We start from the raw sequence: 144,179 nt of genomic DNA, 5'->3' as shown, positions 1-144,179 counted from the left end.
TAAACTAGATAACACAGAAGAAAGACATGATATTTTGGTTATTTATAGCAGAGTATGGTATAATTTTAATGGTCCGGCCCACTTGACATCTCCCTAGGCCGTATGTGGCCCACGATGCGAAATGAGTTTGACACCCCTGATCTAGGACCTCAACTTGATAAAGTAAATGGTATATTTGATCAATATTCAGCAACCACATATGGCATACATACTGGCGTATGACTATTAGTTTCACTGTTACCTCTGTATAGCACAGTGGGACGACAGTGGGTGGTGGCAGCAACACCACTGCATTTCCTGTCACTGCAGAGAACAGTAATACATTTCACTCCTACAATATTCATAAATAATTGTTGAATGAACATGGTCACATAGATTACTTGAAACATACATATGCCTGTGCTTCCAACCTGCTGCCACCAGTTGCCTAATTTTTCTTCCTGTTGGCTGCAGGCAATTTCATTGTTCTATAGGTCTTTTGTAGCTATACAATATCCTACAAAAGGGACTAATTCAGGCAATTCAGCCTTGTACTTGTTGGCCTTAAAATATGTGCAAGTATTGCCTACTGCTACTTACCGTTTTGAATTATGGTTTTATATGTATTTTGCATTTGCTCCCATGATCGTTTGCCACTGCGGGGTTGCAACTAAAATAATACAGCAACAAAAGTTTAACGTTGTGGAATGCACCCGTGTAATTATGGTCACATCTTCAATAAGTCATGTAGCTTACGCATTTACAGCGTATGCTATTTTCGGCCAGCTTGGCAGCAGCGACTTTGTTGAATTTTGCCTGTATTATAAGTCTGTATTCCTGATATGCTTGTATTACAATATTTCACGCAGGAGGAGTAGACAAAGTTTGTAAGATTATTGTCTGCTCCTCCTGCGTGAAATATGCGCTCTTGTTTTGTCCATGTTTGTGATTGGACATACGATGCAAACACCGCCCCTTTATGTGAACGCGCACGTCTCAAGATTGGAAAGATCTGGGTTGAGTTAGAGAGATGATAACCGCCGTCGTGATACCACTTATCGTGATTGCGATTGTTAGGCTTCGCGTAGCCGGGTAACTGAAAGTAATCCAGAGTATGTTGAACTTGATTCGTAGTACAGGCCCCGGGATTCGACACGAGTACCCCATGTTTCCCTTTAAAGGTAGGCGTCTGCCCACCGTGTGAGAGCCTACTTTAACACTGCTTATCGCAAAGAATTCGTTGTTTTATATGTGAACTTAACCGTAGTCACGAATCTGTTTTATTACAAACATTGTGAATAATAGTATCAAAGCCCGGATAGCTCAGTCGGTAGAGCATCAGACTTTTAATCTGAGGGTCCAGGGTTCAAGTCCCTGTTCGGGCGTAATTTATTTTGATGTGAATCAAACTTCATGAACCCCACATTATAAAACAACAAGCAAAAGCTGTAGGTTGAGGTGATGAATGAACTATAAAACAACAAACAGCAAATGTTTACTCCTCGACAGGTCTGCAAACGCCTTTGTAAACCCAGATTTGTTAAAACGTTACAAACAAATCGTTTTAACAAATCGAGGCAACAAAGCGTTTGCTGACCTGTCAAAGAGTAAACATTTGGTTTCTTATATAGCCTACTACAACAATACGTGGAAAGATCCCAATCAAACACGTCAAATCTGGAGCAGACGCCATGTTGTCAGAGCAATCAGCTGCCCTTGCACTGGTGACGTCACTACATCTCCAAGGCAACATATCAACAACTGAACAGAACAACTCTCTGGTTGGTTAAAAACGTTTATTGACCTCTGCGAACATTCGGGAGGTCAGATTTATTGACTTTTGAGAACGTCTCTGGACCAATAGGAACAGCATATTAGTCCAATTATTACACTAGTATATAAGAAACACTAATATCTGTAAATGTGTTACCCTTTATGGGTCCATTTTTAAATGAAAATCACATTATAATTAACCCTAACCCAGTGGCGGCTGGTCAATAGAGGGCGTTAGGGCGCCGCCCTCCCTGGTAAAAAGTGTTTTAGATTTTTGTTTATTATCTAATATTTTTTATTTATTTATTAGAATATAGTTTACAAATATTCAGTTTTCACATTTTGCAAACATAAAAATGAAAACAAATAAAATAAAATATGTAACAGACTTGCAAACTTCCTTAAAGACATTGACAGCAAGAATTCTTAATTGAATAGTTTTGAGTAGATATCCATTATTATACTACCTTTCTTATTTGTTACCAATTTAAGATACTTTTTAAAGAGAATTTTCGATAGGTCTAAACAAAGCCTTGGGTGTTCTTCTCCGCCTTTGACAAAATGAAGGCTCAATAGGCTCTGTCAGAGAATGTCTAATAAAGATCCTTAAACAGGCTCTGGCTCTGTGCACAATCGTGCTGACGAACATCCGCTGTAGCCGCAATAGGGCAAATTGGCTTCCGGTTTACTTCCTGTCCTCATCCGCATTAGTGAACTAACAACAAGATGAGTGGTGCAGTTGTACGGAAAAAAGAAAGTAAAAATAAATATAATGTACGTGATACATTTAGGTTCCAAGGAACTGTGCATAGGTCTAAGGAGCACTGTTTTGCTCGGCTTCAAGTCGTTATAACAGCCTTTTGAGCTTCCACTGCAGGGCTGCCAACTTTTCCAAAAACCTTGGCGTGAGATTTGGTAGCCCCCCCCGGGCGAGCTTTTGCAAGCTTCACTCCCCCCAAAGGCGAGTTTACACGGCTGCATAGCCGCGGGAACAAATTTTATCAGGGGGGTGCTGGCAGGGCTTAATGTTGCGGGGCGGCAGGTAGGAACTGGGAGTAAAAATTGGCCCTGGACTTTGATCCAGACCGGCCCACCAGAACTGGCCCTATACGCCACCACAGCTGCCCTGCTAATGCAAGCATAGTCTGTGTTCAATGCATAGAGTTAATATAACTAGAGACAGCTACTTCTGTCTTCCAAGATGGCGTCCCCATTCATTTCTATGAAAAGTGAAAAGCCTATACCTTTGTTACTATTATAATGATAATGAGTGTTGTTTACTATTACTAGCTTATTGTTAATGCCATCGTTGTGGTGTTAACTGACTTAAAGTTCTAACAATATAACGACCATAACAATATATTGACGTTATCAGACATGATTTATTTGTCTTTGCCTCAGAATAACATGTCAACAATATATAATGACGCCGTAACATGCCATGATATAATAACTAATTATATTAGGCTATAATTACATTTGTCATGCCATGAGCATAATAGCGTTCGTTACAAAATGGTTAAATCTGCTTTAAAATAACTGAAATTAACTCTACAAACAACCGTCATGTATGTGCAACCATTTGTAAAACGTGCTACAATCAAGGCAGGTATAGCTGTAGATTATCAAATCCTTTCTCCTTGTTCTCATTTAGCTCAGGTAAATCAGCGATTTGCCGATGCTCCCTTTTGTACGGTAGCCCTGAAGTGCAAATGACACCCCCTGTATGAGCACATCCCCCAAATGAAAATACTCCCCCCCAATACGAGTCAACTCCCCCCAAATCGGATGACTTGTTCACCTCCCCCCAATACAAAAACGCGCTCCCCCCCCAATACGAGTCAACTCCCCCCAAATCGGATGACTTGTTCACCTTCCCCCAATACAAAAACGAGCTCCCCCAAATGGAAAACGCCATTAGATTAACTCAAAAACACATTACATTAACTCTGAACGGAAAGGGTAGGCACTACACTTTAGCGCTGATTGGATGCAGTAGGCTAACTGACAAGAAATAAGAAATTGATTGACAGAAGTACAAAATGCAATAGCCTGACAGAGTTACGTGCACCAGAACATTTATTTGGGTATCGAAGCATGTAGCATAGGCTATGTATGCAAAAGCATAAATTGCAGTGTTAAACGTAAACATCGATAGCCAAACAACTAGTCCAAGTAACTCTGTCATTATCATGAACTTAATCGTTTTGATTGGAAGGAAAGAGGAAACATTAATGTTTACAATTCAGAGTCATTACACTACTCTTTATTTTAATCAGGGTAATTCCTATGAAATAATCTTAGATCTGCTGTTAACGTTTCACAATATGTAGCCTATGCGCACGCTAAAAACGCAGTTCAAGGAAGCAGAACTTTTCAGAAGAAAAAACTAATAGTCCACTACAGAAAAATGAAGTGCCACAATGACAGAGTAACGTGGACCAGGATAGTTGTTTGGCTATCGATTTTTACATTTAACTCGAAATACTTTTGCCTAAGTAGCCTACTATTTGCTACATTCTTCTATAGCCAAACACATGTTCTGGTGCACGTAACTCTGCCAGGCTATTGCATTTTGTACTTCTGTCGAACAATTTCTTATTTCTTGTTAGTTAGCCTACTGCATCCAATCAGCGCTAAAGTGTAGTACCTACCCTTTCCGTTCAGAGTTAATGTAATGTGTTTTTGAGTTAATGTAATGTCGTTTTCCATTCGGGGGAGCGCGTTTTTGTATTGGGGGGAGGTGAACAAATCATCCGATTTGGGGGGAGTTGACTCATATTGGGGGGGAGCGCGTTTTTGTATTGGGGGGAGGTGAACAAGTCATCCGATTTGGGGGGAGTTGACTCTATTGGGGGGGAGCAGGTTTTTGTATTGGGGGGAGGTGAACAAGTCATCCGTTTTGGGGGGAGTTGACTCGTATTGGGGGGGAGTATTTTGATTTGGGGGATGTACTCATATTAGGGGGTGTGGTTTGCACTTCAGGGCCACCGTACTTTTGTGCTCGTTCATTGTTCGTATCCGCTATAGAATTAATATAACTAGAGTAAGCTACTTTTGTCTTCCAAGATGGCGTCCCCATTCATTTCTATGAAAAGGGCTCAGTGGCGCAGTGAGGCCAAGCCCCCACCCCTCGCCCCTCGGCTTGAAGCAACGGCCCCGGTGGATGTAGGTGGTATTGCATGTACGGTTAGGTTTCCGACTCTTCCGGTCGTTTTTATTCTATTAACTCCATTCAAAATTTACAAAACTATCTCCCCCAATAATTTTTGTTTGATTCTCGAACCTGGCTCAAACTATTAGCTTTTTCATAGAATAATTTTCCTGGACCCTCACATTTCTATGAAAAGCTAGGGAAAAAAAGAGCCACTGTTTAAAGCTAGACAGGAAGACACGGAAGTGGAAAGATGGCAGCGTCCAGTCTCGCGATCTCGCTTGCCTCACTGCGCCACTGAGCACTTTTCATAGAAATGAATGGGGACGCCATCTTGGAAGACAAAAGGAGCTTACTCTAGTTATATTCTAAGTGAGGCAAGCGAGAGCGCGAGACTGGACGCAGCCATCTTTCCTCATGTAAATCGGCTATCGGCCAATGTGAACTTTTGTGCTCGTGCCCTGTTAGTATCCGCCAGCACATTTGCAGGCAACTTTCATTGACTAAGCAAATACATGGGTTGCAGGTTTACCCATTTCGGATTGGTTTCAAACTTAGCAAAAATCGGGAAAAATTATTTTATGAAAAAGCTAGTAGTATGAGCCAGGTTCGAGAATCGAACAAAAATTATTGGGGGAGATAGTTTTAGATATGTTGACTGGAGTTAATAGAATAAAAACGACCGGACGAGTCGGGTAGAAAATCGGAAATGCAATACCACCTACATCCACGGGGGCTGTTGCCTCAAGCCGAGGGGTGGGGGCTTGGTTCAATGTGATGCGAGTTAGGGAGTTAAATCCTTAAAGCGAGCGCGCACAGCGCGTTAGCCGAAAATTATTTGGCCTTTATTTGAGCGCAAAATAGTTGAGCTTCATGTAAAATAAACCTTGTCTAGTAAAGGTGATTTCTTTGTCTCTTAATTTTTCAGCCCCACCCTACGTTTCTTACCCTGGTTTTCCAGTTATTCTTCTCCCGGTGCTCCCGATTGCCAGTCCGCTACTGCGGAGCTGTGCCACGGTGGTGGATTTTTAAGTCATATCATTTTAAATTCTCGTGATGTCAGGGGGGGCTGCAGCACCCTCAGCACCCCTAGTTCCCGCGGCCATGCACGGCTGTTTGCGCGTCAATGTTGCTTCACTCGGTTAACCTGCGCGTCGTCCGTTAATGTTTACAACGTTAGCTTGGCTACTTGTTTGGCGTTGCCTTTTCAGCGTGAGATACACAAGGTGTGGCGTGAGAGCGTGAGAAATGGTTGAAATGCGTGTGTCACACGGCGAAACCGTGAGAGTTGGCAGCTCTGCACTGCTTCCCGAAGGACACCTGCCTTCGTGCGCGGTGGCTGCACAAAGTAAGGAGGGTGGAATTTTTGGTAACCCAACACACCAAGGTTTGCAGTCGACATTTCGAAGACCATGAAATCGTCACTACTGCTAAGGGTAAACGGGTTTTGGCAGCAGGCTCTGTTCCTTCTTTATTTGAGTGGAACAAATATACCAGTAAGTCACGGGCTGGTGTTTGGGAGCGCCGATCTCGACCACCAAGTCCGGAACCTGACCCGGCAGAGCAAGAGGAGGACAGCGAGCAACCTGCCATGGTCCCGATGGTCGTGGACCACGACTATGGGGCCAGCAGTACCGTATGTGTGGACAGGGAGCAGTATGTGGATATGTTGAGGGAACTCGAGGCGCTGAGAGAGCAGGTCCAAACGTATCATCTTTCCAACTTTGGACTGAAACGGTTTGCTTCGTCTCCTGAAGACATCAGATTTTACACCAGGTAAGCTAATTATTAATCAACATCTTCTATTAACTGATTATTTCCTCTTTTTTTCTTAAAGGTCTCATGACAAAATGTTCACTTTAGCAGGTTATTTAATTCCAAGGCTGAATTTCGGGAAAGAGACTTCAGATATTAGGGGAACACAAAGGCCTATATAAAAGCATACAAAAACAGCATGTCATGGATTTTTTTATGTTATTCTTGAGTTTGTATGACAAGAAAACTGACTTCAATTGTAATACTGTATTTTAGATTCCCCTCATACGAGTATCTGATGGCGTTTTGGAACCTGATCGAGGCAGCAACAGCCAAAATAGTTAGGATCACCAGAGCAAAGAAAATCTACGCCACCAGCACAACAACTGAAAGCCCCTTAACCAGACCATTAAGCATTAAAAGGGTGGTTTTGAACTAACACTCATTAAACACCTTCCCCCAGAAACTGCTGCCAATAGATGAGCTCTTCCTGTTCCTGACATACCTCTCCACTGGCTGTACCCAGAGGGAGTTGGGTCATAGATTTAACATCCACCGAGCAACCGTCAGCCGAATCATCGTGACCTGGGCCAACTTCCTCTACAGCTTACTGGGCTCAGTCTGTATGTCTCCGGCAGCTGTGAAGGCCCATCTTCCACGCGACTTTCATGGCAGCTACAGTGACACAGGTAGTCCTCGACTGTACAGAGCTAGTGTCAAACACCGTCATCCATACTCCTTCAGAGCGAAGTTTTCTCCACCTACAAGTCCCACTGCACCTTTAAAGCCATGGTGGGCATGTCCCCTCACGGAGCCTTGAGTTTTGTTTCAGCACTCTTTGAGGGTTCCATGAGTGACAAGGAGGTGTTTCGTCAGTCAGGGATTGCACCACTCTTAACGCCTGACATGGCCATCATGGTTGACAAGGGATTCTTGGTGGATGACCTTGTACCTGGGACTGTTTATCGTCCTGCCTTCCTCTCAGAGGGCCCAAATGCCTGAGGTGGATGTTCTGAAAACGCAGTCCATCACCTGTTTGAGGGTGCATGTCGAGAGGATGATCAGAAGAGGTAAAGAAAATAAATTCTTTAATACCACCATCGCTCTCTCCATTGCAGGGAGCATAAACCAACTCTTCACTGTCGCTTGTCTCCTCTCAAATTACCAAAATGGACCTCTTGTCAAAAAATGGAGATATGAAGTTTGAGATTGTAGCTTAATCTAACAGAACATACTGTATAACATACAGAATTTATGAAATAAAATGATTTTGTTAATTGCCTTTAATATCATGTCTTGTGTTTTTCATGAGAACTTGCTGGTGCAACAATTAAAATCACAGGTATGTCATGTAATCAAGTTACAGCTCACCCCCCCCCCCCCCAAATTCATCTGCCATTGAAAGTTAAAGATGCACACATTTTAACATTAAATCATCTCAATCATAAAAACGTACCATTAAAAGTGAAAATGTAAGAACAGAGCATTGAATATTTTATCTTAATCCTGAAGCATTACACATTTCTGCAAGTAGACATAAAAATAAAACCTGTCTACTTTCTCTCTGATTACATCCAAAACATCTTTGTCTCTGTAAATTCTTTGGATGAGTTCATCTTCCTCAGCTGAGACTACAAAATCACACCAACTCATTCCCATTATTAGCAGCTGCCCCTGTACTTGCCATTTTTAGCTCCAATTCATTTTGAGATATGGGCAGTCCACTTAACATTCGGGGACTTCATCTCAATCAGCCCAAACTGACATGGCTCTGAAGGGTCAAAGATTAACCCGTCTGGAGACGCCCCCAGCCAAGGAGTGTCAAGGTGAATTACGAATCCACAGGGGTAGTGGTTGACCCTTTTCATTTGGCAATATTCCCAGATAGCATCTGCCTCTAATTCGAGCCCCCTCTTCATAGCTGCCGTCTGACCGGTCCCTTGCAGTATCCGGTTAGCCAGACCTTCTTCAGCGTTCTCTCTAACCTGGCAGATCTCCCTGAAACGTGAGGCCGTCAATCTATGCCTCCTTAGCTGATGCCATTCAGTACATGAACTTTGTGCTCTAGTAGCACATTCAAATGAGTGCACCATGTCCCAGGTGACCTCCAGACTCCTATGGTGTAGCTGTTGTGGTTCGGTACAGACAAACATGCAACTTGATGGCTGTAGGCGGTAATTCTGAAGAGGCATAGATGGACGTGGTGGGGCAGAATGGAAGGACAGGTCTCTCTTTGCTGTGGCTGGTTGTTGGTTGGACAATGGACTTCCGGCTTGAACCTTGCCAAGGGCAGAGTCAACAAGGGGAATTTTACAGCTGATGCACATGCTGCAGATTATCGGCGCCTCCGCTGTAGAAAAATCTTTATACGGCTCTGTCACCTAGGGATGTAATAATATACTTGTAGCGACCATCCAGTTCTGTGGCAGTACATTTAATCAAAAGGAGAGGAAAAAGAAAATCATGAAATACTATAATATTTGATATGAAATCCCTACTCACCCGAAGGACAGAAAGATCAGGCAAATCCCCACTGAGGCCTTTGTAGAGTGTGCTCCTGTGTGGAACATAAAACTTTCATGAGTGGAAAGTGGAATATCCACACAGGTATTTTAACTCAAACAGGCAACATATTGGAATACAATGACAATATTCCGGTTTTATCTTACACCATCTTTGGTTGCTCTACACTTTTGTTTAGTAGAAAGCACTGCCATTTTATCCACGGGTCCTGGCTTTACACCCTATCAAGTTATGCAGAATACAGTTACAAGATAAATATAGTTACAAAATATATCCAACAGCTCTATAATTACAGTGCAAACTTCCCAAAGTTCTGGGCTTGTGCCACTGCTGTTCTCCTTCAGTGCAGCTTAGCACAGGAGGGACCACTGGCACCTTAAGATGAGAGTAATGTGCTGACTGGAACAGCAAAGCAACACAGTGGTTGCATAATGCTGCTCCAGCAACACATGTGCAGCTGTGGTGAAGCAGCTCCACAGGACTGGAATCTTTCAGTACCACCTGCATCAGTAAAATTTCATAGTAAATACTTATTTATCTTAGATTGGTCACTGTTTAACCATTCTTTTAGGACACAATCTTGTTTTTACAATATTTTCTATATCTAATATTCTATAATCACAGATCAAATGTCATTATTTATATATGTTGTGTAATATGCCATTGACAACTGCATTAAATCAAGATCCATAATCGTTTTTCTTTGAAACATGATAGACTAATATCTTAAACACAAGATTGCACCTTAAATGAATGACTGAGTTGGGGAAAACTTGAATAAGAACGCATATAACCCGGAGGGGATCAGCTAGGTAAACTTACCTGCCTAATGGAGATCATTATATTTGAGAGTTATAATAAACGTAACTGACCTTATCTAAATCCCCAGGAACATTGGGAACGCCGGGTTATTAAAGTAACAAGCTTATAAGTGTTGGCTGAACATGAACCTGAACTTATCAATCCTAACTTCACCATACACTCAGACTGTGAGGTTTCTCAGCTTTCCTCATGGACCTGTAGCATAATGCCCTGACCACGACTTCCCCTGTGTCCTGATCTTTATTAGAAATTGAGAGGGGCAGTAATAAAAATGATAATAGCCTACATAAAAATGGACAGTTAGCGTTTAAAATAAAGACAAGCTTCTATACTATACTAAAAATGAACATCGAACTAGCTTAGGCGCTAGCCGACCGGGAACACCACATAAAACTACTTACCCTCATAGTTGTGCAGATAACTGGATATGTACCATTTGAATCCCTTGTACAATTTGCCTCTTTCGCCTGATTGTTGTTGATAAATCTCAGATTTGATTATAGTTTTTGCATGTTCAACATGGATTACAGGTCAAAAGTTGAATGAACGAGTACTTATGTCCTTTCGATTTCTTACAGGGTAAGTCGTTGTTGCCCATAACACGCTAGCATTCTGCTAACAAATGTTGATTGGTTAGTGAAGGACTGACTACGACCAGAGATCCCGCTTGATGGCATCCGAAGCAGAACCAGAATGTCAGAGCATTAGCAACATTAGCAACATTAGCAACAACATTAGCAAGCCAAAACTCTTTCTAGCATGTGTATTGACAGGGAGAGCCTAACCTGTCAGCTGTGTTGTCGATGCCTCAAGAGTAAAGTGGAAGTAACCAGAGCTTGTCGTCAAGCAGTAGCTCTGGTCGTACGATGTGTATGACGTCAATGCCATTTTCAAAGGCTTTTTAGAACCGAAAGGCGACTTAAAAAAAAATCTAACACCCAGTGGTGTGTATTTGTTTTGCCTCCCCTTTCGATTTCAGAATTCAAATTACTAGACAAAAAATTATATCCTGAGAAAAGTGGATTTTGAGGGGTATAGGTCCATAGACCTCCATTCATTCTGCACTTGACCGTTAGCGCCCTCATATGGAACTAGAGTGGAACTGCAACCGGTTCAGAACCCGGAAGTTTCCCGAGAGTGGGAGTTCTCTCTTTATTAGATATTCTCTGCCCCCACCCCTTGCCCCTCGGCTTGAAGCAACGGCCCCGGTGGATGTAGGTGGTATTGCATGTACGGTTAAGTTTCCGACTCTTCCGGTCGTTTTTATTCTATTAACTCCATTCAACATTTACAAAACTATCTCCCCCAATAATTTTTGTTTGATTCTCGAACCTGGCTCATACTGCTAGCTTTTTCATATGATGATTTTTCCCGATTTTGTTTGAAACCAATCCGAAATGGGTAAACCAGCAACCCATTTATTTGCTTAGTCAATGAAAGTTGCCTGCAAATGTGCTGGCGGATACTAACAGGGCACAAGCACAAAAGTTCACATTGGCCGATAGCCGATTCACATGAGCTCTCGGAGCTAGGGAAAAAAAGAGCCACTGTTTAAAGCTAGACAGGAAGACACGGAAGTGGAAAGATGGCTGCGTCCAGTCTCGCGCTCTCGCTTGCCTCACTGCGCCACTGAGCACTTTTCATAGAAATGAATGGGGACGCCATCTTGGAAGACAAAAGTAGCTTACTCTAGTTATATTAACTCTATGACAGAGCCGCTCTGTTTGAAAATCTCCTCCGAGTGACGTAGATACGAGGAAGGTTACCTCCCCTCTGTCTGCTTTGCCCGCCCAGATCATCTGGCCCGCCCATGAGAAACTGAGCTACCACCGTGCAAGGGCAAGTGCGATATCGGTTTTTCCTGAAGAGACATCATGGCGAGCAAACAAACGAAGCACAACAGTTGCTCAGTGCTTGGATGTACAAATGCAAGCAAAAATCCTTTTGTGGTTCCTTCATCCGAGACTCTGCACAACCAATATCTCAATTTTATTTTCGCTGGAAATACGGCGACACAAGTTTTGCATGTCTGCGCCAAACATTTCAGCACAACTGTTTCCACAACTTGGGACAATAAAAAGCTGGCCTTGCTGAAATTAAATTCTGGATCATTACTAAATCTCCTTGGTCAAGCTACAAACCTTGGACAAGTAAGTTAACTAATGCTATATCATTTTGTTGCTTTACTGTATATGGTTACCTAGCTTGCTACCCTTAGAATGTGGCTGTAACATTAGCTCTGCAGCTAACAGCTGAGTTACTGTTGCTAATGTAAAGATAAATGGCATCAAGTGTGTCTGTGAAAACAAACGCTGTAACGCCAGTGTTGTACACGTCATTGTTATTTGGATAACCGTTATGCTGTTGGTGTTATGGCGTGCGCGATATCCGCCTTTCCGTCCGTCTGTCCGTCATCTGCCGCTTGTCCGGGGATCGGGTCGCGGGGGCAGCGACCTAAGCAGGGAGGCCCAGACTTCCCTCCCCCCGGCCACTTCCACCAGCTCTTCCTGGGGGACCCCGAGGCGTTCCCAGGCCAGCCGAGAGACATAGTCCCTCCAGCGTGTCCTGGGTCTTCCCCGGGGCCTCTTCCCAGTGGGACGTGCCCGGAACACCTCACCAGGGAGGCGTCCAGGAGGTATCCTAATCAGATGCCCGAGCCACCTCAGCTGGCTCCTCTCAACGCGGAGGAGCAGCGGTTCTACTCTGAGCCCCTCCCGGATGACCGAGCTTCTCACCCTATCTCTAAGGGAGAGCCCGGACACCCTGCGGAGAAAGCTCATTTCGGCCTCTTGTATTCGCAATCTCGTTCTTTCGGTCATTACCCATAGTTCGTGACCATAGGTGAGGGTAGGAACGTAGATCGACTGGTAAATAGAGAGCTTCGCCTTTCAACTCAGCTCCTTCTTCACCACGACGGACCGATGCAGAGCCCGCATCACTGCGGACGCCGCACTGATCCGCCTGTCGACCTCGCGCTCCATTCTTCCCTCACTCGTGAACAAGACCCCGAGATACTTGAACTCCTCCGCTTGGTGCAGGATCTCTTCCCCGACCCGGAGATGGCACTCCACCCTTTTCCGGTCGATTACCAAGGCCTCAGATTTGGAGGTGCTGATTTGCATCCCAACCGCTTCACATTCGGTTGCGAACCGCTCCAGTGAGAGCTGAAGGTCACGGCCCGATGAAGCCAACAGGACCACATCATCCGCAAAAAGCAGCGACCCGATCCTGAGGTCACCAAACCGGACCCCCTCAACACCCTGGCTGCGCCTAGAAATTCTGTCCATATAGGTAATGAACAGAATCGGTGACATAGGGCAGCCCTGGCGGAGTCCAACCCTCACCGGAAACAAGTTCGACTTACTACCGGCAATGCGGACCACCGGTCGTACAGGGACCGGACAGCCCGATCAGGGAATCCGGTACCCCGTACTCTCGGAGCACCCCCCACATGAGCCCCCGAGGGACACGGTCGAACGCCTTTTCCAAATCCACAAAACATGTGTAGACTGGTTGGGCGAACTCCCATGTACCCTCCAGGACTCCGCGGAGGGTATAAAGCTGGTCCACTGTTCCACGGCCAGGACGAAAACCAAATTGCTCCTCCTGAATCCGAGGTTCGACAATCCGACGGACCCTCCTCTCCAGGACCCCTGAATAGACTTTCCCAGGGAGGCTGAGGAGTGTGATCCCCCTAAAGTTGGAGCACACCCTCCGGTCCCCCTTTTTAAAGAGGGGAACCACCACCCCGGTCTGCCACACGATGTTGCAGAGTCGTGTCAACCAAGACAGCCCTACAACATCCAGAGCCTTAAGGAACTCCGGGCGGACCTCATCCAACCCTGCCAGGGGCCCCTGCCACCGCGGAGCTTTTCAACCACCTCGGCGACCTCAGCCCCAGAGATAGAAGGGCCCCCCCCCGATGTCCCCAGACTCTGCCTCCACGTCGGAAAGCGTGTTGGTGGAATTAAGGAGGTCTTCGAAGTATTCCTTCCACCGATCCAGGACGTCCCCCGTCGAGGTCAGCAGCGCACCATCCCCACCGTATACAGTGTTGACAGAGCACTGCTTCCCCCTCCTGAGCCGCCGGATGGTGGTCCAGAACCTTTTTGAAACCGCTCGGAAGTCATTCTCCATGGCCTCGCCAAACTCCTCCCATGCCCGGGTTTTTGCCTCCGCGACCGCCAAAGCCGTGTTCCGCTTGGCCTGCCGGTACACATCAGCTGCCTCTGGAGTCCTACCAGCCAATAAAGTCCGATAGGCCTCCTTCTTCAGCTTGACGGCATCCCTCACCTCCGGAGTCCACCACCGGGTCCGAGGGTTACCGCCGCGACATGCACCGACCGCCTTGCGGCCGCAGCTCCGGTCAGCTGCTTCAACAATGGAGGCCTGGAACATGGCCCATTCGGACTCAATGTCCCCGGCCCCCCCCGAGACATGATCGAAGCTCTCCCGGAGGTGGGAGTTGAGGCTCCTTCTGACAGAGGGTTCCGCCAGCCGTTCCCAGCAGACCCTCACATTCCGTTTGGGCCTGCCAGGCCTGACCGGCGTCCTCCCCCACCATCGAAGCCAACTCACCACCAGGTGGTGATCAGTTGACAGCTCCGCCCCTCTCCTCACCCGAGTGTCCAAGACATGCGGCCCCAAGTCCGATGACACGACTACAAAGTCGATCATCGAACTGAGACCTCGGGTGTCCTGGTGCCAGGTGCACATATGGACACCCTTATGCTTGAACATGGTGTTCGTTATGGACAAGCCGTGTCTAGCACAGAAGTCCAACAACAAAACACCACTCGGGTTCAGATCGGGGGGGCCGTTCCTCCCAATCACGCCCCTCCAGGTCTCACTGTCATTGCCCACATGAGCATTGAAGTCCCCCAGGAGGATGAGGGAATCCCCGGGAGGAGCGCTTTCCAGCACCCCCCCAGAGACTCCAAAAAGGGTGGGTACTCTGAGCTGCCGTTTGGTGCATAAGCACAAACGACAGTGAGGACCCGTCCCCCCACCCGAAGGCGGAGGGAGGCTACCCTCTCGTCCACCGGGGTGAACCCCAATGTACAGGCGCCGAACCGAGGGGAAAACAGTATTCCCACCCCAGCTCGACGCCTCTCACCAAGGGCAACTCCAGAGTGGAAGAGAGTCCAGCCCCTCTCAAGGAGACTGGTTCCGGAGCTTATGCTGTGCGTCGAGGCGAGGCCGACTATATCTAGCCGGAAACGCTCTACCTCGCGCACCAGCTCAGGCTCATTTCCCGCCAGCGAGGTGACGTTCCACGTCCCTAAAGCTAGCTTCTGCAGCCGAGGATCGGACCGCCAAGGCCCCCGCCTTTGGCCGCCGCCCGTCTCACACTGCACCCGACCCCCATGACCCCTCCTATGGATGGTGAGCCCACTGGAAGAGGGTCCCACGTTGTCTCTTCGGGCTGTGCCCGACCGGGCCCCATGGGAAAAGGCCCGGCCACCAGGCGCTCGCCATCGAGCCCCACCCCCGGGCCTGGGGAGACAAAGTGTCAGACCCTCGCCAGCTCTCCACTGGTGTCCCACAGGGCTCCGTCCTTGGACCCCTCCTCTTCTCTCTGTACACCACCTCACTTGGACCAATCATCACCTCCCATGGCTTCTCCTACCACTGCTACGCTGATGACACGCAGCTGTACCTGTCGTTTCCCCCGACCAATCCAGGGATCTCAGCTAGGATTGAGGACTGCCTCGCAGACATCTCCGCCTGGATGACCGAGCACCACCTCCAGCTGAACCTTGCCAAAACAGAACTTCTCATCATCCCGGCCAAACCCTCCATCTCCCACGACCTCTCAATCACCCTGGGATCTGCGACGGTGACCCCCTCATCCTTTACCAGGAACCTTGGGGTTACCATGGATGACGAGCTCTCCCTCACGGCCCACATTGCTGCGGTCTCCCGGTCGTGTAGATTCACCCTCTACAACATCCGGAAGATCAGGAGATACCTGTCTGAGCACTCCACCCAGCTGCTTGTCCAAGCAATGGTCCTCTCCAAGTTGGACTATTGCAACTCGCTGCTCGCCGGTCTCCTAGCATGCGCAACCCGCCCTCTTCAGAGGATTCAGAAAGCAGTGGCCCGCCTGGTCTACAATCTACCCAGACGCTCCCACGTTACCCCGCTCCTCATCTCCCTCCACTGGCTACCCAGAACGGCCCGCATCAGTTCAAGACCCTGGTACTGACCTTCCGAGTAGTGAACGGGACTGCACCCGACTACATCAAGTCTCTCCTGCAGCTTTACACCCCCACCCGCCACCTACGGTCTTCTTCAGACAACCGCCTGGTGGTCCCACCGCTCAAGACCGCCCGGTCCCAACACAAGCTCTTCTCCTGCCTGGCCCCCCAGTGGTGGAATCACCTCCCCACCTCCATTAGAGACACAGACTGTCTCTCCACCTTCAAGAGAAGGCTCAAGACGCACTTGTTCCGGGAGTACAACGGTACTTAGGAATGGTTTGTTGAACCCAACGCTAGTTTCCTCAAGGATCACAATGACTCTTGCTTAGACTGTTGCTCTTGTTGGTTAGTGGTAGCTGTTGTATTATATTTAATCCTATTTGTATTGCTTTCCTACAGGTACACTTGCACTTAGAGATTCATGTTGTGTAATTGTAATTTGCTTAACTACATGCTCTTATGGTTTCTTCCCTTTAGCACTTATTTTTGGTTGTTCACAAAGTGTACTTCTGTTTTTGGCTACCTGCAATGCTTTGGGGCATTCTTGTTGTTATTATCAGTGACCTATGCACTTTGTAAAGCTCTCTCTCGGAAGTCGCTTTGGATAAAAGCGTCTGCTAAATGAATAAATGTAAATTCCAGATTTTTTTTCCACAAGGTGTTATTTTCTTAGAATTTTGGAAGCAATTTGTAATTTGCTTAATTTGTACATTTGTTGCTCATAATATCAATACCGTTTATATAAAGAGTAAAATTAAATCCAGAAACCTTTTTTATAACCTTTCATTAATTCTAATATGCCAGTAAGTATAGATTTGAAAACCGAGCTATATTATATATATAACTTGCGTTCCTGTTGCTTTCCTAATTGTGTCGATTCTGACTGCTCACGTCACTGCTGTTGCGTGCCCTTATAAGGAGCTGTCGGGGCGTGTATGTATTCAAATTCAGAAGCACAAGGACGCGCTTTCAACTTCAAAGGGGCGATTGACTGGGTTTTTGGGGTATTTCACACTGTTCCTTAAGGTCTAGGGTATGTAACATTAGTTGGGTTGAAAATGGCCCGGGTACTGTTCTATGCCCCCTGATAGATCCTCTGAAATTTTCATGGGAAAAAACACTAGCTTTTCTCCTTTTATGGTATGCTCATTAATATTTAAATGAGCTGCGCGCTGATTGGTGGGTTTTCGACGAGTGAAGCTGTGGAGCAAAAACGCAACACGGCTAACAGCAGCACTCACTGAAACACCGAAGGTGTAGACTTGAAATAAAAATGCGCAAATAAATCTATTGTGTCTACACAACACTGCTTTCAACAGATTGACTAAATATCATTTGAAATGATAACGTTAGTTGTATGGAAGCAAATTAGTGCCATAATGTTTTGAATTTTATAAGGCATCAAATACTTAATATAGAAATTTAAACAACACTAAATTCTCATCAGAATATATTTCAATGTAAAAAAAAATTCAGGTTGCTCAAACTCGAGCCTAAAAAATGTGATCTTAAAAATTCAACCATAAAAAACTTGACCCTATCATATTCGATCCGAACATTAGAGCTGAAAAAATTCGAAGCCAAAAAATTTGAGTCTATCAAAGGTAGAGCAATCGAGCCTCAATGCAATCAAACCAACTTCTGACCTATCAGAGCACAGACCTTCAATCAAGCACTCCGAGGAAGCGGGAAACCTTGAAGCTCAAGAAGAAGAGGAAAAGTACGATGGCTACCCGTGACCAAGGGAGTAGGTTTGATTTGGACATTGGTGGGGTCCGTGGGATATGAACGTGCTTCCTAAAGTTGAAAGTTTTTTTTTGTATTCGCAATGATAATTGAAAAGAAATCAATAAATCGGCTTAATTAACATGTTTATAATGCATATCTGAATATCAAAAGAGAATATGCATTCTGTAATGTTATAGGTTAAAGCAACTAATGAAAGAAAATTAGTCAACTTAGAAGAGTTTTTAACTTTACTTTGGTGCAACTGTAAACAACATCAACAACATTGTAAATAAATATTTTTGAAATAATACAACAACAGGTGTATCACAAAACGTACAGGTCAGTATAATTTCCTGCTGGGCATTTCTTCCTCCAGTGCCCATGAGCCAGCTGCAGGGTCATCAGCCAGGAATCACTAATACTAACATATACACAGATTAGTGTCCATTGTGCTCTTCCTATTTGAAAGAACCAAACACATGCCTACGTCTTTCTGTAACAGAAATGAACTGCTGATAGATTTCTTTAAGGTCAATGTTGTCCAGTGTCTCCTGATGGACATGGCACACTGCAAGATTGTTCAATCTGACTTGAGTCATGGTGGTTCTCAGCCATGTTTTAAGCCTCCTGAGAGCACTGAAACTTCTTTCAGACTCAGCTGATGCAACTGGTATGACTAAAAGCAGCCTGATAAGGGACTCAACCTGATCAAACAGACCTCTCACTTCAACTGTCAATCCTCTCATTATTTCTGCCACTTCAACACTAGATTTGACAGTGTATTTGGACCTAAACATGGCTAGTTGGACCTTTAGTATGTCCCTGTTCAGCTCTGGGTACTGATCTACAATGTCATTCACTTCTCCAGTCAGGAGAGTTTCCTCCAGGTTTTGCAAGACATTTAGATCTGGTTGGTTGAACCTCTCCTCAAACTGAATGTGCACACTATCAAGCATTTTAGAGAACTCTGTTCTATAATGCTCCTCTGCTGACTTGGGGATGTGCTGGCTTGCTTCACTCGTGAATCGTTTTGGTGGCTTTCTTTGGTGAGGAATCTGAATGGGCTCAATCCCAAGGGAGTCAACCATAGCCACTGCTTTCTCAAAAACCTCATGAAAGTTCTCCTCATTTCTTTTGGCATGTACAGTAGATTTCACACACTGTATGGCACTTCTCATACCTGCAACAGTTTCAGTCCTTTTTTGAAGGGATGTGTTCAGACACTCCAGCTCCTCTATCACTTCTAATGCCAGACAAAGACCAAGTACCGTTTTCCCTTTCTCAAACCTCTCACGCAGACCATTTGCTCTCATGCCTGTGTTTGACCCACTTGATGCCATCTCCTCCAAGCTAGACAAAACACGTTCATACTGAGACAGCACCGCTTTGATAGCTTTGCCCCGCACTGTCCACCTGGTTGGACAAAGTGGTCTGAGTGATTTTAATGGTACCTCTGAACTTGTGGCTTTGGAAAATATGTTCTTGAATTTTCCTGATTGCTTGTTTAATGTGCCAAGCTCATGCACCCACTGTAAGGAATCATTGATCAAGGGACTGGCTCTGCATGCAGACTGCGTAATCAGGTTAAGACAGTGTGCCCCACAATGCACATACAACGCTAACGGTTGCTGTCTCTTCAGTTCTGCTTGTGCTCCAGAATATTTGCCTGACATATTAGCAGCACCATCATATGTCTGGCCTCTTAACCCAGAAATGGGAATATTGAGCCTCAAGAGGACATCCTCAGCCATTCTTGCAATCTCCACTCCAGTAGTACCAGGGACCTCATACAAGCCAATGAAAACCTCCCGTGGTACCAGGTCATGGTCCACATATCTAAAACAAATAGCCTCTTGTTCTGTTCCTGTGACATCTTGTGTGCCATCAATGATAAGTGAATACTGCAAAACTGGTAGCATCTGGATGGATTGTGCAATACTCCTGACAATACAGTTTCCTAGCATCTGCAAAACCTCATTTTGCACTTGAGGAGAGGTATAGTCATGACAGAGAGCAAACCAAGTACTGAGACGTACATCATCCCTGGCTTTAAATTTCAGAAGTTGAAATAGATTGCCATCTTTTGTCTCATGGCCTCGCAGTGCTATGCCCTGCCTGGCAAGGTACTGTATTGATCCTACAATATTTTGTAGGCAGTATAGCATCCTCTTGTTGCTGTGCCCATGCACTTGAGAGCTGCGAATCTATTGGGCTTCCCTCTTGAGCACTAATTGTCATGGCATGATGGTGGGATTTGGTATTTTGATGCCGGTGAAAACTGGCAAGTGCATTCTTCATGCTGAATCTCATGACTAACATATTAATCATTATTGAACCTCACCTGTGAATTTCCAGCCTCTCTTCCATCTCCTCCAGCCTCTCCTTTTTTAGCCTCTCCTTCATCTTCTACAGCATCTCCTCCTCTGTCTCCTTCTCTATCCTCTCCTCCGGTCTCTCCTTCTCTATCCTCTCCTCCTCTATCCTCTCCTCCAGTCTCTCCTTCTCTATCCTCTCCTCCAGTCTCTCCTTCTCTATCTCCTCCAGTCTCTCCACTGTCTGTCACCTGACAGAAGTATGTTGATGCATGACATATGAACAGATATATTAGGGTACATACATGGGTAGACAAAATGTTCACACAATTATTCTGTTTTATTCCCCCAAAATATATATGTAGGCCTATAAAATCACATGAGCATCTGCAATGTGCTTGTTGTTACTGTAAATGAGAGGGAAACCTTGAAGGAAAATAAAGGTTAATAAATTCAATTAATGTTTATTTATCCCAAAACATTTGTTTAAACCATTGCTCCCTTTCCACACAAATAAAACATGAAAATAATGGTAGGCCTATACCTTAAAATGCGGATCTCTTTGGCATTATAGCCTATGCTGACTAATAATCAATATCAGTATTGTTATGGCTCTAAAATATATAACCTTTTAATTAACTTACACGTTGACTTCTAAAGAAGTCTCTTATGTCCAGTTTTCGTTTCTTCGACATCCTACACACACACACACACGCACGCACAGCGCGCGCGCACGCAAGAGCATAAAACACACAAATATAAGCGTTACTGCAAATTACATCACTGTTATTAAAATCCGTCTCCCTGACGTGACCGAAGGCAGAATTTACACTCGCAGATGCAGATATTAGCTATGCACTGAGGCGTCCTGTTGCTCCTCCTGTCTGGGACTAGCAAATTGCCGGTAGGTTTTTTTTTTTTTTTTTACAAGCAGATGGAGTGACAGCGGGGACGGCCAATCAGGTTGAATATAGGTTTGCGGGAAACCGCTACAGCCAATCAAAGCGCGATAGTTGTTTAGAGGCGGGACTTCTAGCAGAGACTGATTTTTAACCCTTTGTGTACTATAATTATTGCCTAAACAATACGGACAGCGGGTGTATTATTGGTAGGGACTACACAGTAGAGGCTGGATTTTGGTAGGGTCGGGACCCTACCGTCCCTATATAATCCTACGCCCTTGCATTTCCAGAACGGATTGAGCACATATTCAATTTCAGATTGAGCACATATTCCAGGAAAAAAGCAACACGGCTGTAGCAGCATATACAAGTGGCGTGGGAGACAATTGCTGCCGAGTCAATGCATACATTTGAAGGCAATAGCCAGTCCATAAATTGAACATTTAACCCCACTGTTTGTTAATATTACAGGAGAAAAAGTGTTCAATGTTTTATTAAATGTAAAAACATACTACGAACCGGTAACGCATTTTGCTTAGGCTATACGCTTGTTATTGTAGCCTCGACGTCACCTTAGTTTTAATCACATTCGACATGATACTAAGTAAATATCAATTGGTGCCTATTTCAATTTGTAGTAGCAGTTTCCCCCAACAGAATGTTTTTCATCAAAAGATGATGGTGATGATGATTAAGATGACGAAGAGACATTGACTGCTGCCGCAGAAATGGATGCAGAGAATTATTTATGTAGCTACTGGTAGTTCTCTCAACATCTACTTTTATTTACAGGCTTGTACAGAATTGTCAGTTACACTGACATTGTGAGAATAATGAATATTCAAAAAACGATGTGCACATTCTGATCCTGTTGAACAGAGCATGGATGCTATACAGTGAGATGTTCATTTAATGGCAAGTGAATTTTGCATGTGGAACTGTAAAATGTAGCTAATGTAATCTCATGTATACCCAGTCACAAGTAAATGAGTTGTACAAATTGCACCTCGTGAAGAAAGTGCCAAAAACTGACCAAGAGATGGTGTAGGCCTACTTAAGGTAGAAGAATAAAGGCTAATCTCCAACAAGATTTACTGGAACACCAGTTACGGGAGGATGCATGGTCACAGGTGATGTTAATTGTAGGAACAATAACCTACATTAAAATTAATTGTTGAATTTGCTGAATTTTCTATTTTGACCAAGAGATGTTGTACATAGGGCAGAAGAATAAAGGCTGATCTTGTAAGGCTATCCACCTGCCCCCACCTCTCATATGGTAAAATATGGAGTTACTGGATGGAGTCTCAACTTGATGGCTCTCACATCTTTGTAACTTACTGTAGCATTGGTAGACATGTTGATAAGTAAGGGTCAAGATTCTGGTGTGATTGTAGTTGTTCTTGAATTGTGAAGCATTGTTCTGTGGATTCTTGATCTCCTGAGACCTTCTCCTCAGCTCTGGCTTGGCCTAGGCCTACTCCTTCTTCCTCACCTCATGCTTTCTATCTCTGGTTTACAATAATCATGGTAGAGTAGGCATAAGAGTTAACTTAATTGATTGCATTCATTTGCAATATGATAAAATGATTATATTATTTAACCTTCATTTGACCATTCTTGCAGGCGCGCCCCCAGACATTTTTCATAGGGGTGGCCAGATGGGGCAAGGGAAAATCTTGGGGTGGCACACCAAAATCAAAACACATTTCAGGAATCATATTTTGCTCTTGTACTTAATAGGTTAGATGTCAATGTGAGCATTAATAATAACATACTGATATACTATGGTCTTTTACTGGTAGGCTACCGTATTTTTCAGAAAACATGCCACATGTTCTATAACCCCATCCCACCAGCTTTGTGTTTGTAAATTGGATAGCCTACCGAAGTTGAATTATCCATTAGCGATGTTAGCTAACGTTGGTTTGGTAGCTGTATTTAACTGTGACTGGGTCTTGCATCTGTTTGATTTACTGAAATATTTATGAAATGTTATGTTTCTATTAACCATTTGCCTACTTTAGCAAGTCACTGTAACTGAGACAATTAATTGTTTTCACAACAATCCTCTTTGTTGTATGTATCTGTATCCAGGCAATTCAGTTCTTCAAATAGGCTAGTTGTCATTTTCTTTAAAAAGTATATGAACAGCTTTAACTTGAAGAAGTACTTTGATTGTAATAAACAGCAAATGTTTACTCCTCGACAGGTCTGCAAACGCCTTTGTAAACCGTTAACAAACAAAACCGTTTGTTAACCGAGACCGTAGGTCGAACCAATCGTTTTAACAAATCGAGGCGACAAAGCGTTTGCTGACCGGTCGAAGAGTAAACATTTGGTTTCTTATATACTACAACAATACGTAGGAAGATCCCAATCAAACACGTCGAATCTGGAGCAGCTGCACTTGCACTCACTGGTGACGTCACTACATCTCCAAGGCAACATATCAACAACTGTGGAGTTTCAATAACAAATACTTTCTTTCGTGAACAGAACAACTATGGCTGAGACATCACAGAAATTAACTTTTGTTGTTAGTCGCTGTGTTCGTATTTGAGCTATTTCTTTCAACCAGAATTGTTGAAAGACGTCCAAAAGAGACGTTCTCAAAAGTCAATAAACTGATTTATTTATTGACTTTTGAGAACGTCTCTGGACCAATAGGAAGAGCGTATTAGTCAAATTATTACACTAGTATATAAGAAACACATTAACTGGAAACAAACAAGCCTTCTACAGTTAAAATATTACCCGATGGTCTTTAATTTCAATACAGTTCAAAAACATTAAACAATTTTTCAATGCAGCTTTATTTGGCCCTTGCTGTGCCTTTTTATAAACATAAACAATATATAAGTAAAAAGATATGTTCAAAAGACCCCAAATGAAAAAAATCAAACCTTTATTATCTTGGACTACTGACGTGTTTACATTCTTTTCAAAACAGCTTTATTCGCCTGTTTTTGTGTCTTTGGGCAAACACATTTACAAAATCCTCTAGATTTATGGCCTTAGCCCTTCTTGACTCTACACTTAACACCCCCAAATTACTCAACCGCTCGTCACTCATTGTATTCCTTAAGGCTGTCTTAATTAACTTAAGCACTGAAAAACTGCGCTCACAGGCTGCAGTACTCACAGGTAACACAAGTGCTATTTTGCATAGTTTAAACATTTCATTGAACATCTCCCTATATGGCTCAAGAAATACAGTAAGCTCTAATAAACTGGTTGGTGTTTTCAAACCACTAGATTTCTTCCCATTTAGAGTCCGTTTTAGCTGAGGAATCTCATACTCTAGATTCTCAGTGCTGCATTTATATTGTAAGGCAAATGGTAACACTACATTCTTCTCACAAAATGTGGAACTTCAGGGATTCAAAGCTTGTATCCCTTCCAGTATTACAATATTTTCTTTTGAAAATCTTCTCTTCACCTCAGAGAGAAGCACATCAATAATGGGAATAAAATAATCTGCCCGAAATGATTCCTAATCAGTGTTGACCTGTCTTTGAGCTATTGGAGTGGAAATGTAGTAACCTTCAAGCCTAGAGCTTGGTGTGACCTGACGCCCTGAAGGTCCAATACCGATGTTGCATTGCTCGGTAAGGGTCACAGTACTGTCCCAAATATCATTAAAGTGAGAGCCCTCTCTATAACTATTCAAAGTTTCAGCAAGAGAGTCGATAAGGGTAACAGCTGTGCCCAAATTGAGTTGTAGGGACTGTTAAACATCTGATAGATGATTTATTTCACCAAAGACATTGGTTAATGTAACAAGGAGTCCAACAAACTTCAGATCTATTTGGGCCAATAAACCTCTTGCCTCTACAGCTCTGTCACCATTTCTTTCTTCAGAAATGTCTTTTAGTAGACGCATGATAGCTGGCAGTCTGTCCTTCACTGTCTTGCAAGCTTTGTACCTACATGCCCACCGTATCTCTATCAGCCTTTGCAACTCTCTCGGGGGCCCCTGAAACATCTCCCTCTGTACCTCTAACCACCTTTGGTGCACATATGACCCAGACACAAAAACATACAGTTTCTGCAAAAGAGAAAAGAAACAATAGGCTTTAGGGATGCATTTCACACTGTCAACTAATACTAAATTCAAGCAGTGTGCATTGCAGTGAACATAAAAAGCTAAGGGGGCATCTGACTTGATGCGTGCTTGCACACCTCTGTTCTTCCCACTCATAACAGAGGCACCGTCATATGCTTGCCCAACTAGATGGTTTCTGTAGTCAAGGCCATACTTCTGTAGTATTTCTATAATTTTCTGTGAAAGTGCTGCAGCATTGAGGCGTTCTGCTGCCTCAAAGGTGAGACAACTTTCACATATTGACCCATTGTAATAATAACGCACTAAAAAAGACATCTGTTCCTTTTTGCTAATGTCTTTGGTCTCATCAACCATAATACTGAAAACCTCACTTTGTTTAACTTCAGTAATTATTGAGGAACGGACCATTTCAGCTAGGCAATCAATCATTTCGTTTTGTGTATTATGACCAAGGTATGTAGCATTTCTTTGACATGTCATTTTTCTTTTGACTGTTTGATCATGCTTTGCTAGCAGTTCCATGATAGAAAGAAAGTTTCCTTTGTTCTGACCTTCTGTTTCATTATGTGCTCTCTGTCCAATGTTTTGCGTGGCTGTGAGGAGCAAGGTTTCTCCAACAGTTTTTATGTATTCTCTATTTTCCCTCACTAATTTATTATACTCTGCATTTAATGAGGCTGAGAGAGAGCATTCGCCTGCAGTCACCTTGTTATATTCTGCCCATGCTAACATAGCATTACAGTGTGATTCAGATTTTGCATGGCCAACAAAACCCCCATCTTTGTTAGTTGCTTTTTTCCAATCTGAACCCCTCTTCAGATGTGAACACTGAAATACCTGAAGAAGGGAGACTAAAGTGCCGACAAGCATAGCAGTACGCAGAGTCTTTACTTTGCGAGTATTCTATCCATTTCTGCTTACTGTACCACTCTTTCATGAAGCTACGTCTTCTATTTCCCTGGAGTGTCACGGCCACAGCCGTGCCCCCCTATTGTTTTTGGTTTTGCCCTGCCCTAGTGTTTCCCTGTCATTGTCGTCACCTGTCTCGTTCAGTTGTCGTTAGTTTCATTGTGTTCACCTGTGTCTTGTTTGTTTCTGTGTATTTAGGTTCCTGCTTTGTGTCCAGTCTTTGTCTTAGCATTACCCTTTGTCACTGCGTGTACCCTGTCTGTTTCCTGTTTTGAGAATTAAACCTGTGTTCCTCGCTATGCCTCGGTACTCCCCTGCATTTGGGTCCAACCCCACCTCACGTCGTGACATGGAGGGTCCGAGGGAAAAGCTTCAGTTGTGGCTGTTTAGGCCCTTCATCTCTTGACTGGGATATATCTACGATGAAACAAGACGGAAAGTCAGTCACTTTAATTTTAAAATAACAACATTAATAAGAGTTGCTACTCCCTCTTTAAAGTAATTACCGATTACATTCGTAATATCAACAAGTAAACAATTATACTAAGACTACTCAAACTCAACTACCAATAAACATGAATCAGAAGGCTTTATGTAATAATGTTATGCTCCCAAGCAATTCATATGTTGAGGGGCTCTGTCACGTTCATAGCTTTACCTGTTGGTCCAGGAACGGATAGAACAGCGTTAGCTAAGTCCTGCCTCGCTTGGTTGTCAACCTCTTTTTCTGCTACCTGTTCCACACTATCCTGCAAAACTGCTGACTCTGATGCTGCCAGTGTCTGGGCGTCGCTGTCATGTTCTGCCTCTGTTTTGTCGTGCTCCCTCTCTGACTCTACCTGTGATGCTTGCTCACTGACGCCAATGGTAGGGAGGACAATAGAACGCGTCATTTTTGGCCTAGGTTAACCAACTGTCAAATACTGTGGAACGCCGGTAGCAAACGCATTAAATCGAATGCTAAGTTAGCCTGAATGTAGCTAAGAACGCCAGTGAGAAATCTGGCACCGGAATTTTAAGGTCCACGTCCTTTTCTTAGCTCTATAACTAGCGACTACTATCGAGATATTAAAAACAAACATGCCAGTTAACATGTAGACACTTACCCCTTAATGCTATCAAATGTTGGTTGCAATACATATTGAGGAAGTGTGTGAAAATAATGTTTATAGTTTTGCTGCTTTGGCTACCTTTCATAGAAGGTCGGCACCACCGGGAGACATATCTTAAATGAAAGAGTAGGTTGTTTTCTTCAAAATAAGGTATATTTAGTCAATTTTAAAACATATACATTTTGAGAAAAATCAAGTTGAAGACATGTTGCTGAAAATCTCATAGGAATGCATTGAAATCTGAACGTTCTATTGAGAAAAAGGTTAGTTTTTCCCTTGTAACTTTTTCCCACATGTCGGCACCACCCTGATACTTCCTGGAAAGCAAGGTTACGTAGAAAGACGTCATCAGTCAAATTTTAAAGAAAATCGAAAGACATACATTTTGTGTTTTGGCTCCCTGAATGAGTCTTTCAGAAACCTGTGACGTCAGACGTTTTGAGCCTCTGTAACTCCCGCGCTTGACTCATGCTAGGCTGCTTCCAATGCTCACATCAATTGACTGACATCGTTTGTGTGCTACTAGCCTTGTTATATATACACGTATGTGGATGCAAGTATCGGTCATGGTTACTGGTTTGAAAGATAAATATTTTTGACACTTTACATGCATCTTTTCAGTGTGCAGAACAAAAAACAAACATTGATGATATAAAAACCACTCTCTTGGTGACTTAAAAAAAAGACGTTTCTATCGAAATGATTCATGGTCGTGATATGCAAATGTTGTTGTCACGTAGCACCAATCGGAACCAATCATTACCTTTTTGTCTGTCAGGAAATGCAAATCTATTTTTAAAAAAAAGCGCGAATATTCTTTTTTTCCAGCAATCAATTTTGCAAGACAGGAAATTCTATGGCAGATAAAAAGACAAGAACTACTGAAATTGCATTCACAGGTGAGGGGGAGCAACACATGGCCACTTGCAAAAGTTTTGGTATGATTTTAGATCCAAATAGTCTTAGGGTTTGTGGTAAATTACCATTAGAAACATTAACAAATGGGATCATGATCGACATTATCACGCTTTGTCACACATTAGTATTTCAAATGCCAGCGCACCTTGTAACGTTTAATATAATTAAAAATGACTTTAAACTCCACAAGCATTGAAAAGATGTAACTTTACCGGACAAAATGACCCATTTAAATGACCAAATACTGTAGGCCTACTGGCAGGGCCGCCCATAGAAATGGCTGGACCCCTGAAAAGGTCCAGTGAATGAGCCCCCCCTAATAGGTCTTTAGGCTACTTATATTAACGCATGTACGTGTGTGCTCTCTCTCTCTACATTAAACATATGTAAACAGAGAGATACTTACTCAGCGATGGGTGCTACATTATAGAAAAACAAATACATCTTTATACATAAAACTTAAACATAAAGTTTAATAAATATAACTGAGAGGCCTTAACAACTTGTGTGGTGCCGGGCCAGACACACACACATAAAAATAAGAATTTGACATACTGAGATCTGCTACACTCACACCACATTTTCTAGTATAAAATGCAATTTACCTGCCTTCATCTTTGCCTATTATACAGCTATCTTCCTTTTCTTTCTGGATGCAAAGTCTTTTATAATGTATTTAAAGTCAATTTGTTTAGCCATTTCACACTCAATGGCAAGTATTGTGATTGAGCCTCTCCTGGCTCATTGTGGAGCGCAAGACTTTGAGTTTACTTAAGGACCTTTCTCCTCCTGCCACAGTTAATTGGTTAAGGTAAAGTGCAGAATATCCTCAGAGCAATGAGCAATGCAAAACATGCGCTTTCTCAGTGTCAGCTTTGCTCAAACTAGCTTCCTCTTGGTTAGCATCGTGGCTACTGCTGCTCGTCTCTGCCATAGACATATCGATGGTTTCTGCAGCCTGGCTGGGAGCATCTTTCGAAGTTGACTGGAGAGCAAGCAACAACAACCATTATCTAGCGGCTAACTTGGTCTAGCGTTATGTTGTGTAGTCTGTCCTGTACCCTGACTCTGTTTAATAATCAACACTTGGTCCAACCCTGCGTTCGCACCACTCGTTGACTTCACCGGTTAAGTCAACAATACAATGTTTATGTTTGCTTTTTTTAAGTAGGCCCTAATCGTGAGTATTTCAGTTCAAAATAAAATTGGTTATAATTTCTTAAAATATTTAGGGACGAACATGATTATTGCTGGCATCGCGGCTGGGCCCTACCACGGCAGGGCCCCAGAAAGTTTTCCCATATATGGGCAGCCCTGCCTACTGAACATGTATTAGCAATGAATGATAGGTGTAGAACGCTTGTTATAAGCTTAGCGAGTGGCAGGCAGACAGCAGGCAGTTTATGAAGGGTCACTCTGTTTGAGGATGTAGACATCCACAGAGGACCCATCTTAGATAAGTTGTTGGAGTCAACGTCAGAAGAGTTTGATGCTATGACTCAACAAGTTCTAGAACTTGTATTTGCTAGTTTAGTGAAAGTTTGCTGTAGGTTGGTAGCGGACCACTTGGAACAAGGACGGTATGACGATGTGTCTGAAGATCAGTATCATGTCCTCAGATCAGTGCCCAAAACAAATGTTTAATGCGAGAGGGATTTTGTGATATTTGATTAGATCAAAGTTCAGGGCAAGTAAAATAGCATTAGAGGGTATGGTCATGTTTAAGAAGAATAGGTCCTGGGAATGGTTGTCAGGGTTAGATCCAGATAGAAGAGCTGAAGTTCTCGCCTCAGCTCGGACATCTGTGAAAGGATTTATAAATAGGTTTGTAGTCTTGCAATGGGTATGTAATATTCAGACTGTATTGGGTAAGTAGTCATTTGTTTGGTTTTAGCATTGTGTTGTCTGATCAAGTGGGCCTGTGCGGCACTGACAGACTTAGCTTTGCAGTGTGTCATTTAGCTATTGGTATGTAATATTCAGGCTTTGTGGTAGCTTGAGGATATTCATGATGGACCATTTTGTGATATGAGACAGGGGGCCCCAGTAGGGGGTGACTCCCTGTTAAGCCAAATGGTCTGCCATAATATCTGATAGCTGCATTGGGTAAGTACTAGTAGTATTTGTTTGGTTTTAGCATTTGGTTGTCTGATCAAGTGGGCCTGTGCGGCACGGACAGACTTAGCTTTGCAATATTAAAACGGAGTATGTCTATAAAAGTAGATACAGGTAGGATTAAAAGTAAAACAGTTTGGTGATATGAGACAGGGGGCCCTGTAATGGGGTGACTCCCTGTTAAGCCAAACTGTCTAGCTAGTATAGAAGTAATAGATACAAGTTGCTCCCCTGAACCTTCACCATGGATGCAGAGGTGCCCAATTGTCCTCTGAGAGCTATCAACCTGTAGGTTTTTTTCACAGGCAATGACTACATTTTGGACCATAAGTTTCATATCCCTATAAATAAAGTATATTATTTATAATACAATTAGTGTATACTTTTTTTCCATCATAAACAAACAGACGTGTTCAAATCAAGGTATTTGAAAATAATGGGCAATGTCACAACAAGCACACACAAAAACCCTGTTCAATGTTAAATACACCCCCAAGTGGCCCAATTTACATTACAGCAGTAATGCTAAACGTGACAAACATTTGCATATTCGTGGTCTCGATTTAACATAATTATTTATAGCGAAGTACTGGACACCCCATTAGCTCGCAATGTACAAAGAATGTAAGTCTGGATAAGAGCAGAGAATCTGATAATAGCATCTGCTAAATGACAAATGCAAGTCATATTTCCCGCGCTGGCTAGAAGCAGAGCTCTGTGACGTAGAACAATGGCGTTCTTAAAGGGAAGCTTACAGCTTCTCGGTGCCACAAAACTCAAGGCTTAAAGCGGTGGAACGTTTCAAAAAATTACCTAAAATCACAACTAAAAACTGGATTTGTGAGAAAACTAATAGAGGTAACTGAAATCTGACTTCGGATAAGTTTGAGTTACGTTAGGTTACATACGGAATTGAAAGAAAAACGGAGCAAAACTGATAGGAAATTTTTGGTCTGTCCTCCCTACCAATGGTATCCTCACTTTCGACAACAACATTGGGTTCGGAGCTAACGCTCTGCTGCGTCTCCCTGGAACCACTTTTCTTTATAAAAAAAGAAGCAATATCCGACGTGGACTTTCTTTTCATTGTCTGCAAATTGACATACAGTTACTGATTGTAGCTAGCTTAGCTAACGTTATACAGTACCATCCCACAACGCCAGCTATCCAGATACTCTAACAGTCCCAAGTTCAACTTCAGTTACGGGCCGAAACCACTAGCATAAGGGGTCCCATTATCGTCCACTTAGCTCTCGACGCTCGTTAGAAATGTTACCAAAATGTCGTTATATTACTAATTTAAAAAGTTATGTCACAGCTTTGTACTTTAATATGTAGACACACACCTAACATTCCGGTTTGGAAATCCAATCAGGAAATACCTAGAAATGTTACTTTCCTGATTTTAGCAGTTAGCCAGGGGGTCCCATTATTGTCCACCCAACCACTTTCAATGGAGAAATGTCAGTTTGATGCTGCGGAAGACAGATGCTACACATACGGTTTGAGAACGTATCGATGAGTTACTTTCTTTCGTTGCTGCTGCATATCTTATTTAAGAAATTAACGGAAGAAACGGTTGTGGACGATAATGGGGCCCCGAACGTTGGAGATTTAGAGTGGACGATAGGGCCCTTTACACTAACACTCAAGAGTGTATTTAGAAAAGCGTCTGCCTCAAAAACGACAAAAAGCGCGTATGTAATTTAACAGAGCTGTACTGACGTACCATAGCAAACAATGGGGTTTTAAGTGCAATGTCTTAAAATACACTCTCGGTGTGATCGGCCCAAAATTGCTTAAGTTGGTACAGGCTACTCTCTAGACTGAAGTAACCTTGTCTGAACTAGCTAGCACTAGCTAGCAAGGTAAGACAGCCCTCCTAAAATACCGATTTATATAACTACTGTAGCTTACCAACGTGAGGTTGCCTACTGTAAATAGGTCATTTAAAATTAAAAAACAGTTTATTCAATATTTGTACTCACTTGTTCCTTGAACTTGTTCGACGATCAACGATAAACTCCCGCTTCTAGGCTGCACTCTAACCTGGCCCAGTGCAACCTCTTGTGGGGGGAGGGATGACAGGCTCTGAGTGTGAAGATACGTGAAAGGATCTGAGTGGGGAGATACTTGGATTTCTATGACGAAGTGTTTCAATCGTAGATTGTGGTTAAAATATGTTTAAAATGTGTTACGTTGATTTGTCCTAGAGTGAAGTTGAAATCCCATTTTACATTAAGAAAATTAAAAAAATCTTGATGACGGACAATATGCGACTCGCGATGGGGGGGCCAGTGGGGGGCCAGCAAATTTGTCAGGGGGGCCGTGGCCCCCCGGCCCCCCCGCTGATGGCGCCACTGCATTCTTGCTCTGATTTAACCCAGAGTCAAATAACTGTAATTCCATTGGTATTGGCATTATTTGGTTAATGTTAATACACTGTTCAGTTTCCCATCTTCCTTCAAACCATAGGGGAATTAGTTTCGGTTGTTTGGCCAATATATCGACCCCCAACAATGTTGAAATAGATTTGCTGAAATAACAGTTACAGGACGGTAGCCTACATCATGTAAATTGTAGGAATCATATGAATCATGTAAATTGTAGGAACAATAGCCGATAGAAATAGGCTACTCATTGTTGGATTTCTAGTTGTAGGCAATAAAGAAGACCAAATATAATTTCAATTATTTTTCTTTATTTCAGTGGCAAAAGGTATTTGGTCAATTCTGAGTGCAAATCCACGGCGAGTAACACTATCGATGAAGACCCAAGGGCTGAGAAAGTTGCTAAAATAAATTACAGATTGTGACAGGAAACGGTGACGTTAACTTAGGTATTTATCAGGGAATTAAAGTACATCAAACCGCAGTCTTAAAATCGTCTCCCGGCGTATAACTAAGCGAATTAATTTTTGTTCGAGATTGCTCGGCTGAACCAGGAAATTATATGCCGTGTCTGCCAACGCTATCAGGCTAAGAAAGTGGGGGCGGATCGGTTGAAACCAGAGTTTGGCATGGATAACCTGGTATTGAGCAGGTTAGTTTCAAGGAGTAAGTTACCATGGAAACTTACCAAAAGGTTTTGTTACCTTTCTTTCTGGAACGCGGAACTCGGAGTATGCCTCTTTTCAGGGTTAAACAACTCAAAGTTTTAATTAAACCCGCTACTTGGAATACCCCCTTGATGTGTAAAATAAGGGATATTTGCAAAATTACCTTGAGTGGAGGTTGATTGGTGGGTTGGCTGGAGTGTGGTCTGGGGCAAGACTCCAGAAGCCTCACCAAAGATGTCATTCTGCAACAGAGGAAGTTCATGCATTTCAATTATTATGTTAATTATATTAATAAAAAATGTGTGCTTAGTCTGCAGGTATAACCTGTGTAAGTTTAAAAGGGTAAATTACAAAGTGCTATCAATGCAACTTACATTGTCTTCTGGCGTGATGAAGGGCTGGTCGGCGACCACCCGGTCAGCCTCCTCTTCCTCAGCTCACTCTTCATCAGCCTCCTGGGACGTGTTCTTGAACCAGTCCAGAGGCACAGGGTGACAGCCTGGCTCCACATACTGCAGGCCAAATCTCTCCCCTGTGTCTCTGTGGCAGGATGTGCACCCTCTGTAGTCTCCACAGCTTCAGCATGGACGGCTTGAAGAGGTAGACACCATTGGGATCTGTCTCTAGGAAGAACTGCTTGAGGACGCTCTCCACTCTCTCCAGCAGCTCTGTAGGTTGTGGTACCTTACAATTGAAAAAAGTATTACAGATGATTTCATATGCATTAACGTAATACAGAAATGAAATTACGTATTTTTCTTATTTATGTTATAACTAGAGCTGTCAAACGATTAAAATATTTAATCGCGATTAATCGCACATTTTTATCTATTATAAATGTCCCTTGATATCTTTTTCATCCATTATTTTTTCAAATTGTAATGCTCTTATCAACATGGAAAAGTGGTTCGGATTGATTCGTGCAAATGTTTTTTTTTTATTGAAAACAACATTGCAATCGCCTGGCTTTGACGAGCGGGCGGAGAAATCGCATCAGCTGTGTGCTTGGCCATAAAAAAAAATGTTTAGACTTCACGACGTGCTGCGATGATAGCTCGGTTCACAACGACAGAACACACTGATCACTTTGGTCTTGTTAATGGAACTATTTGCCAACCTTTTAAAAGTAAACTTTCCATTAAGAATCTTATTGGCATCCATTTCGGCGTCTGGCGCTGGCAATCAACTCAAAACGTAACGTTAGCCTACTCCCAGAGAATGTCTAATATCCGTAAACGGGCTCTGCTACTACTCTTTAGCCGGCTCGCAAGCCCAAACAAGTGTGTGCGTGCCTGTTGTTTTGTTTCCGGTCTAGCTAGATCCGGTGCGGTATTGTAGTTTTTCTAACGCCAGTGGTTGTTGCAACAGAATGTGAAAAAAAACGTCAAAGTTTGCTAGGTCAAAAAGAACGTTAATCCCGCAATAAAAAAATTGACGCCGTTAATTTGGGTTTGCGTTAACGCCGTTAAAAACGCGTTTAACTGACAGCACTAGTTATAACATAACAAGCATTATTAATGTTATGAACATTCAAAAGTACCTTGGTCCGGCAGTGTTCCCGGATATGCTGCTTTGTGGGATTGGCAGGCCTGATCCCACAGAAGGCGTATGCCTCCGTCAGCCTCTGCAGGTCGGTCTGGTCCACCACACAAAATGCGGCACTGAGGAACCGGCAGAAAGTGCTGTGGAGTGTATGGTGCTCTGACACGCACTCCCTGGAGAACCGCCGCATGCAATGGAAAAGGTCCAGTTTGACAGTGATGTCGCTGCTGTACTTTCCCCGGGAGGCACATGAGTTAGTCAGGTTCCCAGATGTTGCCTCCGTCACTAAAGCTTCCGTGGTTTTCCATGAATCCCAGTGGAGGTGCTCCTGGGGGTCAAGGTTTGGGATCCGGAAATCAGCACAGCAGTCCCTGCTCACACAGTGAGACAGAGAGAGAAAAACACAAATTAATGATAGGCTTTGAGTTTCTATGTCACCTGCATACAATCCCCTGTAACTATATAGTATATTAAATTTTGCAAAATGTTTCTGTCCTCTGTAGAATTGAATAAAAATGCCGTGATCTGACTTTTACCTGTCCACCCACTGGTACTTTGCCTTCGGCAGTCCAGCTGAGTCGTAGCGATGAGACAGCCCCTCGTACATGGGTTCCAGCGACCGGTCACTCTCTGACTGAAGCATCACCCAGGACAGGATCATCCAGTTCTCGTTCATCACGGAGTACGAGGACATGGTTCCCGATGAGAGCACCACCTTCCGGGCCACCTTCCGAGTGTGGTCAGCTCGAATGACCTGCCCAAAAGTGCCTTGCAGGACAAGAGTGAGGGTCTTCTCCTTACGGTGGTACTCATGTACGAGGCAGTCTACTAGGTAGCGGGGACTGATGGCTACCCCACACCAGCCATCGGTCGAGTCGTAGGTACCAAAGGGATCAGGGGTGTTGTCCTTCCGCATGGTGCCTGTTATGGTCTTCTGCCCATACAGGCCGGAGTCACCATCTTGCACATTCTGCACAGTCAACAGATAAGCAAGGTGTGCCCTCTCGTATCGTAGGTGCAGAGCCTCATTCCGCTGATTTGCCATGTCTGTGGCCGACCTCCCTGTGCGACATAGCTCATCCATTACTGTTTTGCAGATGGATTTTTTGTGGGTGAGGAATGCTGGCAGGATGTTGCAGAAGAGTTGTGGCAGCATTTCCATCCACTGGGGTTTGTCAGCAAACCAGTACCTCGTACCTCTCGCAGACGTGGCAGGAGATGGAGCAGAGCGCGGTGGCATGGCGGCTGCAGACAGCACAGGAGCCAGGTCGGGGAGAGGCTGCAGGATGACAGATGATAATGATGAGCTACTACATTCTGTAAACAACAGACTAAATACATAGATTTTTAAACAGATAAAATATATGTTTAAATAGTGACTCATACCTTTTGAGATAGCATTGTTTGCTGACTCTGTACACAGGCCCAGGGCAAGCAACTCGGGCGGAACTGGCACTGGAGCCTTCACTGGAACTGGGGGATCTAATGACAAAAATATGTATACAGCTCACAACCTGTCTTTTTGCTACCGGGACTCTTGCCGGGACTGCAGTGAGAGATGACTTTCAAACACAGGCCAAGAGTTAAATGAGGTAAGTAAGTTGTGCTTGATTAAATCTTGTATCTAGTTAGGCGCATGTGGACATCAATATTAACCTGGCAACAAAAAGGTGAGTCCATCACCCTGGTCTGGTCTGGAGAGTGTGGCTGCTGATTTACTCTTTTCTATTACAGAAAACACAATGTAATTCTCAACATTTAACATTGTAGCTCATGCAAAACACAACATATTCTTTGTAGTATGTTTGTAAATTGCAAAAGATTCAGATGTAGTCCTAGGAACATGATCATTTTACCTTGAGCAGTGCTGGGGTCCAGTCTGTTACCAGGCGGTTTAGACTGAGCAGCGGATGGATTCTTATATCCTGAAAAATAAGACACAAAGTTAATCACCGTGTAAAAGATATATTTCAGACTGACAGAGGCAAATTGCATGTGTGCTTTGTTTGCATGTAAGAACTTCTCACAATTGGATCTGTCAGCAACTATCAAACAGCTTTGATCCTAAATAAATAATTTTGTTCAAAAACTTGTTAAGCAAACAATGCAAACGGTGGCATGCACATTCATGCAGTCATCATGCAGAATATAAGACAAATAACACTTACCCTCAACGCAGAGCTTGTAAATTCATAATGGGAATCATGCAGAGTATAAGAAAAAAAACACTTACCATCAACGATGGAGAGGATGTAAATTCATGATTGGAGTTTTGAAAGGCAGAACACCGTAAACATTGAACAAGGCCAGGAACGTGGCATGAACATTGAACAAGGCCAGGAACATTGACCAAGAGTCATGTCTTGGTCCCAAGAACTGATATGCAAAGAGACCTTGGCCTGCTGGTCTCTTATTCCTGGGAGATGAAGATGCACCCGAGACAGGGCATTAGCTAGTGACAAAGCAGAGATGAAAAGATGTACAACATGCTGTCAAGTAGCAGTTCAAAAGCATATTGCTTTAAATGTGTCCTCAGTCACACACAACAAGGCCCACAAAAGAACATTCACTTACAGCCCTGCTTGACCATCTTGGAGGGGGAGATGTTCAGCATGGCTTGCTCCAGGTCTTCATCTTCATCCATGACTGTGGTGCAAACAGGAAAGAAACATAAGAATGTATTCCTTTCACTGTACAATAGTTACATTTATATCCTATCTGTTACATGCTTCAAATGAAAGTTAACCATGATCACGAGCATTAAATGACTTATAATATTTAATTAATACTGATGACCTACCCACGGCTTGGCTGGAGGCGAGCAGAGGAGAGAACATGGATGCATCCTGGTTCTTCTTGGTCAGGTACCGCTTCAGTTTGTCCATGCTAGTTCCTGGAGTGGTGGTCCGGGACAGAACGAACGCTGCAAAACCATGCGGCCAAAGCCGACCTGTTGGTCCTCCTCCACTGATCTGACAGCCGCCGTCTTCCTGGCCTCGTACTCCAGCACTGCCTTGATTTCCTAGAAGGAATTGGCATACCCAACAAAGGACCGCAGGCTGTCTGCTGGGCCCATCCAAAGGGACGCCAGCTGTTTGCTCCTTTTCAAATTGTTTAATGAGGTACAGAGTGTACCCCACATCATTCTCAAGGAGCCATCTGAACAATTTCCCCTTATACTTTCCAAACTGTAAAGTATACTCCCCCAATACCTCAGTTTGGTCAGACACATCCCCCCCTCTGTCACAGACCAAAGAGCACGCCCTTGCCCTCATCTGTTCCTCCTTTATGGGTGCTGACTTGTCCTTCAGAGAGACAGAGGGGTCCTTCCAACGCTTGGCTTCCTCAGTTGCATCTTGGAGAAGGTAGCCATGTGACCCCTTCCGAAAGACCACCACCACTCTCCCATGATAAAAACTAAAAACTTGCTTAGACATCTGCATTTAAAAGAAATAACACATTCAATAATTACAGCAGATTACATTTCAAGAGGGGGTGGTAGCCAGAGTATTTTCAAACAACACTGCCCTACAGTAGATCTATATCTATTCGGTGAGTGTGCTTACTTGAGGTGAATGTGCCTCATCTCAACTCCCCCATCCCCCACCTATCCCCCTCAATGTCCTTTGTCTTGGAATGTGTATTAGCTGCCAACAGCTCTCTTCTAACATGACTTTTATTCACGATTCACTATTAATTTTACATAACATGCTGGCAAACCATTGTCGGTATATTGTTAGTAACTAACGTTACTGAATAACTTTGGGAAGTTATAGTAGTACCAACGTAACATTGCATTAGTGGCTACTGTACATACAGTTTCATTCATTCATACTGTTAGACTGAGAGTCATAGCGTGCTCAATGTTGAGTTTTCACAAAGCAGAGATGAGTAAAATAACATGTTCATTGATAATTTAGCTAGCTATCTTTAGATCTATCCAGATGGATCTCTAACCTCAGTGCAGATCTACGTGTACTGTTCTCTCAAAAAATATTCTGATCAGAGACGCTTCTCTCTATCGCGTAAGGAAACCGCGAAACAGCGCCGCCCAAATCCCCATAGTGGCCACACATGGTAGTATTCGATATGGTTAAGGATGGCCATCGCGTAGGAAAACCGCGAAACAGCGCCCCCCAAATCCCCATAGTGGCCACACATGGTAGTATTCGATATGGATAGCCATAGAGAATGAATGGGAAAAGTTAAGAAAGTTAAGAGTATTCATAGCAGACTGCCGCGCGGTCCCCCTCCCAATGAAGTAATGGCCGACCAGACGCACGTTCTTAGAAATATCGAAGATGTTCTTGAGGTGGACTATTAATTCAATTGACTTTCCATAGACAAACTTAATTCAGTTTTCTCGTGTATGTGCATCCCTTTACATAGAAATTCATGTTTTGTATAATTTAAAAACGTATTGTACACATGTGCATGAAGGAGTCAACCAAACTTCAGCACAGCATTCTTAATGCCAATGATCAATTGGAGAAGGCTAAATCGGAGAGAGAACTTGCGGACAAAGACGTCAGTAAATGGTAGGCTATTTTCTCGTGCTCTCTTTTTGAGTAGGCATAGGCATTCATGCATAGTTTTTAAAACGTTTATAGGCGAAATTTTTGTACATTTGACAAAACGAGCATACCCTACTTTGTGACCGGTTCAAAACTTCAATAACGTGTAGGCAGCAAAAATGCCCTTCTCCTCGGTTTCCCAGTTATCTTGTATAACAGATGGTGTTGATCATGTTTGACAAATTTGACATAAAAAATGTAGCACTGAAGAGATGGGCCGCAGATTGCTTCTCTTGATGCAGACTGGTATAGTTGGTGAGGCCCTGGTTGAACTGGATCAGATGCGCAAACGCAAAACTCAGATTTCTCATCAACTTGAACTTGTAGCATTGAATAAGTAAGTTAATTGTTTAATTACGATATTTTGTCTGATCTTTATTTGTAGGGTGTCTGTCTGTCAGTGCACATGGCTAAATCAACTGTCGTTACAGACACCAGGAGATGAGAAAAAGGTCTCGGTATTTGCTTGAAATGGAGGTGTCGTATACAGAGAAGGAGAAAAGTTTGACCATTCAGTATCTGAACATGAAAAAAACATTGAAAGAGGCCCAGTCTTGTTGTGAGACAGGTAGAATGGATAGTTTAATATTAAAGAGGGATGGTTTAATTGTAAAGAGGGACAGTTAAACTGTCAACTTTGAATAAGCCGGACTGATTTCTCTTTACTTGACCTCTAGCTAGAACAGAACTGCAGGCGTTGAAGCAGCAGGCCTCCATGGAGAAGCCAAAACATGACAGTGCTACTAAGCAAGCGACGTCGAAGGACAAAAGAACAAGGAATTGAAAAAAATAAGTAAATTGTACCTGATTATTGGTTACAAAAGACTTTGATCAAGATTTTTGATGGTTGACCCATGTCCGTTTTGCTGGAGTTATGTAACTCAGAGGATGAATCCTCTATTAGACTTTTTTTGTTTGTGAATGCACATTGTCAAAATGTTTGTGTGTAGTTGCCAAAATAATAAAAAGCATTACCTTAAAGCTTTAATTTTTTGACGGCATTCTGGCCCGAGAGTTGTTCAATCTTTAAAAGAACCCCTTTTGACTTTGACACTTCTCGGTGTCCGTAGAGAATGTATTATTAGGTATGCTCGACTTCATGCGGCGCCGACAGTCGGCTGCAGCCGGCTGCCTTGAAGCTGAGAATGCCATTGGCTGCTTCAAGTCAGCCGGGCTGCAGGCGGGTGCAGACGACGCCGGTGCTGCATGAAGTCGAACATACTATTGCCTCAGCATAGCAGTCTTTGGACTGGACTCGAGGGCAGTCGAGGCTGTTCGGTGTTAAGAAAAATAGAATATTTCAGATTACTGGTGAGTTTAATATATCAGAGATATAACATTCCTTTTGATTTTGAGTGAAATTCTATTGATTATCCGTAGGCTATAACGTAACTAGCTAAACCGTGCGACGTTAGCTTTATCTCACTATAAAGCCACACTTTTTCACAACAAATTAGCTAGCTTACTGCTGTTAACCAGAAATCTAAACACCTTTATTGAGACACGTCGAGTACTGTAGACTCACGATGTTCCGTGCAAACTCGGACGTAGAGCGACTTTAAATAAGGCTGCAACGGTCAAAAATAAGGCTACAGCTAATCTTGTAAAAGCATCGTTGTTGCAGTAAAACGCTTGGCAACTTTCTGAGCTATGATTGACATGATGTTGAACCAATAATATCGGTCAAAATATAAAAAAACGGCGACATCCGGCCTTGTTCGGCACACCATGAGTAGCTCACGGTGTTCCGTGCACTGTATTATTTAACTCATGGTGTAACGTTTGCTTCTTTCCACCAGGGGTCCAACAGATGGAAACATGTTTAACTGACAACCACAACGATAAAACATTTAAAGACACTTGTGAGACACATTTAAGAACCTTATATGTCTTTATACTTATAATATAATATACATAATATGCATATGTATAATATGGATACTATTATATGGATGATAATAATATGTATAATAACCTAATATACATTATTAGTCTATACTATCCATATAAATTACCTTAACTATGTATATTACGGACTATTCTAATTGACCATTATTTTAATAACCAAATAAGTCACTTCTATTAGCTTTTGCTTCTGAAAGGCAACACATTACACTCTTTTCATCGCAAGAAAGTTGGAATAGAAGCTTGTATTTGTGTGGTTGTATCAGTTATTCGCTAGCACACAGGTTTTCAGGGATACTTTATGGGAATACAGTGGAAGCTCCTGTGATTCTAGTGGTTACCCCTTACCTTGAATATGCGTGTCAAAATGAAAGCTGGTGGAAAGTTGGCATCCGTCACAGGGTTCTCACAGGGACAAGTTATTCCTTTAGCTAGACTACTTCTCAGCATTAGAAATGCAAGGTGTTGTGAAATTGACAAATTGTATGTGAACAACTTCAATCCATAATTGCATTCACTCTTTATTTCCATAGCTATTGTGGTTTCAAACTAGCATAACAACATATCCTACACAAAGATATAGAATTGTAAATCAATTGGAGCCCTGCCTTCAACAGAGAACTGTGAGATGTTGTGTTTAGAAATATATTAGGATCATTAGCTTCCCTGCATAAGAACAGGTACTGACAGGAGGCGCGACAAGAACGCTGATCCATATGCCTCCCCAAAAAAACTATTAACATTAAAGTTGATTTTAAAAGATTAAACTGATTAAAGATGAAACAGTTGAAATGCCAAAGATAGGCGGACAAACCGATTGCGCGACGCCAAAGGTGTCTTGTTTCCTTCTGTCACTTCTGTCCGGACAGGATAGGAAATGCAGAACATATTCAACAAAAACATTAAACAGAACTGGTTAAAATAGCCAAAGATAGCAAACATATATACAAAGATAGCAAACATATATATACAAAGTGCTAGATCTCACTAACGGTGCGTTCACACTGCAGCGGGGCGGGCAGAGCGGGGCGTCGGCTTCCAATTCATTTTCAATGTAACCAGGCGTTGACGCCCGCGTAGGGCATTGTGGGAAGGCGAGCGGGGCGTCAACGCTCGCGTAGGGTATTGTGGGAAGGCGAGCGGGGCGGCGAAAGTTGGATTTTCTGAACTTTATGTAAATAACGAGCGTGAAAACGCCAGCGATGGCCAATCGGGTTGGTTTCTTGTAACGTAGCAACTGTTGGTCATGGTAAACATTTCTAGGTTTGACAATTTCAAGATGGAAGAGCAACTCATCGTATGCGTGTCTTCATACCCAGTATTGTATGATACGTCCATGTTCGATTACAGAGACATAAACAAAAAATATGATGCCTGGCGCAGGGTTGCTGAGGTTGTCGGCGTCCCTGGTGTGTTGTATTTTGTACTTAAATTCAGTTTCTTCACATTACGTAACTTTCTTCTGTGCTAGCTGCATAGTCTAGCTAGCTCACCCGGCACACGATTGACATTCAACGCTGAAATGCTGGCTGGCAGCCACTCGCTATCCATACAGTGAATGTGTAGTGGCAAGTCATAATCTAGCGATTGATTTGCAGCCGGAACAAGACCCGTTCCATAGAGTGCAGGTGGCATTTAATCTTTCACTCGGCCTAAAAAAGTGTGGAAAAAGATAACCTATTGTGTGCTGTGGATAAGATCATGTCAGATCTAGAATGCGTGTCGGATTTTTGCTTAATGTGTGTAAAAGTTGTATTTTGCCCCCACATTTGCCATGACATTATACGAACTACAGCAGTGATTTAAGAGAACTATAGCTCTGAATGAATCTGGCTGACACGCCCCCGAGCGTGGGGCACTGGGGGAAGGCCGGCGGTGCTGAGCGGTAAAAAAGTCTGCAGTGTGAACGCACCGTAAGAAAGCACTTGGGGCAGTACCAGTCCCCTGCTGGCACACTTGCAATCCCCAAACAAGTGAGGTGGAACCAGAGCTCACAAAGTTCACACTGTACCCACTCGTAGATGGCATCCTCCACACCTGCCTCCTCACCTGAGGGAGGGGATACGCTACGGCAGACAGCGCAGTGTCCGCCAAGCTCCTCCACTACTGCCATCTGCCTCTCCTTCTCTGCCCTCTTCCTCTCCTTTTCCTCCCTCTTCCTCTGGGCCTCCTCCCTCTTCCTCTGCGCCATCTCCCTCTTCCTCAGCACTTCTGCCTGTCTCCAAAGCCGCGCTTCCTCCTTCTCCTTGTCTTCCTCCTGTCGGACCAGCAGCTTGTTGTATTAGTCACTGGTGACGACCCGAGCACCAAGTGGTGGCCTCCTCCTCACCACTGGTAGCCGCTGGTCTTGACGGTTGGCCATCACAGGGGGCATTAAAATGTCTCCCCACTTGGCTGAGACCAGACCTGCTCGCACCAAAGGATTAGATGGAGCAGGTCCATGGCAGGTGCAGGTTCGGCAGCAAGGGGTTGCTGCAGGGGGGGCAGAGCAGGTGGAGGTGTTCCATAAAGCGAGATTGAATAAGCCAGACTTATGTCAGTTAGTCTGAATCATTTCTAGTTCCTTCGGTTCCATAAAGCTAGCTCAACGTAGTTTGAACTTAGTTATAGGGCTGCAACGACGAATCAATTAAATTGATTAAAATCGATTATTAAAAGCGTTGGCAACGAATTTCATTATCGATTCGTTGTGTCGCGCGATTATTACACCACTCATTAAGTCGCAGAGATGTTTGAGTATAAAAAAAAAAAAAGTTTAGTTGAGCGGGGCGCAAAGCGGAGGTAGAGGAAAGACCATCGGAGAGACGTTGTTGAGTAACGTTGTTCTGAAACACATGGCGGAGAAATCAGTATGACCTAAGTCATCCAAGGTGTGGGAGCATTTCACACTAAATACGTTGAAAAGGTGTGTTAATTGACCAGGGTGAAGTTAGTTTTATATTCGACATTCATCTCACATTCGGAAGTCTTTACATTGCAGCGTCGCGCTAGGGACCGGGTGAAAACTACCCATACCAGTTTGAAAAATTAGACTATATAGACTTTTATCATATTTTTATGAATACCTCAGACAGACACCAGAGTATCTTAACAATGTCTGGTATACTTCCACAGCCTTTACTTTTTCAATTAAGTTTCATATAAAATGATAGAAAATCACTGATCTTTGAAAATAGCTTAATCCTCGCAAATCTTAAAGGTCACATGACATGAAAACTTCAATTTAGGAGGTTATTTAACATTAATATGAGTTCCCCTAGCCTGCCTTTGGTCTCCCAGTGGCTAGAATTTTCGATAGGTGTAAACTAAGCCCTGGGTGTTCTTCTCCGCCTTGGAGAAAATGAAGGCTCAAACGCTCCGTTTGAAAATCTGCTCCTTTTGACGTCACAAGGAGCTTCTGCACATGTTTTCGCTGGAAATGCGCCGACACAACCTCTCAAAGTTTTGCATGTCTGAGCCAAACATTTCAGCCACCACTGTTTCCGTAACTTGAGCCAATACAAAGTTGGCCTTGCTGACCGTCTGAAATTCAATTCTGGATCAGTAGCCTACTCCTTGGTCCAGCTACAAACCTCGGACAAGTAAGTCAACTAACGCTATATAATTTTGTTGCTTGCGATATGGTTACCTAGCTTGCTACCCTTAGAATCTGGCTGTAACATTAGCTCTGCAGCCATCAGCTACTATCGCTACTGTAAAGGTAGTCAGCATCAAGTATGTGTGTGAATACACATTCTGTAACGCAGTGTTGTACGCTTTGTTGTTATGTGGATAACGTTCTGCTGTTGGTGTTATGGCGCGCGTGATATCCGCCTTTCCCCACATTGAAATTACTGAGTGTGCAGCTCTGCAAACCAGGGTTATCAGATGAGAATGGGCAAATTCGAGGCATCTTACAGCAACGGGTCTACGAGCCATTGCGATACATCCACTGTAAACATTAGCGCATGGTGCCGCCTCACCTCCTCATTTAGCATTTAAAGCTACAGACACAGAAACAGCGCGTTCTGAGAAAAGCTCATTGTGAGACTACTAGTGGTGGCTATAATTCTGCACCAAGGCTGAATTTCGGGAAACAGACTTCAAATACAGTATTAGGGGACCACTAAATGTACACCAGATTATTTTAATAAATTCTGGCCTACTTCCACAACCTTTCAATTTTCAAAGATGTTTTAAACAAAACTCAAATAAATTGCTAATCTCTGAAAATAGCATTAAATCCACGCTAATATTAATAACTTTTTCAAAATTGTGTGCCTGTTTGTACACATTCTTAAGATGTTTTGCACTGTGAATTTGCACTGTCAGGTCTGTTTTTGAATTAATGCTTTTAGTTTTGTTTTTGTTTTTTTCGATTCACCGATTAATCGAAAAAAGAATCGACAGATTAATCGATTACTAAAATAATCGTTAGTTGCAGCCCTATATTTTATATAAAAATACCTACTTACTATTTATTAAGATTACATAGATTTAAAATCATACATTAGTTGCTGCTCATGTACAATTCAAAATACAAAAAGTTAAGTGTAAAAAGTTAAGTGTAACTTACTGTTAGTGAAAGTCGCTCTGGATACGGCGTCTGCTAAATGACTAAATGTAAATGTAGAATGAACCTATTTAAACGTCACCATATTTTTTCCCTTCTACAGTAGTGATATTTTCAAGCATTTAGCCCACTCTTAGTGCATTCATTTATTAAGAACCACCTTTGAAACAAGCTGAACCCCCTTGACGCAAGCTATTTTAAGTAACAACGTTAACTACATCTATGCACGTCGTATTTCAGAATCAGAAAGGGATTTATTCGCCATGAAAGTTTACACAGACAAGGAATTTGCTTTGGCAGGAAGGTGCATACAATAAATATATAGGAATCTTACATTTAAATATGTGGTCTAACTATACTAAGGATACATAAACTAGCAATACTAAGTGGAATACAATTAAAATAAAATACATAGTAAAATATAAGTTGCCAATTTACAATATAAAAAACAAATATTACAGGAATTGTAATGTAGTGCAAAATGCAAATTGTTTAAAGACATGAAGTCATTGAAGTCAGTGTGAACTCTGGCCTTGTTGAGGAGGCCAACAGCGGATGGGAAGAAACTGTTTGTGTGGCGTGAGGTTTTGGACCTGATGGACTGCAGCCTTCTGCCGGAGGGGAGTGACTGAAACAGGGAGTGTCAAGGGTAGGAAGAGTCAGCCACAATCTTCTTTGCTCGCCTTAAGGTCCTCAAGGTGTGCAGGTCCTCGATGGAAGGCAAATTGCAGGCAATCACCTTCTCCGCAGTGCGGATGATTCGCTGCAGCCTGTTCTTGTCCTTGGCAGTGGCAGCAGCGTGCCAGATGGTGATGGAGGAGGTGTGGATGGACTCAATGATGGCTGTGTAAAAGTGCACCATCATTGTCTTTGGCAGGTTGAATTTCTTCAGTTGCCGCAGGAAGTACATCCTCTGTTGTGCTTTCTTGGTGAGGGAGCTGATGTTCAGTTCCCACTTGAGGTCCTGGGAGAGGATAGTGCCCAGGAAGCGGAAGGACTCCACAGTGTTGACTGGGGAGTCACACAGGGTCATGGGGGTGAGTGGGGCTGTGTTCTTCCTGAAGTCCACAACCATCTCCACTGTCTTGAGAGCTTTGAGCTCTAGGTTGTTCTGGCTGCACCAAGTCACCAGGTTGTCCGCTTCCCACCTATAATCAGACTCGTCTCCACCAGAGATGAGCCCAATGAGGGTGGTGTCGGCCGCAAACTTCAGGAGTTTGTCGGACACATGACTGGAGGTGCAGCTGTTGGTGTACAGGGAGAAGAGCAGAGGAGGAAGGACACAGCCCTGGGGAGATCCAGTGCTGATGGACCGGGAATCAGAGACTTGTTTCCAGCTTAACGCACTGCTTCCTGTCAGACAGGAAGTCTGTGATCCACCTGCAGGTGGAATCAGGCACGTTCAGCTGGGAAAGCTTGTCCTGAAGCAGTGCAGGGATGATGGTATTAAAGGCAGAGCTGAAGTCAACAAACAGGATCCTGGCGTAGGATGCTGGGGAGTCCAGGTGCTGTAGAATGAAGTGGAGGGCCATGTTAACTGCATCGTACACAGACCTGTTGGCTCTGTAGGCAAACTGCAGGGGGTCCAGTAGAGGGTCTGTGATGGATTTAAGGTGTGCCAGCACCAGGCGCCCAAAAGACTTCATTATCACAGAGGTCAGGGCGACGGGTCTGTAGTCATTATGTCCAGTTGGCCTGGGCTTTCGGGCACAGGGATGATGGTGGAGGACTTGAGACAGGCTGGCACATGGCATGTCTCCAGGGAGGTGTTGAAGATGTACGTAAACACCGGAGACAGCTGGTCAGCGCAGTTCTTGAGGGTGGCTGGAGAGACAGAGTCCGGCCCAGCTGCTTTGCGGGGGTTCTGTCTCTTGAACAGTTTGCTCACTTCTTTTTCCTGACTGGAGAGGATCGTCACTGTAGAGGGGGGGAGGGGGGAGGCATCACGGGTGGAAAGGGGTTGTTCAGGACTGTCCAATTGTCTTTCAAATCTACAGGAGAACTCATTCAGGTCGTTGACCAGGCGGGAGTCGTTAGTGGAGTGGGGGGCTCTGGACTTAAAGTTGGTGATCTGCCTAAGCCCTCCAGACAGAAGCAGAGTCGTTAGCAGAGAATTGATGTTCTAGTCTCTCCGAGTAAAGTCGTTTAGCCTCTCTCACCGCCTTGCTAAACCTGTTCTTCGACTCTTTGAATCTGTCCCTGTCCCCACTCCTAAATGCGGCCTCTTTGTCCAGCCTCAGCCTTCTGAGTTTAGCTTTAAACCAGGGTTTGTCGTTGTTGTAGCACACCCTGGTGCGTGTTGGTTTACAGCAGTACTCACATTTATGCGTCGTTGCTAACGTGTGCTGACGTTGTGAAATTAGGCTTGCACTGATTCCCTTTGGCGACAAAAGGCATTTTTCGCCACAAACGTAATTTCAACCTAAACCGTGCTACGGAACGTGAATAAAAATAGAAGCAACTCAATCGCTACCAAGACGCAACTTCTGACACAGACGTTGTCTATGTAGTCCAAATATTGACGGACCTTAAGGGGGCAAAAAAATAAATAATAATAATATATGTGACAGAACAATGGTTGTGTAATAACAGTTATTGTGTTGTCATAGCCGACATCATGTAAATTCGCACTCGGAATGTGTATGAGGGGGCACAATTTGGTTTGAATGTACGTCATACAGCTGTATACGTCATACAGCCTAGATTTATCGCTAGTTGCTAAATAAGTTTTTTGGGCCCTAGGGACAAAGTCGCCAACCTGGCAACACTGTATTCTAGACGTTACCACACTGACAGGTCATGATGTCAGCCGGGGTGGAGTACAGCTCGATTTTTGATTACTGCCAAGTGGACGGGCTACTAAACGGGCTACGAGATGTGACCGACGTCAAGGAACAACCTTCTCTCTCCAACAGCGTTTTATCTTCAGTTAGTCAAGGTGGGTACTAGACTAGCTAATTAACAAGTAAACGTTGTAGGAAGCTTGATGTCTTAGCTCTAACCCCACATTCGTTGTTTCACCAATAAACTCCTACCAACTGATTTCAGTGACAGCCAAAGCTTCCCTCCCGCCCAGCTGCTCCCGAGGAGCAGAACTGTGCCCAAATGAGGGTAGTCTTGCAAGGGAGGGGGCAGACAGGATGGCCTGCTCAGCTTGCCAGTGTCACTTTGACTGCCGCGATGAGCAGGTAAGACAAATAAGGAACTACCAATCCAATAAACAAGAAAGGCCCGCAAAACAAGATTGATCCTATCATTAGGATCAGAAAGATGTGTCATTCCACTTTCAGATGGAGCATTACAAACTTGACTGGCACCGATTCAACCTGAGGCAAAGGATTGCGGGGCTTCCACCTGTCACAGTGGAGGAGTTTGAGAGGAAGATGGGTACCGGTGAGTTGTAAGAATTAAAATCTAGCCTAAACTGAATCAATAAAGGGGAACAATTACTCTCATTTTACGAATAAACGTATCGGTAAGTTTATTTATTTTTTATCCGAAAAATCCACCCGGTACATTCTTAACATTTAGCGTTTTTCCATGCATTTAACATTTAGTCATTTAGCAGACACTCTTATCCAGAGCGACTTACAGTAAGTACAGGGACATTCCCCCCGAGGCAAGTAGGGTGAAGTGCCTTGCCCAAGGACACAACGTCATTTTGGCACAGCGGGGAATCGATCCGGCAACCTTCTGATTACTAGCCCGACTCCCTCACCGCTCAGCCATCTGACTCCCGACTCACATTCTTATTTTGGAATGTACGTTTATTTTTGGGGGGGAAAATCGAGACATAATTGTAGAAAATTCCATGCATTTTTTTCGGAAAGGAAGATACATTTGAACTCTTTGATGTGAAAACGTTAGCTACCTTGGCTAGCTAGCTACTGGCAAGTAGCTTACATTAGCCAACGACATTAGCTACCAACTGGTTGTTAGTGCAAGCTAGTAAATGTTAGCCAGAGCCTCATTATGGCTCTGATGTTAGCTCTAGCTACTGTACACTCACATAACGGTTCCCATTCAGCACACCAGCATGACAGTCACAACCTATAGACAACGACCCTCTCATCGTCAAATAGAAATCCCAGGGCATTTACTTTTTTATATTTTGCAAACTCAAGTACAGTAGATACTTTGAAGGTGTAACTAGTACTGGTGCAATTGTATGCCGCACAAGACGCGGAATATAAGGTGCTGCGAGATGATGTCATTAGAAATATCACAGCACCTGCAATTGTGCTGCGCGGCAGTCGTGTCTACTATAAGTTTGTTGAGGTACCGTATAGCGTACCACTAGTCATGGCATGTTTGTTATTTGACAGATTTGTAACTATGTATTTCCAAGCTACAGGCATTGAAGTATTTTCCTAGCAATGCTATTTGGTAGTGGTTGTCATGTTGACTGTAAGCTGTTTAAGGAAAAGTGATAGTACTAGTACATGTATGTTTGTAACTAAACAGCCTGTTTTTTTACTTTGTAATAACTAAGTATGTCCAGTGGTTTTCATGTTATGTTGCAGTCATGTTGACTGTAAGTTTTTGAGGAAAAGTACTACCATATATTTGTAAAAGCCTCTTTTTTGAAAATGTCTTATAATGATTATGTATTTCCAAACTACAAGTGTTAAAGTTTTTTCCTAGCAATGGTATATTTGCTGTCCATTTCTACTCCTGATTGCAAGAGACAGTAAAAGATGCGCACTTACACTGATAGGAACACACTTTGATCGCATATGGACACAGTTAGCGTGCTGATTTGGCAATTTTCCGGGGGGTACTTTTATTCCGGGGGGTACTTTTATTAGATTTTGAGGATTTGTCCGGGGGGTACTTTTATTCCGGGGGGTACTTTTATTCGGAAGATAAGAGTAGTAGGCTAGAGTAGGTGTCGGAAAAATTGAAGATGTAACACTTTTATTCTGTATAAAATGATACATTTTATTTCAGTTTTGTGTGCAAAGAGAGGCCTACCCCCAAATCTGAACTCTGGGTAAACATACAAGACCCTTATCTTGGGGCTAAGGACTAAGAAGAGGGGGGTTTGTTTATTTAAAGGAGATACTGTTTGACAGAGCTAGAAGGAAGACTTGAGGTCTGGTGACCATTAGCGTGTCACCTAGTGGCGGTAGGGTTGATGATGTAAATTTGTCTCCTTGTGGGCCGGCCGCAAGCAATAAAGCTTTCTTAACTTACTCACCGACTGACTGTGCAATGTTACATAGATTGATATTTCTGACAGTATGCTAATGTATTTTCCTGGTTTTCCACCTGTCAGAGGACATGTCCAGTATCTCAGGTACAGACTCTGACTCTGAGGACTCATCCAGTGACTGGGCTGTGGATGACCCTGAGGTTATCCCAGCTGAGAGTGATAGCTATCTGGCGGCAGAGTCTTCCAGCCGGCTGTCAAACAAGGCAGTGTTCCAGAACACCCAGGGACAGTATCTGGCTGTGTTCCGCTGCATGCTCCAGGCAAAGGTGTGCTGAGCCTCTCATTCCTTATTGACAGATTTTGTGTCTAATGCACTTTGAATGAACCTGGAACAATGTTTGAGTTTGAATAGGGGTTAGAGTTCCACTTCATTCATTTAGTCCAGGGGTTTTCAACTGGTTTTGTCCCAGGGACCACCATTCTTACTAGAAAGTAATCTGCGGCCCACTGATGTGCCTGCGCGGATATAAAAGGAAGTTTTAAGTTTGGTTTTCCATGTTGCTTTCATTTAAAAACCTCAAACAAATCTATATGTTTACTTAAAAACCTCAAACAATATACATAAATCTGAAAAAAATTAATATGTGCATGTGAGATTCTGAACAACCCCTGATTTAGTCATTCATTTAGCTTGGGCAGTAGATTGCTCACACAAAGCTGTTTTCATCAAAAAGTGGTTCGGTTGTTGTTTCTTAACACAAACATGCTTCCTTCACTTCAACCAAATTGCGCAATGCCCCACCAAAACAACTGTGAAACCCTGGAAGTATATATTTATTCATTTCATTCTGTTGTCTGTCTCCTCTCTGTGTTCCAGTCCAATGTAGAGGTGGACTTGGTGCCTTCTCTCCAGAGTGTCGGCAGCAAGGCTGTGTGGATCATTCTCATGACAGGTGGAGGCCACTTTGCTGGGGCTGTCTTTCAAGGGTTGGTCTTTCTGTATCCTTCCACTCCACACCATAGGCGCCGATTTATATTGTCCTCCGTGGATGCTCATGGGCGCGTGCCCTTTAAAAAAAATGAATGTCGCCTACTGGCAGTCTGGCACACGTTGGGTGCTTTGTATTTTCCGTGGGTGTTCAGTATTTTCCGTGGGTGTTCAGTATTTTCCGTGGGTGTTCGAGCCCAGGAGCACCCACGGTATCGGCGCCTATGCTCCACATAGTTTTAAAAGTAGATTTCAGTCAATTGCTGTCAACATATTCTTCAATTTTTTGTAAAAAACCCCCCCAAAAAGATCAAGTAGCCAGTTTCAATCATTGCATTCGGCGCAAATGCCGTCTAATCATAAGTGCCGGTCCGACCTTAATGATTGGTCGTGTTTATTACAGCCCTGCGACGCCAACATATATTGGACTGTCAAACCATTACATTTATTGGTTGCTATTAGGATGTGAAGTGTATTTCAGCAAATTTGAGAAAAAGTGCTGGTCAACATTGCCTACCCTGCCTTACCTCTACTTAATCTCTTTTAAAGGAGAGATGTTTTGCAACATAAGACGTTCCACCGCTACACGGTGCGCGCCAAGCGTGGAACCGCCCAGGGTCTCCGCGACGCCAAGGACCGTAGCCACACCCCCAAATCAGCCGGCGCCGCCTTGAGGCGCTACAACGAGGCTGCACTCGTTAAGGTGAAGAGACAGACTTCCTGGAAGAGACCAACTTACCGGGCTTGTACTCAGAAATATGCCACTTTTCAATACGTTTCTGCACATGCAAATATATTTTGAAAAGTATTTTAAGTTTGTCCAATTGGTTTGATAAAAACGGGACAACATCCCTAGCTGGAAACGACACAAGACCTCCGGTCGCACACACAGATTGATTAACAGTTTAGTTTTGTGCTTATCCGTAGATGTGAGTATTTGACTTGTCTTACGTCTCAGCTGATGTTCCATCTGTCCATGTTCTGTCTGGGTTGCAGGAGATCAAGGACCTGCTGGAAGGCTGGGCTGAGCACCTGACAGAAGCCAGCCTGATATTCCTCCGAGCACCCAGTTACAACAAAAACATCTTCTTTGGTGGGCGTACAGCTCCTTTGGACAAGAAAGACGTCCGGATCCGCACGCTGCCCTTCGCCACACGCAGAGCCACCTTCCGAGAGATCAAGAGAGTACACGAGATGCTGTCCACTATTCATGTTTACGGTGTGACTTACCCACTTCCTTACTAACTTACTCTGAGGGTGTTAGGGCCAAGCGTGCATGTCTGTCTGTAAAAAAGATTTGTAAAGGGAATGACAAAGAATGTTTTTTTTGTAAAAATTCAAATCACAGGTAAAGAAACAGACGTCTATGACATCCTCAATCCTTCTAAGAAGGTTTGGAGGAAGAAGGTAGCCAAGCCGAGACCTCGTCCGGACCCGGATCAAGACCACACCGGTGAGTTATTAAGACCTTCATACACAGGTAATTCACCAGCCAACCATTTGAGAGTAGTCAGTGTTTGACCTGCATGTCCGCTTGTGTTGCGGTGTGTCTCAGCCCTCCTTGCAGAAAGGGAGGGAAACAACAAGGAGGGACAGGATGTGGAGCTGGAGGTGGCGGAGGTGACACTGAGCATGCTGGATCTGCGAGAGCACAAGCTCCAGCCCTCCAGACCTAGGAAGAGGAGGAGGAGGAGGAGGATAAAGGGGTGCAGGGGAGAGACAGAAGGTGAGTGTGGGTTACCTATAGAGATGGGACCAATCCGATCCAATATCGGATCGGATGCTGATCCTAACGTCATTCACTCGTCAGATTGAATGACGGCGACGATTCAACATCCGATCCAACGGGTCCCTGCGAAAACGGAACTGTTGAATGTTGGATCGGATGTTAGACAGCCTACAACTGAATGAGCTACCGTTACTAACATTGGGCCTCATTCTCGAACGCAGTTAAGAAGAATTTAAAAAGGAATTTCTTCTGAATTGGATTTAGGAAAATATTTCGCATTCATGAACGTTTTCTCATCTGGGATTTGTTCAGAACTTCAGAAGACTTTCCGAACTCGAAATAGCAGCCGTAAATCGGCCAGAGTTGTCTCAAATGCGATTCCTTAAAAAACCACAAGGATCAAAAGAATCGCATTTAAGAAAACTCTGTGTTTGAAGTGTTAATGAAGTTATGAGAAATCGTTGGTGATTGTGTTCAACTCTACAGACTGTGGCAAGCGTTTTATCATTTAACCAATTAATTATTGATATCCAAAATACGAATTATTGATATCCAGAATTGCATTTTGGATATCAACAATTTGAATTCTTGATATCAACAATTCATTGTTTAAATGATAAAACGGCTTGTCATACTTACTAAAAAAGCTTAGAATTGTATTTTTGATATCAATAATTCGAATTTTGGATATCAAGAATTTATTGGTTATATGATCAAACGGCTTGCCATAACAGACATCTTCGGATTTAAATAATTATAATAATTAACCTTGCTTAGTGTGCACACTGTTAGATCCAGTTGAGAACAATTCCACTGCTCATCTTACTGGTATGATGTTGCACCGTTGCTTTTAGCTTGGACATAACTTGCGTTCCTGTTGCTTTCCTAATTGTGCCGATTCTGACTGCACACGTCACTTCTGTTGCGTGCCGTTATAAGGAGCTGTTGGGGCGTGTAAGTATGCAAATTCAGGAGCACGAGGACGCGCTTTCAACTTAAGAAAACTCTTCCCGGGGAGCACAGCTCAGAAAACTTCTGCTGCGTAGGAACACATTTTCATGCGTTCATGAATTTGGCAAATGTCTTTGTCTTACGTTGTTTTTCCGAAGCCCTTAAGAAACATTTCAGAAGCAACTTCAGAAAATTTTCGAGAATGAGGCCCATTGGCAATAGGCTAACAGGGCTCTCAAGTCTTTGGCCGAATCCCAATACTTCCCCTTACCCCTTCCCTTTAGTTTTGCGCGTTCCGTGAGAGCTAGTGTTGTCCCAATACTCTTTTGGAGCTAGGGGTATGGTTAAGACGAAGGGGTATACACCCCTTAAAACCAAGTAAGATCGGGAGCGTACTTGAAACCTGGGCTATGTGAATACTGAGCGACCGGCAACAATGGCGGACAGATCATCCAGAGAGTCCGCTAAATTTAATATTTTTGGCTTATTAATTGATTAAAAAATTATCAGTCTTGTTTTGTGGTATACACAGTCCTGTACATATATATTTGCACAACAGTCCCGTATTTCTACGACTAGCATAAACTCCATTAGCAGCGAATTTCGTTTGATATCAGTGCATGACACTACTTGCTTTGGAGATATCGATACGTGCTAGATGACATACCTGCAACCAAGTGGCGTCCATTTTCTTAGGGATATGTAGCCGTAACCCTCAGTTTCGAGGGCCAAAGGCTAGGGGTAAACTAAAGGCTAGGGGTAAGGGGGAGTATTGGGATTCGGCCTTATTCGCCGTGAGACTCACGCATTTCAACCATTTCTCACGCTCTCATGCAACACCTTGTATTCTCATGCTGAGAAGTAAGGGATAACTTTTCCTGCTATGTACAATTAATGGACGAGGTGCAGGATTTTAGTAACCAAACGTTGACGGTATGGTAATCTTAAGCCAAACATTTGATAAAACTTGAGCCAACATGTCCTTAGTTTTGAGATATTTTAGTCTCAAAACAGGCAAGCAAGACGGCAACTTGCTATGTGTGTAAAGCCAGCGTTCCAAGGGGTGGAATTTTGTTAGGGTCGTACAATACCACCATTTAATCAAGCACCTGCAAAGGTTAGCCAAAAACCAAACCAAGCCCAACTAAAGTAAGTGGCAGCAGCAGACGCTCAATGTGGTATTCAAAAGACGCAATAAACTTTCAGCAGAAAATATGAATCTTTTAGATTCACGTTTAGTGTAGATTTAGTGTAGATATATTTCTCTGCGGTTTTACCCTTGGATTTTAATATTACATTTGAAACGTTGGAGTTGTTGCTGCTACCTGTTTGTATGTGAAGCCAAACATACAGTTCAAATAAACAGCTTTGGAATACATTTAAATGGAATGTATTTCGTTGTATTTTTTACTCTTTAATAAGTGCCGTGTGGTTGATATAAAAAAAGAGCTCCATCGGAATCAAAATCTAATTAGTATCTCTATCTGCAGGTGTGAATTGGATCAGAATAACAAAAATGTGGATTGATGCATCTCTAGTTACCTATCATATTATATGTAGATATGATGTAGAACGGCAAGCTCTGATGATTGGTGGTGTGCTCCCTTGTCACCACAGGCAGCAGGGCAGAAGAGGAGGAGAAGGAAGAGGAGTCGGAGACTGTAGGGGTGGAGGGAAACCAGGAGAAACCATGGAGGAACAGAGACAGGTGGAAACCAAACGAAAAGACACAACTTGAGGAAGGTGAGATGCTAACACATATTGGGAAAATTAGTGGAGTTGTGGGTTGGTGGGTCAGTTGGGTGGATAATTAGGTGGGTAGGACTAAACTGATCACTGAGCCACCCTGTGGTCTGATAAGTTCTACCAAGCGTTGACCTCCAGGGTATGAGTAGCTAAAGGCTTGTTTTGTGTCTTTTAACAGAGGAGATGAACGAGTCCTGGGAGTATGGCCTCAGGGATGCCCTCTACACAGCCTGTAAGGTTGGGAATGTTGAGGCCCTGCTCTGCCTTCTGCAGCTGCATCCAGAAACTGGCGACCAGGGAGAAGAGAGGAAGGAGGCCCAGGAGGGAGAGAGGACAGAGAACCTGGATCCTCAGAATGATGGCTCCCCCTCAGAGAGTCCTGGCGTCCGGAGCCCCCTCACCCTCCTCAATAGGCCCATCGACTCGTCGGGCGTCACCTTGCTGCACGTGGCTTCGTCTGCAGCCCAGAGAGCTGTGGTCAGGCTGCTGATGGAGGCTGGAGGAGATCCTGCCTGCAGGTAGGGGAAAAAGAAGATGGCCGTCTCCAACAACTCTGTGTCATCCCAACAATCTGGTTTTGATTCTAATACCCAATCTACTGCCACACAGCTATAGACCAAAGCCGAATCCCAATTCTCTGTCTTACCCCTACCCCTAAGTTTACCCCTAGCCCTTGTCCCTCGAAACTGAGGGGTAAGGGCTAGGGGTGAAAACATATCCCTATGAAATGAGACACCACTTGGTTAAGGTTAAGTATATCGATGTCTCCAAAGCAAGTAGTGTTATGCAAGACTATTGTGCAAATCAGCAATGTAACGTTAGCGTAGCAAACTCACGATCATTTCGTTTCAATGAAGAACATGGTTGCAAATATATATGTACAGGACTGTGTATAGCACAAAACAAGACTGTCGTAATTTTTTTAATTATTCAATTATTTAAGCCGAAGTATTACATTTATCGAACTCTGGATGATCTGGCCACCATTGTTGCTGGTTGCGCAGTATTCACATACCCCTTGGTTTCAAGTAAGATTCCAAAAAAACTTGGTTTTAAGGGGTATGTACTCCTACCCCTTAGCCAGGTAGTCAGGTAAGACAAAGAATTGGCATTCGGTCTAACGGTGCGTGTCCACTACACCGGAGCGGCGCCTTCCAATTCATTTTCAATGAAACCGGGCATTGACACTCGTGTAGGGCATTGTGGGAGCGTACGCGAGCGTCAACGCCCGGTTTCATTAAAAATTGATTGGAAGCCGATGCTCCGCGCCGCTGTAGTGGATACGCACCGTAAGTCATGGTCAGTGTGTGGTCTAGTATAAATTCTTATTTATTTCTCTATACTACAGACAGTTTTACGCTAGTTATAATCTAAATGAGGATCATGTAAAGGGCTGTATTTATTGTACCTTTGTTTTGGTGCAGGGATAAGAAGGGCCAGACTCCCTATTTGGTAGCACCTGGGAAGGACACCAGGAATGTGTTTCGCAAATACATGGCCGAGAACCCTGACAAGTATGATTACAGCCGAGCACAGGTGAGAGGTCCCTTAGCAACACCTGGTCAGGTACACACTGAACCAGTTATTCACCTGCTAAATCCCCATGAGCCTAAGTCATTCATTTTCTACACCAGCATTAGTTTAAGGGATTCAACTCCTACACAATTTGTTCAAGTGATTCATTTTTATACACCAGCTTTAGGCCGAATCCCAATACTCTGGTGGCCGAATCCCAATACTCCCCCTTACCCCTTCCCCTTAGTTTTGCGCGTTCCCGTGAGAGCTAGTGGTGTCCCAATACTCCTTTGGAGCTAGGGGAAGGGCTAAGACTAAGGGGTATACACCCCTTAAAACCAAGTAAGATCGGGAGCTTACTTGAAACCGAGGGCTATGTGAAAAGTGTGCGACCGGCAACAATGGCGACCAAATCATCCAGAGAGTCCGATAAATGTTATATTATCGGCTTAATTCATTGATAAAAAAATTATGACAGTCTTGTTTTGTGTTATATACAGTCATGAACATATATATTTGCAACCATTTTCATAATTGAAACGTTTCTAAAAATCGCTAGTTTGGTACGTTAATGTTACAGTTCTGAATTGCACAACAGTCCCGCATTTCTTTGACTAGCATGTCTACAGTTCTAAGTTAACTCCATTAGCAGCGAATTTCGTTTAATATCAGTTCATAAGGCTACTTGCTTTGGAGATATCGATACGTGCTAGATGACGTACCTGTAACCAAGTGGCGTCCCATTTCCTAGGGCTATGTAGCCCATACCCCTTACTTTCGAGGGCCATGGGGAAGGGCTAAGTTAAGGGGAAGGGGTAAGGGGAAGGGGTAAGGGGGAGTATTGGGATTCGGCCTCTGTCTTACCCCTACCCCTTAGTTTACCCCTAAACCTTGTCCCTCGAAACTGAAGGGTAAGGGCTACATAGCCCTATCACTTGGTTACGTATATATCGATGTCTCCAAAGCAAGTAGTGCTATGCACTGATATTAAACGAAATTCGCTGCTACTGGAGTTTAGTTAAAACTGTAGACATGCATGGAGTAATGCATTTAAAATGGGGAAAATGCTAAAAAATTTGTTGCAGGGTCGATTTTAAATTGTGCGCCCCGTCCCTTTCTGCCTATTCTTCTAACTTTTTCAGTTTGGGGCTACAAGTAAAAAAAGTTAGTCTGGAGCCCTGATTTAAGACAACCGGCTCAACCATTGCGCATGTAATGATTTCTATTCATGAACTAAATGTCTAGATGTTTGTGGTGGTAAGAATGTTTAACAGAGAACCAATATTATACATTTTGATCAACATAACATAAGCAATTGATAACGTAAACAGTTGATAACGTAACGTAAACAGCAGACAAATGAAGGCTACATAATTATTTGCATGAATGTACAAGAGCATTTGTTTAAAATTGTTAGAATTTGCTTTCATGATGTGCATAAGTGACTCGAATAGAATGTGGAGGTTGAACAAGTACTTCAGAGATGACAAAGAATTTCAATTGTGATCTAAGAAATATAGGTACCAAAACTGAGAAGAACCGTCATCACTATCTATCTGTACTTCCAGAAATGTGTGTGTGTCATCGACATCATCACGGCACTGTGCCCCATCTATAGTTCAAGTAATCTGTATTTGTGTTTTACTGACATCTTAATCGCCGACTGCATCACAGGAACTGTGCACAAGTTCATGTAAATGATTATTTAGCCTACAATTGTCTGCTGTTTTCTACTTTATCAATTGCTAATGTCATGCTGATCAAAATATATTATATTGGTTCTTAGTTAAATTGTCTTACCCCCACAAACATCTACCCGTTCATTACAGTCATATATAACATACACAATGGTTGAGCCAGTTGTCATAATTGTAGACCTAATTCACTTATGTTGACCGTAACATTTGTATTTTTTTCCTTTGTGCTGTGCAATGTGCTGTGCAATGCTGTAAAACAGTCTTGTGTGTTCTGTATCGCGTTCATATAAATAAGACACGATGATTTGCTACTTTGTTGCATTTTTCATTAGGTCCGGTTAGTGTTCACACGGTCCTGTGTTAAGCGAACCAATGTTTGTAAAATTTAAAAGAACAATGACACGCGGTCGTACAGGTCGTTTATCTATTGGACAGAAAATCTGTGAGGAAAAATCACTTCCTGTCGATCATATTGTCATGAACTACAATCAAAAATCTTTGTCAAAATATTGACAAGAAGTGAAAGCCAAAGCCAGAACGCTCCATTGCAACACCAGTGCCCAGTAGCAGTGCTACGTTTCCGCCATTTTGGAGTGAAAGCGACTCGGCAGTCCACTAGCTTGCTGCCGCTTTTGGCAATATCAGCATGCTTTGTTAATGGGGTCATTTACGGTGGCCCACGGGTGCACACCACAGCAACATTAGCGAAGCAAACAAAAGTTGAAAACACAACAACATTAACACACAACACAACGACATTAACAAAAACAAAACATTTATAAAAACGCTACATTTCAAAACTACTACTTACAACACAACAACATTGGTTCACACCACCAACATCAGCTGACAACACCGCAGCATTAGCCAAGAACACCGCAGTATTAGCACAAAACACAACAACATTTGCAGAACAGCTGCATTTCAAGTTCACACCAAATCGTTCTCCAGACCACTAGGGGCAGTGCGAAGTGGAATTAGTTGGGTTCTCACCAAAATAAAAACAAACTTTCAATTTGCCGGTCAATTTGAAATCATTCAAATCAAGAACATCAACCAAGAAAACAACTTAAATTCACCAATGAAAAGTTGGTTTTATTATATTGTAATTATAATCTTACGTTTTACAAAATGCACGCCCTCTCTTAGTTTCAGTGATGTTGTACTGCGTTATGTTCGATAGCAAACCTCCAAGAGGTACGTAAGCGTGTTCCCGTAGAGTTAATTTACTTCACCTGATTTTAAAACAACAGTTAAAACACCAAAAACACCCCACTTTGCATGCACTGCCCCTAGTGGTCTGGAGAACAATTTGGTGTGAACTTGAAATGCAGCGTTTCTGCAAATGTCGTTGTGTTTTGTGCTAATGCTGCGGTGTCCTCGGCTAATGCTGTTGTGTTCTCGGCTAATGCTGGTGTGTTCTCGGCTGATGTTGGTGGTGTGAACCAATGCTGTTGTGTTGCAAGTAGTAGATTGTTTTTCGAAATGTAGCCATTTTATAAATGTTTCGTTTTTGTTAATATTGTTGTGTGTTAATGTTTTTGTGATTTCAACTTTTGTTTGCTTTGCTAATGTTGCTGTGGTGTGCATCCATGGGCCACCATAGTCATTGATTGCAGAACTGAATTTACCTTAATTTCACAGTTGAATAATGACAGTTCAGTGGGTAAAATGGACATGCAGTGAACCCCAAAGTCCAACACCTCTTTCGTATGCAAATCACACAATAAAAAAATGTAGCTGTAAAACGGTAGGTTTTGAAAAAGCAACCGAACTGACGTCAGTTAGGCTCTGGTCTGTACCTTTGTCACGCCCCAAAATTAGCTGTGCGCTGCTCTGTGTACTTCCACGGAATAACAAAGAAAAATGTTTTTCAAGGATATTGAAAATGGACTACTGCAGTGTTCCAGTCTGTACAGGGAATGCTGACACTTTTCAGAGTCTTCCCAAGGAACCAAACACTCATCGGGCTGTGATGTTTGTCAATGAGAAGTGCACACTTCAATAAAAGTACACTGATTATCTCTTGTCTTAGGTGAGACAAGTTTAGTCAAAAGATAAATAAGAAAATAAGACGGGACCATTCCTCTAACAATTTCAATTGTAATAGAAATTTAAATATATAATTTGGTCAGCTCACAGCGGTTGTTTTGTCATCTGCTGTTGTGTTCGGAGCAAAAAATGATGTTAACCTGTTCTGGAGACTGTTAAATGTGCCTAAAAACGCCTAAACAGCATGCCCAAAGTAAATTGAAAGCTGTTCTTGAACCATTTGGAGTACATGCATGTAAATGGACTATTTTGAAAGCTGACACTCTGAAGTTATGTTCCTTGTTGTCAGGACCCCTGTCAGTCCTACTGGTGTTGAGTAATAGAAGCTTGAACACAAGGAAAGTGAAAGTTTCTAATTCCGCCTAGATTTTGTTTTGAAAACAGAGGCCTGAAGAAGCCTAGAGGTGGTAGGTATTAGCTGGAAGACAGAATTGGACCACAGGTTGAAGCCTTACCCAATTCAGATCAAAAGTCAAACATAATACCACAATATATTCATATTTGACACATGTTTTTATAAGAGTACATCCAGGCGTTTTCTAAAAGGGCCTTTTGGAGACTCCAGAATGACCCTTCTAACCAAGGTCAAATTCTTAGGATAAAAAGGTATAATTGTTATCTCTAATGAAAGGTGGTCCTTAGAACTATCATATATAACAGCTAAATCCCTCATTAGTATTACTGAAACACAAAAACTGAAGCATGAACACATTGGAGTGATTTATCTGATTTCCAGGATTGGCACACAAAGAACACTGACATATTGCGCAATCGACTTTTATTTTGAAGGCTCCACAAAACCTGGCATATGGGGTATCGCCATTTACAGCTAGCGCTAAGCTACAAGGATAACTAGCTCTTTTCATAGTCAGTCCAAGCCAGTTAGAAAAAATCGTGTAGAGGGGGCGGGGGGGGGGTGGGCGGGGGGGCGGGCTGGACGCACTGACCTAGTTGGCTTTAGAGGACTGTCACCGGGGCATGGAAGCTCCTATTGGCTAAACCAAGGTGTCTATCAACAGGTCAGAGTGTAGCGGCCATTTTAAGACTATCCCCGTGTTTTTACTTGACCCAGATCTCATGCTATGAGCTAAAGTGCGTTGAGAGACAGAATTCTTTTTTTTTACGAAGTAACAATGAAGCAACAAGATCGTGGCTATGTGTGGATATAATTTTTTGTTTGGACAACTACTCGACATGGTTTGATACTTTGGACCCTTGGGAATGTAAGCAGATGATGTTTTGATGAGTTGTGTGCATACCTGGACATTCCTAAGTAATCGAAGGTAAGTACAACTTCTTTCTCTGGCATTGTTGAATGAACGGTCACCGGACAAAGACGTTGACGGCACTTTCTGTTGCAAGTTGAGCTTGAATTGGTTTATTTCAATGGAAGCACAAGAATCGTAGCTTTCCAACGATGTATAACATGTGTACTAGTCGAAAACAATTATTTATGATTTTTAATGCGTAATAACTGGGGGAGGAGGGGGCAGTGTTTCGGGCCCGCGGGCGGGCCCGCACGCAAAACAGGTTAAGGAAGAGTGCCCAGCAGAACTAGCATTATCTTTGTGCAGTTGCGTAGCGCAGGCATGCCGCTCTAAAGCCCCTTTCCCCCTACTACTCACGTCTATATCAATGCAACAGAGCTTACAGAAGGTTTGATCTATATTGATATTTGCTGCTCTTATGGCAAAGTGGAGTTCTGAACTCCACGTAGGTTTGAAGGAGGACTTTCTTTTTGGCATCTGAAAGCCCATGCGACTTGTAAATTGTGACGCTGGGCAGGAAAGGTCAAAAAGGAGGACAAATGGGCAAAAAGGAGGACATGCAACAGCGGTCTGGACAAAAGGCTGGAAAACCGAACTGTCCGGCTGAATTCCAGACGTCTGGTCACCCTAATCACTAGACTAGTGATCATCAAGTCCCTTTTAACATATAATTTCACAGACTTGCAGACATTTTCTATTGCGCTGAATTTAGGGTTGCCACCCTCAATACTGAAAGATAAGGGACGCCTGCCGCAGCGGGGGCCACACCCCTCGGGGCCACGATGACGTGCCAGTGGTGGTACATCACAACTTAAAACATCTTTTCAAAAAAATTGATTGATACATGGACATTATAAAAATATATTTGCTATTGAAATCAGTGGGAACAGATGCCCTCAGTCTCTCTCTATCACAACTCAAGTAGTCATATCGTCAAAGCTGTGTATTCAAAAAATTGGCTTTTGGAAGAAGTTGTGAGAACTATATTTTAATAACTTATTAAATTAACAGATCCATAACTTATTCACTTTAAATTAAACAAATGCTTTGATACTCAAAGTATATTGGAAAAAAAATTGATATAGGATCACAATTGTAATGTTTTAATAAATCTCGGGCACAGTAAAATTGCTTGTAGATCCTTAAGTAAACTTATACAGAATAGTTACAATAATTTTGTAAAAAAGGGTGTCCTCTGTTGATCCTGACTGGGTATCTGCGAACAGGCGACTGTGACCCAGGGGGGTCAGGGACTAGGTGTTCTGGGCTCTTGTTGGTTAGTGGTAGCTGATTTAAACTGTTCTATTTTAATTCTATTCTAATTCTATTTTAGTTAATCCTATTTTATTGCTTTCCTACAGGTACACTTGCACTTAGAGATTCATGTTGTTTAATTGTAACTTGCTTAACTACATGCTCTTATGGTTTCTTCCCTTTAGCACTTATTTTTTGGTTGTTCACAATGTGTGCTTCTTGTTTTTGGCTACCCGCAATGCTTTGGGGCTATCTTGTTGTTATTATCAGTGACCTATGCACTTTGTAAAGCTCTCTCTTGGAAGTCGCTTTGGATAAAAGCGTCTGTTAAATGAAAAAATGTAAATGTTTGTCCGGGAAGAATTTCAGTCCAGTTTATGATCTCTTGTCTACCCATGCCTTTCAAATCACATGACTGAGAGGGGTGATGTTCATGTGATGGTATGGTCTTGAAGTGGGATGAGTTTCTGGTGATGACATGGTTGTTGCGTTTGGCTGTCACCATGGAACCTTTGACAGCAACAACCTTGTATGGGTGGGGGTTGTAGGCAGGGCAGAGCTTCCCTTCCTTCTTTTGACGACAAAGGACTATGTCGCCAACTTTCAGAGCCGAAGGAGCAACCCGGCGCATCCTGTCAGCATTTTGTTTAATCCTGTCCTTTGCCAGGGCATCTGTCTGTCGTAGTGGCGCATCAGTCAGAGACTGGAAGGAAAGAGGAGATCCAGGTAGCTTGATTCGAAGGGGCCTCCCGAACAGCACATCAGCAGGAGCCATTCAAGTTGAGCAGTGAGGCGTGGCACGGTAGTTGCGGAGGAGCGGAGGTGCCCTTCAACATGTGCAGCACGTATAGCTTTTCCCAGGGTGCGTATAAAACGTTCAGCCTCAGCATTGGCCTGAGGCCAGAGTGGAGTAATCTTCCTGTGTCTGAAACCCAGATATGTTGCGAAATCTGCAAATTCTGAGGGACAAGTGTTTTTTTTGCTCTGACTTGCAAAGAATGGGGGATGACAATCTTCGAGCCTCGTAGTACAGTGGGACCTAGCCTTGGGGACGGCGTTTGCAGTGACAAAGTTCACATATTCTTCCGCTTGTTGTTCGATGTTTGAAATCTCCTGAACGACATGTGAAACATGGGCAGGGTGGCGTGACATGTAGTCCGCTGGGTTGTCCTTGCCAGCCTTGTAACGGACTGTGTAGTTGTAAGGCTGAAGGCGTAGACTCCAGCGTTCTATGCGAGCAGGCGGCTTGGATTTGGGGTTGTTGAAAATCCATTCCAAGGATTTGTGGTCACTGATAAGGGTAAATGGTGCCCCATAAAGATACATGTGAAAATGTTCGCAGCCCCACACAATGGCGAGAGCCTCACGTTCTGTTGGCGAGTATTTTTGTTCAATGGGAGACAAGGCTCTGCTTGCATAGCTTATCACTCTGGCTGGTTCATGTGGGCCACTCCTCTGTGCCAACACGGCCAACACGGCCCCAAGACCCACAGGACTTGCATCAACCACCAGTTCAATGAGTTTGCATGGGTCAAAGTAGGTCATGACAGCATCACTTGTCAGACTTCGTTTCATTTTGTCAAGGGACGTCTGGTGTTCCGCTGTCCAAGTCCAGTGAACATTTTTTTTTGTAAGTTCCCTCAAAGGTTGAGTCATACTGGCAAAATCTTTGATGAAGCGGGCGCTGTAATTCGCCATGCCGAGAAGACTGCGGACCTCACTGGCATTGGTTGGGGCAGCAGCATCATGCAGCGCTTGAACCTTCTTGGGATCAGGAGAGAAACCACCATCTGAGAATGTTTAACCGAAAAAGTCCAGAGTGGTTTTTGCGTTGGAGCATTTGGCCTTGTTAAGAGTCAGGTTCTTCTCCTTAAGTCGCTGAAATGTTGCCCTTAAAGTATGATCATGGCTAGCTTTTGTTCGGCCAAACACCAGAATGTCATCACTAATGACTCCTGGGATACCATCTACCATCTTAATGGTATTTTGAAATACCTCTGCTGCCAAAGAAACTCCAAAACTCAGTCTTTTGTAGCGTCGCAGTTCTACATGAGTGGAGAATGTTGTGATATGTCGTGATAATATGAGAAGAACCTGGCTCCATTGAGTGCTTGTATTATATCATCTACTGTTGGTGTGAGATGTCTTTCTCGTTCAATGGCTTGGTTAGGTATCCTCATATCCACACAGATACGCACTGCTTCTGGTTCTTTTGGCTTCGGAACAGGAACAATTGGAGGGACCCATGGAGTGGGCCTGTCCACCTTCTCTATGATGTCAAGTTCCTCTAAACGTTGTAGTTCAGTTTCAATTCGCTTCCTTACATGAAACGGTACTCTTTTGTGAGGTTGCATTACCGGAGGAACGTCTTTCTTTATGTGCAGCTTGACTTGAAAGTCCTTTAATTTTCCTATCCCATGAAAGAGGTCAGCATATTCAGTGAGGAGATCACCCGTTCTATTCATCCCCGCTTGGTTTGAGGTCATCACAGGCTGCACCGAAGATGTGTGAAGCGTGTTAGCCACTTTGATTCATCCCAATTGACTGGCAGTGTCATAGCCAAGTAAGATGCCGTTGCTGCCTTGAAGTACTTGGAAAGTTGCGTTTGTGAGTCTTGATTTGGATTCCACCAGGGAGGTGAATTTTCCCAGGGTTGGCAGGGGGGTGTTTGAACCATAGGGAAAGATGGGAACTGTGCATTTAGTGAGTGAGGGCTTATGTCTCAGTCTCAGATATGTTTCTCATCTATTATGTTTACAGTTGCCCCAGAATCAAGCATCACTTGTATATTACAGTCACTGACCTTTATCTTTGGGGGGGGAAATTACCGGAGCAGTTGTAGCATCTTTTCTTTCCTGCCCCTCTGTCCATTTCAACAGCCATAACATCTTCCCGAGAATGTCCTTGTGCTGCACCTTGTCTTGTTAGTTCCATACCTGATGCTTGAGTCTCTGCAAGTGTCATGGTTCTGCCAAGTGACAGGAGCTCCGTCAACGTCATCTCTGGTCTCTGTCGAGCCTGACGCCGCAATTTACTGCACGTGCACGTTTGGATGATCATCGTTTTAATCTCTCTTTTGACATCTTGAAAATTGCTGTAGTCTTACGTGGTAGGAATCAAGTGTTTCCCCTGCCAGTTGTTGAGCTAGCCTGAATTTGTAAGTCTCATAAGCAATGTTGATTTTAGGGGAAAAGTACTCACTTAGCTTGTCTCTTGCGCATTTATAGTTTTTTGCTTCTCCGGTGTCAGAAAGTGTGTCAAAGATGTCCTGTACACCATCCCCCGCATAATGCAAGAGCATTGCACGTTTCCTCGTATCATCCTTTATATCTAGAGCAACCAAGAAGTTTTCAAAGCACTGTAACCACTTCTTCCAGTGGATGGATGAGGTTTGATCCTCGCCAACATCAAAAGCAGGGAATGACGGCAGTGCAGTTGCCATGTTGGAAGAGGTGGTTAAAAGTGAATCCTCGTAGCCAGTGTAATGTTTTAATAAATCTCGGGCACAGTAAAATTGCTTGTAGATCCTTTAGTAAACTTATACAGAATGGTTACAATAATTTGCGTCTCATGCTAACACCGCCATTATTTCTGTTGTCCCGCTGCTTCTACAGTCTCAACACCACGAACCAAACTAAAGCGCCCTCTTATGGACAAAATAAAACAATGTCTCTTTACAAACTGAGACGTCACATGTGGAAATATTATAACAATTATAACATCACATGTTATGAATCATAAACATTACAACAATGACTCTTATCGATTGACTTGTTGCTCTTGTAGGTTAGTTATAATGAAGTTAACTCTTGTACTCGCTGTGAAATATTTTACTTTTGATTGTTCTTCTACAGGTAGTCTTGCACTTTTTGTGGTTCATATGTTTTAATTTGTAACTTGTATAACTGCATGCTCTTATGGGTCTTCCCTTGGCACTTGTTTAGTTTTTTCACAATGAATGTTTCATGTTTTGGCTGCTTGCAATGTTTGGGACTACCTCGTTGTTATGATCAGTGACCTATGCTCTTTTGTAAAGCTCCCTCTTGGAAGTCGCTTTGGATACAAGCGTCTGCTAAATGCGTAAATGTAATGTAAATATAGTGCAGGAGACTTGTAAATGATCTTCCATGAACACAATGAACATGATAACATCAGTGGACCAGAAGTAGTAGTGTGCAGTATTGGGGCATGTAAAGCCTACTTCCTTTATAAGTGTACTTCTTATTACGTGGGGGGTATCTGGACCTGCCTCCGCCATTCTTTCAAATCAACGCCAACAGACCCGCCTTCCTCTGCCTCTGATTGGTCATGAACTGATCAAACCAACGATGGCAGCGAGTATTACCCAATCAGGAGCAGAATAGGACGAGTCTTTACAGAATGTGGGTGGGATGATTTGCATGGGATGCTACATTGAAGACAACTCTGAAAATACGGGACAAACCCCGTCCCGTATTGAATCAAAACGGGACGCGCTATTTTATTATCAGATACGGGATGATTCCGGGACGGGTGGCAACCCTAGCTGAATTGGCTGTTAGATTCACTGATTTTGGGTGTCCAAGATATGATGGATTCTGATCTGTATCAAGAGTCTACCCATGTACAGGGCTTGACATTAGCTTGTCCGGGACAAGTGGATTTTTTTGTAGGGCAAGTATGGAAGAGAAATGTACTTGACCCACTGGACAAGTTAAAACTCAAACAAAATAAAATGCTATGATACTTCACGTTATGTGCCACTCATGAAGTCTATTTTACCGATTTTATTTGACCGAATTCTGCTGTGGCTTAGTCCCAAGACCTTTACACACCGTGCAGCTAACTTAATGCTCAACACAAAGCCCACTTTGAGACCATTGAAGTCGATAAGAAATAAACACTAGGCTAGTATCAGAGAATGTCTAACATGGGCTCTGCTAGTACCATCAAAACCTGGGACATCTAATCGGAAATGTGTTTACAACGTCGGGAAAATATTTAATTAGGGATGATCTTGGGGGATTTTACAGGTGGGACTGGCAAGTTAGCTCATAGCTAGCCCATAGCTAGCCTGATGTCTTCTACTGTACTAGAGCTAATGAAGTGGATTTTTTTGTAGGGCAAGTGGAAGAGAAATGTATTTGCCCCACTGGACAAGTTAAAACTCTAAAAAAATTAAAAGCCACGTTGCTTGCACTGGCCAACTTGCAAATACTGAGGATAGCCTACCAAAGTTGAGTTAGCCAATGTCGTTAGCGATGCTAGCTAACGTTAGCGATGCTAGCTAACGTTAGTTTGCGAGCAGTGGCAGTATATAACACTTCACTGGGTCTTGCAGCTGTTTGTTTAGCAAGTCACAGTATTTCCAAGCCCTGATAGTGTAATTGAGATGATGCAGTAGATACGACGTGCATAGATGTGCTAGGCTGGATAGACTGTTGCACAGTAAGTAGCCCTACTAGTGTCGTATCGTGCCGTGGTGTAGTGGCAGCATCATACATTTAAGCAATTCAAGACTTGCATGTACAGTAAGTAATGTCACATTAAATAATGTATTTAAACTCAAGCTTGTGTGGTGTGTCCCTGTCTTCAATGCCACAGGCTAAACTATTTCAAAAGAACCATTTTTCATTTCCAGCACATTCAGTGAACTTTGGCTAACAGCAGCTAGGCTAACTTGCTCGACTGAGACCGACATAAATGGTTGCTTTTGGCTTTTTTACTGACAATGATCGCTTCCAGCAAACTTCTTTTGAATTAGATATTTCCCCCTAAATAAATGTCAATCTTATTTATGTGTTTGGGGGCGTATTTCCAGTTAGTAGTTGGTACCGTTTGAATCTCGATTCCATCTGAAAAATACTGCCGGTGACAACATTGTTAAAATAGCTGGTATCAAAGGGGGTTCGGCTTATTTCATAATAAACGGATCCATCTGCAACTGACGCAAGCACACCCTACAATTTCCCCAGAAATTATACCCTCTCTAGTTCCTCTTTCAATTAATAAACCCCCGTGATCAAGCGTTGAGCATTAAATTAGCTGCACAGTCTGTAAAGATCTCGGGACGAAGCTGCCTACCGTACATAACAGAAAGTGTTTCCTGTAGATCATTTGGTTAAATGATTAAACAATTGTTTGTCATGATCCACCGTACTGTATTTGTATTAGCCAATCAGGATGCTCGGTGGTCAAGTTCATGTTCCCTCGCTATCTCTGCATCACGGTCAGTTACCAGTTGTCTGGATTAAATACAGTCGTTTACAGCTGGTGTGATCCTTGACTCATACCAACACAGTAACACGTTTTTACATTTCCTTCTGCAGAAATTGGACCACCCCACTGGACAAGTTTAAACTCAAACAAAATAAAATGCCATGTTACTTGCACCGGCCAGCTTACTGAGGATAGCCTACCGAAGTTGAGTTAGCCAGCGATGCTAACGACATTGATGCTAACATTTCACTGGGTCTTGCAGCTGTTTGATTGACTGAAATTATTATACATTTTTATGTTCTAGCCATTTGCCTACTTCAGCAAGTCACAGTATTTCCAAGCCCTGATGATGTAACTGAGAAGACGCAGTAAATAATTCATTTTTCAAGTAATAAGCCCCCGTTCAAGTGTTGAGCATCAAATTAGCTGCACGGCCTGTAGCTAGAGATATTGGGACGAAGCTGCAATACATAACAGAAGGTTTTATTCTGCAGAAATTGTGTAAATATTTAATGTAACAAATACAATTTTTTATAACACCTCAATTGTTATCATTTGTATAATATTACAGCTCATCTTTGTTGGTCAAAGGCACAATCTCTACCCGGATGTGACCTGTGCATGAAAAAGTGAAACTTAAATGTAGGCCACTTAGCTAGTGTAGTGCCTCAAAAAGTTAATGTCAGGCCCTGAATGATCATTACATATAAAGAAAACGTTGACTTCCACTCGGTGCTATTCACTGACAGTAAAAATAAATAGTATATGTACACTCTGCTGTTCATAGACGAGCTCCAGATATCATTTAGCAACGCAGAAACGATAACAACTCATCAGGACACTATCAACTCTCCACTCTTTCTCCTCGGTACAATGAACAATACATTTAATTGGCTTTGACGGCCATCAGGTCGACTTGGTTCAAAATGATACGGCTGCAGCAATCATATACATTAGTGGTTCTTGCCGCCTCTTCTTCATCACAGTAGATCGCCATAGTTCTAGTACTAGACTGAGGCTACACTCCTCCACGACTCCCTCAACGTGACGTCATCGCCAAATTGCGCTATTATGCTAATGCTAACACAAAAAACGTCAAAAACTGGTCTTAAACACAATTTTGAGACACCATTATGAGATTTCTTGAATAATATACATATCTTGAGTGCTTTATATACCCATTTATCGGCAGTGGTTGTTAACCTGCCATATGGCCTTTAAACAGGGGCTAATTATTTGAAATCATTTACTCTGTTGTCTCACTTACACTATCAGGGCTTGGAAATACAGTGACTTGCTAAAGTAGGCAAATGGCTAGTAGAACATAACATTTCATAATCATTTCAGTAAATCAAACAGCTGCAAGACCCAGGGAAATGTTATATACAGCTAGCAAACTAAGCTAGCATCGCTAACGACATTGGCTAATTCAACTTCGGTAGGCTATCCTCAGGATTTGCAAGCTAGCTAAACTTATATCTAAAATAATTGTGTAGCCATAACAATGGATTTTGCCACTAAATGAGTGACTTGGCTTTATTTCTGGACATAGCCTACTATCCACAACCGAAGTGTATTAAACAATGCTGTAAGATCGCCTATACTCGTGCATTGCTTGGTATCATTGTTAGGCATATTCCAGTGCGGCTCCCATTCTGGTGGGGTGCAGTTTATAGAAAATGCGTCTTATTTTTTTCGAAAAATACGGTATACCCAGGTCATCAAACCATGGGAATTTTTTGTCTTCATCCCTTGAGCAACCACTTTTCCGTAGAACATAGCGCACTTTTTTGTATTGCTGCCTACATTTTTTTTCCTTTCAACCGACATTGGTCCACTTTGCGCTCAATTACCCTTTTTTCAGTTGATCATTAGGAATTTGAATACCTCGCTATTCATATGTGTTTCCACAAGCATCTCTGCAATATAATCATCAGCCCATATTTGAATAAGAGCCTTCATTTCATCATTTCCCCACGTTTTTCCTTGACTAATTTTGCTGCTAATGAGCAGTGCGGCTGTCTACCAAGTGTCAACATCCTTCCTCAACCCACAAATCACTCCATTTTGGTTTGCTTCCTATAATAGGTCATATATTAAATCCGATTACGTTCACACCTAAAGCAAAGCAACCATGGTTCACTTGGAACCGGACCGAGTCCCGTCTTTTTAGGAGGACCATGGTTCGGTTGTTTGGTCCGCACCAGAGTTCGAATGCGTGTTCTGCCACATCCTTAGTTAAACAACTGTCCTGTATTAGCAGAGTAAGTTATCCAGCGTTGGGGGAACTTTCATTGTGTTAGGTTCCAGGGCCGCTCACAGTAGAACTGGAGTCCAAACAGACGGAGAAGAAAAAGGCACAGAAAGCTGCAAAGAAACAGAGAGAGAAGGAGCAGAAGGAGGAGATAAGGAAACAGGAGTTGGAGTTGGAGGAGAAGAAAAAGTTTGCAGCTCTCAGCGATCGAGAAAAGGTATCAAAAACACGAGATCATGTCTGGAAGTTGTCTGTTATACAATGTTTTTCCTTTTTCTAATGTCTCCTCTCCCTGGGGGTGTAGAGAGCCTTGGCAGCAGAGAAAAGGCTGGCAGAACAGAGCGCTTCAACAGGGGCCAACCGCTCCAACACCAGGTCAGACTACCAGCTGATCCTTGAATTCACCTTACATGTGTGTTTAACTCCCGTTTTAGTAATTTGTTTGGTGATTTGTTTTGTTTATAGTTTTTGATGCAGTTTATAGTTTTTGATGAAGTGTAGAAGACATCTCTTTCATACTGTGTGTGTGCGTCTCCGTTCTACAGACGGTGTTGGCAGTGTGGAGAATCTCTCCTGGACAAGGTCCCATTCCAGTACCTGGACTTCACCTTCTGCACGCCTCACTGTGTCCAGATTCACCGTAAGGCCAAGGCCAAGGCCTGACATGTCACTCGGCCCTAGCCTCAGGCCCTAACACTGCTCAACCAGCAGTGGGTGCCAGCGGCAAAGCACTGTCCACTTCAGCAGACCTGTTTCACAGTGCTTTCATGGTCTGAGTAGTCTAATATCCCTGAATGCCTGTTGGAGTTGTCAGTTGGTAACTAAACAATATAATACTGTGTCAGGAATGAATTGACAGTGAAGACATTGTAATAAGAGCAAAAACATAATTTATTTACGGTAATAAGTCAAAGGCATCCAAGGCACAGCAACTTTAATAAAATCAAGGCAATGAAAATGAACTCAACACTATCTCGTAGTTCTTCATACATCCTGACTTCCAGCTGAAAACCATACCGTGTTCATGTTTGTGTTTTAAGTTTGACTAAAAGCTACTGTGTTGCAAGAGATTCAGAAACCTGAGTCTGGGTGCTACGTTTAATAGAAAATGCACGGACTGATTTAATTTATAGTTATTGATAAACAGATTGGATTGGTCACCTGGCTCATCTGTCTGTCATGGCAAAACTCCCTGGACTAAGGAGCAGGTCTCCAAGTGACAAGTAGTGTACCAGCAGCATCTCCAGACTTTTTTGCCAGGGCTGCAGTCCCCGAACATTTTGAGTTTAGCCCCGAATATAATTCTTATACCTCAACAACAACAAAAGTGTGATGTGAGTTTTTGTAACATGCTGTAACAGTCTGTCAAAATAAATGCAGTGTCTCTTGCATGTCAGTGAACGTCTCTAGCTCCGAGTGACACTAGTAATTGACAGTGGAAAGAGGCCGGAGGATAAATAGCAGAATGTAGGCAAAAACAACTGGGTATTTTTTGGATTCCAGTAAAGATAAGAATCTAGCTTAAAAAGACATTTTTGAAATTGCCTGTTGAGTTATGATATTGAATTTGGCACCTACAGTCATGATAATGAGTCTAATATAATGTTAATATTACATAAATCTCCAAAAACTGTACACATCATTTTTGCGTGCGCTCGCATTATCTGTTGATGTCCCTAGCTGAGGTCAAATAAAGCCTAGTCCGGGTCCTATGTTAGGTTTATGCTAAGCCCTGAATGTTAATGTCTGTCTACGCCCCTGGTGTAAATATCACAGGTAGAATCTGTACCTGTGTGCTACTGAAAAATAATCTGCAACGTGTTCTTTAAAATCTATCTAGCCAGCCATAGGCAATATCATCCTGAATGCAGACACCCATGTATTCTGAGGCACAGTGGTGTATGTGTGTGTATTCTTTCATGACTTGCCCACAGTGCTGTTGAGCAGAGGATGGTCCATGAAGAGAACCTGTGTGTGTGCAGGGGCCCGCTCCAGCTCCAGGACTGTGATGTTGTTGGGCTGGCTGGGGCTGAGGAGGGGCCCGGGGACGTACAGGGTCTGCTGGGGGCCTCTGGCGGGCCAGTACCGGCCCATATTTACCCCGTTGATCCATACCTGGCCCTAGGAGAAAGCACACACAGACGTTAAGTCATTAGGGGTGACACTACCTGGATACATTTATGACTGGATATGGGAATAGGACAGGATGAAAACTCATCTGGTCAGGTGAGCTGTACAAATGTAGCTTGTCCTAGATAACATGCTCTGCAAACCTAATCAAAAAATCCCTCACCCCAGAAGAAGACTTCTGTCTCTCCTGTCATGACTCTTAGAAACATCAAAGTTTCTCTGTCTACGTGTCCCCGGTTTAATCAAGGTCCACAATCACCAGGTGGTCTATAGCCATAGATTTAGGGGTGGACGGTAGGGTCATGTCCCTACCAGTGTCAAGAGGTCATTGAAACCTCCAGCAATAATTTGTGGTAGAGTTAGAATTATGGCGTAGTAGTTAGAGCAGGGGTGTCCAATCCTGGTCCTCGAGGCCCACTGTCCTGCATGTTTTAGATGTTTCCCTGCTCCAGCACACCTGTTTCATATGAATGGGTCGTTGTCAAGCTCTGTGGAAGCCAGGTAATGACCATTCATTTGAATCAGGTATGCTGGAGCAGGGAAACATCTAAAACATGCAGGACAGTGGCCCTCGAGGACCAGGATTGGACACCCCTGAGTTAGAGCATTTGAATGCAGATCAAGAGGTTGCAGGTTCAATGCTTTGGATAAAACAATGTGCTAAATTAATAAATACATTACATATAGGGAAATTAATTTTTGCCCTCACCCGAACCTATGCCCTCAGGTCTGTGAGCATGCTCTCACCTTGGTCCATTCATTCAGCTTGAGGAAGGTGTCCCAGGATAGGCCGTTGGGCTGCAGGGTGCCGGAGTAGAAGACCGGCCCCACCAAGGACTCTGTCTTGGGGCCTGTGTGGGGGTGATGCTGGCCCGCAGGAGGCCAGCCTCCAGCTATGACTTCATCGATGTTGAGAGGATAGATTTCCCAGTCCGCCAGCACATCCCTACCAAGAATCAGGTTGCTCAATAGCCCCTATAAAAAAAAATATTCACGTTTGGCAATGTATTCATTTTGTAAACACTTATCCAAAGTGATATACAAATAGTGCATAATAGAAAGTACATCAGATTGATGTTAAAATTGACACCATACTGTTGAATTGATTAAGATTGATTATTATTGATTAATCGTATCAAGAATGAATCACTCCTTTTAGTATTATTTTCATGGAAAACATATATTAAACTGTTGACTGATTATTAATCAGAATCAGAATCAGAATGGGATTTATTCGCCATGAAAGTTTGCACAGACAAGGAATTTGCTTTGGCAGGAAGGTGCATACAGTAAACATATAGGAATCTTAAATTTAAATATGTGGTCTAACTATACTAAGGATACATAAACTAGCAATACTAAGTGGAATACAATTAAAATAAAATATACAATAAGTAAAATATAAGTTGCCAATTTACAAAATACAATATAAAATACAAATATTACAGGAATTGAGTGTAGTGCAAAATGTAAATAGTTTTTAAAGACATTCAGTCAGTGTGAGCTTTGGCCTTGTTGAGGAGGCCAACAGCGGAAGGGAATACCACTGAATGATACAAGATATTGAGCTTGTGTGTGTGATCTGTGTGACAGTGGCTGAGGGGCGAGGGAGGGCGCTACCCGGACAAAGGTATCTTCCTTCGTAGGCAGAGGCATCAGCTAGAAGTCAAGATTTACAGTTTTATTTGGCTCTATGCCCAGGATCTTATCTTAAGTCACCTGTTGGAAGGCCAGCACTAATTGGAACGATTTACAGTTGAGCACCATCTCTTTTGTAGGTTGCATCAAGTGTCTTGATCAAGACGCCGGTCACTGACTCCCAGCATCACAACACATGAATCAAAACGTGAGCAAGGTAACAGGTAGGGCTGTCCCCACTCAGTCGACTAGTCAATTTTCTGGTCGTTATGCTCTTGGTCGACTAAGGTTTTTTTAGTCGAGCTGCCGTATGGCAGTGTGAGATCTGATTCCCGCTTGTGTCATCATTGCTGAATTAAATAAATGTTATACAAAAATTGTAGATTATATTATTTAAGACAAATAAAGCAACTCAAATGTATAATTTAAAAGAAAAGGTGTTACAATTTTCCCTTTTGTTGATCTGTGGTTTGTTTTGGTTTGGTATTTTGCACACGGCACGAGCACAATTGGCTGCAGAACTACAAACTCTGCCATAGCCTACTTTGTCGGTGTTATTAGTCAAAATGGCAAAGAAATCAGTGGTATGGCAGCATATCATTAAAGTACATTTACATTTACAAAGTACAGGGTGACTCAAAAAATGTTGAATGCAAACTCTGCCAAGAACGGTTTATTTTTCATAGTTTAACGTCGAATATGATGTAGCCTACCACCTGAAAAACGTATGTTGGCCTAGCCCTACTTCGCTCATGCTAACGCACTGGGTTGAAAAATGAATATGCCTATTATAAGACAATTTCAAGATGGCGCCGACGATGGCAGCCGCGATAGCTAGGTGTGCTCTGTTTTGTCTTGTTTTGTCTTTTAATTCAGTGTTCTGCCAAGATTTCCGGGGTTCTCTAACAAGAGAAGCACTTCTTAACATCAGGACTACAACTCCTGTGGATTTATTTCCCACTTTTCTGCTTCCAGCGGCAGATTTAGTGGGAATTATAGTCAAAGCCACCCTCAGCTTTGTCCTAGCAGCGAAGAATTGCAGGAGAGGTAAACAGGCCGGTGCTTTGGTGCGACTTCGTCGGCGCGTAGTGCGCACAGCGTTACCGGGGATATTTCTCTCCAACGTTCGTTCGCTGAGCAACAAACTGGACGAGCTTCAGCTTCTGGTATGGAAAGACAGAGACTTTCGTTCATCTTCCGTTTTGTGTTTTACGGAAACATGGCTGAGTGAAATGATCCAAGACTCTGCGCTACAGCTAGCAGGTTTCAAACTGCTGATAGCGGATCGTGACTCCCTGCTTTCTGGCAAAATGAAAAGCGGTGGTATTTGCTTTTTTATTAACAGTGGCTGATGTGAAGATGTGACAGTGATTCTGCAGCATTGTTCTCCAAGATCTGGAAACATTTTTTATTAACTGTAAACCTTTTTACTCGCCACGTGAGTTTGCTTCATTCATACTGGTCGGTGTCTACATGCCCCCTCAGGCTAGCGCAAACGAGGCTCAACGTGTGCTCGCCAACCAGATATTGAGTGTGGAGCATGAAAATCCAGATTCCTTGGTTATTGTGCTAGGCGACTTTAACAAAGGCAATCTCACTCAAGAACTCCCCAAATACAAACAATTGATCAAATCCCCTACCAGAGAAGAGAACACTTTGGATCACTGCTACTCTACTATCAGTAAAGCATTCCCCGAGCAGCACTGGGTCACTCAGACCATGCCATGGTCCACCTGATTCCTGTATACAGGCAGTAGCTTAAGCGCTGTAAGCCTGCTGTGAGGACATCAAAACAGTGGACCAGTGAGGCTATGGAGGAACTGCGGGTGTGCTTGGACTGTACTGACTGTACGGGACATGTTCATGACTGCTACCAATAGTCTGGATGAGCTCACGGAGGCTGTGACATCATACATCAGCTTCTGTGAGGACTGCTGTATACCAACACGCATCAGGGTGAGCTACAACAACGACAAACCCTGGTTTACAGCTAAACTCAGAAGGCTGAGGCTGGACAAAGAGGCCGCGTTTAGGAGTGGGGACAGGGACAGATTCAAGGAGTCGAAGAACAGGTTTAGCAAAGCGGTGAGAGAGGCTAAACGACTGTACTCACAGAGACTAGAACATCAATTCTCTGCTAACGACTCTGCTTCTGTCTGGAGAGGCCTCAGGCAGATCACCAACTTCAAGCCCAGAGCTCCCCACTCCACTAATGACTCCCGCCTGGCCAACGACCTGAATGAGTTCTACTGTAGATTTGAAATACAATTGGACAGCCCTGAACAACCCCTTTCCACCCGTGAGGCATCCCCCCGTCTACAGTGACGACCCTCTCCATTCAGGAGAGAGAAGTGAACAAACTGTTCGAGACAGAACCCCCGCAAAGCAGCTGGGCCGGACTTTGTCTCTCCAGCCACTCTCAAGAACTGCGCTGACCAGCTGTCTCATCATCCCCGCTCTGCTTCAGGACAAGCTCTCCCAGCTGAACGTGCCTGATTCCACCTGCATGTGGATCACAGACTTCCTGTCTGACAGGAAGCATTGCGTTAAGCTGGGAACACAAGTCTCTGATTCCCGGTCCATCAGCACTGGAGCTCCCCAGGTCTGCGTCCTTTCTCCTCTGCTCTTCTCCCTGTACACCAACAGCTGCACCTCCAGTCATCCGTCCGTCAAACTCCTGAAGTTTGCGGACGACACCACCCTCATTGGGCTCATCTCTGGTGGAGACGAGTCTGATTATAGGTGGGAAGCGGGTGACCTGGTGCAGCCAGAACAACCTAGAGCTCAATGCTCTCAAGACAGTGGAGATGGTTGTGGACTTCAGGAAGAACACAGCCCCACTCACCCCCATCACCCTGAGTGACTCCACAGTCAACACTGTGGAGTCCTTCCGCTTCCTGGGCACTATCCTCTCCCAGGACCTCAAGTGGGAACTGAACATCAGCTCCCTCACCAAGAAAGCACAACAGAGGATGTACTTCCTGCGGCAGCTGAAGAAATTCAACCTGCCAAAGACAATGATGGTGCACTTCTACACAGCCATCATTGAGTCCATCCTCACCTCCTCCGTCACCATCTGGTACGCTGCTGCCACTGCCAAGGACAAGAGCAGACTGCAGCGTATTGAGAAGGTGATTGGCTGCAATCTGCCTTCCCTCGAGGACCTGCACACCTCGAGGACCCTGAGACGAGCAAAGAAGATTGTGGCGGACTCCTCCCACCCTGGATACTCCCTGTTTGTCTCTCCCCTCCGGCAGAAGGCTGTGGTCCATCAGGACTAAAACCTCACGCCACACAAACAGTTTCTTCCCTTCCGCTGTTGGCCTCCTCAACAAGGCCAAGAGCTCACACTGACATTAATGTCTTAAAACTATTTACATTTTGCACTACATTCAATTCCTGTAATATTTGTATTTTATATTGTAAATTGGCAACTTATATTTTATTTTATGCCCACAAATTCCTTGTCTGTGCAAACTTTCATGGCGAATAAATCCCATTCTGATTCTGATTTCTGATTCTGATCACATCCAAATCGAATGACATTTTCTTCTCCGGCCAAGACAACAAAATATTTCTCTGTTACACCGTTCTCAGGTCAGCTTCTACGCATGCTGCAAGTTCAGGCAGTGATAAGCGAGCGCTGATGATTTGCATGTTAAACAAACAATATTTTGTATTTGTAGTACATTGTAAGAGATCCTAAATATCATCGGCATTCGGTTACAACAGGACTGGTGATACGAGTCTTATTATTAGTATGCTATTAGAGGCAGAATCTGCAATGTCCAGCAGCCATTTAGTCAGATTGCGAAAATGTTGATACGTTTTTTTTTTTGTTTGTTTTTTTTTAAGCGTTTCTAATTTCGATTAGTCGATTTTCAGACGTTTCAGTCGAGTCTTGGTCAACCAAAGAAAATCTTAGTCGGGGACAGCCCTAGTAACAGGCATCATATCTAAGATGCGAATGAAACCTGAAACTCCCAGGAATTTGACCAATTGAGTCATATGTAATGAACTCATGAGAAAGGGGACATTAAACAGTATATCATTGGATGCCCAGGGGGTAAAGATCAGTTGGTCCCGGGACCTGCATACGTTTATTGGAATTTTTGTTTTTCTTGAAGACCAATAAACATTTTGCATAATTCTCCCGATTCTGCCATTTTTGCGATTTGCCATTTTTTTTACTTTGAAGATTGATTGAAGACAGATTACACGACAAGATTGTCAAGGAAGTGGATAACTCGAACAGTACATTGCAGAGATCTGCTGTGTAAAACTATTTATCGAATACCTGCACACACAAAAAACCTGTATACTGTGACTAGGATTAGGATTAGCTGAACCTTCTGAGCTGGACCCAGCACCTGACCTTGTAGTCATTGATCTTGCTGCCGAAGTTGACCCTGCCCATGTTCTCCACCAGGATGTCCATGGTGTCCCTCTCACGGCCCGTCACATTCATCACCAGAGTGGTGTCTCTCTCCAGCAGGCCCTGGAACACCTGCGCACACATCCAAGGACGTACAGAGATATCCCATCTTTTAAACATAGCCATTTGATTGCAGTCTTATATAATAATGTAATGTAAATGTAATAATAATATACTGATTTAGCAGTCAAAGCCATTATGAATAGGTATACAGTAAAGTATATTAAAAATTAATAAAGTATATTGAAAATATTGGATAGTAATCCACAGTCAGCGACAATAAACCACTGGCTTGTTTGACCAGTGGTCAGTGTTTAGTTCCTAAACTCTGTGTCAGTGTTTGGAGAGGCAGCAGGCTGGACAGGAACAAAGCCCTGAAGGCGACTGCTGTGCACCCACCCCAGCGACGGACACATAGGCGCGGTCATGCACCCCGTTCAGGGGAGAGATGAGAGGTGTGCTCTCTGGGAGATCCCGAGGCAGCTTGGTCCGGTACAGCATGTAGCCATAGTACTGAAACACAGTGGAGGCATGGAATGAGTCCTGGAGTTTACAATGGAACCCTGGACCAGGATGTCATCTCTTCCAGACCCCAGCTGCAACTCTGTGGACTCTGCAACCATATGTTTACTTATTGTTTTTGTGTGTCTCAAGTGGCCTACCTACCATACATTCAGCATTCGATACTTTCAGTCATTTAGCAGACGCTCTTAACCAGAGCGACTTACAGTAAGTACAGGGACATTTAGCCCAAGGCAAGAAGGGTGAAGTGCCCAAGGACGTAGGATGTAATTTGGCTTGGCTGGGAATCTAACCGGCAACCTTCCGATTGTAGCAGAGTGTCAGACCGCCAACACAAACATTTCTGATCCACTCAGTAAGACACAGTACTGATCACCAGGATGACTGATTGCATTATATGATGTCTCATACAATGCCACTATCTTCTGGATAAGCCTCAAAGGGGCTGATACCATACCTGGTGTTCCCCTCCCCAAGGGGGGAGGGAAGAGCCAGCCAACGGCCTACCTTTCTCAACCTCCCTTACTCCAAAAACTCTGAATTATAAAGGATTTATCCCAAAACAGACATTTAATGGATTTACAAACATCTCTCAAAGACAATACTGCTTGTGGACACTAGAAGAACTATTGGAGTCTGTGTGACAATTTATGCTTTATTTATTAAGTCATTTTTTTATTAAGTCATTAAAATGCTTTACCTTTAAATGCTGTGTTGATGTAATTTGATTTGGGCTGTCAAAGTTAACGCGTTAATAATTAACAATCTCACTTTAAGGCGACAAAAAAAAATAGTGCGTTAACGCAAGTTTTGTTTTTGACCCTGGGAATCGCTTGTCGTTACATGACTTTGACTGCCAACGGTAGCTGAATGATGGAGAAAGGGCTTTTAGATGGGAAGTTCCATTTCAAGAAGTTGCGAGACGGCTCGGTTGACAAAACCAAGGCTGTGTGTACTGATTGACAGGCTGAGTTTAGTTATCACCGGAGTACTTCCAGCCTAAACTATCGCATGCAAGCAAAGCACACAGCTAGCAACAGCAGCATTAGCACTGTTGCAGTTGCAGCAGCAGCGTTCGCTCCTGTAACAAATGGCAGACAACACTCGCAAAAGAGGCGAGCAGCTGAGTTCAACAAAATAGAATTAAGCAATAAGCCCCAAGAGGCCGTGGTTTATGCTGATTTTAGAACAGGTAAGGGGAGTTGTTAGGCACGACGCGAAGCGGAGTGCCAAAAACCCCCTTACCTGTTCTAAAATCAGCATAAACCACGGACTCTAAAACTGTTACTACAAATATTTGATATGGTTTCATCAATAAAAACAATTAGAAACAAAATAGTTTAATAATAAACCGTCATTCTTCCGCTACTACAAAGTATAGTTCCTACATAAATCGTTGCCATGCAACAGCCAGACGGACTTTTTTGCCGTCTTTTTCAATTTGAAATATTCGATGCGCAGTAATATGTAATGTTAAAGAATGTTATGAGGACAACCTGTGAGGTTATGCTGGATTTTACAACGGCATGGAATGCGATATAGCCAATCACAATCAAGGACGGGAACAACCAGTTTTAGAAACTGTCTTGTTCAATCTTACAGTGCGTTCACACTGCAGCGACGCGAATCGCTTGCCATCGCTCGCCTTCCCACAGTTCACCTCGCTCGGGGGCGTTTCAAACAGATTCATGTAGAATGTAGTTCTCTAAAGTCACTGTTGTAGTTGTAATGGCCAAGTGTGCAGACTTGGGTTTACGTACTCGCAACATCGATCAAAATACAACTTGTATACAAAATACAAAACTGTTTAAAGACATACACGTTGACATGTGTAAACAACTTTTATTATATTACTCAAAGTCTCTGCTAATCTGTCGATATGATAGGGAGTTCCAGCCGGGCTAGCTAGCTTAGCTACAGTAGTTACTACAGAACGAAGATACGTAATGTCACTAGATAGAATTAGAAAGTACAAGCACCAACAACTTCGGCAACCTTGCGCCATGCATTGTTTTTTTTTTATGAACATCTCTGTACAAATACAGCTATGTATCGTACAGGACTGGGTAAGCAGCCACACAAATAAAACGATTAGTTTCTCCTCCACCTTGAAACCTAGAAAGGTTTACCATGGTTGCTACGTTAGGAGAAACAAGAAAACACTCCGATTGGCCATCGCTAGCGAAAATCGCTCCTCATTTGCATAAAGTTGAGAAAATCTCAACTCTGTCGCGTCGCTACCCACAATGCACCACGCAAGCGATTCGCCTGGCTTCATAGAAAATGAATGGAAAACATGTTGTCGCTCGCATCGCGTCGCTGCAGTGTGAACGCACTGTTAAGGTCAATCTGTGGTTGCTTAAGTATCTGAAGTATGTTTGAGTGAGATTTGAATATTATGGAGCAGGATATTGTAGTAGGCTATGAGACAACATGTCTTATGTATTTTATTTTCCAGAAGTCAAACTTTGTAGATGTTTATTATAGGTACAGCAGTATAGAGGGTTTTCACGGACGTCACATTCTGGGCAGTAACCCGGACAACAGCTCCGCTATGTCCTTTATTTTTAAACCATTTAATAAATAGTTTTCGATGGACTCGAACGGGATGTGGATGGTTCATCGTCCCCGTCCCATTTAAGGCTCCACAGCATCCAGCCGTTCCAGGACTGAAGAGAGGTTTACTATGGCAACCTCATTAATGTGTACGTCTGTGACGGCAGAGTATGCAGCCAAGCTCTCTGTGACTTGTTCTACTCGGTCACGGGCATCAGTCTCAGATATATTATTAGTTTCTACCAGCTCAGCTAATTCTATCAGTGTCTGCACAATTTGAGGGAGCGCCATGATCTGTGATGCGTCCTCTAAAGACCCGGCAATTCAATCAATTTCCCGGCACATTTGCCATGTAATGCAATGCGTATGTGCACACCGCCCCCTACCGAACAAGATGGGTAGCTCGGTCAGCAGGGAGCTGAAGAAGAGCGGCTACTGACGTCACTCTACTGCGCCGCTCAGAATGCATTTTCGTTTTCCAATTATGGGCAGTTCTTTGCTGGCAGAACATGAAAATGAAAATGCAATGTCCGCTCTGTTTTTTTTTTTGATTATGGCATAACATGTGCAGTCTTGAGGAAGAAAATGCAAATGCAAATAGGATGATTGATTACAAATTTTATTTATGAGTCAAATAATGCAGCCACATTCTTAAAATGAAAATGCATTTCTGGAAATGCATTTGAATTTGAATTGTGGTCACGATTTTGCAGCCACGTTCTGAAAATGAAAATGCATTTCTGGTAATGCATTTGAATTTGAATTGTGGTCACGATTTTGCAGCCACGTTCTTGAAAATGAAAATGCATTTCTGGAAATGCATTTTCATTTGAATTGTGGTCACGATTTTGCAGCCACGTTCTTAAAATGAAAATGCATTTCTGGAAATGCATTTCCATTTTCAAATTTTACATTTCAAAATTAATTTTGGTATCTATTTGCTGGGGCATATTTTGAAAATTAAATTTCAAATGTCTTTTTCTTTTTCATTTTAATTAAGTGAAAGAATGAGCAGTCTTAAGGAAGAAAATTTAAATGCAAATAGGATGATTGATTACTAATTTAATTTATGAGTCAAATAATGCAGCCACATTCTTAAAATGAAAATGCATTTCTGGAAATGCATTTTCATTTGAATTTTGGTCACGATTTGCTTCCATAGAACTTCTTATATGGACATGATCATCCAGTTAGGCCTATTTGAAGTTTTTAAGTAGACCTTTTTAATATTTTGTTTTTTTAAACCATTTATTAGGGTACAATTTTAACAGATTAAATAGTTTGCGATTAAACATGTGAAATAATGCGATTAATCGCGATTAAATATTTTAATCGCTTGGTAGCCCTAAATTTGATGTTTTTATAAAACTTCCTTTCCTGTTATGATAAGTCAGTCAATCTTGATATCAAAATAATTGTACCATACTAACAAAACTTTCTGAACGTTGTATTGTTATATTTTGAAGTTTAAGTATTCCATGGACATTTGAAATATTTACTTCAATCTACCGACCACTTCACACCTATCGTATCTCAGGACAACGCCCAGTCAGGTAAACTGAACAATGAAAAGTTCACCCTCAAAAAGGGGTACCCTGCATTTCTTGGATTATAAAAACCCAAGATGAACAATCACTCCCTGCTTGTTCGTAGGAATTAAACGAAAGTGAACGCGTCATTTCTAAACCATTCCTCTCAACCTGCAAATTCACTGAGCGCCCGAAACTTTGACGAAAGATTTCGTTGTTCTATTTTCGTTTGACGATAACAAAACTATTGACTCTACCCCTCTTCAAGCCAACCAAAGTAACTGCGATTTGCTATATTTCTTACTTGTGAACATTGGCATATTGTGGTTGAATTTGTTATGTTTGATTTTAGTTTGCAAATGATTGAACCTAGCTCTCGTTAGGATTATCCTACCATCGCATAGACTGGCTAGTTGTCTCTTGAGGCCTATCTCTCTCTCTCCTCCCCTTTCCCCTCTCCAAGTGCTCTCCCATTGTGTATCCCGCTTCCATGACTTACTGTATTGCTTTAGTCAAACTAACCCATAACGTATCTGGTATTTGTTCATCCCAATTACATTTGCTTAAAATAAATCATTGTGTATAATATTCGCGTATCCCTCCTGTTATCGGATCTCTACTTTCATTGAATTCACTACTTAAGATTAGACTGATTTTTACGAAGGCTATTATTCAATATTATTAAATAAGGTTTCCTCTGTCCCTTTAACATATAAGAGGTGGTGTCCCCAAGAACTAGATACTTTATTATCATTTAAGTATTGCTAATCTTAAACGTACATACCCCGCTACACAATTAATGGCCCGATTCCCTAACCGCTTAGCCATCTGACCATACGCAGGGATATATACACTCACCGGCCACTTTATTAGGTACGCTTGTTCAATTGCTTGTTAACACAAATAGCTAATCAGCCAATCAAATGGCAGCAACTCAATGCATTTAGGCATGTATACCTGGTCAAAACAACTTGCTGAACCAAGCATCAGAATGGGGAAGAAAGGGGATTTAGATCCCCTATTTTAGATATTGCACTCATGCCATCTTTGCACCCATGTCATTTTTGCCCTAAGTACCCTATTTGTATTTGTATCTTTGTATTTATAGTGTACATTAGGGCTGCAACGATTAGTCAATAAAATTTTTCGACAAATACTTCTGTTGTCGACAAATCGTTTGATCTCATAGGACCTATTTAAAGTGCCTGCAATAACGTGATTTGACCAGTGCGGCACTAGACTAATGCAGGCTCCCGTATAGAAGACATAGACGAAATAGAAGAATAATCCAATAGAAGAAAACAGCGGTAAACATTTGAGGGTGTAAACAGGCCTGAAAAAGTATTGTGTGAGGAGGTTTCACCAAAGATCCAACTAAAAATACTTTAATATGTAATGTGTGCAAGGCGGAACTTGTTTTCCATGGTAGCACAACGTGTATGCATGAACATTTAAAACAAAAGCATCCCCGCACGAGAGGAGATGGAAACGGCAGGAGGTGAGTGTGCTCAAGCTGGATGGCTAGTTAGCTACACCAGTTGATAATAACGAATTACGCAGTATTTCACGGATACTAACACCGTAGCAACATGTCCACAGACAACAGATAGACAGTTCAGTGTATACGACCATTGTAATGAAACTAACAAAAAGCCAGTCCAGAAACCGAGGTGAAGTTAGTTTCATATTCGACATTCGACATTCGTCTCACATTCGGAAGACGCTACTTTGCAGCGCCGAGTTAGGGACCGGGTGAAAATTACCCATACAATTTTGAAAAATGATGACATTTATAATATTTGTATGACTATAAAACCTCAAACAAACAGCAGAGCATTCCAACAATGTCTGACCTACTTCCACACCCTTTACTTTTTCAATAAAACTTTTTAAATTATAGAAAATCGCTAATCTCTGAAAATAGCATGACATCCTTGCAAATCTCAAAAACTTTTCCAGACTTGTTGAGAAAAATCTCAAATAAACACCAGATTATTCTAATAATGTCTGGCCTACTTCCACACCCTTTACTTTTTCAATTATGTGTTTTAAAAAATGATAGAAAATCTCTTATCTCTGAAAATAGCATGAAATCCTTGCTAATCTCAATATATTTTCCAGACTTGGGTCAAAAAATCTCAAATGTACACCAGATTATTCTAATAGTGTCTGTCCTACTTCCACACCCTTTAGTTTTTAATAAAACCTTAAAAAAATGATAGAAAATCGCTTATCTCTGAAAATAGCATGAAATCTTCACTAATCTCAATAACTTTTCCAAACTTGTGTCAAAAAAATCTCAGATACACACCAGATTATTCTAATAGTGTCTGGCCTACTTCCACACCCTTTACTTTTTCAATAATGTTTTTTTTTTAAATGATAGAAAATCGCTAATCTCTGAAAATAGCATGAAATCATTAATAATCTCAATATCTTTTCCAGACTTGGGTCAAAAATCTTGAATATACACCTCATTATTCTAATAGTGTCTGGCCTACTTCCACACCCTTTAGTTTTTTAATAAAACCTTTGTAAAAAAGATAGAAAATTGCTTATCTCTGAAAATAGCATGAAATCTTCACTAATCTCAATAACCTTTCCAGACAAAAAATCTCAAATACACACCAGATTATTCTAAGTGTCTGACCTACTTCCACACCCTTTACTTTTTCAATAATGTTTTTAAAAAAATGATAGAAAATCTTTAATCTCTGAAAATAGCATGAAATCATTGATAATCTCAATAACCTTTTCAAACTTGTTTCAAAAAATCTCAAATTTGACACCTGATTATTCTAATACTGTTTGGCCTACTTCCGCACAATTTACTTTTTCAATAAAACATTTTTAAAAATTATAGAAAATCTCTAATCTCTGAAAATAGCATGAAATCTTCACTAATCTCAATAACTTTTATGGATGTGTCCCCCCCCATATATATTATGATTACAGCCTTTGCTTATTTTCATTGCCTGTTTCTTTTTTATCTTAAGCGTGCATTTAAACACAGTGGCACAAGTTGTGGCAATGAGTTTTGCCAAACAAAGAAAACCAGATCTCTGACAATAAATGACAACACAACACCAGGCTTAGGTCTCAATCATGTCTCTCTCAGCTCTGAAAGCCGGAGGACCATCTTTTATAGGGCACAAGAATGTAAACAAAGATTGTGACAGTCAGACAGTAATGACGTTACGACAGTCTCAGAGAAAGAGATTCACTGCTCCCAACACCATGACAATTCTCAGACTAGAGAGTTCATATGGAGCTCTACTTGTAGTCATGACAAGGAACATTTAGCCAGTACTTTCTCCTGACCCCGAACATCTATTAATCCTGACACATAGACACAATCTACTCTTATTAATAGCAAGTTTACATGAGAACTTACTAACTAGTATCCAATGACTAGTTCTATTGATAAGTGAATAATGTAAGCACATAGGAAATCCCAATTTCTTCAAAACTCTTCTTTCATTGGCTCCCTTGCATAGACCTTGCGCGCGTGTGTGTGAGTGTTTGCGTCATCAACCCTAGTTGACCATATAGGTGTCAAGCAAATGGTCACCAGAGTTTGCGTCTCCATCTAGCCCAGGTTTGGGAGTAGGCCTCTCTTTGCACACAAGGAATGCTGAACACAGTATCATTTTATACAGAATAAAAAAAGATACATCTTCAATTTTTCTGACAGGCAGACACTCCAAGTGATGGGGTGTGTCAAGGGGTTACATCAGAGTAATCTTACACATACCTCTCTCACTCGCGCTCTCTGTCTGTCTGTCTGTCTCTCTCTCTCTCTGTCAGGTCAGTATCGACTGGATTCAAAATATTCCTTATATATAAAGTGTTTTACCTAAGACTTGACAGCTGAGACTGTCAATTGATCCGTTGTGGTGGATTGTGATCCTGTCTTCCTGTATGACATGATTACTCGTCTTCTATAAAATTTCAGAGGGATTTCATGCTATTTTCAGAGTTTAGCGATTTTCTATCATGTTTAAAAAACATTATTGAAAAAGTAAAGGGTGTGGAAGTAGGCCAGACACTATTAGAATAATCTGGTGTGTATTTGAGATTTTTCTCAACAAGTCTGGAAAAGTTATTGAGATTTGCAAGGATTTCATGCTATTTTTAGAGATTAACGATTTCTATCATTTTTTAAAATGTTTTATTGAAAAAGTAAAGGGTGTGGAAGTAGGCCAGACACTATTAAAATAATCAGGTGTATATTCGAGATTTTTTGACCCAAGTCTGGAAAAGATATTGAGATTAGCAAGGATTTCATGCTATTTTCAGAGATAAGCAATTTTCTATCATTTTTTTAAAACATTTTTGAAAAAGTAAAGAGTGTGGAAGTAGGCCAGACACTATTAGAATAATCAGGTGTATATTCGAGATTTTTTTAAACAAGTTTGAAAAAGTTATTGAGATTATCAATGATTTCATGCTATTTTCAGAGACTAGCGATTTTCCATCATTTAAAAAAAAAACATTTTTGAAAAAGTAAAGGGTGTGGAAGTAGGCCAGACACTATTAGAATAATCTGGTGTGTATTTGAGATTTTTTCTCAACAAGTCTGGAAAAGTTTTTGAGATTTGCAAGGATGTCATGCTATTTTCAGAGATTAGCGATTTTCTATCATTTAAAAAGTTTTATTGAAAAAGTAAATGGTGTGGAAGTAGGTCAGACATTGTTGGAATGCTCTGCTGTTTGTTTGAGGTTTTATAGTCATACAAATATTATAAATGTCATCATTTTTCAAAATTGTATGGGTAATTTTCACCCGGTCCCTAACTCAGCGCTGCAAAGTAGCATCTTCCGAATGTGAGACGAATGTCGAATGTCGAATATGAAACTAACTTCACCTCGCTAGTCCAGAAATGATACTGTTACTCACTGTTTTTCATTGAACAGAACCCTGTTGTCTTACAAGAAATTTGTTTACATTCCTACTTTTTTTGTCTGTAATACAACTGACTTACTTTTGTTTATTTATCTTTTATATACTTTAGAGCAACATGATTGAAACAATGCTTAGAGAGCATTTTTGATTTAGGTTGGACACAATTGGACAAAAAGAGATTTAATGGCCTGTTCAGTTGGCTCAAAGTGCAATACACATTTATTTCAAAAGCTGAAGTGATTTCTTGGTTTTATTTATTATTTAGAATAACTATAACTGGTGGTTTAACAAATTGCAAAAGCTGAATAATCGTTCAAAGCTTTCTGATCAATCAATGAAAAAAAATATTGATTAGTCGACTAATCGATCTAATAAATGTTAGATTAATCGATTATCAAAATAATCGTTTGTTGCAGCCCTAGTGTACATTATAGCTATTTTATACTTTATATTTCGTTTATTTTACATACCTGTCACCTTAGTATTAGTTAATTAGACTCTGCACCTTGTATAGTATAGTTAGACTTGTTTATTTATATAAGATTTACTCCTATATGTTGAATGTATGCACCTTCCTGCCAAAGTAAATTCCTGTGCAAACTTTCATGGCGATTAAAAACCCTTTCTGATTCTGATTTAAGTGACTTTGAACGTGGCATGTTTGTTGGTGCCAGACGGGCTGGTCTGAGTATTTCAGAAACTGCTGATCTACTGGGATTTTCATGCACAACCATATATAGGGTTTACAGAGAATGGTCCGAAAAAGAGAAAATATCCAGTGAGCGGCAGTTGTGTGGACAAAAATGCCTTGTTGATGTCAGAGGACAATGGGCAGACTGGTTTGAGATGATAGACCAAGGGAGGGCTGCACGATTATGGCCAAAATGATCATCACGATTATTTTGATCAATAATGAGATCACGATTAATTATCACGATTATTTGTTGATTTTAACCTAATCAAATTTGATTGTCACAATGCATTGTACCTGCAGAATCGATGTGAATAAAAGTCAAAATATACAATCAATAAAAAACAAACGATCTCCGTCCACACTAGAGTTTTCATATCGTTTTCCAAATGTTTGCCGTCACTAATACGAGTACACGGCCGTCAGGTGGCTGAGCGGTTAGGGAATCGGGCTAGTAATCTGAAGGTCGCCAGTTCGATTCCCGGCCACACCAAATTACGTTGTGTCCTTGGGCAAGGCACTTCACCCTACGTGCCTCAGGGGAAAGTCCCTGTACTTACTGTAAGTCGCTCTGGATAAGAGCGTCTGCTAAATGACTAAATGTACATGACAATCGTTGTCATGGTTACGCCACTCCTGCCCCTCCCTCCCGCCAAGGTGCCCTGTTTACATACTCCTCTGGCAATACTATTTGGTGTTTTTAAATTGTCCCACCAGCTAGCTGTTCAGCCAGGTCTCACCCAGAATCGCCGCTCTATGTTTGGTTTAAACCGTCTTTTCTGCCTTGTCCCCCTATCGTTCAGGCACACCGAGTAGGCTACAACACTCGCCTTCGGCATAGGAGTAACGCTAAGTATCTATTAAGTGATAATACTTGTACCTGACTAACTAAACTGGTAAATAAATGATAGAGATGGAGCAGCATATTTCTTTCACCTTCCATGTTCATCTTGACATTATAGCTGTAGAGCGAAAGCTACTCCCAATGCCACAGCAACTGAACGTCATCGTATCTGAAAAGCTCTGTGGACCCCGTCCACACTACTATGCGAACCCGGCGTTTTCAAATGTCTCCGGCTAGGAGAGCGTATTCGAAAAGCTCAGTTTTCAGTGTCCGAATACGCCGTATTAGTGTGAACGGGAGGTGCAAACGCAGACATATGTATGCGTTTTTAAATTTACTCGGGCTAGTGTGGACGGGGCCTCTGTCCTCTGTAACCGTCTACATCTAGAAACTAAGCTGCGTGGTGCAGGGAACATCTCATGATCAGACATTAGGTGTATTCGACTCCATGCAGCGCCGCAGCCGGCTGCAGCCTACAGATTGGAGAAAGAGTTTTTCATAGCCCAATACATAAAATGACAAATTTTCCGACTTTACAGAGCCGTTTATAACTCCTTCCCGACTGCAAGCGGCAACTCTCGCTGGTCGTTTCATGCAGCCGCAGCCGTTGTCAAACGCACCTATTGGTTTACGGAGCGCTAGATTGCTTTGCAAAAAATAACTTTGATACGGAGCGTTCTATTAACGGAATGACGCATTTTAAATATCGCTCGATCACGTGAATTTGATCGTGGGAAGCCGAAATCGTGATAAAAATTCGATTAATCATGCAGCCCTAAACCAAGGTATCCAGAATACCATCTCCAAACGCACAACACGTCGAACCTTGAAGCAGATGGGCTACAGCAGCAGGAAACCACACCGGGTGCCACTCCTGTAAGCTAAGAACAGGAAACTGAGGCTACAATTCGCACAGGCTCACCAAAATTGTACAATAGAAGATTGGAAAAACGTTGCCTGGTCTGATGAATGTCGATTTCAGCTACGACATTCAGATGGTACGGTCAGAATTTGGCGTAAACAACATGAAAGCATGGATCCATCCTGCCTTGTTTTTAACAGTTCAGGCTGGTGGTATAATGGTGCGGGGGATATTTTCTTGGCACACTTTGGGCCCCTTAGTACCAATTGAGCATTGTTTAAACGCAACAGCCTACCTGAGTATTGTTGCTGACCATGTCCATCCCTTTTTGACCACAGTGTACCCATCTTCTGATGGGTACTTCCAGCAGGATAATGCACCATGTTACAAAGCTCAAATTATCTCAAACTGGTTTCTTGAACATGACAATAAGTTCACTGTACTCCAATGGCCTCCACAGTCACCAGATCTCAATCCAATAGAGCACCTTTGGGATGTGGTGGAATGGGAGATTGGCATCATGGATGTGCAGTCGACAAATCTTCAGCAACTGCATGATGCTATCATGTCAATATGGACCAACTTCTCTGAGGAATATTTCCAACACCTTGTTGAAAGTATGCCACGAAGAATTAAGGCAGTTCTGAAGGCAAAAGGGGGTCCAACCCCGTACTAGCGAAGTGTACCTAATAAAGTGGCCAGAGAGTGTATGTTGCCTTTCTGAGGATGTTAATTATCCTAAGGAGGAAGGTTATGGCAGAAGCCTCTCTTACCTGTTTTGTCTCTTCAAAGGTCAAAGGGTGCTGTGATTTGATTGGTCCCTGGGGTGACAGGATGCTAAGGAGACTGCTGATGTTGCCCACCTGTGACCACGGGTTGCCACATGAATCACATCACAGTGACATTTCTATGTTGAGTTGTCTGCATTCTGTACAGTACAGTATCTGTGGAAGTGTTTTTTTTTTACCTACCTTTGTCAGAGTCACAAAGCCATAGGCAAATTTAGGAGACGCTGGGGGCATGGGGCCGACCGGGATATCTTTAAACTGTACACAGCAAAGGAGATGCAAGAATCATCAATATAAAACCCAATCTAGGGTTCATACCCTGGACCCAGACCTGTGTGTGGTCTGACAGGGGAGCTACATTTAGTCATTTAGCAGACGCTCTTATCCAGAGCGACTTACAGTAAGTACAAGAACATTCCCCCGAGGCAAGTAGGGTGAAGTGCCTTGCCCAAGGATACAATCACCTTTTTCCCTGCCGGGAATCGAACCGGTAACCTTCTGATTAATAGCCCAACTCCCTAACCGCTCAGCCATCTGACCCCCGAGCTGGGTTAATCCCATGCTAGTTTGGGACCTGTCTTTACTCTGGGTAGAGCTGTGCTACCTTCCTGATGACGTCTCTGATGGCCAGTAGCTTCTCTGTGGGGTCCCCAGCTTCAGTCAGAGGGCCGTTGTAGTCATAACTGGTCACAACCGACCGGAATCGGTTATCATGGTCAGCTCCTGCAGGAAAGACAGGATTAACAACATGTTACACCAGGTCCAGCCAAGCCACAGGACAACAGACCTCCAGTGTCTCCCATTCATTGATTTATTTATGGCTGCCCGCCACAATTATTATTATAATAGTTTTTTACTGTTTAACATGGAAAAAAAAAATCATTGTAGTACTGCGCGCAGCGCATTGATTCGCTTAGCCCCTTTTTGCCCCGCTTGGATTCTCTCTCTATCCCCCTCTGCGCGCACGCTCTGAATCAATGCTTGGGAAGAACATATTTTTCCCCTCAGAGAAGACAGCAAGAGAATTAATACGGAGTTTATAAATGGTTAAGCCCGATCCCAATGTCCACCTTCACAGACTTTGATGCGCGTTCTCGCTAATCTCTGAGGGTTAGGGCTGTCAAATTGTCAAGTCCCGGCAACCCCTCCCCCCTTCATAAAAGGAAGAACAGTAAACAAACAAGTATGGAAGGACTAACCAATCCTGACGTAAACCTAGTTAGAAATAAGTTTGCCTGTAAGTCTAAACACAAAATTACATGGTTAATATAGCCAGAACTGTGAGTAGTTTGTCCTTTTATGATAAATTCCAAATATGCTTTCAACAGATTTGATCCAACAACATTACTATTTTGGCGATAATGCAGCAAAGTGCGGTCCCATTCCATTTCATAGCATTTTGAGCCCATGAAGCCTCTTGCACTCAATCACTTACAAGGCGACGTCAAGTAAGTCTGTGATGGTTCAGGGCTTAGGGTGTAGGGGGGGGGATTTGGCCATAGTATCATTGGCAACATCGACAAATGTGTCCAAAACTGATACATTTAAGTTCATATAATAATATTCACAGTTAAATACATTTGGCAAATGTAACAATACGAGTCCAATGTAATGCTTAGATTACATAAAGCTCAAAAAACCATTCTGCGCTCAAATTAATGCAAACGCTCACACACTCTGCATGCTTGCATTACTTGTTGAAGCCTCTATGTATACTTACATCCAACCGATTTTAGGACCTAGGTTTGGGCTTGGCCAATGTTTACAACGTCTGCCTCCGCCCCTGCCTACCACCACAAATTTGATCTAATTCTGTAGGAAACACTGCACCACGCAACTCAAGACAAAGCAAAACAACCCAACATTTTGTAATGAGGAGTTGAATCATTCTGTGCTAAATTACCCTTTGTGATGATACATATAGTTCCATACCATTCCAGTAGCCAAAGTTGGTTCCTCCTTCAAACATGTACCTGTGATATAAATTTATAGAAATGTAACTGCTCTCAATACTTCACACCTCCATCAATACACCTTTGGTGTGTGTGCAGAACCATGAACAGGGTTAAGGTTTGTTATGGATAATGCATGTAGGTGTAAGGGATCATACGGGGGTTAGGGGTACATACATGTTGACGCTGGCGCCCATAGACAGCATCTCCCCCAGCATTTTGCTGACCTTCTGGCTGTCAACTTCGGCGTGCTGATCGCCCCAGTGATCCAGCCAACCTGTGTAGAACTCAGAGTTCACCTGCAACGACAACCTCAGGTGATGTAACAATTGCTAACAACAAACTCCGGTGATATCACAATAGCTAACAACAACCTTGGGTGATGCAACAATAGCTAAAGACAACCTCAGTTGATGTAACAATAGCCTGATATGAAACCCACAACTAGAGAGATCCAGAAAAAAAACATTAAGTTAAATGTCGGTGTGTGTGTAATATTTAAAGTAGTGCTGTCAAACGATTAAAATATTTAACTCGCGATTAATCGCACATTTTTATCTATTCTAAATGTCCCTTGATTTCTTTTTGTCCCGTTATTTTTTCTAATTGTAATGCTCTTATACATGGAAAAGTGGATCGGATTGCTTAGTGCAAATGTTTTTTATTAAAAACATTGCAATCGCCTGGCTTTGACGAGGGGGTGGAGAATTTGCATCAGCTGTGTGCTTGGCCATCAAGTGGTATTTCAGACTGGACGTGCTGCGATGATAGCTCAGTTCACAACGACAAAACTCACAGATCACTTTGGTCTTGTCAATGGAACGATTTGGCAACTTTTTTAAAGTAAACTTTCCATTCAGAATCTTATTGGCATCCATTTTGGCGTCTCGCATTCGCCATCCACTCAAAACGTAAAGTTAACCTACTACTCTTTAGCCGGCTCGCAAGCCAAAACAAGTGTGTGCGGCGTGCCTGTTGTTTTTGTTCCGTTCTAGCTAGATCCAGTGTGGTGTTGTAGTTTTTCTAAAGTCAGTAGTTGTTGCAACAGCATGTGAAAAAAACTACAGTTTGCTAGGCCAAAAAGAACGTGAATCGTGCGATAAAAAATTGACGCCGTTAATTTGGGTTAGCATTAACGCCGTTTATAACGTGTTAAACTGACAGCACTAATTTAAAGTGCCCACGATGATGTCGGTGACACACAGATTTCCGGAATTATAGAGAGAAAGTGCAGTGCCATGATGCAGCTGGTGATGACATTTATTCTCAATGGTTTTTGTACCTATATTTCTCAGATCACAATTGAAATGCTCTGTCATCTCTGAAGTACTTGTTCAACCTCCACATCAATTCTAGTCAAATTGCCAATGCTGTGGTAGCCTACAATCATGCAAATGAATATGTAGCCTTCATTTGTCTGCTGTTTCCTACGTTATAAATTGCTTATGTTATGTTGATCAAAATGTATTATATTGGTTCTGTTAAATTGTCTTACCAGCACAAACATATAAACATTTACTTCATTACATGCTCAATGGTTGAGCAAGTTGCTGGGCTGCCAACTCTCCCGCATTTGATTGGTTTCACACGCTCACACACCATACCCCCGATTTCTCACAGTGAAGTGTCAACCCAGTCAGTCAAATGCCTGAAGATGAGTTTGTCTATAGACCAATTATTTGTTTGTAAACATTAGGGATGCGCGCGCAATGTGGTTGCAGAAAACCGGGAAAGGATAGCCTTTTAAATGGCAAAAGGACCACACGGATTATACAAATACTTAGATTTAAAAACACTAAAAAGGTCGAGGAGATCAGCCCTTTAGAGAGAAAGCGATTACCCATTGATTTGTCGCATCAGAATTTTTATTTGGGTCATGAAAGTCTTGAAATTTGAGTGAGAATGTCGCCCGGTACAGACCATATAGTCGAGCGGCAACCATGTCTTCAAGTCATGTCACAAAGTTCATAATTTTACAGTTTCACAGTCAATTCTACATCTAAAAAGTCAAGAGATACGGGAATTCAGCTTTTAGCCAGCTGGTCCGATTATTTTTCTGATTTGTTTAAACTGGCAATCTGAGTGAGACTGCGTCCCAGTTACACTGTTTTGACGTTAGTCTCCGTCAGACTCGCTCACTGGCAGTGTGCACAATGTTGTATTGCACTCCATTCTACACCAGAAACCTCAGGGAGGACTGCCCAATGTAGATACGAGCCTGATGAAGAAAGCCAGCATCTCGGATTTCTTTAACCGAGCCTGTTTCATTCGTCATTTGCCTGAGAAAGCGACCTCCGTTCGCCAGGCTAGTGTTGCCCGATTGGTCAGGCTTTTTAAGGGTATCGGCGTTTGACTTTTGTGCATAGACAAGTGAAACGTAAATGTATTTGTCCAAAGGCCAAGAGCCTCAAAAAGTTTATATCAACGCCCTGGAATCCAGTGGCCAGAGATATATGATGACTTGATCGCAGGGGCGTGTCCAGACATTTTTGATAGGGGTGGCACCAGGGGTGGCCCGCCTCTAACTGGGCATATAGCCAATCATATATTGGGGTGGCCAATCAGATTTCAGGGGAAGCCCATGCCACCCTAGGCCACTCCCTGAACACGCCACTGCTTGAACGACACTCCAAGTGTAATAGACCGGGGAGAAGTTCGTCTTTTGCAACCGACATGCGCAGTTGAGCCTGCTTGACAGTTGTGACATAGGGTGATAATTGGTCTATAGATGTACCTGTTGAGCCACTCGTGATCGACTAGTTATGCTTTCAGTGATGGGGAGGGGTTCAAGAGGGGGATTCTGTCTGTGGAATTTTCTAAATGGTCTCACATTTGCGATGCTACTTCACAAGCCATCCCAGGCGCATTTCCCCCCGCATTTCCCTGGTGGTTGTCATTCTTTAGAATTTCAGTGGTCCTAGTAGATCCCTTTGGTAGACCAATGTTAATTGGGTGTGCTCACCCCTTTGGCTTGAATTAGGTTTTTGTGGCAAAAAGTGCCTTGTGTGGCACAAGGGAACTCAGTGCTAGCCTAATGTCACAACGTCATCACACGTTAGCAACAACGCATAGATACGACGTTCTAGTAAGACAGACAGTGATGTCAGCGAGCCCTCAGCATAAGTACTGTAGCTAAAAGTCTAGGAAAGTTGAGGCTACTAGGTTCCCCTTCGTTCTTTTGGTGAGCAGTCTCACAAGCTATACATACCCGGCGTCATGGAGCCGACAGCTAAATACTTATTTAGCACTAGCAGTGCTACCAGCATACCTACAGCTGGCAGTTGGGCTGTTTTGCTCCTCGATTCAGTCCTAGCCCCGTTAAATTGTACAGCTAGCTAACTACTACTGTGTGGGAATCGCAGGAGCTAACCAGTCAAGGGGCGTACAAAAATACAGGAGCACACCCGACAACTTTTTGCTGTATGGTAATGATGCTGAATGAGTCAAAACAAATTGCTTTGTATGTGGCAACATTTTGGAGTGAGATTTAATGCATGGGCGGAAATCCCGGGGGGGACAGGGGGGACAGGAGCCCACCCATCCTGGGAAAAATATGATTTGTCCCCCCCAATAAATCACTGTAAACATAACTATCTAATTTTAATAATATGCAATGAAAGCGCTCTGCTGATTATGGACACAATGGCGCTTTTTAAAGTTTTAAATGATTGCAAACCCCGCCCTTGATCCCACAATGGTTTGATCCACAGCCCCAGCCCTCAGCAGTGATGCAGGTGCATGTGTGAAAATCGGACAGAATCTGTTTGTGTCGTTGGTGGCTGATGTCCAGTAAGTAGTTGTAAGAAAGGATTGGTTTGACAATTTATTTTTACCACCCAATACAAGAAAACATTCATAACATTCACCATTTTCCCTGCATTGGTCACTATGTTAGCTAGCTAGCTAAGTAACATCACCAGCTGTTTGAATTTGTCAGAGAGAAGCTAGCAATGCAGTAGTTGTGTTCCTTATCTGACAAGGAAGACTTGAGTGTCTCCTATCTGAAATGCAGGTAGGCCTAGCTAACGTGAAATTAATCCAGTTAATCGCACCACAGCGATTTCACTATGTTGGCAGGGTTCACACACACTAAGCTAGCTGCATTTGCATAGCTAGCAAACAAACTAATGGAGCAAACATTTGCTAGCACCTATTCCATTTGGCGTCGTCAAAAGATGGAAACTTTGCTATCGTCAATTCAATCCAAGATCAGCACGGATATTGTAGTTCTTCGAAATCCATTTGCCATGGTTAGCGATACTAAACAGAAATATACTATATTCTACCACTGTCATAATTATCTTAAATGGTCATGTTGCAAAAGCTAAATCGTCTCTAGGGACTTTGAATCTGATCTGGAGTAAACTGGCGATAGCAAAGATGATGGCAAATACCACACAAACGGAATTGGGGCTCGCTAGCTCTGCAAATTCAGCTATTTGGGAAGCCAGCCAATATAAAACCAAAACATTAATTATATTAATATGACAAAAGGTTGCAGTTTGCGTTGGGTAAAGGGTGAAGTCATACATCTGTCAATCCATGTCAATGCAATCCGTTTCACCTTTCCTAACTGTCTAGCTACCTGGTAGATCGAAGCCTATTCTAGAAGAATGGTAATAAATGATAGAAGCACATCTACTGTAAATAATGCACATTGTGCGTGCGGCCAGCACGGTAGAAAAATTGCAGAAAAAAGAAAGATGGACATCAGAGCTTTTCAGGACACCAAAACGCAAAGAAAGAACCCTAGTGGCCTAATCTCAAAGACTTGTTGATAAAATGTTCATAAAAATGAGGAGAAATGTGCTAATTGAATGTTTCATAATAATGCCATTAGGCAGAGGAGGCACCAGATGACAAACAGACAATAGAGCTGCAGGTAGGCAGGAACAGACTGGCAGAGACGGGGTCTCAGGTAAGTTTGTTGAGTCTCTTGTTTGGCAACATGACGGCTTCTCTTCTTTAGACTTGTAAAATAGGCACATAATTGGACAATGCCATGGATACCCCCACTCTCTACTTAAACTGGTGACTGAACCAAGATTAGTTTGAGGCAAAGGTATTGTTGTTGTGATTAATTGTGTAGTATTGGGTACTGGTAGTTAGGAAGATGGCAAACACCTTATGTCTTTTCTAGGAGACTGTGAGTCAGTGAGGGTGGTGAAAGGGAAAGAGCCAGGGAGAGACTTCAGATGACAGTGTGACAGCCATGGCAGGACCGGGGGTCAACCTTTTTGCCAGCAGGAAACAGTGGCACAGTACTGTCTAGTCACCTCAGTGGTGGCACAGAACCATACCAGCCACACCCACAATTTATAGAAACGCAGACTCCTGCCAAAAAAGTGTTGACACTTCAAGAGAAATGGTTTCGCGATTTTCCCCGACTTTATGATGGTTCAATTGAGATTATTTTAGATGAGACTGCACCATGCCCATTGTAATTACATAAACTGCACTCATACAGTGTACAGTACATACTGGCCTTTCTTGGTATTGCTGGTTGTAAATACTGTACACCTGCATTCATACCTGACTGATAAGAAACACTACTATAACTACATTTGAACAAGTTGAGATAACCCTTCAGTTACTAACTATAAATTATCCAGGAGTATTCATTATGGTTCCTTAATATACATTTAACATATCACAATGTAGGCTGTATTACAGCATTCATTTTGGTGTCCCCCTTAGAAATTGCTCTTGAGAAAATGTCATATAATTGTCCCCCCCAAAGTTGATAGCAGATTTTCACCACTGATTTGGTGGGCACCAAATCTCACTCCAAGGTTTTTGAAAAGTTGGCAACCCTGCAGTTGTCATTATTGTAGGCCTAATTCACCATACAGTGCTTGTACATTTGCAATGTGCTGGCAGTTTGGGGCATCCGTAAACACATTAGGTTAATTTATGTAACAATTCACTGATCTATATATCTGAAAGTATATCCAATTGATATTGTCATTCTGTTCGCTAGCCAGCCCTTTTGAAAGCAGCAGAATATCGGTTGTAAAGGCAAATTCGCTCCTAAATAACTAAACAGAATTGCCTTTTTTTTCCTTACTACGCTTAGTTTAATTTCATTTCGAGTGCCTTTGTTAATCGCATTAGTTCAATTGCGGTAACCTACTGCACTCCGTTGGATGATAAAAAGGACACCAGTTTTCTAGTTGAGCGTGGGAAACTAAACCCATTCTAATTTGTAGGCTACACACTCACACAGCTTTCTGTCATTATTGAGAGACAACACATAAATAACTAGTTAATAGCTAAGACTCACCAGAGGGCCCCTGGGCTCGAATCTCCTTTGTCGTTTGAAGGCAGTGAGTATGTTAGTGTCTGAGTGGAGTGGGAAAGGTAGATTTAGTTTCATACAGCACATAAACACATAAATCACCAGACATGATCAGAGGTTCCTAGCATTTACATTCATATGAATATTTGTATCACATTCATAATGGTTCCAACAGGGTTGGTTTGATATCCCACCCGTGCCGAAGTCTATGGTGGCATACAGTCCCTCCAGTGTCCCACACGTCATCTCTCGGTCAGTGTTCCCGTCGGTCGTGAAGAAAACCGTGTTTTCTCCCAGGAAGAGCCGGAACAATGTTAGCAGGTGGCGCATGTAGTTGTAGTCACATGCATAGTAGCTACCGTACTCATTCTCTACCTGGGTCACCGTCAAGATCCAAATGAATGTTTGTTTAAAAAAAAAATTGTTTTATTTTTTATTACATATTTGATAACATAAATGATCAATAAAAACCTAAATGAAAAAGTTCCTGTATGTCTGAGAGTGTGTTGTGAATGGCTGACAAAGGATTAAGAAGCCATGTCTTCACATTCTTATTATTATATCACTGTCTTCGCAAACCAGCGTGGCCTCCTCTGTGACCCATACAGTACCTGCACACTGATGACATTCCCTCCGTTGCTGTAGAGCCACGGCTTCATCTTGGGAAGCAACACGGACAGCCACATGGTCACAGCCTGCAGGTAGTCTGCAACAATAAGAGGGCAGCAGGATCAGACGGTGATCTGGAACGTACAGCAGCTGGTGGCCAGGTTGTCTTGTCCATAAACGGGAGTGGAACCTTTATCTGCTGAGCGAAGGATGATATTGGGCTTTCGGAGCAGCCACGCAGGTAGTCCACCCTTGAAGGTGAGGAGAACACAATTAACAGGTGCTGCTTGATGTGTTCATCGGTGGACACTTTTACTTCCTATCGAGCAGTGTTCAAACTGTGTCAAAAGGTCCCTTTTGTGTGTGTGTGTGTGTGGGGGGGGGGGGGTCCCTGAACTCTTATGGGAGGTCTGGACCCCACCCTCCACTTAACCACATCAATAGCAAAGTTTCCCATTGCCTGCCAGTGTAATTCAGGTAACACCATGTGAACTGACACCTCTCTGACAGTTAGATGTAGAGATATCGCAGAGATCTTGTCTCTCAGCCTTTCTCTCCACTGCTGTGAGAAAACAGACCTTCCAGCATTTAGGCTACCATGTGACTGTTCATCATGTTACTGGCTTCTGCCAGGCTGCTGACTGTAGAGAGGTCAGTGGAGATGTGCTCACCATCTCCCACTCTGCACAGATGTATGGCCCGGGGCGCAGAATCACCAGGAGGCCCGTCTGATTGGCTACATCCAGGAAATATTCCAGATCTCTATCTCCTGCAAAGTTGTACACCCCCTCCACGGACTCGTGGAAATTCCACGGAACGTATCTGTAAACAAAAACAGAATGTATTCATTATTTATTTCCAGATAACTCAGTTGGGTCACTGCATATGCCACTGACTTTGGGGCTGTGGGGAGGGATTGGCAAATTGCCAGTGTGCCCTGTACTTCGTGCTAGACTATATAACATATAACACGAGATTGCAACCTTACAACACAATACAGTGTTTCTATTTGTAAAATACTTTTCTGCTGTGTACACACATCTGTACTGCATTGAGTCCAGCCATGTACATCTTGAGGAGCCTGTCCTTCCAGTAGTAGCGAGGGATTCTGGAGTAGTGAATACTTCCTGAAACATACTGGAACGGCCTTCCGTCTTTCAGGAAGCAGTTCCTGTTGTAGTCTATGGAGAAGCTCGGTGCTCCGGTAGCCTGTAACAAAGTTGTCTTCGTGACTCTTTATGAACGGCTCGTGGGTGAAAATACTCCGAAAAAGAGCCAAATGATAGCGTACATTTTAATGTATGAATACCAGATCTTAACTTTGCATTTATATACCAGACAGTGATCTCTACATTTCAAACTTTTATTAAGTTTTGAACGATAAAAAAGTATAGTAAATTCAATCACGAAACGTATTTTACGCATGAATAAGATACACGTCAATTGAAATACATACTATACATCCAATCAAAATATAATGTGTTGTAGAGGACATAGTCATTAATTCACGCAACTGGTTACAGTTTAAGCTCTTACCAAGTTTCGATTTGCTGCTAAAAAAGTAAACCCCAATATAACGGTGAGAACAATATACGCCGTCATGACTGCTCGCTACGTGTGTTGTTTCCCAAGTGATTCAACTTGCTATTACTCTGATTTAGTTAAGTTAACGTTTCTATTTTTGTTTTTATGCCTTCACGTCGATGTCTATTGCCCATTGATTTTGTATGTGTGTATGGAAACGGTGTGTCGAGGACCGTCCCCACTCAAAAAATAAGTCATGTGACAGGACTATTCCCATTAGTCTTCTTCGGGGTCCTAAACATCAGCCTGCTGTGTGAGTGGGTTCTCAGGAAATACCCAGAGAATCCTAGAACAAACCAACAAAACAAATACATATCACATTACTAATGTATTATTATATAATCCTTAATTACGTTGTAATTAGTTACATTACAATTATTAGGCTAAAGTACAAATTACAACTGTATTTTCAAACAGATTACAAATTCCCTGCTCATATGACGATCCTCACTGGTCTCATTGCCAACAGACGTTTGTCACTGACAATGCGTTGCAAATGAACAATCCCTAATTGGGGTTGACGTGGTCCGTTAACAAAGCAGCCATTCGGGAATAGTTTGCTTTATCGCTGGATGGGCCTGTGCACCGTGACGGTATGTAACGCACCAGTGTTCTATGTATACAAATAAGAATGATGGAGGGCTTTGGAAGCTAACGAGGAGGCCCTCTGATAACCAGACAGTCAATGATCTAGTGTCGTTCATGAACGATTCTTTCATTTGTAACGATATTTTTGTATGACTGGAATAACTAGTAGCCTAGTCTCAGACAGTGGTCTGTTCATTTTCTCGTGGCCTATGGGGTTCCATTTATGGGGTTCTATTTGTGCCAAAAAAGTTGATGCTTTTGTACAATATGTAGAATTAGCAAATGTGAATAATCAGCTGGAGTTATTTCTAAAGACTCGTTTATTCAAGTAACTCATCAATACACACGAGAGCATCAACCGGCTGCTTGTTCATAACTCGACAACTCGTCAACTGACAGAGGTCACAAAAATACACACTATCAAGGGAGTAGATTTGATTTGGACATTGGTGGGGTCCGTGGGATATGAACGTGCTTCCTAAAGTTGTATTCGCAATGATAATTGAAAAGAAATCAATAAATCGGCTTAATTAACATGTTTATAATGCATATCTGAATATCAAAAGAGAATATGCATTCTGTAATGTTATAGGTTAAAGCAACTAATGAAAGAAAATTAGTCAACTTAGAAGAGTTTTTAACTTTACTTTGGTGCAACTGTAAACAACATCAACAACATTGTAAATAAATATTTTTGAAATAATACAACAACAGGTGTATCACAAAACGTACAGGTCAGTATAATTTCCTGCTGGGCATTTCTTCCTCCAGTGCCCATGAGCCAGCTGCAGGGTCATCAGCCAGGAATCACTAATACTAACATATACACAGATTAGTGTCCATTGTGCTCTTCCTATTTGAAAGAACCAAACACATGCCTACGTCTTTCTGTAACAGAAATGAACTGCTGATAGATTTCTTTAAGGTCAATGTTGTCCAGTGTCTCCTGATGGACATGGCACACTGCAAGATTGTTCAATCTGACTTGAGTCATGGTGGTTCTCAGCCATGTTTTAAGCCTCCTGAGAGCACTGAAACTTCTTTCAGACTCAGCTGATGCAACTGGTATGACTAAAAGCAGCCTGATAAGGGACTCAACCTGATCAAACAGACCTCTCACTTCAACTGTCAATCCTCTCATTATTTCTGCCACTTCAACACTAGATTTGACAGTGTATTTGGACCTAAACATGGCTAGTTGGACCTTTAGTATGTCCCTGTTCAGCTCTGGGTACTGATCTACAATGTCATTCACTTCTCCAGTCAGGAGAGTTTCCTTCAGGTTTTGCAAGACATTTAGATCTGGTTGGTTGAACCTCTCCTCAAACTGAATGTGCACACTATCAAGCATTTTAGAGAACTCTGTTCTATAATGCTCCTCTGCTGACTTGGGGATGTGCTGGCTTGCTTCACTCGTGAATCGTTTTGGTGGCTTTCTTTGGTGAGGAATCTGAATGGGCTCAATCCCAAGGGAGTCAACCATAGCCACTGCTTTCTCAAAAACCTCATGAAAGTTCTCCTCATTTCTTTTGGCATGTACAGTAGATTTCACACACTGTATGGCACTTCTCATACCTGCAACAGTTTCAGTCCTTTTTTGAAGGGATGTGTTCAGACACTCCAGCTCCTCTATCACTTCTAATGCCAGACAAAGACCAAGTACCGTTTTCCCTTTCTCAAACCTCTCACGCAGACCATTTGCTCTCATGCCTGTGTTTGACCCACTTGATGCCATCTCCTCCAAGCTAGACAAAACACGTTCATACTGAGACAGCACCGCTTTGATAGCTTTGCCCCGCACTGTCCACCTGGTTGGACAAAGTGGTCTGAGTGATTTTAATGGTACCTCTGAACTTGTGGCTTTGGAAAATATGTTCTTGAATTTTCCTGATTGCTTGTTTAATGTGCCAAGCTCATGCACCCACTGTAAGGAATCATTGATCAAGGGACTGGCTCTGCATGCAGACTGCGTAATCAGGTTAAGACAGTGTGCCCCACAATGCACATACAACGCTAACGGTTGCTGTCTCTTCAGTTCTGCTTGTGCTCCAGAATATTTGCCTGACATATTAGCAGCACCATCATATGTCTGGCCTCTTAACCCAGAAATGGGAATATTGAGCCTCAAGAGGACATCCTCAGCCATTCTTGCAATCTCCACTCCAGTAGTACCAGGGACCTCATACAAGCCAATGAAAACCTCCCGTGGTACCAGGTCATGGTCCACATATCTAAAACAAATAGCCTCTTGTTCTGTTCCTGTGACATCTTGTGTGCCATCAATGATAAGTGAATACTGCAAAACTGGTAGCATCTGGATGGATTGTGCAATACTCCTGACAATACAGTTTCCTAGCATCTGCAAAACCTCATTTTGCACTTGAGGAGAGGTATAGTCATGACAGAGAGCAAACCAAGTACTGAGACGTACATCATCCCTGGCTTTAAATTTCAGAAGTTGAAATAGATTGCCATCTTTTGTCTCATGGCCTCGCAGTGCTATGCCCTGCCTGGCAAGGTACTGTATTGATCCTACAATATTTTGTAGACAGTATAGCATCCTCTTGTTGCTGTGCCCATGCACTTGAGAGCTGCGAATCTATTGGGCTTCCCTCTTGAGCACTAACTGTCATGGCATGATGGTGGGATTTGGTATTTTGATGCCGGTGAAAACTGGCAAGTGCATTCTTCATGCTGAATCTCATGACTAACATATTAATCATTATTGAACCTCACCTGTGAATTTCCAGCCTCTCTTCCATCTCCTCCAGCCTCTCCTTTTCTAGCCTCTCCTTCATCTTCTACAGCATCTCCTCCTCTGTCTCCTTCTCTATCCTCTCCTCCGGTCTCTCCTTCTCTATCCTCTCCTCCTCTATCCTCTCCTCCAGTCTCTCCTTCTCTATCCTCTCCTCCAGTCTCTCCTTCTCTATCTCCTCCAGTCTCTCCACTGTCTGTCACCTGACAGAAGTATGTTGATGCATGACATATGAACAGATATATTAGGGTACATACATGGGTAGACAAAATGTTCACACAATTATTCTGTTTTATTCCCCCAAAATATATATGTAGGCCTATAAAATCACATGAGCATCTGCAATGTGCTTGTTGTTACTGTAAATGAGAGGGAAACCTTGAAGGAAAATAAAGGTTAATAAATTCAATTAATGTTTATTTATCCCAAAACATTTTTTTAAACCATTGCTCCCTTTCCACACAAATAAAACATGAAAATAATGGTAGGCCTATACCTTAAAATGCGGATCTCTTTGGCATTATAGCCTATGCTGACTAATAATCAATATCAGTATTGTTATGGCTCTAAAATATATAACCTTTTAATTAACTTACACGTTGACTTCTAAAGAAGTCTCTTATGTCCAGTTTTCGTTTCTTCGACATCCTACACACACACACACACACACGTACGCACAGCGCGCGCGCACGCAAGAGCATAAAACACACAAATATAAGCGTTACTGCAAATTACATCACTGTTATTAAAATCCGTCTCCCTGACGTGACCGAAGGCAGAACTTACACTCGCAGATGCAGATATTAGCTATGCACTGAGGCGTCCTGTTGCTCCTCCAATTTGGGACTAGCAAATTGCCGGTAGCTTTTTTTTTTTTTTTTTTTTTTACAAGCAGATGGAGTGACAGCGGGGACGGCCAATCAGGTTGAATATAGGTTTGCGGGAAACCGCTACAGCCAATCAAAGCGCGATAGTTGTTTAGAGGCGGGACTTCTAGCAGAGACTGATTTTTAACCCTTTGTGTACTATAATTATTGCCTAAACAATACGGACAGCGGGTGTATTATTGGTAGGGACTACACAGTAGAGGCTGGATTTTGGTAGGGTCGGGACCCTACCGTCCCTATATAATCCTACGCCCTTGCACACTATCATTATCAATGTGTATCAATGCCTTTCTTTGAGTCTGTTGAGACATGCAGAACATCAATGATTCTAAGAACAGTTTAAATTCAACCTGGTCAGTATTCTTACTCTTCTGTAACATATTGCTGTAAACATGTAAGTCATAACACATTTCTATTCCAGGATCACATACTGCATATTGAATGGCACATATGGCATTTTACTCCATAAAACATTTTTTTTTCCCATACCACTTGCAACTAAACACTTCTAATACTGGCGGTTTCACCGCTCTGCCACTGCTTCTCTGTGTCTGTGGAAACAAGGGTGCAATGAGACTGTGAGTGACTGGACCTTGATCTCTGTGGGTAGGTGTGTCAGTCTGTGTGTCATTCTCCTTGTTTGGGTGTGTGTTGTAGCCTGACGTTGTCATACTCATAATTCTAGTCAGAATATGAGTCTGATAACTCTCCGTTGGGCTGTGACTATATAGGGCGTGTTTCAACCGAACTCGAAAAATGAATGCCTCTTCGCTCAATTGGATAGACCTACAACCAATCAGAGCAACGTAATATGTTATTTGTTGAAAACGAATTCAACCCAAGCGCTCTTTGGTGACGTTGTTGATTACGTTACTGTTGATCATCTGTCCATCATCGTATAAAGCCCGCCCTGACAATTTGATTGGTCCGAACAGCTCCTGTTCAGATATAGTTTTTCCGCAAACGAGCTACTCCAGACCCAACTTCCCGACCAAATTTTTTAGTTGGCGGGGATAAGTTGGGCTGGCAGCCAGGCTATGTGTGTTGTTCTTGTTGAGGAGTCTGTGGAGCTCCCAGGATGGGTCTGAGGTGGTGCCTGTTTCTCCGTAACTGTCCATGCTCGGTCTGTATGATGTATGACCGTGGAGTGTGGCACTTCTGCAGCAGATTTTGTCCATCCCCTCTCGTTGTCCAGCTTTACTGAAACAAGGGTTCCAGGCTGAAGTTCCGGTAACGGTCTGGCCTTGTACCTGGAGTTGTACGTGGACTGTAGCGCAGCTTAGCGCGACCGTCGGTCTGCTGCACTTTCTGAAGATCTGGCCATGCAGGCTGCAAGTTTGCCTCCAAGGTGGGGAGTGTGCTGCGAATCTGTCTTCCCAGCATCAGCTGTGCGGGGCTTGCTCCTGTTACCTGCAGTGGCATGGCTCTGTAGGATAACAAAGCTAAGGCCGGGTCAGCTTGTCCAAGGATCTGCTTGGCTGTCTGCACAGCCTTTTCTGCTTCCCCATTGGCCTGTGCATAGTGAGGGCTTGAGGTTGTGTGCCTGAAATCAAACATTTTGGCAAACTCTGCTAAAACAGTCCCTGTGAATTGGGGCCCATTGTCAGTAATCAGTTCATTTGGGCAGCCCCACCTGGCAAACATGTTCTTAAGACTGGCAATGGTTGTAACGGCAGACATGTTAGTAAGGTGAGCAATTTCAATGTACCTTGAAAAGTAATCCACCACTACAAGAAAGTTCTCCTTTTTCCACTGGCAAATGTCTGCTGCCACCTTCTCCCATGGGCGGCTCGGGAGTGGCGTGCAGATGAGAGGCTCTCTCCACTGAGTAAGTTTGATCTTCTGACATACACGGCAAGTGCTAACTGCCTCTTGGATGTGGTTGCTTATGCCAGGCCACCACACACTACATTTAGCTCGCTCACAGCACTTCACAATGCCTTGGTGGCCATCGTGTATGCGTTGCAGTATCTCGGTTCTCATGTCCTGGGGTATCACTATTCTGTTGTTGTACAACACTAGCCCTTGTGTGAGAGTCAGATGGTCACGGTTGGCATTGAAGGATTTTACCTTTAGCGGCACGTCTGCTGAATACTGCGGCCACCCACCAAGCACGTAACGTTTCACTAGCTGGAGCTCTTCATCCTGGAGGGTGTGCTGTTCGACCATGTCAAGCTTGCTGGGAGAGAAAGGCCATGACTCTCGAACAGCCTCTTCATACATCTCCAGCTCACTGGTCAGCTCAGCGATGTCCTGCGTCATCTCAGGTTGAGGATGTCTGGAAAGGGTGTTTGCTACAAGCAACTGCTTCCCTGGAACATACTCAGCTGTTAGGTTGTATCGCATCATGCGCATCAACAGTCTCTGACATCTCATAGGCACTGTGTCTAGGTCTTTACAATTAATGAGCGGAACTAGTGGTTTGTGGTCACTCTGCAAAGTGAATGTGTTCAGGCCGTACAAGTACCTTGTAAATTTCTCACATGCCCAAACTGCAGCAAGACTTTCTTTTCAATTTGCGCGTAACGCTTTTCGGCATCAGTCATTGTCCTTGAGCAGTAAGCTACTGGCTTTAATTGTCCATCATGTGACTGCAATAGGACCCCACCCAGCCCATAACTGCTTGCATCTGCACTGACTACAGTGTCTTTTCTAACATTAAAGAATGCTATAACAGGGGCCTCTGTAACTAGCTGTTTTACTCTGTTAAAAGCCTCCTCGTGTGCAGCACCCAACCCCCATATTACTTCAGTCTTGAGCAGGTCTGTTAGTGGCTTGGTGACTTCTGACAGGTGTGGGAGATACCTGCCAAGATAATGAACCATGCCCAGGATTCTCCTGAGCTCGTGGACGTTGTTGGGAGGTTGCAGTTGAAGCACCTGTGTGCCGATCTGGAGTAAACTGGCGATAGCAAAGATGATGGCAAATACCACACAAACGAAATTGGGGCTCGCTAGCTCTGCAAATTCAGCTATTCTGGGAAGCCAGCCAATATACGTAAAACCAAAACATTAATTATATTAATTAGGGATGGGCATTCGACTAAATTGTCTTAATCGATCGTCGGGAGAATTAACGATCGATTTTCGATTAATCATTAACATTTTTATATTAAAATTCACAATTTATAGGCTATATTAAAATGCAGTGAAAATAGAGAAAACAGCGTGTTTCCGCATTGAGATCTGTAGTGTAAACCCAGCTAACACATGACGTTGCGGCAACGTTGCCAGTAAGTGCTCAGTTGGTAACCCGCGACGTTACCTTCTGGCAACGTCGTGGCAACGTCGTAGCAACGTTATAAAGGGAATGTTGCCAGTTGGTCCCATGGGCAACGTTGCCATGACGTCGTTCCTTGGTCGGCTGGTTACGTTATTTTTAGACCAGTGGGCAACGTTGCCGCGACGTCGTACCTTGGTCCGCTGGTTACGTTATTTTTAGACCAGTGGGCGACGTTGCCGCGACGTCATACCTTGGTCCGCTGGTAACGTCATTTCTAGGTCCGTGGGCAACATTGCCGCGACGTTGTACCTTGGTCGGCTGGTTACGTTATTTTTTGGTCCCATGGACAACGTTGCCGCGACGTCGTACCTTGGTCGGCTGGTAACGTCATTTTTAGGTCCGTGGGCAATGTTGCTGCGACGTTGTACCTTGGTCAGCTGGTTACGTTATTTTTTGGTCCCATGGACAACGTTGCCGCGACGTTGTACCTTGGTCGGCTGGTTACGTTATTTTTTGGTCCCATGGACAACGTTGCCGCGACGTTGTACCTTGGTCGTCTGGTTACGTTAATTTTGGTCCCGTGGACAACGTTGCCGCGACGTTGTACCTTGGTCGGCTGGTTACCTTATTTTTAGACCCGTGGACAACGTTGCCGTGACGTCGTCCCTTGGTCGGCTGGTTACCTTATTTTTGTCGCAGGACAACGGATCTTGAGTGCAATATAGTGGTTTATATATATAAATGTAGACACTGCATGTAATTCATGTGCTGCTCAGCCCCAGCAGGTCATTGGTCATCAATGTTCTCATATGCAGACACATCGTAAATTAAAAAAGACAGAATGTGGAATATAATTTAGTCTTTCATTCTTTACTATAAACATGTACAAAAGCAATCAATGTGTGATGAGTAACATGATTAAGCAAACATTATTTGTAGGCTATAGCACACCAAAGCTGTATGACACACAATGCAAATTTGTGCTCCAATAGTTTTGTAATAGGCCTACAAAATTGTTAAATGTGACCAAAAGGTAAGCGACTCTTAAGAGTTTCATTTTCAAAGACAAGTCATCACAGAATATTACAATTCTTCCTTAGCAAACCTGCCCCTCAGTCTGCCCCTGAGCAACAACTTTGCGCATGCCCATTTCAAGGCATAGCTGAAACTGGGCTTCCTAAAAAGTTTTTGCCGGGGTCCTACCGTCTTTCACACAATGGATTTTACCTGGAAATAAGTTACTTCAAAGGTGAGTTTCTTTACAGACATAGTTTTAAATATATAAACATATTTTTAGAAATTGGATGGGGCATATAGGTTTGAAATTGAGTTGTTTATAGCGTTATATCAGATTCACATTGTTTACGTTAGAATTTCGCTAGCTAGGTTAAACCCTCCAGAAAATTGTTTTGAAATACTGAAAATGCATACATGTTATCAAAGTTTAGAGTCTCAAAAATCACCCTCAAAAGAATCAGTGAAAATAAAAGTTCAGAACTGTTAGAAAACCTTGTCCCAAAATAGTTTATTTAGTTAGCTAGCCCTGAATTTTCAAAGACGCTAGCGCGTGGCTGATCACGTTCACAGTCGGTCATGGCATGCACAGCAATGGCGTCTGTAAAAGTATCATGTCACTAATTCTTCCAATTTGTACATGACATTTGTTTTTGGATAAGTTTATTCGTTTTAACCTTTCGATGCGTGAGTTCTAAATATTTCAGACACTTTCACCAGAGTACGTGAGTTATTTTTCCAAAACGGAAGGTATGTAGCTTTAATTAGCTTCCGTTACCTAGCAACCTAAGATAATACTCGTACCAATGCTACTACTTGCTAGTGTTACTTGTTAGCCTACTAATTGTACATTTTGAAGCCATACTGTAGTGTTTATCATATAGTTTCTGCCCATCGGAAAATAGTTGGTTGGAATGTTCAGAATCACACATGTGCGATGCTACGCTGTGGGGCCCTGCTTTCGAACGATCACATATGTGCGATGCTTCTTCAATATCAATATACTAATAGGCTACTATGTACGTAAACTACATTCCACTTTCATTTCTGTACAGGTGATCCGACCACCATCACAAGTACTGTGTCCCTTGGAAATTATGGTAAAGTAATGAATGACCGTTTATAACAGTGACAATAATTGTATGAGCCATGGCAACCCTAAAGGCTATGCTTTGAAGCAAAAGTATGACTTAAAACGTTTGCATCACCAGATGCCATACCTCTAGGTGTCAACTCTGGTCTGGTGGAGGAGAACCCATAGGGTGCCCCGGAAAACAGCTGGCAGCCAGGCAAGTGCAAATATAAGACACTCAAAAAAATACTCATACCATTGCCATTGTAAGGCATACCTAATTGTAAGGCATACTTAAGTTGTTCTGATCGTGGGGGGAAACATATTTGTCAAAACAACAAATGTTGTCTTACTAATGCTTTGTATACCCCATTCAGCTGTACCATCTTGGGCAAAGACCAATCAAGGTAACATTTGTTATGTACATCAATGTTACAGCTAATCTAGAAGAACCACAGTGTATGCCAATCATGCAAACTCTTGTAAACTTGTTTTACTTGTCTTTAATTACAGACACATTACAGGTTATGCTCCGGAAGATGGAGACATTGGAAGAGAACCAGCGAGAGGCTCTCCTGTTCAGGCGACCACAGGGCAGACACACTGAAGAGGTGCCAGTGATGGACCTACAGGTGGCCCAAACACAGGCTGAACTTCAAGACCTTGAGGAGCGCCTTAAGGTGCTGGAGTTGCGAAAGAGAGCGGTAAGTGTTTGGAGATCCCATAAACTATGGCTTACACGCATTCAACGTTCACATTGGTGCTGACAATAAGTTCATGACTTCTAATTCCAGACGCTGTGATGAAGTAGAAGACGGGACTGGGAGAGAAAGCTGTGGAGCTCCGCATAGAGGAAACACTCAAACACACCCCGGCAGCCCATTCAAAACCAGCCAGGTGAATGAATCATGTTTGCAACTTCCATATCCAATCTTTCACATGGCTATGACACAAATCTAGAATCACATAATATTTTAATTGATGACGTATATTATTTTAGATGTGATTTTTTTAATGACTTGTATAGCCCCTTTTCACACGTGCGATTATGTTAATCGAACACTAACTTATTTTGTGCTTCCTTGTCAGGGCCAACAGACAGAACTCATAGCGGGGACTGGAAGAAGATTTTAATTCATTTTTTGCACTTTGTTTGTTTGGCACTTTTGTTTTGCAGTGTTTGTTTTGCAGTGTTTTTTTCTTTGCAGTGTTTGTTTTGCAGTGGCACTTTTTATCACGTATGTATATATTTTGGCCATTTTAGTTTTTTAATTGTAAATGTTACATGCATACTTTGTGCATTGTCATTTTAGCAGACGCTCTTATTTACAGTAAGTACAGGGATATTCCCTGGAGGAAAGTAAGGTGAAGTGCCTTGCCCAAGGACACATCATTTGGCAACCTTCTGATTTAATAGCCTGATTTCCCAACCGATCAGCCATCTGACTCCCCTTGAGTATAGGTAGACCACATATTTAGGATTCCTATATGGTGAATGTATATACCTTCCTGCCAAAGTAAATTCCTTGTCTGTGCAAACTTTCATGGCGATTAAAACACCTTATGATTCTGAAATGCTGCCTCGTTTATGATTTAGGCTAAGGGTTAGTCAGGCTACACATCACACAAACATATTCCTCCTAACGTTGGCTATCTATTATACCAAAACAAGTAGCCTTCTGGGCAAATGAGGTCTGCATATGAAATGCAGGTTACTTCATAATTAAGTAAATTGTTGACGTTGCAGTTACGGACTAGCAACGTCACAAAACAACGTTGCTAGGAGGTCGCGGTTACCGACTGGCAACGTCGGAAAATAACGTTGCCACGACGTCGCGGTTACGGATTGGCAACGTCCCAAAACAACGTTGCTAGGAGGTTGCGGTTACGGACTGGCAACGTCGGAAAATAACGTTGCGACGACGTCGCGGTTACGGACTGGCAACGTCAGAAAATTACGTGCTAGGAGGTTGCGGTTACGGACTGGCAACGTCGGAAAATAACGTTGCCACGACGTTGCGGTTACGGACTGGCAACGTCGGAAAATTAACGTTGCCACGACGTCGCGGTTACGGACTGGCAACGTCACAAGATGACGTTGCGGCAACCTACTGGCGCCCCACAGATGCACGGTCCCGCAACGTCGCCAAAGACGTTGCGGCAACGTATGTTTGGTCATCGCGTGACGTTGCGACAACGTCAGGGCAACGTAAATGTGTTAGCTGGGAAGGGCCCTATTATCGTCCACTCTAAATCTCCAACGTTCGGGGCCCCATTATCGTCCACAACCGTTTCTTCCGTTAATTTCTTAAAGAAGATATGCAGCAGCAACGAAAGAAAGTAACTCATCGATATGTACACATCTTATATTGCTGCACACCAAATTACAGCTTCTTACTTCGAGATTTGAGTATGTAAATACGCTCTCAAACCGTATGTGTAGCATCTGCCTTCCGCAGCGTCAAACTGACAATTCTCCATTGAAAGTGGTTGGGTGGACGATAATGGGACCCCCTGGCTAACTGCTAAAATCAGGAAAGTAACATTTCTAGGCATATCCGGATTGGATTTTTCAATACCGGAATGTTATAATATAGGTGTGTATCTATATATTAAAGTATAATGCTGTGACATAGGCCTAACGTTTTTAATTTGTATTATAACGACATTTTGGTAACATTGCTAACGAGCGTCGAGAACTAGGTGGACGATAATGGGACCCCTAGGTATTGCAACAAAAACAACAATTTCTGTAACTCCTAGAAGCGGGGCCGACAGCTAGAAGCTGTGTTCAAACTCAACTGACCCTCGTTTTTTTCCGGCTAATTAACAAAGCTTCATAAAAACCTTCGCCCTCAACAATACTTAAGGGTAGCATATCCATCTCGATGGACTTACAGATCCGTTGGGTAATTTTCTCTGCTCGTTGTGCATCGCAGCTCCTCAGTGCTAGCACCAGGAGCAGGATGCACCGCCACTAACCAGGGTCGGATGTACGTTCTTCAAGTGGTACATCATTTGAGTCGTGGAGGAGTTGTATTTATACTCAGCTTTGCAGTGTTGGCAGTGAACAAAGTAATTTTTTTGTCAATATGGTCTCACGCTACACTTCGCCGTGACCTCTTCATATTTACTTTTGAAATAGCTACATGGAAACTCGCCGGTAATTGAGTAGGCCTGTACGTGGCTTTTTTTTCCAATGTTTAATTGCTGCCACATAGCGAAATCCATTGCAATCCTTCAAGACTCACACTACGCAACAGAACACGCATTAGTTTTATCGATGAACAAATAATGTTATCGACTAAATTCTTAACGATCGATAATCGATCGTCGATTAATTATGCCCATCCCTAATATTAATATGACAAAAGGTTGCAGTTTGCGTTGTGTAAAGGGTGAAGTCATACATCTGTCAATCCTTGTCAATGCAATCCGTTTCACCTTTCCTAACTGTCTAGCTACCTGGTAGATCGAAGCCTATTCTAGAAGAATGGTAATAAATGATAGAAGCTCATCTCCTACTGTAAATAACATGCACATTGTGTGTGCGGCCAGCATGGTAGAAAAATTGCTGAAAAAAGAAAGATGGACATCAGGGGCCTCATGTATAAACGTTGCATACGCACAAAAAGCTGGTTTTCACGCACACTTTGTGATGTAAAGATTTACTTGACGTGAGATTGTGCGGGCCATCACAGAAACTTTTGAGCAGACGTGAGAATTTGCGGACGGTCCGCTAAGTCTTGTCTGGCTCTGTAATGTGGCAAATTCGAACTGAAAAGTGCCAATACTCACCAAATATTACTGAATAAAGTTTCCACTACTACGTTCACAATTCAAAAAACATAAAAATCTAAGATTGATCATTAATGTGGATGATCAAATCATAATGCCAAAACGGGAAATGCTATATAGCCTTCTGTTTAATCCGCCACCACTTAATAACTTCTGTTAAACTTGAGGGTGTCAAAAAAACGACAAAATCACTCAGGGAATGCATGTCACGCTAACCCTATAACTAGCTGCCTTGCTGTTACGATGCGCCACCACTCGTTTCTTCATTTAAAGTTTTACATCGGACCATTTCTTCTTAATTTCTGCCATGGTCCGGTTCACTGAACCCACAGCATTTATGACCCTATTTATTATAATATAATAATTTTTATTTGTAGCCTAATGCACTTTACATTTAGCTAAATCTCAAAGTGATACAGGTTAAAAACAAGAAAGGGCGCAAATAGTGACAGTTTTCCACTCCGCCGACTTTCTTTTGTCGCTAATACCTGATGACAGGCCGCCAAACAGGACACATTTTCTCGCCTCCACACTCGGTTGTCAGAGCCTTGATCTCACAGTCACCGTATTTCTTCGAATAAACGCAGCAGAGTTTAACTTTCATTTTTAGTACAGCGTTTATTTGAGGCCGGCGTTTATTCGAATAAATACAGTAATTCAGACAAAGACATGACCTCAGGAGTGCATTTACTGCCCATCTACATATTCATTTATGGGAAGAGGTAAGGCGGGGTCAGTGGCTCGTTCACATGCGGTCAATCTCACGTTGATTGTAATTTATAAAGGAAAGGTGCGCAGGACCTGGCGTACGACCGGTTTTATACATGTGAATATTTCTGTGCGTAGGCGAGTTTTGGCCGAATGCCATCTTCTGATATGAAAGCTGCGCAATCCTTCATACATGAGGCCCCAGAGCTTTTCAGGACACCAAAACACAAAGAAAGAACCCTAGTGGCCTAATCTCAAAGACTTGTTGATAAAATGTTAATAAAAATGATGTGAAATGTGCTAATTGAATGTTTCATAATGATGCCATTAGGCAGAGGAAGCACCAGATGACAAACAGACAATAGAGCTGCAGGTAGGCAGGAACAGACTGGCAGAGATGGGGAGTGGCAAACACCTTATGTCTTTTCTAGGAGACTGTGAGTCAGTGAGGGTGGTGAAAGGGAAAGAGCCAGGGAGAGACTTCAGATGACAGTGTCACAGCCATGGCAGGACCGGGGGTCAACCTTTTTGCCAGCAGCACCAGTATAGGAGACAGTGGCACAGCACTGTCTAGTCACCTCAGTGGTGGCACAGAACCCTATCAACCACACCCACAATTTATAGAACCGCATACTCTTGCCAACAAAGTGTTGACACTTCAAGAGAAATGGTTTCGCTTTTCCCTGACTTTATGATGGTTCAATTGAGATTATTTTAGATGAGACTGCACCATGCCCATTGTAATTACATAAACTGCACCCATACAGTGTACAGTACATACTGTTTTGGGACTACCTCGTTGTTATGATCAGTGATATATGCTCTTTTGTAAAGCTCTCTCTTGGAAGTCGCTTTGGATAAAAGCGTCTGCTAAATGCATAAATGTAAATACTGGCCTTTCTTGGTATTGCTGGTTGTAAATACTGTACACCTGCATTCATACTTGACTGATAAGAAACACTACTTTAACTACATTTGAACAAGTTGAGACAACCCTTCAGTTACTAACTATAAATTATCCAGGAGTATTAATTATGGTTCCTCAATATACATTTAACATATTACGATGTAGGTTGTGTTACAGCAATCATTTTGGTGTCCACTGCTGCTACTGTCTGTCCCATTGAAAACCATTCAAACAGGTTGCCACAGTGTTTTTTTTGCGAGCTACTTGAACCAAGTGATCACGTGTTGGCGAGATCAAAGGGTTTCCGTCACTTGCTTTCCATGTGAAATCAATGGTATGCTTCACTTCATCGCGCTGTTGTTCCGTGTATTGACAACAGCCCGTCGTCACTCGCGTACTGTGCTTGTAAATAATTCGCACATAGGCCTACATATTTCATAGTTGCCAACTCTCACTGTTTCACCGCGTGACACACGCATTTCAAACATTTCTTGTATATCTCACGCTGAACAAGCAACGCCAAACAAGTAGCCAATCTAACGTTGTAAACAGTAAAGGCCGATTTATACTTCTCCGACTCCGTTACGGACAGACGCACGCACGGAGTCGGACGTATTGGTTGAATCATAGAGTTAATATAACTAGAGTAAGCTACTTTTGTCTTCCAAGATGGCGTCCCCATTCATTTCTATGAAAAGTGCTCAATGGCGCAGTGAGGCAAGCGAGAGCGCGAGACTGGACGCGGCCATCTTTCCACTTCAGACTCTTCCGGTCTAGTTTTAAACAGTGGCTCTTTTTTTCTCTTGCTCCGAGACCTCGTGCACACTTGCAACTAGCTGTACACGTCATACTTTGCAACAACCAGTCGCGAGCATAGATTTATATGGTTACGAGCGTGTGAGCTAAAGGCCGAAATATTCTTCTGCGTCTCCGTTTACGGATGGGCGGGCGCACGCATACGCACGGATACGGACGGATAGACTGCGTTTATGGTTCTCCATAGACTTAAGTTCGCATGCTGCAAGTTTTCAGGCAGTGATAACCCAGCTAACAAGGGACGTTCGGTGACGTTTCTATTTGGTCCCCTATAGGTTATACCGTGACGTTATCCTTAGGACGTCCATAGGACGTTATTAAAGTTCATAAAAGGTCACAATTTAGACATTTATTTTTAAACTTTCAGGGGACGTTCCAGGAACGTCTCTGGTTGGTTATGATACGACATTATGTAAAAAAAAAATTGGGGACGTTCCAGGAACATCGCTGGTTGGTTATGATATGACATTATGTTAAAACATTTCGGGGGACATTCGGGACGTTCCAGGAACGTCCCTGGTTGGTTATGATATGACATTATGTTTCAAACTTTCGGGGGTTCAAGAACGTCATTTGTTGGTCATAACCATCTAAATTCAGAACTGATATTTTCGTTTGTGTGTCATTCTGTGATGTGAATTGCTCGAGCTATAGACTACTGTCACTCTGGAAACTGTACAGTATTAAATCAATTGTTTATGTATGATACCAATAACTTGCATTTGAGCGAAGTAATACATTATAGTCATAAATAATTTTGGGATGTACTGAAACAAAACATCTAAGCTGGATCCAGCCTATCCAAGCACCAGCTGTGTCTCTAGATTCTAGAAAAGTTCCATACTAGCCTATTACAGCACATCTCTCGCGGACGTCACCGCTCGTGACGTGAACCCTGTTGTTGAGTGAAGAAGTCGTTGAGAGACAGCAAAACGTTTTGATCCCGCATCCTTCATTTATAGCTATAATACCGTTTGATAATCAATTCGTGTAAATATATCTTCAACTTAAGTTTTAGTGTTGATAGTTTAGTTCTTTGTTTTTGTGTTTTTAATGGGGTTTTTTGTGTTGTTGGATAGTAATTTAGCACACTCCTGTGAAGGTGGGCCACCCGAAGAACAGAATTTGAGGTAAATATGTTTTAATACAAACTTTAGCTCTACTATCTATGTATTTGTATGTTTATCCAACGTGAAATAGCCATATCGAAGATTAATGTATATTAATTTCTAACCAATTTGAGTTGGCAGTAGTTTTCTAAGTCGGCTAAATTGAGACGTCGTACAGTATCATCTTAATTTGTACAGTAACAATGTTCTCGATAGCACTAACTAGCTAGCTTGAAATCGGATGCCTACACACTAACTAGTGGTGTCGTCTCTTTAAGGATACAGAAAATACAAAACAGCTGAAGCTACTTTTGGACAGGTGAAGGCTACAGCTCTAGCTAGTCAAGTAGCGTAAGTTCTACTGTAGAGTAGCAAGCTACTTTTGGACAGTTAGACTAGAGCTACAATAAACCAAGACGTTTTTCAAGAAAAGTAGCTAGCTATCATAATCCCAGCTAACACATTTACGTTGCTCTTACGTTGTCGCAACGTCACGCGATGACCAAACATACGTGGATCGTGCATCTGTGGGGCGCCAGTAGGTCGTGGCAACGTTATTTTCTGACGTTGCCAGTCCGTAACCGCGACGTCTTCGCAACGTTATTTCCCGACGTTGCCAGTCGGTAACCGCGACCTCCTAGCAACGTTGTTTTGTGACGTTGCCAGTCCGTAACCGTGACGTCGTGGCAACGTTATTTTGTGACGTTGCCAGTCCGTAACCGCAACCTCCTAGCAACGTAATTTTCTGACGTTGCCAGTCCGTAACCACAACGTCGTCGCAACGTTATTTTCAGACGTTGCCAGTCGGTAACCGCGACCTCCTAGCAACGTAATTTTGTGACGTTGCTAGTCCGTAACTGCAACGTTAATAATTTACTTAATTATTAAGTAACCTATATTTCATATGCAGACCTCATTTGCCCAGAAGGCTACTTGTTTTGGTATAATAGATAGCCAACGTTACGAGGAATATGTTTGTGTGATGTGTAGCCTGACTCAAGCTAAATCATAAACGAGGCAGCATTTCAGAATCAGAAAGTGTTTTAATCGCCATGAAAGTTTGCACAGACAAGGAATTTACTTTGGCAGGAAGGTATATACATTCAACATATAGGAATCTTAAATATGTGGTCTACCTATACTAAAGGGGAGTCAGATGGCTGAGCGGTTAGGGAATCAGGCTATTAAATCAGAAGGTTCCCAAATGATGTGTCCTTGGGCAAGGCACTTCACCTTACTTTCCTCCAGGGAATGTCCCTGTACTTAATGTAAGTTGCTGTCAGAAGTATTAATCTATCAAGCATTGCACAGTCAGTCGGTGAACAAGTTTAAGAAAGCTTTATTGCTTGTGGCCGGCCCACAAGGAGACAAAACATCACACCCCATTGTGCTACAAGTTTGTCCGCTAGTATGTTGCGCTAGCAAGCTATTTAAGCAGAACCGCTCTTTACAGTCATTGGTTAAGACAAAGGCATGCAAATGTTCCATTGCTCTTCTTCATTGGCTCCTTGCATAGACCTAGCGCGCGCGTGTGTGCGTGTTTGAGTGTGTGCGTGTGTGTGCCTTTTGACCCCTGTAAGCTTGACCACATGATTCACCCAACACAGATAAGGCCAGACATCTTTTATGGCCTCTCCAGTAAGAGAGTGTGGTCAGCCCAGGTCACCTTGTTTACGTATGCCTCATGTTACCCAAAGTCCAGATTTGGGGGTAGGCTTCTCTCTACACACAAGGAATGCTGAACACAGAATCATTCTTATACAGGATAAATGTGTTAAATCTTCAATTTCTCCAACATGTCCCTCCTGTTTATCCTGAATAAAATGTGTTATTCCAAAGCCACGCCTACACACAGTCAATAAAATCAAAAATACATAAAATAAAAATAATTCATAAAAATCAAAAATGTGTAATATTCAATAAGTCTACACAGCATTATAGTCTAGCAGTGTGAATGCTTGGACATGACGGAAGCCCATGGTATTGGGTAAAACCCGTCATCACTTAGCAGAATGGTCATTTGACGTCTGATGAGTTGGACCTCATCTCAGATCTCCTTCACACAAAATCAAATAGAAACAAAGATTGCAACAAAGAATTCAATACAGAAATTATCAGGATATAAGAACATGCCTACTTGTTGTCTACCTGGTCATCTCTAAAACCATCAAACATTCAGTAGACTGTCAGTCAGGTTTTTCTAAGACAGGCCCTGATTGTGCTCTTCCTCTCCAGGTTAGGTGATAAGCATTTCTCTCCAAGTCAGGGAGTCATAAACCTCAGTTAACCAAACAAAAACCTGTTTAACCCTTAAGTCACCCCAGATTCTGTCTCCAAATTCACTCTCCCACAACTTATCTCCATTTTATAGATGGCAAAAGAAGCTCCCCCTCCCCCGAAGGTGATCTCCTACAGCGCAGTCAGGACTCTAAATCAACAGACATTTCTCTCCAGCCTCCTGCTAACTCTTTTACAACCTCTTCATGATAAAAGATCACTTTGGCACATCTCCTGAAATCTCCTTACATGTTCTCAATTTCTGTTTTCAAATTAATATCAACTTTCTGTGATGCAACCAAGTTTCTCAAAAACAAAACATCAAGCTTTAATGCAACTCCCAAATAATACTTAATCAAGTCATATAAATGAAGTATTGAAGTATCATGGTCACAGTATTGTTATCTCCTCTTCCGACAGTCAATAACTGTTCTCAAAACATTCAAACTTCTGCCCTGGAACATAACATATCAACTGGACATCTTTACATAACTAGAACGTATCATGATAGGAGTGTTTGTACCTAAATTTTATTCCACAGAAAAGTTTCTTACTTATCTCAAGATTAAAACTTCACTTCTGAATCTGTTTAACATTTGCATTGTTATCAATTAAACAGTGAAATCATATCTGTAGTCATAGCACCATGTAGTTCCTACATATTTCAACATCCAAAACGGAACGTCATTCTCAAGACAATTCCCCTTGTTTCTCAAAGTCCAATTTCCTGAAACTGATGCCATGATTGTGTGCATGGTGATTGTGTAATCTTCTCATAGAAAATGTAGGCTTGATCAAAACGGCAACCTCAACGCACTGTACTATAGGCACAGCACAGAGTTTTCCTTAATTTGACGTCAAACAAAATGCACGCTTGACTCACGTGTACCATGCCATTTCCTCTCTGAAACTAGCCAGGAATGACCCTGTTCACCTCGGGTCCTTTTCTAGGACTTAACATGTCAAATCCGTCACCACAATCCAGTCTCCTTAGGTCAGGGACCTCTCACTGGATTGAGACAGCATCTCTCTCCTGTCTGCAAATTTCAGAACAAAGTAGACTACACAGTCATTAAAATTACATTCTCACAGAGGTCAGTTGAAGGCAACTGACTCGTCGTTGGTCCATTCCTGAATCTTTACATTTCTTTAGCTCAATAAAGTTCATGCATATCTTGTTCTCTCTCAAAGTATGCTAAAAAAGTTTTTCTTAAAGTTTTCTTGAATAGTTTGCAAATCCATATACTGTGAACACTCTTTCGTCATCACTCCCTCCTGTTGAGACATGATTAATCTCATGGCTCAATATTATAGCATAACGAAATAGATTCTTCAGTAATATAAGTTCCTCCTGTGAATTCACACAACCCATCATTTTGGTGACACTTCTTGCATATCCCTCAAGACAGTCCCATCCACATTATACCCTTCCTAATGTTAAGACAGACCTGTATGGCTGCCTCTTTTGCTGTCACATCTGCTTTAGCATTTCCAGAAAAATAAAATCAATGTCATCAGTATGAACTTTTAGTAGACCAAACAAATTCTTCATAATCGCCATCTTTCTTTGTAGATAGTCACTGAGGTTAAATGATTGCATCTTTTAACCATAGGGAACAGCAAAGTAAACATTATCCATTCCAACCACTAATTTTCAGTCATTAAATCCAGTTCTTAATACTAGTTTGTTTTGCTCGTCTCAGCGGTGTTGTCTTTATCTGTCCTATTGTTTCCACTAGTGGCATCATACAGGAGTAATCACCTTTTCAAACCATAGTATAGGGAAGACTATTATGAATATTAGCAACAGTAAGCTAGATATGGTACCACAAAGGTCACAATACTACGGATGAGGAAATAGGTCACCCATCCTTTCTACCTTTCCCTGCTTACTGTCTCCTATCTTTTCAGCCTATTTAGTCTACACCCTATGTCTCTGTTGGCCGTTGATTTCTTCACTGAGTTTGAGACGCGCCGTTCTTTAAGAGAATGACTCCCCTTTGTAGTCAGACTTGTGCCTCAAGACTGTGGTGAGTAACTAATCTGTCCCTGTATCAATGTCCCTTACTTACAATGTGACAAATGCATCCAAGACGTCCTCTCTGCTATTTTGACTGCAGTGGGTGTGGTGAGTAGTACCTGATACGGTCCCTCCCACCTGGGCTGGACCAGTTCTTTCTTTTAATAACTTTAATCAATACCCAATCTCCTGGTTTGACTCGTCCACTCTTTGGTTTACTGCTTCACCTGGAACAGAATTCAGCAGAAGATCTCTTTTCTAGTTAGCATTTTATATAAAATCGGTTAACTTTTTGATCCACTTCATCAGGAATTTGGATTACCTCTAGTAGAACCAACACAAGTTATTCAGAACTCTTATTTATCCATTGTTGAACAAACATGTATAACAAGACAATACTTCATCATTTGATACTCAACTCCTATTACTGATGTCTAGAAATCTGTTTCTTTGTTCCCTTTTAAACAAAATCAACTGTTAGTCTAATTTCTTTCACTCCAAAAACCTTTTCTTTCTTTCAAACCCAGTAAGTTTAAGACCGATATCATTTTAAATTCTCTGTTTAACCAAATCACACCTCTTTTTGTCAAAGATATGATAAAACCATTGTCATTATCCCAAACCAGAATTCAATCTGTATGTTTCTCAAATGAAAATATAGACCACATAATGTTCCCAATGTAGCGTTTAACAAAACTTGTTTTCAACTATGTTTTCCATAAAGGTCAGATAGGTAGAACTTCATAACTTGCTTTGGCTGCAGTCCAAAACAAGCTAATTAGCACAAACCATCATAACCACAATTTATCAGACTAATGAGTCTTCCCAAATTATTTCAGAACAAAGGTTACACTAACCCTCCTTACGCACTAATGCCATTTATTAATACAACCTTATCACAGCCTAACTGTTTATCCAAAACATTGTGTCAGGCTCCTGATAAAACATCCAGTAAAACTTAAAATCATATTTCAATCAAACTCAAAATAAAAGTATATTTTAGTTATTTTCTCTTTCTCATTTGTAACCAAATTGTATCCAATACCTTTATCAAAACTCTTAAAAATCCTACATTTTACTATTTTGATTTTAATGGTTTTCCCATATACCTAAAGTATATGCATAGTTCCCTTTTCAGAACATCAAAGTGTTTAAACCAATCATCTCTTCACAACCACAAAACGTTCTCTTGTTTCATTTTATAACCTTCCATGAACCTCTTAAACCAATCTTTTATGCAACTTTCAAATCATTTCCTCATAATGTTTTACATACATTTCTTCAAACCAAAATAAAACATTCGTGAAAACACAGCTTCAAAATAACCCAACTGGAAAAGTGCCACCAATTGATTCCATGTCAATGGATATTTGATGTGCAAGTGGTTATTATAATCAGATGTAGCTACTAAAGTTACAATTTCAAATTAAATCAAATCCTTAAAGAAAACATTCCTTCGCCAAATAAAAACAACCTTCCTGTCTAAACGCAAACTTCCCATAAGTTCCTTATAACACACAAGGTTGCAATTATTGACTGAATCTCGCCGTTTGATTTCAAAATTAGCCTTCTGTTAATTCTCTGACCCAAATTTTAATTTGCTTTAAACTATCGTTATCATAATTTTGTTTCATTAAATCCATGTTCGGACAGTTAACTGCTCCCAGACCTAAGTCACTCATGCCAGTATTACGCTCCGTAATCACGTCAACCAAACAATGCCCTTAAGAGAAAAGAAAATATAAATTCGCCCTTTTTCTTTTTAAACCTTTAAATTCACAATTTAACATGAGTACCATAAGTACTGATGAGTACCATAACAAAAACCTTATTCTTTAACTTCTCAAAAGTCTTATCAAAGCATGTAATACAGAATACTCCTTTGAATATTCCTATATTTACCAGCCATTGTGCCCTCGGCATGCATATGCACGTACAATTCTTCAAATCTCAATTTTGCGGACCAAAACCCTAAATTAAAATATTTAATTTGAATATTTTGTAGTTTGTATTATGATTTAATGCAACTCTCTTGTTACTTTCTCAATTACTCTTAGTTTTTACTTGAATGACTCAAATCTAGCACATTGTATCCATCAGCGCCCGCTTCAAACTCGAATCAAACAAACAGCGCGCTCTGGAACAAGCAAAAACTCAAAAACTCTTCTGATTGTAGGTATTAGAACCAATTTATAAACCAGGGGTTCAATTTCTGCATTTTTATTGAATACCATCACACATCTCAGATATGCCGCTTATAAATACAAGTTCTGGTCGGAAAGGCTTCAAAAAACCCTCCCTGTTTGGCTAGGAATTACAACAAATGTTGATCACGCATTTGTTAACCACCAAACTTCGAATTCTTCCAAACGGACACATCTCTCAGCATTAATACTCACATAATTATGCAGAATTACCCTCTGGGATCACCTTTGCAAAACTTCAACGTAACGGGACTCTTAGCCCCCACCTTTTCTTCTAATTTCTGAAACTCATGTAAAATGTACTCGAACAACCAAAAACCTTGTTAGCAAATGTATCAAAATAGGCTACTCATCACTTAATATATTTCAAAAGTAACCAAATTAATGTGTAAATTCGCTCCAAATTCATCTATTTCTCTAAATTTGCGTATTTTCAATCTCTCAATTTCTTATTAGTCTGCGCATGCGTCATGTGGTTACTCATCTGGATCTCAAATGTCAAGCTGCAATACCTTTACTAGCCTGTACCCGCCGCCATCGCTGTTGAGTCTGTATGCAACTTTGTTAGCTACAAATGTTGTTGCCATAGTTGCAAATTCAACTTCCTGGACTCTCCTTGGTCTCAGGACAGAGCAAAATCTCTGGCAAAATGCACTTTCTCTATGTTTTCACCATTAGCCATTAGCTAACAAAGTCACAGCTTGGATCTTTTCCTCTCAGATCCCAACAATTTGTAAAAGACTTTGTTCGACAGCGGACTGGCAAATTTACTAGAATCATGTCAGCCTTCTTTTAGACACATTTGAAACAAAAATTACCACATTCTCCTCACTACTCTTTAACTTAAACAATTGGAACTTAAACAAAACTTCAATTTCACCATTGAACTTGAATTTTGGTTTCCATATTTCTAAGCATTTCACAATTCCTCTGTACAACTTTTAAAACAATTAACCATGGTTATATATACCCAAAATAGGTCCGCGGTTTATACAATTAGTCCTCATCGACTAATATAATTAGTCCTCATCGACTAATTTAGTACTATCTTTTACGTGCGCACGGAGTCATTTAATCCCGTAGTCTTCTCACAACGACTGTGGACGGCCCATTTACCTCAACGGCTTTCTACAGATATAGCAAAATAGGTTACTACGCTGTTCCCGGTACCCCCGGCGCCATATGTTAGTAAACGTGGCTTCTGTGATTAGCCTGCACCATCTCACAACTGGATCTGAATTAAGCAAATGTAGATGATAGAACTGCACGTCTAATTTATCTTTAACTTAAAAATCGAGAGTCCAAATTCTGCATTGTACACTGAAAAGTCCTATCTTATGTTCACACATACATCTGAGTCCTGGTCGCCCAGGCCTTTTCAACCTGTTCGTTTGGCTAGGATTTAATAACACATGTTTGTAAGGCACGTGTCTACCACCAGACCCAGATCTATCAAAACAAACACATTTCATTAACAATAAACGCACTTATGTAGAACTCCACTCTCTAATGGCATGTCAAACGCCTTTACCATGTGTAGATTACAATTCCCAATTCATCAGCAATAACAATCAGTTATTATGTCAATTTCAACCAATATACATTTACAGGTCAGGATCCATTGTGAGTTTAGTTCACGACTTCACAGCGGAGTATTTCATCCAACTCTGTTTTACTGCAATGGCATTCCCACAGAAATCAGCAATAATATTTCCATTTGGTTAGGTATTTAACTACCACCAAACTCAGATATATTTCAAATATCTCAGTTCTGGTCGGTCAGGCCGTAACTGATTCTGTTTCCCGGAACTTCCGGCACCATTTCTTAGCAAAACATACAGTCTATTTACTTCACCGATCTATCTGCTCCCAATGCGTCACAGATCACGGGTCTCAGTAAATATGACACCCCAGTCGCTGCACTGGGTTTCCACCAGGTCTTAGCTGATAGGGACCAGAGTGCTTTAATAACTACACTATGGAGTTTTAAAAAAATCAATTTGGAGCACAAAATTCGACTATATATATATACAATTTCATTCTTACCTTGTCCATCGAAAGCTGTGCCTCTTAGCTAGTCCAGAATTCCGTCACCTTTCCACCACCCCCTCCCCCCCCCCAAAAAAAACTGGCCTCTTTTTAAACAGCCATTTTTGCACGATTTTAGTTCTTGGTTCTTGGGTTCTGGATGGTGGAATGGATGTTGAAATCGGGCTCGAAGGACCATTGTGTCAGAAGTATTAATCTATCAAGCATTGCACAGTCAGTCGGTGAACAAGTTTAAGAAAGCTTTATTGCTTGTGGCCGGCCCACAAGGAGACAAAACATCACACCCCATTGTGCTACAAGTTTGTCCGCTAGCATGTTGCGCTAGCTAGCTATTTAAGCAGAACCGCTCTTTACAGTCATTGGTTAAGACAAAGGCATGCAAATGTTCCATTGCTCTTCTTCATTGACTCCTTGCATAGACCTAGCGCGCGCGTGTGTGCGTGTTTGAGTGTGTGCGTGTGTGTGCCTTTTGACCCCTGTAAGCTTGACCACATGATTTACCCAACACAGATAAGGCCAGACATCTTTTATGGCCTCTCCAGTAAGAGAGAGTGGTCAGCCCAGGTCACCTTGTTTACGTATGCCTCATGTTACCCAAAGTCCAGATTTGGGGGTAGGCTTCTCTCTACACACAAGGAATGCTGAACACAGAATCATTCTTATACAGGATAAATGTGTTACATCTTCAATTTCTCCAACAGTTGCTCTGGATAAGAGCGTCTGCTAAAATGACAATGCACATAGTATGCATGTAACATTTAAAATAAAATCTAAAATGGCCAAAATATATACATACGTGATAAAAAGTGCCACTGCAAAACAAACACTGCAAAACAAACACTGCAAAGAAAAAACACTGCAAAACAAAAGTGCCAAACAAACAAAGTGCAAAAAATTAATTAAAATCCTCTTCCAGTCCCCGCTACCAGTCCTGTCTGTTGGCCCTGACAAGGAAGCACAAAATAAGTTAGTGTTCGATTAACATAATCGCACATGTGAAAAGGGGCTATACAAGTCATTAAAAAAATATATATACATCTACTAAAATAATATACATCATCAAAAAAATATTATGTGATTCTAGATTTGTGTCATAGCCATGTGAAAGATTGGATATGGAAGCTGCAATCATGATTCATTCACCTGGCTTGTTTTGAATGGGCTGCCGGGGTGTGTTTGAGTGTTTCCTCTATGTGGAGCTCCACAGCTTTCTCTCCCAGTCCCGTCTTCCACTTCATCACAGTGTCTGGATCTAGAAGTCATGAACTTATTGTCAGCACCAATGTGAACGTTGAATGCGTGTAAGCCATAGTTTATGGAATCTCCAAACACTTACCACTCTCTTTCGCAACTCAAGCACCTTAAGGCGCTCCTCAAAGTCTTGGAGTTCAGCCTGTGTTTGGGCCACCTGTAGGTCCATCACTGGCACCTCTTCAGTGTGTCTGCCCTGTGGTCGCCTGAACAGGAGAGCCTCTCGCTGGTTGTCTTCCAATGTCTCCATCTTCCGGAGCATAACCTGTAATGTGTCTGTAATTAAAGACAATTAAAACGAGTTTACAAGAGTTTGCATGATTGGCATACACTGTGGTTCTTCTAGATTAGCTGTAACATTGATGTACATAACAAATGTTACCTTGATTGGTCTTTGCCCAAGATGGTACAGCCGAATGGGGTATACAAAGCATTAGTAAGACAACGTTTGTTGTTTTGACAAATATGTTTCCCCCCACGATCAGAATAACTTAAGTATGCCTTACAATTAGGTATGCCTTACAATGGCAATGGTTTGAGTATTTTTTTGAGTGTCTTATATTTGCACTTGCCTGGCTGCCAGCTGTTTTCCGGGGCCCCCTATGGGTTCTCCTCCGCCAGACCAGAGTTGACACCTAGAGGTATGGCATCTGGTGATGCAAACGTTTTAAGTCATGCTTTTGCTTCAAAGCATAGCCTTTAAGGTTGCCATGGCTCATACAAGTATTGTCACTGTTATGAACGGTCATTCGTTACTTTACCATAATTTCCAAGGGACACAGTGCTTGTGATGGTGGTCGGATCACCTGTACAGAAATGAAAGTGGAATGTAGTTTACGTACATAGTATTAGTATATTGATTTTGGAGTAGCATCGCACATATGTGATCGTTCAGAAGCAAGGCCCCACAGCGTAGCGTCGCACATGTGTGATTCTGAACATTCCAACCAACTATTTTTCGATGGGCAAAAACTATATGATAAACACTACAGTATGGCTTCAAAATGTACAATTAGTAGGCTAACAAGTAACACTAGCAAGTAGTAGCATTGGTACAAGTATTATCTTAGGTTGCGAGGTAACGGAAACTAATTAAAGCTACATAGCTTCCGTTTTGGAAAAATAACTCACGTACTCTGGTGAAAGTGTCTGAAATATTTAGAACTCACGCATCGAAAGGTTAAAACAAATAAACTTATCCAAAAACAGATGTCATGTACAAATTGGAAGAATTAGTGACATGATACTTTTACAGACGCCATTGCTGTGCATGCCATGACCGACTGTGAACGTGATCAGCCATGCGCTAGCGTCTTTGAAAATTCAGGGCTGGCTAAATAAACAATTTTGGGACAAGGTTTTCTAACAGTTCTGAACGTGTATTTTCACTGATTCTTTTGAGGGTGATTTGTGAGACGCTAAACTTTGATAACATGTATGCATTTTCAGTATTTCTAAATAACTTTCTGGAGGGTTTAACCTAGCTAGCGAAATCCTAACGTAAACAATGTGAATCTGATATAACGCTATAAACAACTCAATTTCAAACCTATATGCCCCATCCAATTTCTGAAAATATGTTTATATATTTAAAAGTATGTCTGTAAAGAAACTCACCTTTGAAGTTACTTATTTCCAGGTAAAATCCATTGTGTGAAAGACGGTGGGGCCCCGGCAAAATCTGTTTAGGAAGCCCAGTTTCAGCTATGCGTTGAAATGGGCATGCACAAAGTTGTTGCTCAGGGGCAGACTGAGGGGCTGGTTTGCTAAGAAAGAATTGTAATATTCTGTGATGACTCGTCTTTGAAAATGAAACTCTTAAGAGTCTCTTACCTTTTGGTCACATTTAACAATTTTGTATTACAAAACTATTGGAGCACAAATTTGCATTGTGTGTCATACAGCTTTGGTGTGCTATACAAATAATGTTTGCTTAATCATGTTACTCATCACACATTGATTGCTTTTGTACATGTTTATAGTAGTGCTGTCAGTTTAACGCGTTATTAACGGCGTTAACGCAAACCCAAATTAACGGCGTAAATTTTTTTATCGCGCGATTAACGCTCTTTTTGACCTAGCAAACTTTGTAGTTTTTTTCACATGCTGTTGCAACAATTGCCGACGTTAAAAAAACTACAACACCACACCGGATCTAGCTAGACCGGAAATAAAACAACAGGCATGCCACACACACTTGTTTGGCTTGCGAGCCAGCTAAAGAGTAGTAGAAGAGCCCGTTTACGAATATTAGACATTCTCTGGTAGTAGGCCAACGTTACGTTTTGAGTGGATGGCGAGCGCGAGACGCCGAAATGGATGCCAATAAGATTCTGAATGGAAAGTTTACTTTAAAAAAGTTGCCAAATGGTTCCATTGACAAGACCAAAGTGATCTGTGTGTCTTGTCGTTGTAAACTGAGCTATCATCGCAGCACGTCCAGTCTGAAATACCACTTGATGGCCAAGCACACAGCTGCTGCGATTCATGCGAATTCTCCACCCCCTCGTCAAAGCCAGGCTATTGCAATGTTGTTCTCAATAAAAAAAATATTTGCACGAAGAAATCCGAACCACTTTTCCATATTGATAAGAGCTTTAAAATTTGAAAAAAGAATGGGACAAAAAGAAAACAAGGGACATTTAGAATAGATAAAATGTGCGATTAATTGTGATTAATGGCGAGTTAACTATGACATTAATGCAATTAATCGCGACTAAATATTTTAATCGTTTGACAGCACTAGTTTATAGTAAAGAATGAAAGACTAAATTATATTCCACATTCTGTCTTTTTTTTTTATTAAAGCTATGTGTCTGCATATGAGAAAATTGATGACCAATGACATGCTGGGGCTGAGCAGCACATGAATTACATGCATTGTCTATATTTATATATATAAACCACTATATTGCACTCAAGATTTTTGTCCTGCGACAAAAATAACGTAACCAGCCGACCAAGTTACAACGTCGCGGCAACGTTGTCCACGGGACCAAAATTAACGTAACCAGCCGACCAAGGTACAACGTCGCGGCAACGTTGTCCATGGGACCAAAAAATAACGTAACCAGCCGACCAAGGTACAACGTCGCGGCAACATTGTCCATGGGACCAAAAAATAACGTAACCAGCCGACCAAGGTACAACGTTGCGGCAACGTTGCCCACGGGTCTAAAAATAACGTAACCAGCCGACCAAGGTACAACGTCGCGGCAACGTTGTCCATGGGACCAAAAAATTACGTAACCAGCCGACCAAGGTACGACGTCGCGGCAACGTTGCCCACGGACCTAAAAATGACGTTACCAGCCGACCAAGGTACGACGTCGCGGCAACGTTGCCCACGGGTCTAAAAATAACGTAACCAGCCGACCAAGGTATGACGTCGTGGCAACGTTGCCCATGGGACCAACTGGCAACATTCCCTTTATAACGTTGCTACGACGTTGCGGGTAACGTCGCGGGTTACCAACGTTGCCGCAACGTCATGTGTTAGCTGGGAAGTTTACCACCATTATTCAGAGGACTTTTGGACTGTGTACGTTGAACGATTTATTATATGTGGTCGAACCTATTGAATTCATGACACATCATCGAACTGGTTCCAGAGCTAAGCGTTCCAATACTGAAACTATGGGTTAAGCGTTCCAATACTGAAACTATGGGTTATGTACATTTGCAAAATACTGATGCAACTGATTTGTCTGATATATAGTGCTCTACCTCGTGATTTCAGGATATTTACACGTACGCAGCTAGTGTTCAAAACCATCTTTTGGAATACTGAACTTCAATATTGTAATCATTACATGATAGCATTGACTCGTCATGATGTGGCTAGAGTGGCTAATGCTACACTTATGGGATTCCAGGCGTTGGGAGCTGAAATTGCCACAATTAGAGAATTTACTATAAACAATAGAATTGCTTTGGACGCAATCACTGCCGCTCAGGGAGCTAGCTTGTGCTATTGTAGGTGACGATTCATGTTGCACATATCTTCCATCAGAATCTGAAGGTCTTGGTAATTTGTCGAAAGCTATTGACGGCATTAGAGATATACAGGAGAATATTGTTAGGACCAATCGGGAAGCCAGAATGTTAGGAGGATATCATAATAATCAGATCTTGGACGTCATAGCTAACATGTTCAAGGGCAATTCTCTATTGACATGGATTATAGGCATCTTGGCTCCAGTGTTTCTGGTTATCATGATTGTTGTAGTGATCATGGGTTGCTGCTTTCCAATATTTCGAGCACTTATGGTGAGATCTCTGCACTCCATCACTAACATGCTGGTCATAACCACAGGAAATATAGCGGTTAACATCAAATCTATTAGAGGACGTTCTGATACTTCTGAAGACTCATTCTCATCAATTGACTCCATCGACAATGTTGATTAGGAAAGATAGTGTCGCATGCCATGCAATATCTAATTATGGCTAAACTGAGTTGAACAGATGGAGAAGGAGAGGACATACCTAAAGAGGAATTCGAGTTCGGCTGAATCTCGGATGAAGACATCCTCTTTCTTGAAACTTGTTTGTGTGTGATGTTAATTTAGATTCATAAGTTCAGAGCCTTCCTCCCGTTAGGAATGTAATAAGGAATCATATTAAAAATTGTATTGACTGTTATGTATATTTAGCATGTGAGTGTTATAAACTTAGAATTGTCACACGGAGATGACACTTGGGATTTTACTCGTATGATAAGAGGGGTTTTGACCACGTGAGTGTCTGTGTGGAGTGTAGTGTAGATTAGCCGCATGATCTTTTACTCATTCTTTGCCAAGTGTGGAGTGGGGTTTTGGTTGTGCGAGTATAGGTTACAGGTGACTGATAACTCATGCATCATTGGTAATTGTGATGGGAATTCAAGTTGATTCCAGATTGATTAAAAGGGTGCAGGCTTATCAGACATTTGTTCAGCGATTTAGTGTGTTGAAAATGGTAAAACCATTTCCAAAGACAGAAGAGGGGGGACTGATCCGCGTGTTTTCTATACACGTGTGAGGTTGTCTCTTGCTGTGGTCAAGAGGTCATGCAGCGGACAATACACATATAGATAGGAGAATGTGCACTTTCACCTTTGGAAAGAGCAACCTGCAGAAAATTGTATAAACGATGAGTGATGACTGAACCACCTGTGTGTTGTTCTTTCTATGCCTTAAGTTGTGGAATGTATACCGTTTAAGCAGTGTTTCCCCTATGTTGATTTTACCGTGGCGGCCCGCCATTTCTGCCGCCACGGTATCAGAATTAGAGCTGTACAAAATTTTAGGCCGTCTATCAGCCGTGATTGTTAGAGCGCATGTCGGAGAATAGCATAGACGCGCTTCACAGCGCAGTTGAGATTGCGCGTGTGCATCCTTGAGAACTGAAAGTCGTATAATTTATGTTGTCAGTTCATTTAAGCCTGTTAATGTATTAGTCTATAGTTCTTGCAAATTTAAATTAAGTTAACTGGTGATTTTCGTTGTTTGTATTCTTCCCCTGCTAGCGAAATTGCAAGTCTGTTGATTCGATAGCGATTGCTGCCCTTGCTCACGTTTGTATTTTAGGTGCATTATTATGCTTAAGTAGCCTAGTTTTAAAGAATAAATAGTGGGTATATTGTTATTATTTGCTACAGAATGCTTAGCCTATCAAGATCAAATGAAGCAGACAGTGTACATGCTTCCGAATGGCCTACCTTAATCTGTAGGCTAGGCCACTGCATTTACAATAAGTTGTTACATCAATTATTAATTGGCAGCATTTATGCCATTTAGAACATACTGTAAAGTGTCTTTAAGTATGCTAATTTTATTTATTTTGGGGAAATAGGACGAAAATATGTGCAATATTACATTAGCTATTAGACTATTCGATTAAGATGCTCCGAAATATAGGGTTAGCACTTTGTTTTGGCCGGGGGGGGGGGGGGGGGGGGGGGGGGGGGGTGTTAGACCTGACCTGCCCCCACTGCAAAAGAAAATCCTAGGGGAAACACCAGTTTAAGGACATGTTTTGGTGGTTACTATATTTGTATGGTCCAGCTCATTAGGGCTGTCCCCGACTAAGATTTTCTTTGGTCGACTAAAACGTCTGAAAATCAACTAATCGAACTTTGAAACGCTTAAAAAAAAAAAAAACGTACAAACATTTTCGCGATCTGACTCAATGGCTGCTGGACATTGCAGATTCAACCGCTAATAGCCTACTAATAATAAGACTCGTATCACCAGTCCTGTTGTAACCGAATGCCGATGGTATTTAGTATCTCTTACAATGTACCAATCATGTACGAATCATCAGAGCGCGCTTCCCAGCTAACAAAATGACGTCCCCTGAACGTCCCCGAATGTTATCAGGACGTCGCAAGGGAACGTCCCCATGACGTTTTTTTGTAGGGTCCCCTGAACGTCCATGTAACGTCCTCATAACATTTAGGGGACGTTTGTCTGCGACGTCATGGGGACGTTCCCTTGTGACGTCCTGATAACTTTCGCATACCAAATGCAGAATCAATTTCTCAACCTTAATTTATAGTCACATTTATGGATTTAATTGATGTTTTTTGTATACAAAGTATAAAATGCATATTAGCCTATAGTGCAAAACTAAACTGAATGTGTTCACTTAAACTCAACAAGGTAATTTAACTTCTTTATTTTTAAAAATCTACTTTAAGTATAACAGGCTGCTGCTAAGTATTGTGTATTGTAACGTATTATGTGTATGCTTGTAGAAGAAAAAACACGATTTACAGTATAAACAAACACTTTATTCAAATGCATTTTAAAAGCCTGAATTAATTTTCTTATATTTTAATTGTGTCAACCCCTTCTCATCCTCTCCCTACTCCTCCTCCTCGTCCTCCACCAGTTCGTCCGGAATCAACAACACCTGCAACATGAATTAGCTACAATTAGACAGCAGATCAAATGCAAAGAACATTAAGTGGAAGTGTATTTTATCCATAAGCTCCTGGAGTTATTTTTAGGACCGTAACAAGTCAAACGGAAAGCTTCCCTGACCTTCAGTATCCAGATATTTACAACCATCGAGCTAGTGCTAATCAAGTTTCCTTCATCTACTCATCGTGAACATTTGTCCGACGTAGCAACGTAGCATATCATTATGCAACTTTTCTTGCAAAACGTCTTGGTTTATTGTAGCTCTAGTCTAGAGATAACTGTCCAAAAGTAGCTTGCTACTCTACAATAGAGCTAACGCTACTTGACTTGCTAGAGCTGTAGCCTTCACCTGTCCAAAAGTAGCTTTGGCTGTTTTGTATTTTCTGTATCCTTAAAGACACGACACCTCTAGTGTGTAGACATCCGATTTAGAGCTTGTCCGACGTAGCAACAGTAACTAGAGATCATGCGCGTCTGAGTCCGTAACCAGGACAACATGACGCTAAGTGGCAATGACCAAAGATAAATATATATATGGCAATGACAGCCAACTGTGATCCCAGCTAACACATGACGTTGCGGCAACGTTGCCAATAAGTGCTCAGTTGGTAACCCGCGACGTTAACTTCTGGCAACGTTGTAGCAACGTTATATAGGGAATGTTGCCAGTTGGCTCTCATGGGCAACGTTGTCACGACGTCGTACCTTGGTCGGCTGGTTATGTAATTTTTAGACCCGTGGGCAACGTTGCCGTGACGTCGTACCTTGGTCGGCTGGTATCGTCATTTTTAGGTCCGTGGGCAACGTTGCCGCGACCTTGTACCTTGGTCGGCTGGTAAGGTTAATTTTGGTCCCGTGGATAACGTTGCCGCGATGTTGTACCTTGGTCGGCTGGTTACCTTATTTTTAGACCCATGGACAACGTTGCCGCGACGTCGTCTCTTGGTCGGCTGGTTACGTTATTCTTGTCGCAGGACAACGGATCTTGAGTGCATTATAGTGGTTTATATATATAAATGTAGACAATGCATGTAATTCATGCAGGGCTCCAGATTAACTTTTTTTACTAGGAGCACAGTAGCCCCTGACTGAAAATGTAGGAGCGCAAGCAGAAAATGTAGGGGCACACCTTATATTGACCTGCAATGCATTTATTAATGTAACTAGAGAGGGTACAATTCAGTGGCTATTTTAGACCCTTTTTAGGAGTGCTCAAGCACCCCTAAATTTATTCTCAGCACCCCTAAAAATAGTATATTTTAAATATATTGTTTATTATCATTTGATGCTGGTAGTTCATGAAGACATCCTTAGTTTTTTTCATTCAATATTTTGCATAATAATACATAAATGTATTAATTGTTATCCAGTGAAATTAGGGATTTATATTAGGAAGGGGGTTTACGTTTAGCACTTTTGCAAGGCACTGTATTCATGTCACATTCTCATTGGGGGCTGAGCACCCCTAAAGGTCTGATCCTATATAAGCTTGAGTTTAAATACATTATTTAATGTGACATTACGTACTGTACATGCAAGTCTTAGCTAAATGACTTAAATGTATGATGCACTTTTCGATCAGTCCTCCGACACTACAACACAATACTTGCTGAGTATAACAGCGCAACAGCTCAAACATAGGCAGGGATGGAGCAGCAACGCTAGTGCTAAACAGGTATTTAGCTGCTAGGCTCCATGACGCCCGCTAAGAAGGGCTCGCTAAACTGCTCATCAAAAGAACGAAGGGGAACCCATTTGTCTGGCAGAATAAGACGTTCGTAGGAACCTAGTGAAAAATAGCCTAAACTTTCCTAGACTTTTAAATAGGTTTTGAAGGACTGAAAATCTTTGTGTCTAATTCAATATGTAATGATGGTAATCAATGACACAAATATGTGTTCTAGAAAGAGTGGTCTGGAGTCGCAGAGGTCCGATAATATCAGCATTAATGCAGCAGTTGGAAATCAACAAGTACAGAGCTCTGGGGTTGTCTACGTTTCCCTACCCGCAACAGAGTTTGGGCTGGTTCACGAAGTCCAACTGGCTATCTGTCCCTGCCCCAGCATATATTATACAGTGCAATTGAAACAGAAATATCAAAAAAGGGTTGAGCTTGTTCTCTCGTGTATCAGGGAGTTTGTTCTTCCCCACGCATCCCTTCTGCTCGGGTGCTGTCTCAGCCTGGATTCAAGGTTGCTTCTGAAATGGAGAGATAACAACACAAAATACAGCCTGTTTCCCACACCCTGTGTGAGACACAATGTTTTAAGCCTGAGCACACTTCTAAGTTCATAAGATATACATTTAATAAGCACAAAACATAACTTTAATACATGTATCCTGTATAAAGTCTTACGAGCATTGTTCCCGTTGCTATATAGTGCACAGTGCCCGTGATGCATTTGGTGATTAAGTTGCCACAAATATTAATAACTGGAATTATAGATGGTGCCATGCCCATGATACAGCTAATGATTATAGCACTAGAATTATACTGTAATGTATTATAAATTCTTTAGTTTATAGGTCCCTAGCGAAAAATAGCCTAAACTTTCCAGACTTTTACGTACTAATGCAGAAGGAACACTGATATTGTGTTCATACTAGAACGTCGTATCTGTGTCGTTGCTAACATGTGCTGACATTGTGCACACTCAATTAATTCAAAATTTGTCGGTCGCACATGCGCGAGTGTTTGTAAAAAATGCTCGCATAGTCTCAAAAACTGGTCGCAAAATGCGACCATTTGGTCGCAGTCTGGAGCCCTGTCATGTGCTGCTCAGCCCCAGCATGTCATTGGTCATCAATTTTCTCATATGCAGACACATAGCTTTAATAAAAAAAAGACAGAATGTTGAATATAATTTAGGCTTCCATTTTTTACTATAAACATGTAAAAAAGCAATCAATGTGTGATGAGTAACATGATTAAGCAAACATTATTTGTATAGCACACCAAAGCTGTATGACACACAATGCAAATTTGTGCTCCAATAGTTTTGTAATACAAAATTGTTAAATGTGACCAAAAGGTAAGAGACTCTTAAGAGTTTCATTTTCAAAGACAAGTCATCACAGAATATTACAATTCTTCCTTAGCAAACCTGCCCCTCAGTCTGCCCCTGAGCAACAACTTTGCGCATGCCCATTTCAACGCATAGCTGAAACTGGGCTTCCAAAACAGATTTTGCAGGGGTCCCACCGTCTTTCACACAATGGATTTTACCTGGAAATAAGTTACTTCAAAGGTGAGTTTCTTTACAGAAATAGTTTTAAATATATAAACATATTTTCAGACATTAGATGGGGCATATAGGTTTGAAATTGAGTTGTTTATGTGCTAGCGTTATATCAGATTCACATTGTTTACGTTAGGATTTCGCTAGCTAGGTTAAACCCTCCAGAAAGTTATTTAGAAATACTGAAAATGCATACATGTTATCAAAGTTTAGCGTCTCACAAATCACCCTCAAAAGAATCAGTGAAAATACACGTTCAGAACTGTTAGAAAACCTTGTCCCAAAATAGTTTATTTAGCCAGCCCTGAATTTTCAAAGACGCTAGCGCATGGCTGATCACGTTCACAGTCGGTCATGGCATGCACAGCAATGGCGTCTGTAAAAGTATCATGTCACTAATTCTTCCAATTTGTACATGACATCTGTTTTTGGATAAGTTTATTTGTTTTAACCTTTCGATGCGTGAGTTCTAAATATTTCAGACACTTTCACCAGAGTACGTGAGTTATTTTTCCAAAACGGAAGCTATGTAGCTTTAATTAGTTTCCGTTACCTCGCAACCTAAGATAATACTTGTACCAATGCTACTACTTGCTAGTGTTACTTGTTAGCCTACTAATTGTACATTTTGAAGCCATACTGTAGTGTTTATCATATAGTTTTTGCCCATCGAAAAATAGTTGGTTGGAATGTTCAGAATCACACATGTGCGACGCTACGCTGTGGGGCCTTGCTTCTGAACGATCACATATGTGCGATGCTACTCCAAAATCAATATACTAATACTATGTACGTAAACTACATTCCACTTTCATTTCTGTACAGGTGATCCGACCACCATCACAAGCACTGTGTCCCTTGGAAATTATGGTAAAGTAATGAATGACCGTTCATAACAGTGACAATACTTGTATGAGCCATGGCAACCTTAAAGGCTATGCTTTGAAGCAAAAGCATGACTTAAAACGTTTGCATCACCAGATGCCATACCTCTAGGTGTCAACTCTGGTCTGGTGGAGGAGAACCCATAGGGGGCCCCGGAAAACAGCTGGAGGAAACACTCAAACACACCCCGTCAGCCCATTCAAAACAAGCCAGGTGAATGAATCATGATTGCAGCTTCCATATCCAATCTTTCACATGGCTGTGACACAAATCTAGAATCACATAATATTTTAATTGATGATGTATATTATTTTAGATGTGATTTTTTAATGACTTGTATAGCCCCTTTTAACACGTGCGATTATGTTAATTGAACACTAACTTATTTTGTGCTTCCTTGTCAGGGCCAACAGACAGGACTTGTAGCGGGGACTGGTAAAGTAAAGCATACCATGCGGTTCCCCGAGCAGCACTGGGTCACTCAGACCACGCAATGGTCCACCTGATTCCTGCATACAGGCAGAAGCTTAAGCGCTGTAAGCCTGCTGGGAGGACATCAAAACAGTGGACCAGTGAGGCTACGGAGGAACTGCGGGCGTGCTTGGACTGTACTGACTGGGACATGTTCATGACTGCTACCAATAGTCTGGATGAGCTCACAGAGGCTGTGACATCATACATCAGCTTCTGTGAGGACTGCTGTATACCAACACGCACCAGGGTGAGCTACAACAACGACAAACCCTGGTTTACAGCTAAACTCAGAAGGCTGAGGCTAGACAAAGAGGCAGCGTTTAGGAGTGGGGACAAGGACAGATTCAAGGAGTCGAAGAACAGGTTTAGCAAGGCGGTGAGAGAGGCTAAACGACTGTACTCGCAGAGACTGGAACACCAATTCTCTGCTAACGACTCTGCTTCTGTCTGGAGAGGCCTCAGGCAGATCACCAACTCCAAGCCCAGAGCCCCCCACTCCGCTTACGACTCCCGCCTGGCCAACGACCTGAATGAGTTCTACTGTAGATTTGAAAGACAATTGGACAGTCCTGAACAACCCCTTTCCACCCGTGAGGCCCCCCCCCCCTTCCCCCATCTACAGTGACGACCCTCTCCATTCAGGAGAGAGAAGTGAACAAACCGTTCAAGAGACAGAACCCCCGCAAAGCAGCTGGGCCGGACTCTGTCTCTCCAGCCACCCTCAAGAACTGCGCTGACCAGCTGTCTCCGGTGTTTACCTACATCTTTAACACCTCCCTGGAGACATGCCATGTGGCAGCCTGTCTCAAATCCTCCACCATCATCCCTGTGCCCAAAAAGCCCAGGCCAACTGGACATAATGACTACAGACCCGTCGCCCTGACCTCTGTGGTAATGAAGTCTTTTGAGCGCCTGGTGCTGGCACACCTTAAATCCATCACTGACCCTCTACTGGACCCCCTGCAGTTTGCCTACAGAGCCAACAGGTCTGTGGACGATGCAGTTAATTTGGCCCTCCACTTCACCCTACAGCACCTGGACTCCCCAGCATCCTACGCCAGGATCCTGTTTGTGGACTTCAGCTCTGCCTTCAACACCATCATCCCCGCTCTGCTTCAGGACAATCTCTCCCAGCTGAACGTGCCTGATTCCACCTGCATGTGGATCACAGACTTCCTGTCTGACAGGAAGCAGTGCGTTAAGCTGGGAACACAAGTCTCTGATTCCCGGTCCATCAGCACTGGATCTCCCCAGGGCTGCGTCCTTTCTCCTCTGCTCTTTTCCCTGTACACCAACAGCTGCACCTCCAGCCATCCGTCCGTCAAACTCCTGAAGTTTGCGGACGACACCACCCTCATTGGGCTCATCTCTGGTGGAGACGAGTCCAACTATAGGTGGGAAGCGGACAACCTGGTGACCTGGTGCAGCCAGAACAACCTAGAGCTCAATGCTCTCAAGACAGTGGAGATGGTTGTGGACTTCAGGAAGAACACAGCCCCACTCACCCCCATCACCCTGTGTGACTCCCCAGTCAACACTGGAGTCCTTCCGCTTCCTGGGCAGTATCCTCTCCCAGGACCTCAAGTGGGAACTGAACATCAGTTCCCTCACCTAGAAAGCACAACAGAGGATGTACTTCCTGCGGCAGCTGAAGAAATTCAACCTGCCAAAGACAATGATGGTGCACTTCTACACAGCCATCATTGAGTTTATCCTCACCTCCTCCATCACCATCTGGTACGCTGCTGCCACTGCCAAGGACAAGAGCAGGCTGCAGCGTATCATCCGCACTGCAGAGAAGGTGATTGGCTGCAATCTGCCTTCCCTCGAGGACCTGCACACCTCGAGGACCCTGAGACCAGCGAAGAAGATTGTGGCGGACTCCTCCCACCCTGGTCACTCCCTGTTTCAAACACTCCCCTCCGGCAGAAGGCTCCGGT

The 144,179-nt window shown here is 42.4% G+C and overlaps 4 protein-coding genes and 1 non-coding gene across 10 annotated transcripts; 2 read left to right on the top strand and 3 right to left on the bottom strand.

Moving 5' to 3' along the window:
- The first annotated feature begins 1,291 nt into the window (after window positions 1-1,291).
- Window positions 1,292-1,364, top strand: trnak-uuu. Its single transcript has one exon. It is a non-coding gene; the product is annotated as a tRNA-Lys (tRNA).
- A 22,976-nt stretch (window positions 1,365-24,340) lies between these two features.
- LOC124487871 (zinc finger MYM-type protein 1-like) lies at window positions 24,341-26,260 on the bottom strand. The gene has a single exon (XM_047050239.1). The coding sequence runs from the start codon at window positions 26,088-26,090 to the stop codon at window positions 24,885-24,887; it is 1,206 nt and encodes a 401-aa protein (XP_046906195.1). The 5' UTR covers window positions 26,091-26,260; the 3' UTR covers window positions 24,341-24,884.
- A 7,519-nt stretch (window positions 26,261-33,779) lies between these two features.
- On the bottom strand, window positions 33,780-40,589 carry LOC124487866. Its single transcript, XM_047050231.1, has 9 exons — window positions 40,424-40,589; window positions 37,675-38,311; window positions 37,449-37,520; window positions 36,731-37,326; window positions 36,531-36,599; window positions 36,261-36,356; window positions 35,411-36,153; window positions 34,873-35,245; window positions 33,780-34,016 (listed from the first exon to the last, which is right to left on the bottom strand). The coding sequence occupies exons 6-9, from the start codon at window positions 36,273-36,275 to the stop codon at window positions 33,780-33,782; spliced, it is 1,368 nt and encodes a 455-aa protein (XP_046906187.1). The 5' UTR covers window positions 36,276-36,356; window positions 36,531-36,599; window positions 36,731-37,326; window positions 37,449-37,520; window positions 37,675-38,311; window positions 40,424-40,589.
- ankzf1 (ankyrin repeat and zinc finger peptidyl tRNA hydrolase 1) lies at window positions 36,331-73,672 on the top strand. Of its 6 annotated transcripts, none has more exons than XM_047050234.1 (16): window positions 36,331-36,466; window positions 48,648-48,843; window positions 48,954-49,093; window positions 49,196-49,298; window positions 51,184-51,386; window positions 51,938-52,047; window positions 52,598-52,751; window positions 53,045-53,267; window positions 53,397-53,501; window positions 53,604-53,774; window positions 56,346-56,471; window positions 56,653-56,992; window positions 57,899-58,010; window positions 72,762-72,929; window positions 73,017-73,087; window positions 73,258-73,672. In XM_047050234.1, the coding sequence occupies exons 2-16, from the start codon at window positions 48,705-48,707 to the stop codon at window positions 73,373-73,375; spliced, it is 2,283 nt and encodes a 760-aa protein (XP_046906190.1). In that variant the 5' UTR covers window positions 36,331-36,466; window positions 48,648-48,704; the 3' UTR covers window positions 73,376-73,672. The 6 variants fall into 6 exon arrangements, 5 of the variants coding, with proteins under 5 accessions (XP_046906190.1, XP_046906191.1, XP_046906189.1 ...); XM_047050235.1 differs by lacking the exon at window positions 36,331-36,466 and adding an exon at window positions 39,167-39,186; XM_047050233.1 differs by lacking the exon at window positions 36,331-36,466 and adding an exon at window positions 39,193-39,412.
- glb1l (galactosidase, beta 1-like) lies at window positions 73,583-104,239 on the bottom strand. Its single transcript, XM_047050237.1, has 16 exons — window positions 104,009-104,239; window positions 103,512-103,681; window positions 103,144-103,294; window positions 102,663-102,723; window positions 102,475-102,569; window positions 102,058-102,238; window positions 101,849-101,907; window positions 95,743-95,864; window positions 95,546-95,586; window positions 94,218-94,336; window positions 93,797-93,871; window positions 93,599-93,688; window positions 81,315-81,428; window positions 80,856-80,987; window positions 75,590-75,817; window positions 73,583-74,833 (listed from the first exon to the last, which is right to left on the bottom strand). The coding sequence occupies exons 1-16, from the start codon at window positions 104,072-104,074 to the stop codon at window positions 74,630-74,632; spliced, it is 1,908 nt and encodes a 635-aa protein (XP_046906193.1). The 5' UTR covers window positions 104,075-104,239; the 3' UTR covers window positions 73,583-74,629.
- Between the last annotated feature and the right edge of the window lie 39,940 nt (window positions 104,240-144,179).

This window comes from Hypomesus transpacificus, unplaced genomic scaffold (assembly GCF_021917145.1).
Source record: "Hypomesus transpacificus isolate Combined female unplaced genomic scaffold, fHypTra1 scaffold_105, whole genome shotgun sequence".
Classification (NCBI taxonomy): domain Eukaryota; kingdom Metazoa; phylum Chordata; class Actinopteri; order Osmeriformes; family Osmeridae; genus Hypomesus; species Hypomesus transpacificus.
The sequence above is the reverse complement of the archived record's forward strand: the minus strand, read 5'-3'. Positions and strand labels throughout refer to the sequence as shown.

Excerpts from the sequence above, each read along its gene's own strand:
- LOC124487871 (XM_047050239.1), bottom strand. The coding sequence starts at position 26,090 with ATGCTTGTCGGCACTTTAGTCTCCCTTCTTCAGGTATTTCAGTGTTCA.
- ankzf1 (XM_047050234.1), top strand. The coding sequence starts at position 48,705 with ATGATGTCAGCCGGGGTGGAGTACAGCTCGATTTTTGATTACTGCCAA. Across the intron at positions 52,752-53,044 it reads ACGAGGCTGCACTCGTTAAG|GAGATCAAGGACCTGCTGGA; the intron begins GTGAAGAGACAG and ends TCTGGGTTGCAG. Across the intron at positions 53,775-56,345 it reads GTGCAGGGGAGAGACAGAAG|GCAGCAGGGCAGAAGAGGAG; the intron begins GTGAGTGTGGGT and ends TTGTCACCACAG.
- LOC124487866 (XM_047050231.1), bottom strand. Across the intron at positions 35,246-35,410 it reads AAGTACCAGTGGGTGGACAG|GGACTGCTGTGCTGATTTCC; the intron begins GTAAAAGTCAGA and ends CTGTGTGAGCAG. Across the intron at positions 34,017-34,872 it reads GGGAACACTGCCGGACCAAG|GTACCACAACCTACAGAGCT; the intron begins GTACTTTTGAAT and ends TTCAATTGTAAG.
- glb1l (XM_047050237.1), bottom strand. The coding sequence starts at position 104,074 with ATGACGGCGTATATTGTTCTCACCGTTATATTGGGGTTTACTTTTTTA. Across the intron at positions 95,865-101,848 it reads TCGAGCCCAGGGGCCCTCTG|GTGAACTCTGAGTTCTACAC; the intron begins GTGAGTCTTAGC and ends TTGTCGTTGCAG. Across the intron at positions 74,834-75,589 it reads AGCTGAATGAATGGACCAAG|GGCCAGGTATGGATCAACGG; the intron begins GTGAGAGCATGC and ends GCTTTCTCCTAG.